Source organism: Patagioenas fasciata, chromosome 3 (assembly GCF_037038585.1).
Source record: "Patagioenas fasciata isolate bPatFas1 chromosome 3, bPatFas1.hap1, whole genome shotgun sequence".
Lineage (NCBI taxonomy): Eukaryota > Metazoa > Chordata > Aves > Columbiformes > Columbidae > Patagioenas > Patagioenas fasciata.
This window is the reverse complement of record NC_092522.1, coordinates 59,616,082-59,760,260: the sequence shown is the minus strand read 5'-3', so window position 1 is coordinate 59,760,260 and position 144,179 is coordinate 59,616,082. Positions and strand designations below refer to the sequence as shown.

Genomic DNA, 144,179 nt, shown 5'->3' with positions numbered 1-144,179 from the left:
AAAGCACTTAACTAGTCCACTGAAGATATAGGCAATGCTTCTGAAAAGTGTATCCCCAATGTTCTAGGCACTTTAGTTGGTTCTTATTCCATCCACCTTTTAAAACAATGTCCAACGTGAGTAATCAATTGGAAAAGGGAGAGGGCAGTGGAAAAGGGAGAGGGAAAAATTTGAACTTCAGTTCTTTCACAATTTGAATGCAGATCTATCTGTGGATCAAAACTGGTCATTTAAAACGAACAAACAAACAAACAAACAAACAAACAAACAAAAAACCTTATGAGAAGAATAACTGACATAACCACTCTTGTCTTTCTCAGGTGAATCACAATTGCTTCACTGACTGAAATATTTCATTCTTTGTCAAGGATATAATGGATAGGAATCTTCACCACTTTTTAGTTAAGTAACCAAAGTTCGTTGAGAACCACAAACCAGAAAAACGTCCTTTGAAATCTTTAGGAACTTGATTTGGCTGTATGAAAGACAACAAAGCATGAGAACCATGAGCAGCACCCATGCATTGCACCATCAGGAAAGGGGTTAATGTATGTGCAGAATGAGATCTGAAGTGGCTTCAGCAGAGTTTACTTATCACTCCACACAAAAGATTGTCTTTTAATGCTTTATAAAGATTATTTTTGCTCAGCTTTAGTTGTAGCTTTGCTCAGCTTTGTACAACACTTAAGCAATAGAGCTAAATTTTATAGGAAATGCACTTACATTCTTTGGAAATACGCTGCTGTTAGCTTTTACAAGATCCTTGACACACTTAACTCCCATTCTCTTGAAAATCCCAGTGGATATATATCTGCATATTTTCATACTTAGAGAACTGTGTGAACCTGCATCATAATGGAATTTTCCTAAGCTGAAAGAACTCTCTTTTAAAAGGGCAGACTACAAGTGCTCAGCTTGAATAATTTATTATTTTTATTAGTTATCTAGTCAGTATCCTCCTATTCTTTTCTGTCTTCTATCTTAAGACTTAAAAATTCTTAAGCATCTGTTAATGTAGAGAAAATCAGAATAGTACATTATTCACGATCCTTAAAAAGATTTCATTGTGGATTGCCAGGAAAGCTTTGATGCTATGTGTATATTATACAGAGGTAATTTTTAATTTCCTACAATAATTTTTCATCTGAACGAAAAGAAGACCTTTGCAAGTTCTGGTTGTTGTAAATGCTGATTCAGGAGCAAAGTACGCATCTTGTACCTTTGAATTAAGATAATTTTCATGGTTTAGCATCTAAGACGCTCTTCTGTGTGACACAGCAAAAAAATTTTCCAATATTTAAGAATAACAGAAGGAGACCACATAAAGACCAGCGAGTAGCCTCCATGCATGACTGTAGGGTATCCCACGCTGGACTCACGAGCATCTTCATTGTATTTATAGCTAACTGGCTTGTTGAGATCTTCAGAGCATTGCACATGATGAACACCTTATGAAATAGTTTTAATTGACATATTGATATTTAAATACACTCAGAAGTGATCATGACATAGTTTCTTAGGGATATTTTCTGACTGATGTGATGTAAAGCTGATCCTATCTATCTCAACTTCGGCTAAGAAACTGTAGCTTTAGCCTTACATGTTTTGTGTTTAGATGGCAACAAACTAGGCAGTCTTATGTTTCTGTGACAATTGTTAATGCCTGTAAATATGTTGTGTTACACAGTTTACTGTTAAATTCTGTGTGAGCTTTGTTAAATACTTCAGTCAATATCTTAGTTTTGATTTTCTTTTCCACATAAAACCTGATGCCTTGGCTTTTTATCAGATAAATTTCCACTAATCTCTGTGACTGTTTCAGTTATGGAGATATGTTACTATTCTCATAATTCTGGTGGCATTCATGTCACTTCTTGTGAGAATTAATTTCAGAAAGTAACTTGAAAGAGAATACTTTCCTCTAAAAAAATATTTTTCAAGAATTGTGAAATAAACTTACGAGAATTTCTTTGGTTGTCCAATGAGAGCAATTAAGTCAATAAGAGTCACATGAGAAAAATAAAAATATTTTCTAATTCTCAAGGATAATGGTCTGAAATTCTGGAGAGAATTAGCATGTAATTATATTTATAACCTTTTTAGTACAGTAGACTTCAAAAGTTTTTAAAGAGCTGGCCCAGAACCTCGGTAATTATAAATGCTGATTTTTCAATAAGTCTTAGAAGAAAAGCAAATTCGAAAGATTTGGAAGAAAAACAATGCTGTACCAATACTTAGAAAATGTAAACAGAAATTATCCACCTAGTGATAAGTCTGTCAGTTTTGTTCCCCAAAATATAATAGGGCAGTTGAACCTAGATTCAATAAATGAGAGAGGTCAGCAGTGTAATCAATGTCATTCAGAAAAACAAACACAAACAAACAAACAACAAACAAAAACAAACAAACAAAACCCCACAATGATAATTACAAGTTTTTATTATATAGGTAGAAGGCAATGTAATGTATTTCATCTTCTGGAAGACACTATTAAACTAAATTAGACTACAAAATAAACACTGCAAACATTGAATTCATTAAACTTGATGGACTTACTGTTATATTTTGAGATATGTCAATAGGTAAACAGCTCTGGAAGGGTGTGTTTCTAACAGTCTTCTGCAGAGACTGCATCTTGGTTTTAATGAAATTAAAGCTTTTATCTGTGAATTGGTAGAAAACATAAAACTATTGCTAATACATTGTGTGAGTAAACTTAATGGTGTAGTGAATCACTGACTGTTTCTGAAAGCTGCAAACAGTCCTAAGATAAGCATTTAATGGGGCCAAATGAGAATTCATCTATCTGACAACCGTGTAAATAACCCATGCTTGCATACGTGGCAATTCTAAGAAATTTTCTGGGGTTCATGGAGGATAATCAAATAAACATGAGCTTTCTGAACAGCGTTGTCACCAGCAGGGCTAACACACTATGTTAGAGTAATTGGGGACTATAAACTTACCCTTACTGTGAGTGCAGCCATGAGAAACAGCTCATCTGATACCAGGACAGCCCTAGAACAACAAATAATGAGAAAAGAAGTGAGAAAAGGGGATGGGTAGATTGGATTTCTCCTTAAAAAAAAAAAAAAAAAAAAAGGAGCGAGAGAAACTGGATCACAACTGGTACACTAAAACACATCACCCCTGGACCACTGAGGACCCCAACACCATGTTCATGAAACCTCTCATCCACCTGCTCTCCCTTCCCCACTACTGGGGAGCCCAGGACAAGGTGGGCTCCTTTGAGAGGCTCTGCCCATCCAGGCAGACGAGTGAGCCAGGACCAGAGGAACAGCTGACGCAGCTGGATGGCCTCTGGCATTGCTCTCCCCTTGCTAAATGCTCTCCTTCTTCTTTTGTGGATTTGTTTATTTCCAATACAAGAAAAAGGCATTTTCTGAAACTGTGGTTTCCTGAAATTTTTTCTGAAACTATTTTAATCCTACTTTTCATATGTGGCCCATAGTACATTAAAGATATAACTTTTTGATTAATTTCTAGGAAAAAAAAGGATAGAACTAGAAAGATCATAATATATCTGTATTTAACACTGATGTGGTTGCAATACAGACACTGTGTCCAGTTTCTGGTAGTCATAGTGCAAGGGGAAAATATTGCTACATTGGTGAAAACATATATAAGATCCACAAGGGATAATTAAAGGACTGGAAAACAAGTGTTTTCATCAAGGATTAGGAAGAGATGGAATTAGGAAATGTAATATTATCACAGAGTAAAATACCTAAGGCATTTGATAATAATGTCTTATAAACATTTTTGGCAATAAACATTTGTAACAGCAGAACAAGGTATAGCAAAGCTTGGTGACTGAGCGAAGAAGAAGCTAGAGAAATCCACGAGTGGGCAAAAAAGACAGAATAAAGGAAAATTTCTGAGCAGTTGTAGTCTGTTATTCATCGTTGAAAATGTTCAAATCAAGATCATTTCTCCATTAAAGATATTTGTTCTAGTTCAAAGAATATTAGTTGCACTATATACACCAGATTTCATCTCATGGAAGGTAACATTATACTGTGGCTTTCTCAACTAAGTCAACAAGACTTTCAAAGTATCTCAGCTACTATTGGTTAGGATCTATTTAGAAAGTGTACTGTGTTACAGAAGGAAGGTTGAAACCAAATGCGTTTCATCTTCTAATTTATAAACTACACATTTGTAGCCTAACTTTTGTCTTTGTATTTACAGCTGTATGATGTGCTTACACAGAGCTTTACAGTGAAAGCACTGCTGTTTGCCCCATTTAGACCCACTAAACTCTCCCCTGCAGGTAGCAGGTGACTGGTCAGTTTAATACATTGCATGATTCATTTGACACAATGGATTGATATAAGATGCATTGATAAACCCTCCACTTGCACAATAATCATCATTATTCTGAAGTCACACAGGACAATTCACTAATTTATGTCTCTATAAATATATAATAAATATGTATTTATTTTAAGTATACTTGGGGATTATTTTGATCATTGCAGGTCACATCAATTTAGAAAGTTATAACCTGTTTTTAAAGTTTTTTACACTCTAATCCTCAAAGGAATTGAAGACTCTTGCAGTCAGTAATACAACAGGGATGTAATGGAGTAATTATCACTAGTTAGTAAATGAATTGCTGTTCATCACTGTTGAAAATAGGGGTTGGCCATCTGAATCACTCAGGCAACAGCAAGTAAACACAAACGGGATATTAAATTCTGTTCTGCAGCAATCTCAATCCAATGAATTGAATCAGGTGCCAAACTGCACAGAGTTGGATTCCTTTGTGAATATGAGCGGGCTGAAGGGTCTTCACTTAATCACCAGTATGACACCACCCACTTCTTCCCATTCCATATTAGGAGGCTCCAAGCCTTCTCAGACTGAGACAGCCTTCACTTTCTTATTTGTGCATGATACCACAGAATCCTCCATAAAACTGTTATTTTCACTAAGTTTTGATTTTGTTTCAAAGACAAGCATGTGATGTCTCTTTGCAAAGGCGTTAATATTTCCTGATCAAACCCTCCTTAGCCCAAACACTGTTAAATATAAATGGAAGATTAAACTGAATAAAACGTTCAAGTGAGTTACTTAGTATTCATAACTCATGTTTTACCTTTAATCCTTAGGTAAGATCATCAGTGATTTATTTTGCTGAAATCATGGTAAAATGCACAATCATACTATCATGAAAATATAATTAATCACTCCAGAAAATACCATGTTTTATGAACTAGCATCCAGCCCTGCATTTCAATGGAAGATTGATGCAAAACACAATGCCAAATGGCAGGTAAGAGAAAAATAAATATTTGTTGCTAGTATTTTCTGTGAAGAATATTAGGCTAAGCAGAAAAAGATTGCAGGCGTCTGTGTCAGGAAAAATCTATAGTCTAGATAACTGGATAAACTGAGTTTGAATTTCCTTTGCTTTGAAAATTCCATGCCAGAAATACCAGGCAAAGTGAATGAAATTTTTCCACAAGAAGATTTTTTCAACAGAAAATTCATACTGAAGATAGTTGCAGCATTTTTATGCATTGGTGTTTATTACACTAAGTTTATTTCTAGGGTAAAAAATAGCTAAAAACTGAATAAGATTGATGTCAAGGTTCTTTTCTAAGAAAAAAAAAAGTGCTACAGAAAGGATATCTGATTTATCATTTACTTTTATTTTTATTTTTAACAAAAGTTTGCTAAATCATGAAATGTTAGGAATGAAACTTTTCTATTATGTTTTTAGTTATCAATCTATAAAATAAATAATTTTATATTGATCTCAAATTCTTTCCACTGTTCAGATCTAAACTAGAGTCAGAAATATTTTCCACTCTTTTTTTGTTTGTTTGTTTTGAATTCATCTAGATTGCAGTATTACTTTTAAGAAAGAAGCTATTATCAAAACAAACAAACAAACAAAAAAAAACACAGGGAATTTGCCTATTCTCTCTTCCAGAAGCTAACATTTCTATTTTATTGAGTATAAATACAAACTTCATTCCTCTGTGTTTATCCAGGTAGATTAATCAATTTAGAATCTAGTTTCTTTTAGTTATTCCTGTGTCTTTAAGTAGTATTTCCTGATTGTATTAATTTTAATATTTTTCACCATTAATCCAATAGTAAACTTTTCATAATAATAACAGATGTTTCAATACGCATTGCCTAATTCTTCAGTAGCAGTAGCTTGTTGTTAATCTACATGTCAAACCGTAGAAAAGTTTAGAAGTCTCTAAGGGTTGTGAACTTTATTTACTAAAACTTTAAGATGTTGTTCAGATCAACATTGCAAATAAATGTCTTTGTCTGATACGATGCAGAACCATAATTTTTACTTATCTGTAAGAAACCAGTGTTTATAATGGTAAAATTTCCTCTTGGAGTGATATACACTGCAATATTGCTATTTCTTCCATTTAGGAATTAAACCCACTTGTAAGCAACTTGTTGGTCTTCTCAGTCCTGCTTCTGAGGAACAAAAAAGTAAAGGTCACACTCTGAAGTCCTAACTCATGAGATTTGCATTTTGACTATATTTTATAGCGTTTCACGAAAAAAGTGCCTGAAGACTACTGAAGAGTCCTTGTCATTGATGTCCTCATTAACCCTCACATTAAAAGATATACTCATTAAATAGTAGGAAAATAAAGAAAAGGAACCCAAAAAAGTGCACAATCTATTGGATTACTATCATTATTAGAAATACTTTCAGAAAGATAACAATATGGCCAAAAGGGAAACAGCTTCACTGGTGATTTAAAACCCTGTGTGTTTACGCTGTTTCCATCACCTTACAGAGGGTATTGTGGGTCTATTTCACCCATAACCCTTCACCAGAGGACTCCCTGATAAAGCAACTATCCAGAGAACAGCAAAAAGAAACTGTTATTCATGTGAAATTGTGCATAGCTTCACTGCACCGAGAAGCTCAGAATGCTCAGGTAACCTGACAGCGTTTCTGTCCTTGATTCCACGAACTCCCATGCAAGCCTTCAGAGTCAGAATTTGCAGGAGGCTATTCAATCCAGTGATGATGTTATGGCATGATGAGGATAATGATTAACGGTGGCTCAAGACTGACAGCTCCCTTGCTGCAAACTTTTTGAGGCTTCAGATGTGTTGTGCATTCTTTATCATCATGAAAGTAAAGCCTTCAGAAGATTTACAAAAAAAGGAGTTGTAGTGATGACTGTGTATGATCAAAACCTCCCCTTCTTCATGCCAGTTTCTTCTTTCCCCTGATAATAGACCAGAGGCTGTATGTTGAACTGCAAAGAGTTTTTCCATTGAATATGTCACCAAAACCAGCATCTCTAAAGACATTTTCATTTCAGTGGAACAGTATTTTATGATAAAAATAAAAAATTGTGTTTTGCCTGTTGAGGAATTAGTCACTTGAGTCACTTAGCCCACTTGAGGAATTAGTCAATAGCCAACAGGCTTTAACAGAACAGAGCCTTAGACATATCATGACTGTACTTAGCTAAAACATTGTAACATTTGTGAAATTTGGCTGCAAGATTATGTTTGTAATGACTTCATAGGTAAAACAGTATCAAATACATCTCTCCTTTTGGACTACCAGCAGTATTCAAACCTGGCTGTCTTATAGTTCATTTTCAAAATATTCACAGGTAAAAACCTCAAATGAGATCTCCAAAACTCTCAGTTTGGAGATACTCTTCTTCACCTGAAAAGACTTGGTTGAAAACACTGGTTTTGTCATGTGTTTCTTCATCCTCACCTTCTTCCTCACTGTGAATACCCTGCTTTGGTTGGAAGTGGCTGACAAATATGCAGAAACTGGGCTTGTGGTCCAGAGAGGCAGGCTATTCTCCCATCACTTCTAGGAGAGCACCTGTGGACAATTCAGCCTTTGCAAGACATCCTATACCTTTCCTGTTTTGGATTATACTCCTGTACTTCACACTGCAAGTTGAATTCCTATGGAGACTAAAGGTGGTGAAAACTTCAGCAGATAATTTTTCAACACTCTGATTTTTTATAAGCACATTTACCCATGCTTCAAGATCTCCAGTCTTTGCTTTTCATTTTTACAACTGATATTTTGTATATGCATTTAACAAATAAAGCATAGAGTTAGCTTGTGTAAGGTATTTCTATCTGGCACTCCTTTGTCTTTGGTACTGCCACAACCGAGATCAGAAAAGACACCTGCCTCTTTCAGATGAGAAAGGGCTACTGGGATTTGATCTCTGACAGAGTCCTGCTTTTGGGAGTTGCATTCTAGTTGGTTGCCTAAAGTACCGGATGTATTGTCCCAAGATACGGTGCCGCATCTACCTTATCTCACTTGCCCAAAGGACACTGCAGTAAAAGGCTGGAGCTAGCAACATGAAGGGGATTTACAATCACATTTTTGTTATACTCGTTTTACTGCTGGCATCTTGGCCTCAGCAAGGCAGTTGCTGAGTTTATGATGTACAAGTTTTAAGACTTATTCAGAGATGTTCAGACACTTACTGGGATGTAGTGTTTGAAGTGCTGGGTTGGTTTTGGTTTTGTGTTTGTTTGGTGGGGGGGGGTAGTGTTTTGGTTTGGGTTTTGTTTTGTATTTTGGGGGAGGCTGGGGGTTTTTCTTCATTGTTGTGGGGTTTTTTGATGGCTTTTGGTTTTGGGGTTTTTTTTTTGTTGGTTTGTTTGTTTTTCCTTAGGACTTAATAAATAAACTCAACATTATATCTTATAAATGCATTTTACAGATAAAAATAATTAATACCATTGATTTTATTTTTGGGGGCGGGTGCGGATTTTTTTTTAATTTTAGCTAGTGCATGTTCATTGACTTCAGTGGGACTACAGAGAACAGAGTAAGACTGCCACCCAAATAGAGACTTTAGGATTTGACACTTCATAGTATCTATGATTCCACTATCATGCACAGATCATTTTGAGAATTGCATAAAAATTGAATGGTGGACTGAAAATGAAAGTTTAATACTCAATTAGAAACCTGAGCCTGTGACGAAACATAGAAAGCTAAGGGTGCAGAGGATGCAAGTATGAATTAAAGTCTTTGCCAATGCAAAAATAGCAGCCAAATCCAGATAAGCTGTACCTCGTTTTTCCGCATCACTAATTTTTTAAAGTGATATGAATGGGTAGTCAATCTTGGAACATATACACATTCAAAAAAAAACAGATATATTCTTAGATTCTTGAATATATCTGGCAACATGCATATACTAATTTGCAGTAATAATTTGGTAAAGGAAAAAATTTGTAGACGTATTTTAGATTGCTTTTATCAGAACAAGTCAGTGGTCAGAGAAGCTTGATCTTTCAGCAAGTAAAAATTTGTTCTGAAATTTCTGCTTTCAGAGAAAAAAATAATGCCTACTGGCTAAAAATCCTTGTTTCAGATAAAATTTTAATTCTTTTTCTGATCCCATGTAGTGTCATTATCACAATCTTTTCTGTTATATTGGTAAAATCTTAATAGAAAATCAGTCATTTTCCATGTTATTCTGAATAACTATAAAAGAATGTGCAATCAACCTTCAAACTAAATTGATCAGAAATCCATAATATAAATAATTAGATTTTGGTTAGTTATTTCAATAGTCTATTTCTGAAATTTCTTACAGATAATTAGTCACTATACTAATGTAGCCCAGCCATAATTAAGATTTGACTTTCTGGCACTAATCACCGGAACCATGGCTTGCGTCCTAGCATTTAGGGCAGCCTTTGGAAATAATGTGATAAAGCACTCAAGAGCGTTCAACCAATTAGCGTGCTTGGATGAGTGAGCTTTCCATGCCATCAGATTTTAAAAGCGGGTGCCTCACGCTGTGGAATATTGTCTCTGCTGAATTTCCAAAAGGCTGTTATATTAAACGGTGGAGGTGGAGAAGAAAACTGCAATCAGAATGTATTAACCTGAAAGGAGATTCTGCTGGTCAGTCAAAGAAAATGGATGTTATTTAAATAAATAAATAAATAGATAGATAGATAGATAAATAAACAAACAAAATGTCTGAGAGAAAAGTGTCTAGTTGTAATCGTAAAATTCTCTTTCCATTCTAAATGCCAGCTTTGCATAATATTAACAAATACGCAATGGGTTGACACTATGATTATGTTACAATTTGTTTTAATTTTTTAGAATGCTTTTCGCAATCAAAGCATTTTTTAAAAAACTCTGAATTTATACAATAACACAGCATTACATTTTTGCAGTGGATAGAATGAGGGTTACACTCTGTCTTGTTTTGATTGTGATTTAAGGGGTTCAGAAGTTTCTAAGTTTCATGTTCTTCTGAAAACATGTTATTAAAGATTCACATTTCATTGAAAAAACATCCCATAAGTTTTAGGAAAAACTTTCAACATGTTCACAAGATATAAACACAACTGAAATTCCTGTTGGTTAACACATGCCATTAAATAAATACATAAAACAACTGGGTTTGTGTGTCAGTAGAATTAAACCGCACTTTTAAAAAAATATGTCATTCAAAGTCATGCTCTTAAGCAGAACCTGCAAATGATGGCCTGTTTATTCTGAGGCAGATTTCATCTAATGTGACTAGGAAAGTGTCTGATTTATACAGTTGCTTATTTTCAAGTAGTGACTGTGTTGGCACAAAATTAATATGGTAAGATACTTTACTACTCTACCCAGCTCATAATCTAGTAATAGCACAGTACACACTACAAAAATCTAGAAAAAAATGTCATTTTAGATTTTTTCTAAAGTCCTTAAATTAATTTATGCTCTAATAAAGTGAAGTTGGATCTACAGTATATTATTAGAAACAACTGAGTGATTTTAATCTAGATGATGAAACAAATTTATTTATGTCTATGTTTTCTATTTTTTGCTTAAAAATAATAAAATATATACAACTGTGAACGGCTTGATTTTGTGTTTTGGGTTTTTTTAATCAAAAAAACCAAAACCACGAAAATGCCTTGTGAAATATCCCGTGCAATTAAACTTATGTGTGCAAAAATGTCAACTTCCTAACTTGTTCTAATATTTCCTAACTCTCCCTGATGAGACTCTTCAATAGTTACTTTAAGAATTTGGAGATGTTAGGGTCAAAAGGGGTAGAAAAGTGCAAAGGTTTTAAGCACATCAGTGGGTGTGACTGCTTTACATTTACACAGTCCTATGCTGCTAAACTGCAACCCTGAATCAATTTTTAGATCTGTATGGCCACATTTATCTTACTGCATTCATAAATGCCTCAGATTTCCCAGATCCAGGTACATTTCTTGGCTTCATCCTGTATTAAAGCAAGATCTGGTAGTCATTAAGTCCCACCCATACTCACACACCTTTGCTTTCATGCAAAGAAAATCTGAGTACACACTAGGGACAGGAGCCGCAGCAGAACATCTTGAAAATTATATCTAAACACAGCCTGTATGCCCACCTGTGGGGAGGCTACTTTTATGTCTTTGTTGAAAGAAACATAAATTGGGAAGAAAAGGAAAGGGGATACCTGAGCTCTCTCAGCACACGCCGCATGAAATGTGTCATGATCTCTCTACTACTACTGTGACTAAAAAGCCTCAATATGGTTGCTCTATTTTCAGACAACCTGCAAATTAGTGTTAGCTGCTTTGACCAGCTGTTTTTCTTTCAGTCTTTCTGCCCTGATACAACATCTGAAATTCAGAGACCACCTACAAGTTGCACAAGTGTCTGCCAGACTGCCCAAATCTTACGGGAATCACACTGTACGTAAGCCCAGAATGCTTTCTGCAGGCACAAACCTGATTGTTCTCCCTATTACTACAGTGCCCACAACTGAATACAGTTAACTTCACTTTTTTCTTTAAAAAAAAAAGGTAAAATAGATTTGGAAGAAATTGTTGTAAGGGGCTAGGATGTGAGATGCCTACATACAGCTCTTTCAATAGATCTTGCACTTTCAGAAGTAAGGTTAGTGATGGGGAAGGATACTTTCAGCTCCTAAAAACTTTACTAGCTGCTGTTAAGCACAATAGAGATTACATGTCAAGGAGCTCCCTGAGATGTAGGAGACGAAGGAAAATTTGCAGAGCATTTATTCCAACCTCATATGAAATCTCTCAAGAAGATAGCATACAGCAAGAGGTAGGAAGCCATGTGGAGAAATATTTTTTTAAAAAACAAACAGACAAGACAAACACCACCACACACACACACAAACTCAAAACACAATGCACCTTCTTCCAATAATTATAGAACAAATGAATTGAATTTGGAGATGCATAAAGCTCAAGTTTTCTTCAGTAATTCTCTCTTCCTGAAAGATGCTCCAACTGATCATACATTTCTTCATCAAAGGAATCCAAAACAGAATTCCTACCTGGAGGTTACTATCCCAGTCTTCTTGCCTTCATTATGATCCATGTGGCAAGTCTGCTTCCACATCTGATAAGAAAACTGAATAGTCTAAGGCATATATTTTCTTTCCTGAGCCTTTTCTGTGCTCACAGTCTGTCCTGCAGTCCAAAGAGTGTAGGTGATATGAAGATTCCTCAACTCCTAACATTGTTTTGATTAATTTCCATCCCTTATGTGCACTTATGCAAAAGAGAAACACATGGGTCTGCTTTCCTACTTTATTCATCCCAATCAATGTATCTCTTTGATCAACATCACAAATCACAGTACATTGCATATTCCACAACAAATAAGTGCAAGGTGTGCTGTAGATTGATATGCAAATGGCACATAAAAGATCCAGAGCACAGATCAAAGAGGAGAATGTTGGGATTTGGCTGGTCAGTAGTCTTGTGTTGTGCTGTATTACTTCTTTATGGTTAAAAAGTCTTCTGAAAACACTGTTTGTTCCTTATGAATTTCATCTGCTGGCTATTCAGAAAGCTATTGTGCAAATCCTTTTTTTTTTTCTTTTGGTCTCTTTTTTCTAATTTGATCACAAAGTAGCTGAAGAGTCATGAAAATATGTATCCACACAAAGAATATCCAAAACCATCACTGTGCTCTGGGTCACAGAACTTTATTTTTCAGCCGATTAAGTGCTTATATATGGCTTCCATTATCATAGTGCTTAGACATGGCTTCCATCATCATCCTCCTGGTGAGGCAGGAAAGTTCTGACATACTTTTCACATAAGGAAAACTTGAATATATGAAGCTTAAGAGCAACACTGAGCTTCTTTATTCCCTTTCCTCTCCGCAATATGTGCTATGCTATGCAAGGATCCCACATCAGCTCCTATTCGGTAAAAAAGTGGGTTCTTCTTCTTGTGCTTCTGTTTCTCACATTGAGACTGGAGGATGCATGGAGTGGGACAAGTACCTTATGCCAAGTCCCAGTGGTTATTTGCATTGTGGTCATCATGGAGTAAGGCAGGACTGGATGATGACTCTCATAATTAAATACTCTCCTTTTCTTGGGGTACTCAGCAGTGAATGAATAGCTAATTAGTAATTTGCCTTAGTGTTGTATGGTTAATGTGACTACTCTTGGATTTGTTGTTTCATTCAGCAGGGAGGAACTAAGCTAAAATAGTTCAAAAAGGCCCAAAGCATTCTTTTTTCCCTAATCCATTTCAAACACTTGAGCTTTCACACAGGGCCTGCTGGCACATCTGAATGCCTGTCTGGTTAGCTCTGAGAATATGCTTTCATGGGGGCATCCTTTCACTGGGATTCACAGAGACCTCATGTGCTGGCAGCAGGATGTGTCCTTATTGAGTTTTGTATATGCTAATGATTGAGTAGTAAATGCCTGTGAAGATGAAATACCAGCATGGTCATCACATTTACCGAGCATATTTCCATGTTTCACCAAGGCTTTGTAAGTGCTTGGTACAGAAACAGCCCTGTTTATCAGAGGTGCTTGTTCCCCAAGCTCCTGGGACTGTGCCCAGTTGCAATCACAGCAGTGTTATTGCAGTTCCTTCCTGTCCCTTTGATGTGGCATTTGCTTTTTAAATTCCTGCTGCTTTCACTCATTTTTCTCAGTCTACTTTTTGGCTTGGTTTCTGAAGGTACTGGGGCTCTTTCAGGGACAAGGTTTTAACAGGGAGTGCATGTTTCTCCCACCTCATTGTTTTGCTAGTTCATAATGTCAAAGCCTGATCAATTCACTAGCACCAATAACCCCTAGAAGTGCAGCAAGGAGTACATCAAATACAGTATCCAGTATATAATGCTCAGAAGAAGACAGCTTTAATAACCAAGAATCTGAACCCCATTTATTTCCCAGTTTCTCTTCTTACTGCCTCAAATTACTGCAGGAATTTAAGGAAGTCAGGGCCCCAAAGGAGGCAATTGGTGCCTTGCAGGATGAAGCTATTAAATGTTGAATGACTTGTAGCAAACAGGGTATGAACGTAACTGTTGGCAAAACTGAAGGGACTCTCATGTATTCAGTCTCACGGTCCAAGAAGAGCAAGATGTAGATGACAAACCTGACATCAACGCTGAACCTAAATGGCCTGCAAAACCTTTTGAGTTAGATTGTCCAAGGTTCTCTGTGTAGTCACAAAGACTTGTTTTTTTTACAATTTCTTATAAAGTTGGTAGACACCCTATAGCTCCACACAGGATTTTTAAGGGCATTGCCATGTCAGAGAGCTATTGGCATTTCTCTCTCTGTATATGGAAGGAGGATGAGGGTATAAAACCCAGACTGAAACAAGAAGGCATTGAATCTGCTATATTTTTCCTAAAGGTAGTGTGGCTAAAATTTAGTAAAAGATACACTGCAGGAATGCCTGGAGGGATTTAATTTGCCTTACACCACTCTTTAAAGCTCTCTTTGCTTGTTTTCACAGACACAACATACCAATTCACAAGCAAATTGAAATTTGCTGTAAATTAATGGTGGGATTGATGGAAAACTGTCAATGTCATGGTTTAATGGACTGAGCACAGCTATTGATCTTGATGTTAGGAGTGTTAGCTCTGCATTCTTGAGTAAGCAACTTACTTTAATGTTTCTAAAATGGAAACAGCACTGATTTCCTTACAACGCATCCTAGAAATAATTAAGGTCACAGTCCTACTCCAATTAAATCTGCTGGGAGGATGATCCATGTTCATTTTAGGAAATGTTGGACAAATTTTGCCATCAATTAGACCCTATGGACTTCTAGGGAATGAGAGAGTGGCACAAGGAGCAAAATTACTCTCTTGTCCTTTCCTGTTCATGCTGTGCCAATCATCACAGCATCTAAACACTTTCCCAAATTGAGACTAAACAAAGAAGACTAATGTCTGTCAAGTGAAATTTTGTCTCTGTTCCTCCCCCGCAGAGAAAAGTTATGTGAATGCTATGTAGGAGGAATGTTACGATATTCACGTAAACTAAAAAAGGTAAATACACATAAAAAGAAAAAATGCTTATTTACTACCTGTTGGGAAATAAAAGATTGAATAAATGAGCTTTGTAATTGAACTAGGAAGGCTTCTAGTTTGTTGACACACTGTCCTTTGAAACAGATTTGCAGTTTTCATTCAGTGTAAACTTTCGGTAATGAACCCTGGACTGAGATGAGGGAAGCCTGACAATGTGGACTTATCAGTGGAAAGCATCACTATTCTACATTGAAAAGAAAAGAAGAATTTGAAATATTTACTAAAATGTATGGTTGTCTTGCTTATATTTTTTCTAGTAAAGGACAAACAATAATCAGTAATAGTATGGGGAAACTCTGGAGCATCAGTTCATTTTGGGGGCCATCAACAACAATGCAGATACAAATGCCAGCAGTTGTATTTCTAGCCATCCATCCCAACCCCTTAGACTTACACATCCTCAGGTCTGAATCTTCTGCTGATGTTAATTTCTACACACCCAGTGATTTCAATCTCCCTATGAATGCATTAGTCGACATGGTGCTTCCATAGACAGGTTGTTTTGCAGACTTGCAGAAATTGTGTGGGGGCAAGGGCTAACATAACAGAATAGGGAGAAGACAATGCAGAGACCAGAAGGACATACTCCTGGCCAATGCACATTACCACATCAGACACACATAATCTCACTGCTGCAATAACAAACAAATCTCTACCAAGAATGATGGAACACTTAAATAGGATCTAGGCTAACATCTAATTACACTGAAATTTCATTGTCTTTGTTAGTCAGAAGCAGGGATGCTTCATGGTTCCTAAAGTGAAATAAGACAGTCCTTTCCCCTCTTACATACCCTGTGTCCTGGCTGGTTTCAGTAACCACACTAGCCACGGAACTCCTAAGTGCTGCATATCCTGATGGCACTAATTACAGCTCTTTCTCCATAAGACAAACGCTGATGTGCACAACTGTCTGCCCTGAGGGACTGCACTGGTAACCCCTTTACACAGAAATTTTAAGCTCACTGTCAGGAGCAAAGCTGTGTTCTCAGCTTCACATTCCTTACTTCTGGAGAGAAGGTGGAAAAGTACAAGGTCAAAATGTTGAAGGAAAAGAATGCATTTATTTGGAAATGTGATAAAGAAATTGCTCAAGTTGTTAAAGTTTAGGCCCTTTTGCAAATTTTCCTTTGAACTTTTTCCTCTCCTTTTTTCCTTCTCATCAGAAAAATTCTCTCCCTCCTGCAATTGCACTTGTTGTGTGTTGGTTATGTTGTTATTCTCTTAAATTGGATGTTCTCAACCCTTCCATTTTTATTTACTTTGGAACACAAACTCCATTTCCAATTCCAACACAATAATTCTACAGCAAAGCCCAGGGGAGCTTTGAGCGAGGAAGGAATGAAATACTGGACTCACTTTATAGTAAAATTAGCTGGAGCCACCATTAATATACCTTCCATACATATTTTATAAAGCAATCGCTTCCAGTAGCCTTTAGTTTCACTGTCAGGATTTTTCTTTATTACCATACATTTGGACGTACCTTTGGCTCACAGCAAATTGATAGATGTGGCCAGGGCTTAAGGGCTTGGGTAATTAAAAACTTCCCTGTCATTTTCTGTATGCACAAGCAGATTACTTGGTGCTGCAGAGACTCTAACAAATTATATTCTAGCTGCCAGCATCACCAGGAAAGTCAGACACATTTCCTTGTATTAAGTTCCAAAAGAGTATATGGTCTAACAGCCTCTAAAAGATGTTGTTGAAGAAGACAGTTGCTGACAAGGTCAACCTGGTCATAGCTGGGGAGATGGGGCTTATCAACAAACAGAAGAGGTCTGGAAGGCAGCTTGGATTCTAACGTGAGCAGATCTCAGGCACAAAAGCAGACCAATAAAGCGGCTCCCCTAGTTCCAAGGAATTGAACCACGTCTTCATCTCCCTAGTTGTGAAGCAGATCTGAATTTGATGAGTGGCTTCCAGACTGAGCTTGTATAACTGAAAGCATGGCTTTATCAAAGATCCGAATTTATAAAAGGCTATTGGAAGAATGGCCTGGCTGGTTGCTTGAGTCATATTTTTCATCAAAATGTTTTTTTAGAAAGCCCACAGCGCCAAAGGCATTGCATATCTGTGCATATATGTACAATACCATTTGTATTATTTTCTCCTGCGGCCAGTGATTATATATGCCTCTTAGAGGCTGCTTCTACATGTAAGACTGTGACAAACAGAGCAGAAATTATTTTTAAAATACACATACAATGCTTATAGTCCTCTTTTCTTACTCTTGGCAATATCACAAATCTGCTACTAAAAGATAAAGGATGTGAGTTTTGTTGGTTGGTTGGTTGTTTTGTTGGTGGTGGTTGTTTTGTTTTGTTTTGTTTGTTTTAAAAAAAGCGTGTACGACAAAGGTCCCTTTCTTGGATTATGTCCTCATCCACTGAGGGATTTATATTAAAAATAAATGTTTATATGTTTCTGCCTACAGGATCTAAAATGTCCTGTGAATCCTATCCATATCTAAATTTACATAGAGATATTGCTTAATCCATTCTATTACATTTGATGGAGTTTTTTTAATTTATAGCATTATAATCCAGATCAAACAGTGACCATGATTTTTAAAAAATCGTAAGTGAGTTAGAACTATCAACTTAAGATGTGTTTAGAAAGCTGACCTTTCAGAAACCCATGAGCAGACCATTTCTGTTCCCTGCCTTCTCTCTCAGAATGAGAGGCTTTGGGGTGTCTCAGGTTCTTGAGCCAAAATAATGCGTCATTTCTTATAAGTGGTTCTTTTTAACATTGACAACCTTGTCTACCTGCCTCTGACAACACACCAGCCATGAAAACTGCCGGGATCTTGTAAATAACAGTTGGTCAGTGTAAAAAAGGCCCTACGGTTTAAGGTGCTTTGATGTTATTTCATTTTACACCCTTTGATTTGATCCATAAAGTGGTGCTTAGGAATTCTTTGTAGTGTTCCTTAGCATAAGTGAATTTCCAGATGCTATCCTTTCACTATAGATCTGATTATATCTTGGGAATATGCCTTTTTGGTTAGAGGGTGCCATTTTTAAACATTCATTTTTCAAGCTAACTCTGCAGTTCAAGTTCTGGCCTGTTCCCTTTCAGATTGTGAGATGTATTCAAAAGCTTTTAAAAACAATTATATCATTATTCTCAAAAAGATGCAGTTTCTTCTTGTTGTGTCTAGAGTATTTTATGGGGCAATATCAGCTACATGCCATTTATGGAATTATTAGGCTTCAGACAGATTTAGCAAACAAGTGATTTATTTAAAAAGCTGGATTTTTACCTAGGCAAACAGTGGTCGGGTCTGCAGTGTGTTTATAGTGCCGCCTTTCTTAGTTTTCAAACAAACTAGAGATGACAAGATATGGGTTTCATGAAGGGGAAGAAGAAGAAATTTGGTGGGCAGATTTTGACTTTATACAGATACAAATTTCCTAGTGATTATAAATTATCTTTTATTATAGACGATATATTGACACCTAATCTACCATTCTGAATTGCACTAATTAAGTAGGGTTTTCCAGGATTTACAGTAAATGCCCTGGATTAGATTCTAGTCAACAGTTTTGAAATGGAGAGAGGGTTTTGGCTGATTTCATTTTAGAAACTTGCAACGATTCTTCCTGAACAAAGAGTGCAAGTGCATATTTCTCTGTACAGCATTATTGTAGTTGTGTTTATTGGATTAGATCCATCAGACTGTATGATATTAAACAACTGACACAATGGCAAGCAAGATATTTCTTTTTTTCTTCTCTTTTTTTCTTTCTTTTTTTTTTTTTTGGTAGTGCTGTAGGCATATGCATTAGAAAACAAAGATGGAGCCTCACTTAAGAGAAATGACAGGTTAATTCAAAACAAGAGGAACAGAAGAAGATAACAAATACAGGAAATGGGAGGAAGGCTAAAAGTGAAATAATGAGCTTAAGTGGTTTTCTTGGTAAAACTTCAGAATTGCTTTATCATATTTAAATAAATACGGACTAGTGTAAAAGTCTTTAAATAAATAAATTCTAATCCAGGACTCTACTTAGGGAAGTGAGTTTGACAGGTACATAATAACCATATATGAACAGTAACTACATGCAGCCTGTTAGCCTGAGCCTGAGCTTGCTCAGCTGATTAAATCATGGTGCCTAGTTGAGTGCTAAATTTACAGGTCTTCTTATCATTTGGATTGATGTCATAATTGTGGCATACTCATACATGCTTTCAGTTGTGCAAGTAAGCTGAATACCTTTCTCTTTTACCCTCCAAATGAACTATAATTTTAAAACACAAAATAGTCCTGAAAAAATGGTGGCAGAAGTCCCTGAAGATGGCTGCTGTTATACCTTTGCTTTAGGACTTTGGTTACATGTTAAATTGCACACAGCTGAAATAAAGGACCACAACCTTCTCTTGATAGTGTGGTTTCCAGTCTTCCAAAAGAAGTCATAATGTCAGAGATCAGTAAGATTGCAAGAGCAAAAACAGAAACAAAAAGCTAACCAATTCCAAATGGATCCATAAAAAAAGCCATTTTGCACAAACCAGCATATTTTCAAATTAGTGTTCTGTAAATCAATGGAGATACACACATTGCCTTATTTTTTACTTGCTGCAAATCTCTCAACTCATCAAAGATGCTGTTGGACTGCACTACAATGGACTAAATCCCTTGCAATGGTGATGCAGGAAGAGAAGACTGTGGTATCTGCCACTGCTTCTCAGCTTGTGGTTGCCTCACAAAACAGTTATGGAGAAAAAGGAAACAGAACACATCCTACATACCTAAACATGCTACATACCTAAACACCTTAAGGAAAGAAAGTCAGTTGTGAAAACGTAAGCTATATAAGAGTATGTAGATTTACCCTAATGTTGAGTTGAGTGTAGCAACACTGTATAGGCACTGGGATGTTTCAAAAAAATTTAGATGGTGTATACTAAGAAAGATTAAGAAGTATCATCCTCTGACAGGCTGCATTTATCCCTCACAGGCCAACATCACTCTATTGTTCTGTGAGAAGCATGTGGAGGTGACAGACATCCTGATCACTCAGCATGTGTCAAGACATTTGCTTGCAGACTAAAGACTAAATTGATCATGTGGGAAAGTCTGATAGGGAAACTGTCTCTTGATTTTCAGGAGAATATTTCAGAAGTCAGGAAATTGCCACTAAGTTTCCATTTTGCTGCAGAAAACTGAAGCAAAATGGCAATTTAAGTGGAGCTTTAACAAAAGCTTGCTTTGTATTGGCTTTACTGGCAGTTATTCTCAGGAAAAGAAAAAAAAAAAAAGAAAAAGTGAGTGAGGAGGAACAGCAATCAAACAAACAAACAAACAAACAAACAAAAAAAAAACAGGCCCGAAATTTTTTGGAGAACAACTGCTATGAAAGCCACAGTACTTGCACAGGGCATGACACTCCTGTGAGGGGGGTTATATTTGCTGAAAATATTCTGTTTCAAGTCAGCAGAAAACAAATTTCTGTTCTGCCTGTGAGCCTCTCACAAGACCAAATCCATGCACATTTACAAAGTCTATTGTTGGTCAGCTAACCTGAAAGTTGTATCTTTAAATAATGAAGTCATTGATCTGTAAGGAGAGATGGATTTTCTTTCATAACTTTTATTAGAAGGTTATTTTCAAATAGAAAGTGTTACTTCTATAGTATGCATATTTAAGGCTTTCTGAGCAGGGCAGTAACCAGTTCATTGTTCTTATATCATATACAAATGCTGACATGACATATTTTTTTAAATATTCAGACGAGTGATAAGATACAGTCAAAATAAATTAGTTAAGAAAACAACCGTAGAAGGGCCCAAAATTTCCTTGTGGGGAAAAGACAAAATAATCCCTTGCAATCTGTTTTGAGGCCATTTTTTCTGATTTTGCAAAAAGCTCAAAGCACTTTTGTCAGACTTCATTGATAAGTACTTTAAACCCATTAAATTTTCTGGAAGTATTTGCAGACGAGCTTATGAGACCAAGAATTAAGTTCATGTTTCCATTTATTACTTGAGGAAGGATACCACAAAAGGACATTATAGAATACTGGAGGCATCATTCACGAGAACAATTTAGTAACAGTTGCCTATTCTCTTGGTTACATCTGCTAGTGATCAGTTACCTGTTACCTTGTGTAGACTCTGTGACTGTGTGACACTTCTACTTCAAAAAGTTTCAGCTTATACATTGCAAAGGGGAAATAGCAAGTACCAACCAGAGAAGTGTTATCTACATGCAAATGCAAATATTGGTATAAAAATCAGACATCCTCTGAAGAGGAGTGTATTTGTGAATGCTGAGTAATCTACTGTGCTGAATCATATAATCAAATTATTTCCCCGCATGTGAAGGGCTCTATCTATGTGCAGAGGCAGATCACAGTGGTTTGGCACGGCAGAGGGAGTGCTCTGCTTCCATCTCTCGGTGAACCAGCGAAAGGGCAGCCAGATGAGAACTTTTCATCTGGATTCTTCATTGATTTGAAAGCCAGCTGAACAGATGCTTCAAGGGGGAGGACAGCGGTACTGTGACAGATGGGGGAGCATGGACAGAAGTTCATTCATGTCAGCTTTTCTCCCAGGGTGTTCCCACCACTGCTCTGGGACTCACCATAACCCTAGCTACATGTGCAGCATACATGTTGTGGCACCAATCCAACAAGAGAGGGAAAAGGTGTCCATTTGCTGTAAGGGGTCTTTTCAAATTACTGTCAGATTTGGATTCCTAGCCATTAAAATCCACATGACCTTGGGAAGATTCTTCAATACACAGTGACAAAGAGGGAAAGAAGGAGAGAGAAGTGCCTTTGCCAGGGAATAGGATGCTGACTGCTGAAGCCAGCAAGGCTGGCAGCAGAAGGAGGACCAGAGCTGAATCCCTGTTGGTGGGCTAAAGGGTGCAACCACAGGCAACAAGCACAGGGTATTCCCAGCGGTCTGGAACCAGGGCTACCACATGTCTGGAACTGTGGGGACGTACAAACCACTGGCACCAGCTCGTGACTGGCACCGGAACAAGGCAGGGAAGTTACCTCTCTGATGCTGGTAGGCTCTGGGCTGAGTTAACAAACTCCTGCCAGGCGTAGTGGGGAAGGATGAGAGGGTGACATGCTATCCATAGCACTGCAAGCTCCTCACCCTGCTCCTTTGACTGTATTATAAAATCTCCGAGGCTGAGAGTTGCACAACCTGCCTCACAGGGTGCTGAGGAAAGGGAGGGTCTTGGGCAGAGATGAGACCCTCGCTGCTCTGCCACCAGCTGCATAGCATAAACAGATGTATAGATGTATACAGAATTAAAGCCATATGAACTGAAAACCTGCAAGTTAAGCAACATTTTAAGATATATCATTAACTTTTATTTCCATAACAGAATTCCCTGTTATGGTATTTCATGGGGTTTTTTTCCTTGAAAAAAATTCTCATTGGTTCTCTCAGAACCTTTAGGTGAGAAACTCTAAGTGGACACTTATACGTGCTTCCAATCCCAATTCTGGTTGCTACTAACAACTCTGGCAGAAGAATTACATATATTTCAAATATAACAATAAAAATAAATAGGCTAATTTAATTATTACACGTAAAATTAATTTCTTTGCATTATAATGAACACACTGCCTGTACTTATAATAGAAAATAGACACTACGCAAAATCTTCTATGAAATAAAATACCCAATTTTATTCCAGCAGATCTATCTTGTACTATATTTAGGTACATTTCTCTACCTGAAATATTTGCCTATTTTAAGAAGTAGGCTCTAGTTTCAAATTCTTGGAGGTTTTAAGTCTAACCAGACAATTTTGGATTTCCACAATGTTAACTCTTATGGCCACTCTTGTGTTATGAGATGGAGGGCCTTTGAGTCTTTTTACCTACTACTATTTGCACTCTGACCTTTAGCTTTGGCTTAATTAAGATTTCCATGGAAACCTGAAGTAGGCAAATGAAGTAGAAACAGCATATATAAAGCACAAGTTCCTGTACTTTCATTTTGCTCTCAGCAAACTATACGAGATTATAAACTGTATAAAACACAAAAGAAAACACCAGCTCCCGCTTGAGAAAGTAGTCAAGTATGTGTTATTCTCATACAACTTCATAAGTATGGAATTACCTCTACATCTGTATTCAAGTCACAGTTACTGAGAGCAAGTATGTGTTTAAAGGTTTTCTTGACTCAGGATCAAATTTTAAATCTATTACTCATTTTGAACTGAGACAGAGCAAAGTTTTAGGGAAATGGCATTATGATTCTATGATTTTAAGAGTAATCAGGGATGTCATCATTAAAGAGAAAGATTAAAGAGTTTGTGGATCAGCAAGCCAAGCAAAAATTGGTATTTCATTGTTGAACCCTGATCTTGATAATTTATTGACAATTTATCAAGACTCATAACCCTGGCATTATCATTCACTAGAAGCAGACATGCTCAAATTACTACATACTTCTTGCCATCCAAATGTTTCTTCGAACAGATAAGCAGCTTTTATGACTACTCACCTTAAAAAATTACTTACCATCTACTGGCCCTTTCTATCCACTTCCACTTAAGGACCAAAAGTGTGTCACTGTTCAGATCACCTGATTACTGCAGTGAATCTCCATCTCCCACTTCTGTGCAATAAAATCTTTTAAAATCTATTCACTCTAGCTGCTAAGGAAGAATAAAATATATTTAGCTCTAGGAACAGTGCTAGGAATCTTCGCGTAGCTTCTGATGGAAGGATATATTTGGTGAAATGGTAAAATGGTAACACCAGTTTATTACTGAGTGAGGATCAAGAGACCATGAGGGTAGCTCAAGTGCATAGGAAGCTGCCTCAAGCACCAGAGCTGCAGTTCAGTCTGGTTTCATCACTTTAGTGCCAGTGACATTTTTCTTCTCATTTGAGTCAAGAGGCTTTTGGGTTTTGGTGGCTTTTGGCACATAATACCAGCCTTTGAAATACTGATTGCTCAGCCAAAGTTAACACAAACAGCTGCAAAACAAGATGTCATTATCTCTGGGTCTTGCTTTGAGTGAGCTGCAAGTACACTGCCATCTGCAAAGAGCGGTTCTTTAATAAGGGGACTTCTGAAGCCTTTCTTTCTGCATACAAACAAGCCCAATTATAAATGTCACTTGGGGAAATCTGAAACTGGACTCTCAGAGATAGATTCCACATTTGTTCAATTTGTTGCTGCTGCAAAAAATAAATCTCTGTAACACTGGGATGCTATAGCTCTAATCACGTTTTGCAAGCCAATTTCCATCCAAATAGTCAACTGAAGGTGTTCACTTCTTCAACTCACTTGCTTTGTGCCAAAGAGGAGGAATTAGGTTGGGGGTTTGGTTGCTTTTTGGTTGGGTTTTTTCCTTTTGTTTTGTTTGTTTGGAGTATTTGTTGTTGTTTTTGTTGTTTTATAATTTTCATGTATTTCTGCATAGCAGCATAGAAAGGTCTATTTAATTCTTTAGAGTCTTACCAGTAGTGCCAAACAGCATTAGACAGCCTGACAGTTATAAGGCCACAGCTGTAAAAGAACAGACGTAACTAAAAAAAGATTCAAAGCAGTATTTTGTATGAAGCGGGTCAAAAACATAGAGTCGTCCCTGTAACTAACCTATTGACTCATTGATGCTGTAAATGTATGCATCTTTAAATTGTTGCAATACTGATGCTTACAGAGAAATATATATATATGATCAGTGGCTCAAACACATTTTAAATATTTCATTTTGTATCACATTGAAGCAATGCTAGGAGCATGAAAGGATGTCATAACTTTCTGATCAGTTTGAAGTCTTTGGCTATTGGCTTTTGATTTTTTTAAATTGAAGATAGTATGCTATTGACTAGAGTGTAATCCTGAAGAGTTTGTGACCAGGACAAATTTTAAATGTCTTGTATTCTACAGGTAAAATATGAAGTTGACTGAAATTATGCAGTCAAGTAATAATTCTGTACACCGAATACTGGAAAATAAGGAACCTAACTTCATGTCCACTAAAGCCAATAGGACTCCAGACATTAAAGATCACAAAGTTGAAGTAAAATTATTTTATTAGATTTATATGGACTCTTTGTATCAGAAAGACTTCTCACGTACATAGTGTTCTAAATTTTCACAAGTCCTTTTATAATTTATTGTTCCATCCATATATCTTTTCTCAAAAGTCTGTGACAATGCATTGGAAAAACAATGACAACAGGTTTTAATTAAGAAAAACCAAACATGGTAATAAGGAAACTGTTTGGTTTAGGAAATGCAAGGAAGCACAGAACAAGATACATGAAGGGGAGAGGATAGAAAGTCCTGGAAGAAAAAGTCATTGAATGCAATTGCAGGGCTCTGAAACAGGCACAAGGATTAGGCAGTGATCAGAAGAGAGTGGCTGAATAGCCACTGAAAGGAAGTGGATTTATAAACAGGAGTTCAAGTAACAACAAAGAATGGCTTCAGTGCAGGAAACTACGGTAAATCAGAATGGCTGGGCTTGTTCAGAGCTGTGGGAAACATTAACAGAGTCATAAAAAAGCTGATTTAATTCATGTACACATTTTAAGCACAACATTTTCAAACTTAGAATTTTTTTTCCTGGTAGATGAATAAAATTATTTCCTTTCATTCCTACCCATTTCTCAGTCTCCCTTGGTTGGGGCAAAAGGAATTGCAGTTTTTGCGTTGTTGAAATTTGCTATTTGATATTGGAATACACTCTTAAATAAATGTGGTTATGTTACATATCATTCTAATGTATTTTCCCACTTTATGTTGTTGTTGTTGTTGTTGTTGTTGTTTTTCGTTTGTTTTTCTTTTTTTGTGTTTTTTTTTTTTGTGGTTTTTTTTTTTTTTTTTGCTGCTGATATTACTTGCTGTTTATTCTATATTTATCTTAGGCTATGGAACTGATGTTAGAAAAAAATAACAAATTTGAGTGATTTTCTTCTTTGAGTTCAAAATGGGTCATAAATCAGCAGAGACAACTCACAACATCAACAATGCATTTGGCCCAGGAACTCCTAATGAATGTACAGTGTAGTGGTAGCTCAAGAAGATTCACAAAGAAGAGGAGAGCCTTAAAGATGACTAGCACAGTAGCCAGCCATTGGAAGGTGACAACAACCAAGTGAGACCAATCATCAAAGCTGATCCTCTTACAGCTACATGAGAAGTTGCTGAAATACTCAATGTTGACCATTTGATGGTCATTCGGCACTTGAAGCAAATTGGAACTGTTAAAAAACTCGACAAGTGGGTACCTCATAAGCTGACTGAAAATAAAAAAAATCATTGCTTTGAAGTGTCATTTTCTCTTATTCTATGCAATAAAAATGAACCATATCTCAATCGGATTGTGACGTGTGATGAAACGTGGATTTTATACAACAACTGGTGATGAACAGCTCAGTGGCTGGATGGAGAAGAACTTCCAAAACACTTCCCAAAGCCAACCTTCACAAAAAAAAAGTCACAGCCACTGTTTGGTGGTCTGCTATCGGTCTGATCCACTACAGCTTTCTGAATCCTGGCAAAACCATTCCATCTGAGAAGTATGCTCAGCAAATTGATGAGATGCACCAAAAACTGCACCACCTGCAGCCAGCATTGGTCAACAGAAAGGGCCCAATTCTTCTTCATGACAATGCCCAACCCCACATCACACAACCAACACTTCAAAAGTTGAATGAATTGAGTTACGAAGTTCTGCCTCACCTGCCATATTCACCTGACCTCTTGTCAACTGCCTACCACTTCTTCAAGCATCTCAACAACTTTTTGCAGGGAAAACGCTTCCACAACCAGCAGGATGCAGAAAATGCTTTCCAAGAGTTCATCGAATCCCAAAGCATGGAGTTTTTAGCTACAGGAATAATTTTCTTCTCATTGGCAAAAATGTGTTTATTTTAATGGTTCCTATTTTGATTAATAAAGATGTGTTTGAACCTACTTATAATTATTTGAAATTCACAGTCCAAAACCGCAATTACTTTTGCACCATCGTAATAGGCTGAACATCTGCATATACTTTCTATGTACCTAATAAGTCTTTAAGAGAAGACACTTGCTTTGATCAATTCCATAGTTTTTGTTGGAGCAGAACTGTGTTCCTAATATTAAGCAAGTACTGAAGTTTTACTATCTTCTGTATGAAGTCAAGAAGCTCCAATATATGAGCCTAAAGTTAAAGAAGCCTTAAGACTATGTCCAAAACATGGAGGCTTTTCTGAATTGAGGTCTTAGTATAGAATTGGTGCTCTTTAAAGATACTCACGCAATATTTTAAACATTGCAATTAAAAAGCACTTCATAACACTTCGCAAATACACTTTATCCTTTTTAATACTCTTTTGAGCACTATTCCTAAAGAAAGGGAATGTAAGCTAAATTTCCATACAGACTTCCAAACTGCCATGCACTCAGATGTTTAACTTGGACTTACACTTACATCTTTATTTAGGTATGTAACTAAAACTGGTATGATTTTCTGAGGGCAAACTCTCCATGCACACAGCATTTTTATTAGGACTCTTTGGATAGCTGGAAATAACAATTTTTCAGGCCCTTCTTCAAGTCTTAAACAAAAGCTTAAACATTAAGTTAAAGATCAGTTGCTCTTGGTTTAATTATTTTAAATTAACTGAACAATTCAAGAGATTTCTGTTCATACACAAGGAGCAGAGGGGGATGTTTGCTGGGGAAAAGGTGAAAAGGTATGAGCAATTTATAAGACAAAGAGGACACAGACTGTAAAAATTTTGCTTGGACAGAATGTGACATAAAATCAGTGATATGGGTGTCTTTGGTCAGTAAATAAGCTGTGGTATCAAGCAGAGTTATGATTTGCGGTTCTTGGACTTCTCCATGAGGATGAAGATCGGAATAAAATAGAAGTGATGGTTTTGTGAGGGGTGACTTTCAGGGAGGTTAATACTGACTTTGGTCCTTATGATTCAGAATTCGAGGCTTCTATCCCATAAATCAAAAAGGAAGCCATACTGCTGCTGCATGTTGTTAAATTAGTTATGTTTTGAACATAGGTTCCTGGCAGCAGAGATGGTTTTGATGTGCCTATGCTCTTATGGCTCTCATGCAAGTTAGCCCTCCTGGATTGCTTCTAATTATTTTAATTTCAGCCCTACTAACATACATGCAGTTCTGGCTTCAGTTTCTGTAGCACCCTACTTTGGGATCTAGATGGGGTACCCAGGTGTCTAGACCAGTTTTGCAAAGAGAATTAATATACGGTTTGGCAAGGCACAGTACTGCCTTAATCCAGCCTTGTGCCTTTTTGTACCATCTTGCCAGATTTTTTTTGTGGAGTGGTAAATACAGCAACGTGTTCTCTCTTGAGATATTAACATTTCTGGATTTGTGGCATGATTTGACAGGATCCAGATGCCCAATACGTATTTTTCCAGTGCTGTTGCCTTGAGGCATATCAGGCTCCAAATGTTCAAGGTGCAGTAGAGAAGCTAACTAATGTTCTCTGTTGAATCAAAATTTGGAAACTGGAGTTTGGAAAGCTAGGACAAACTAACTGGCAAGACCTGGCAGAATTCAGTATTCAGAGCCAGATTTTCAGAACATCTTGATTCGCATGGTTGCAACCAACAGATCCACGCTGGTTCTTTATTTAGACGTGTTTCAGGCACCCAACAACAAAAAGTTAATCAGCCACTAAACCACTGCCTCTCGGCTGCACAGGGAGAATGAAAACTGGTAAAGTGCTTTATACACCTGCTTTTTACTTTTGTTCTATTTGGACACACTGATACAGGGACAAGATTAAGTGGGAGCCCAGCGCAGCTAACGCTTCACTTTTTACCACCGCGGCATGTTGCTCCTGTTCCACGCCACAGGCTCGGATGCTGAAGCTCTGCCGCCCGGAGCGTTAGGGACCGCTGCCACGGCCTCGGTCCCCGCCCCTGCCGCTCTCACAGCCCCGGGGGACCCCCCGCCCGCGCCGTCGTGAAGGGAGCCATGGCTGCCCGGGGAACCTCCCCGGGAACGGCGGCGGAGCCCGGCTGAGCATCCCCGGGGACGGCGGGCGAGCGAGCGAGCGCCGGTGCCGGGCTGGGGCGGGCCGTGACTCATCCGCCGGGTCCAAGAGGGGAAACTCCCGCTGCCGCCGGGCTCCGCCGCCGGTGGCACAGCGCATGTGCGGAGGCTCCCTGCCTCCGCGCTGCTCCTCGCACCCTCCCTCCCTTTCGCCTGCCCTCCCTCCCTCTCTCCCTCCCTGACTACTGCCTGCCCGCCGCCGTCTCCCTCTTCCTGCCGGCTGGGTGCTGAAGTTGGGCGGATGGCAGCAAACCCGCTCCGCTAGGGACGAGCCGCACCAACCCTTGCCGGGATCGCTCAGCGCCAAACTGCACGCAGCCGGGCGGGGGTGGGTAAGGCGCTCCGCTTTTATTTAAGCCTAAATCGTGTTAAACAGCATCAAAATGTCTGCTTTATACTGATGCACGGAGGGGAGAACATTAACCAAATGGGGGCAGGAAGAGGAAGAGGAGGGAGGGAGGAGAGAGGGAGGATGGATGGAGGGTGGTGGAGTGCAAGCGACAGAAAATGCATTTACCGGGGGGACCGACTGTGTGTCAGCGTGTGTGCATGTGTGTGTGCGTTTGTAACAACGGGCGGTTGCGGCACCGAGGCTGCAAGGTGGGGTGCGTGTGCATTTGTGCGTGTGTGTGTCTCCCTGCTCGCGATGCACAAAGGGGTGGGGAGAGGTGCTGCTGGGCTCTGCCCGCTCCCTCCCTCGCCGCACCCCCCTCGGTTTGTGTCTGGCGTGCCGCGGCTCCGCCGAGGCGATGTCGCGGGGCGTCTGCCGCGCCGGGCGATGTTGCCCAGCCCGGGGAGGGACCGGGCCGCCCCCGGGGAAGCCGAGGACATGGGCTGGCGATGTGACAGGAACCAGCTCGCGGATAAGGCAGCGCTCCTGCTTTTCCTCTTGACCTTCCGCTCCCTGTAACGCGGGTCTGCTTGGCGGGAGGGGAGCGGGGGAAAAGTGTTGTAATTATTATTATTGCTGCTGTTATAATTTTAATCTGAGAAGCCGGTGGAAGGTGAGGGTGAACAAACGAGTCGTTGCTCTAAGATCAAGAGTTGCTCTTCTATCTCTCCCTTTCCACGGTCCCCTTTCTCGGTAGCCCCCACCGGGCCGGGCTGGGCCCGGGGAGCCCCCGCCTCGTCGGCGGGGGAACGCGGCGGGGGCCGCCCCCACCTTGGGGCCGCGGTCCCCAGGCGGCACCCAGCCTCCCCCGCCCGCCGTACCCTGCGGCACCGCCATACCTCTGTCCCGGCCTCCTTCCCGCCCCTCCCCTGGAAATGTCGGCGGGATGCGGGCGGGGGCGGCGGGCGGACCAGGCGGCCGGGCGCGGCCGGCGGGATAGGGGCTGCTCCCGCTCCAGCCCCGGCCCCGGTGCCGAGCAGTGCGGGACAGCGCAGCGCCGTCACGGCCTCGAGCAGCGCCGGGCTTCCCTGCGCCCTGGGAAACACCAGCTGCCGCCGCTTCCCGGTGCTGCGGGGGATGCTATAAGGCTCCCCAGTGCCCGAAACCCGCGGCGTGCGGCTCCTGCGGTTCTTCACCTCTCCCTAGGATGAAACTGCCCTCAATTAAGAAAGCTGAGGTTGCCTATCTTGCTGAGCTGTCAACCCTGTGTTGCACAATTTACAGTCACCTCTTCTTGTTGATTTAGAATGAAGCCTTAACTGCACTGCCAGGCATAGAACTGGCAGGGCTAAAATTTAGGATTTTCAGTATTTGGTTTCTTCATTTCTGTATCTGGATTTTCACCAACGTGTGTCATAGGTTTGCAGGCAGATGCTTTTGCAAAATGGATGAAATCTCAAATATCCTGCCAGGTAAATGTAAGTAAGTGACATACCATTTGGCAACAGTATTACGGGTAACAGGTGATAAATAGCTTTCTGCAAATGTAATATGCATGTAGGGCAAATGTGGGGATTTCTATGAAGGACATTAATTCTTTTTCACAGCAGTAGATGCTAGTGTCACCGTCCTTACGTAAATTGGTAGGGAATTTTTCTGTGGCACAAACCATTTAGGCAAACATATTATTTAACCTTTAAAAGGAAACAGTGTTACACACTGTTATAAAATATAGACTTTTATTTAGGTTAATACTCAATATAAGCAAAGTCCTAAGAAAAGATACGTGCCCCACCCCAATAAGTTTGCGGCCTAGGGCACGAAGGCTATGATACACAAAAGCACTTACCTCCCTAAAATACATTAGGCATTTAAATGCCTTTCTCCATCAGGGCCTAAGATCCTTTTAGGTAGCCAAAATAAGAACATAATTTGATTAAAAGCATACGATCAAAAAAATTGCTATAGTGAGTTGGACACCTAGTCCAATATCCTGGCTCTGACTATAGTCATTAGCAGATGCTGAAGGGAGAAAAACGTAAGAAACAGGACTGGTATCCGGCGATATACTTTCAAGTTCCAGCAAACCGTAGTACAGGGATTTCTTAAATGGGGATTTGCTCCCAGACCACTGTATTTAATGAGCCCTGGAATTTCTCTACTCCTTTTTTAAAAATCCATTTATACTTCGGTCTCAACCACTGTGGCAATGAGGCCCACAATTTAATTATAATTTGTGGGAAGAAGTACTTCCTTTTCACTATGAACCTGCTGCCTGATAATTTCATTCAGTGCTCTGTAGCTTTCGTATGTGACAAGGAGTGCGCACTGTGCCTGTACAAGGTGCTAGGAGTCCTCTCACACCAGAGCAGGTACAGTGCTGGCAGATCAAGTCCCTTCATTTTATCTGTCACTGAGTCAAAAGGTCTGTCTAGGGATGTAAAGCCATATTCAGCCCTTGGTCTTTATGTTGAAATCTACAGATAAGAATAGTCATTCTTTTTCTTGTTATGCAACATGGACACTTGTGCACAAAGAATTGCCCTGAACCCATGAACTCATTTCAAGAAGGCTCCTGAAAAGCTGTCTGTTGAAAATTAACTCCCTGCACTATTGATTGGAATTGAAATCTGACTGACAGCTTGGTGAAAAATTCCCTATCCTAATCCAGTTTTCTGTCTACCCTGAAAACAAGATTAAATGTGTTATTCTCAAACTGCAATTCTTCGTTTTAAAAAGTCTGCTACATACTAAATACAAACTACATGTCAAAGGACACGTATCTGTGAACTCTGTACATTTGAATTAGCATCACTTCTAATTGTTCTGTGTAACATTCATAATAAGGATGTGCATATTGAACAACATGGATAGTTCTAAAAGTAAAGTTTAAACGTCCCACAAAATCTTAACTGATTTGGAAGGAGCTATGACAGAAATTCTTCTACCCGAGAGGACTACTGAGTTTGAATCAGGCTTGAGGAGCACTATTATTGATCAGACCAACATTGGAGAAAGCTTCCCTGATGTCACCAGCAGCCCCACTTAATTTCATCACAAGAATAATAAAGAAATAGGAGACCAGAGAACTACAAAAGCACAACATGAATCCAAAGACCCGGGAGTTCTCATAGTTTGAAATCAGTAGCAGACACAACTTGGAGCAACAGAATCCACAGCCGAATGTGTACAAGTGGAGAACAGTATAAGCCACATGAGTTGAGAAAAAAGTAAAAATACTGGCAACCTCAGATATTGTAATCCTCATCTCCCAAAAAACTAAAAGATGAAGAGACTTATGAATATGCTAGATGTGTATTAAGTGAAATAGTATTCGCCCATACAGAAATGTCCGTCACAGTTCCATTAGCTCCTTCCTGATCATGTCTCCATGATGGCAGGTAGGGATTTATTTTGCACTTGTACAAAGTTCTCAACTTCAACTTTTTAAATGAAAAATACTTCCTTACCATACTTGTTATGCTTGCTGTGTGACTACAGAAGAAGTTTTCTGAGAAAAATTAATGTGCTAATTAGCTTGAGTTAAAATGTATTAAAAACTAAATCCTTCAAGAAATTTAGCATTTCTGTTGACCTCTTCATTGTCCTAAGTTGTCTTGATAATGAATAATGCAATCGAACTTTCCATAGTGTTCATTAATTAAAAGCTTGTGCATAGGGTAGAAAAACAAATTAATAGATTAAGTTGTAATTAAGTTTATCTGTTCATAGTTACAGCTGATGGCTATAACTATACAGGCTGTAAGTAGGCTTGTGTGAGTAGATTTGCTGCTGAATCCTGTGGGGCTCCTGCACCCTCCAAAGAGGCTCAGCCATTCAGCTCGGCACTGAGTCTGGTAGAGGTCCATACATGTCTCACTCTGATCCCTTGGCAAATTAACCAATCCAGAGATATTTTTTCTGTAAAAATTCTGTGTTTCAACCTGAAGTCGGTTATCCGCATTCAAAAGGTTTCTCTGGGCACTGCTGCTGTCTCTAACGTGCAGAAAGGAAGCATCCATGCGGTGTGACTGTGACAGGAACCTAGGGGAAAACATTTCAAGCACATAAACAGATGAATTCAGGGTCTGCACTGCTCCTCCTGCCCAGTCACTATGTAACCTGGGAGTTGGTTAAACATTGGTCCTCCAAACCAGTGTAGGGGCTTGATTTCCCAGCATGCTTTATCTGCTTTGCACTGCTCCATTGATGCAAAATTGAAGTAAGCTCAATTCAAGTGATAGGTGTGCTTTGAATTATTTGTGTTGATATGGTATACTGACAAATATGGTCTTAAATAAAAAAAAAAAATATAATGCAATCAATTTAAGATTGATTCTATCATATCTTCATGTAAGTTTTGAGTGATAGCTTTGTCTTTATGTTCCTTGTTTATACAATATGAATGAAATCCTTCTGACCTTTCATACAATCCAAATTTTCCATACATTATTAACTTTGTAAGCAAACAGCAGTAAGTTCTTAGAAGTCAGTAAATTTCTAGACAGAATGCATGTGGGGAATTACAGGTAGAGAGGTGGAATAGAAATAAAAGCTTAATAAAATCTTAAAACCTAAAGCCAAGCATTATGTATTACTTAAAGACACTCAGACATCTGAAACACTACATCTGCACTGCATAATCTGTCTTCATGCAAAAGTACCATATTTCTAGCCTAGTTTCTTTAGTGATAAAGGGAGTAAACTAGTGAGCACTGCATTAACCTGGATATACAACCTCTGTTACCAAAGCAGCTTCATTTAAAGCAGCTTGGTTGCTCTCTCCAGTGATGCCAGCATTGTGCTTGCTGAAATACGAGAGATCACAAGCTGGACCACTCTATATTGCCCTCACTCTATACGTGCAGACTAGCAGAGAGTAAAACAGGGTGATGCTCTCTTTAAATGGAGACTGCCACTCTGTCACAGCTCCCTGCTGTAAAAGTCAATTGCTTATGCCACTTTATAATAATTTTAGTTATGTGCAAGTCCAAGCAAGACTTGTTCTTGCTCTGTTTTAGGAAGGCTGAATATGGTTCGGGCTGTTTTGCTGCATTACGTGTTGCTGTGTTGTGTTTTGCTGCTCTGTGTTATGCTGTAACAATGTCTTCATTTATCAGGAACTCATGTCAAAAACAGTAAAATAATCCTATGAGATAGGGCAATGAAACCATTGAAAACAGGGATCATGGATGGAGGCTGTCATGGTATCATTAGCACAGCACGTTTATGCCTGCTGTAGTTCAGACTGCTTTCAAGTGGGAGAGCTCGAGACCCTGGGCACGCTGAGAGGCAACACGTCCCAGGCACGTCACAGCAGTGGTGAGGAGCTGCAGGAGTCCTCACATCTCACGGCACCACTGGCTGACTGCTATCACCATATACACACTGATCCCCTAAAAACCTAAATTAGAGGGAAATGTACAATAAGTTTTTAATACCATGTTTACTGTCTGTCATTTATATAATGAGAGCAGCCTTCTGAAGTAAGGAATTTCTTATCTAATCCACCTTACTATGTCAGCACTGCAGGCAGCACACACTTTCCAATAGTCACATTGCGCCAGGCCTTTGGGTGGTGTAGATGCTGCTTTCTCAAAGATTTGCATCATAGGAAAATCAAGAACAGTGAGTAATAGCTTCCTGTACAAGGACTTCACAAGTAGCCCTGTTTTAATTAATGTAGGTGGGAAGTGTGGTCCCAATTACTCTGTGTCCAAAAGGTACTTCTATTTCCAAGTCTTATTATCTTCAGAAATTACAAAGCCCTAAAATATTAGCCAGATATTTCATAGCTTTCAAGATGAGTTTGGGAAGAGAGGAATAAGTTATTTTTTATCATTTGGATGTAACAGTTGAAAAATATATCCGCAAGTTATTTTGATGCTTAAGTCTAAACTAGTTTGTTGGAATGCAGTTGTCATATAATGGTTTGATAATCTAACCGATACAGCTTGATATACCTGATAATCTGGTAACCAGACTTTAATTTGTAGCATTTTTTTCACTGTTATGTGTATTAATTGTGTTCAAAGATTATTATAAATACTTACTGAGGCTCACAATGTAAAAAAACAAACCGCTGATAGTAATAATCAGAGTCTGAGCTGTATGGTAAGCATCATGCTGACTAGAATAGACAAGGATGTTTTAAAATTCTGTGTCTGATTATTTTATATGTAAGATCAAGTCATAGAGCTACCACAAAAAATCAAGTAAGTGCTCATGTAGCAAGTATCTTGAACAAGATAAAAGGAATACCTCTACCCAGTGAATGTAACAAATTCATAAATTATGAAGTTATGAAAGTGGTAGCTTTGAGCTGATAGTTCACATAGGACTGGGCGTTGGTCAGTCATTCAGCATCCAGTGATTCACTGTAGAGAAATCTGACTGTTTATTGGATTTGTCCTGAGCAATCTCTGCAGAAGAACCATCCCATATCAAGGGTCTTATCTCAAAGCCTATGTCTGCACCACAGATTGTAACGTAGAGTTATCTGGCAAAAGCTGGACACTTGAAAAATCTAGTTAAAGTGGGAGAGTTAAATAGTTAAAGCAACACTGAGCCCTGTGCAAGAAAATTACCTTATTTTGCCTTTACTATCCGTACATCATCTTGCATCCTGCAGTATAGACTGCTCAGAAACTGAGAAATTCACTCCTTTTTAAGCTAAATGGCTCCTGAGGGCATTTACCGTGGAATATATTCCATACTCCTTCAACCGTTATCTTAGCTCTTCTTAAGCCAGCTTTGATTGATCAATAACCCTCTTCATCTGAAGGCATCACAACTGTTCTTTCAATAGCAGTCAGTGAAAAATACAGAAGTGACATGGCTTTCACATGGCTGTCTAAGATTTCAGCTTCATGTAGCCAAGGTAGCACAGCTTTTTTGGGTGCAGGATTGCACTGAACCCTTTGTTAGGTTGCCGTGACTCTCAGTTCTTGTTGGAGTCCCAGATTATATCTCCATAAAATAACAAAAGCCTGAGCTTGTGCATCAGAACCTGATTGTCTATACAGTAAATCATTAGAATGATTCCAGACCTGGCTGTAAAGTTACCACAGTCCAGGGACCATTCCCAATAAAATGCTTGTCTGAGGCTGTCCTGTTATCCAGAGCAAGTCAGTCTAATTATATGAATACAACTAAATCGGCCATTTGGCCTCAGAGCCAGAGAACAAGCCCGGGAATTGCTTAGCTTTCCAGTAGAGACACATGACATCTCTTCAGGATATAGCCTTCAGCCTCTGACTTTGGCCTGTGTCCTTTCTTCTTAGGCATATCATATTAGATTCCACCAAAATAAATCCATATTTGCTGTGATTTACTTACCAGTGCATCCAGATCACCTTAAGTTAGCGACTTTTTCTGTTAACCTATATTGTTCCCTCGATATTTACCTGCAACAAACAGTATCATTAGTGGTTTTTATGGTTCCTTCTGTTTTGTTCAGAATAGAGGGGAAGGTTGTCAAGTGGTATAAAAGAACATATTCCTGAAGGATCCAATTAAAAACACACCTGCTTAATAATTATTCCCAATTTTTAATTTCAGACCAAGATTTATGAATTTTTAATACATCTAATATTTATCATGTTGATTTTTTATCATGTTTATTCTGCAATGACAATGTTGTGTGTACTGTCAGAAGTGAACATATTTGTATTTATAATATAGCCATCAAATTCAAATCTTATATAAGTATTAATATAACTGAATCTCATATAAATCTCAAACATATGTAGTTTTAAAATTTGTATTTAGCATAACTCATTGAATGACTTAAACTATATTGAGATCATTCAAGTCCTTCATGTGTTTATTAATATCAATATTCTATCAAACCCATGGGATGAGGTGGGTATCGTTTATGCTCAATATTAATTTCTTTCATATGTAAGAGGTGAGAGAATTGTTCAAGCATATTTAGCAAGAAAGTGTAGAGTTTAGGGAAGGGGAGTGGCTCATATCTGTGCATAATATGATAGGAAAACTATATACCTTGTGTGACTTCTGAGCATTTTTCTTGGTCAAGCATATAATGCTGTGACAGATACTGTGATCTGATTTCATGCAATATGTAAAAGCAGGTGACATTTCAGGAACTTTTAAGAAAACAGAGAATCCAAAAAGCTCAGAATGGTAAAAGGGGAGGGGACTGTCCTTCATACTATTATTATTATCTTGAGAATCTAGACAATTTAATAAGCACTGAAAACAAACACAGAACAGATTATGAAGAGGCTATTACTGTGCTTCCAGATTTCTGTGTTTTAGACTTAGTCTTTTAAGAAAAAATGTTCCATCATGCCACCTTTGCTACAAGCTCGGTTTTCAAACTACATCACCTTTGCATGCTGGGACATAGTGAACACCACTGCTACCACTGCTATTTCACAGAAAAGAGATACACATTTAGTAAGTGATTACAGGGTCACACAGTAAAATAGTGGCAGATTCAGAAATTAAATATAAAGGGCAAAATTCATAATTTGTCTCGATATCACGGGTCAAAATTTAACATTAAGGATCTTGTCTCCCACTCCACTTGACAGCTTCCCTTCTACCAAAGTAATGCTCCTATATAAAACACCAGAGAGACCTTACAATCCAGAAAATCTCCAGGAGAAAAATGGGCATTTGCAGTTGAATCAGAAGTCAGTCTTTCTAATCAGATATTCTTAGACATTCTGAAAATGACCAGAGCAAAACCCATAAAATATAATGATACTATTCCTTTGAATATGTAACCTGAATATCAATATGAAAAGTATTAGTTATGACCATGTTAGAAAAACAATCCTCAATAAGCAAAAGACTTCAAAACCATTAAGACTTTGGATGGTTGATCAATGTGGCCTTCCATTTCAAAAATCGGAAAGAGAAAATGGAAGCATATAGCAGACAGCATGACACATTCTGCATATATCTCCTGATACTCAGCTTATCAGTTCTTTAAAACAATCTGGGATTTTTGTGATCCATTAAACCATTGCCTGTAGATCTCTAACTCAAATACAGTAAAGCCAGTCAAATAATACCTGCCTTAGCATGACCAAATTAAGTATAAAAAATTCTATGTATATTTCTTTTGTCTTGATTGTTAGTTTTTACAATAAAAGATCCTGTAAGATCACAGTTATAATGCACACAAAATGGTTTTGCAGTTAATAACAAAGTGGACTAACTAGTCAACTCATGTCTAATTCTAGTAATGAATGCAGCCTACCTTTTCTAACCCCAGACTACTCTGAATTGTAACCACACTGCATTATTGCGTTTGATCAGAGTTTGGTCTAGGGGAGATGATTTAATCAGTCTATATCAGCATATACTTTATATATGTGTATATGTATTCCTTTATAAGTTAGCCGAGGATACTTTGAATTAATTGCCTGTGCTTACCACAGTGACAGAACACATCCACAGGCTGTGGCATAAATTACTACCAATCGACTTCTCCAGTAACTTTAGCCTAAAGTGTGCTGATGGATCAAGTAAATGCAAGGTAGTTTATTTCTTTGTGAAAAGTAAGTTACTGTGTGTCCCTTTAAAGATGGGAGGAAGGTCTCTTTGAACTTAAATAAATATCATCTACAATAATATAAATGTAAGTAGACTAAATTTGTCTGAGAGAGTAATTGCAGACCCGGCTGTAGCTGGGTTTCAGTTGGTTTAAGGTTCATAGCGATTTTAAGACTCCAAAGAATTGAATTGCTATTAAAGTATAAGGCATTTTTCCATTATCTTGAAGGGACTTCTATGGCAGAAACTATTATGACATGCAATGCTAGCCATCAGTCATATTTTAGATATGTGATTGCAAGGTTCTATTTAAGCTCTGTTAAGTAGAAACCATTCTGCTGGACATACGCAACATGGGGACTGACAGCCAGAGATACCGTGATTTTGACTGTACCCTATGCTGTGAGGTATTAGCTGGAATCACCTAAAGACATTATTTTATGTTTTAAAAACAAGTTGGGTACCATTCATAGAGCTGACTTTTTTTTTTTCCTTTCTATGTTAAACCGCAAACTATGTTGTTGGGAGACTGTTTTGAATTGTGTTACAGCCATATCCTCTAAGGTAGCAAGTGTATCCAGCAGAATGCCAAGCAAATGAGCTGCTGTTGAACTGGGTTGGCAACGTGTGTTCAGCAGCTCTCTGGATTAGGCTAGTTTTCATTAGCATGGGCAATTCCAGTTGGTGGCTTAGTAGTAGTTTTAGGAACACTGGAAAATAAGAACATAGACTGGAGGGAACGCTGTCTAATTGTGTCCCAGTCTCTGGCTCTTTCCAGCAAGTGGTTCTTACCTTTCCTTCCTTTTCTGAATCAAGTTAATAATAAAAGTGGAAAATTTTGAGGTTTTTTTTTGCATATCTTCTTACTCAAAGGCTGTTCCACAGCTTTAGTTGAAAACCTTTTTCTCATTTCCAGCCACATTTGTTCTGCAATCATCTGTATTAAATTGGTCTCTCTCCCTTCCATTTCTCCAACTGACACACCTAACTCCCACCACTTTAAATGTTTCTCCCAATAATGCTTTCTAGATCAGACTGCAAAAGATGGAAGGAACCCTCAGAATGCAAAATTTTTGTATCTTGTGGTGAAAGAGGGCTCAAATGCCATGTGAGTAGCACTTCATCCAATTACAGAACCCCTCCTCTAGCCTTTTCCCTTCACAACTTCATCTGTGAAGGTCCCTGGAGTAGGTATGCAGTAGGCTGCATGACTACTCCATGAGCATCCTCTCACTCCCATTTATGTAAAGGGGATCGCTTGCTAAGGAATATTTAAGGTGCAGCTGACACCTAAAGAAATCTTAGAAGTGTGCTGCTTGAGTTTCAGTGCTGTGATGCAGTGTGATCCTTGCTGTGAATAGTGGCAGCAAGACATGAGATCATGTGTGTAAGAAAAGACTCACCTACATAAGCTTGGTGGGGACCTAAAAGTGCCTTTTTGTTTTTTTCTCTGTCACCACAATACATTTCCATGCTGATCTGGGTACGAGTATGCTTCAGTATCAGTAGAATTTCTCTATTCAGACAAAACGTCTTTTTCAGGAAACTCTTCCGTAAGTTACTTATAAGTGCTTCTCAATCTTGGCATCTTGTAGCACTAGATAAATAAACAAGTTATTAATATAGACACATAGATATTAGTCTAGAAGAGCAGGATTCCAGCAACGGAAACTGTGATGCGGCTTTGGTTCACCTACATGAGATTGCACAGGACAAACAAGAATGTCATCACTTTGATTTGCTGCTGCATGAGTCACCTTCAAAAGAAGAGTCAAATCAGAAGAGAAAATTAGGTGTTTGTCAAGGAATGAAGACTCTGTGCCACTAGGATGAACTGGCTGATTATTATTTTCAAAGTTCAGTTCTGTTAAGAACTAGGTATTGTCGACCCACTTGCAGACTTGAATGGAAGCAGATAGTGTTGCTTTATGAGGGTTTTGCATTCACATCTAAAAAGTTGTCTTTACACCTAAGAAGAGGTTTGAACTGACAATAAGCATGCCATATCCTTTATTCTGCTTGCTGTCATCCCACCTGTTACTATGCACTGAGAAAAATACTCAGTCCTATCTCAGGACAGGGACCCCACTAGGAAACAAAATTTGGCTGTGTCGAAACTTAAGATGGCTGAACAATGACCAAATGTCTGATGTGATCACCAGTCACCCTGCAAAAATATTCAATTATAACATAACCCCAGTTTATTTTTTTTTATAGTTAAAAAAAATTGTATTGTTCAAACAAACATAAAGCCACTCAGAAAACATCTACATTTAGCTTCCAGACTCTTTCAGATTTTGAATGTTTTGTTACTGTTTCTGAGTGTTGTATAATGGAAATATAAAGGTCAATGCTATTAGCATGTTGAAAACATTTCCATCCACATGTCCTTCCTACAGTGTTGCATGGGTGACATAACCCAAGGGAATGGCAGGAAGATGTACCTGAGGAGGTTTAGATTGGACATCAGGAAAAGGTTCTTCACCCAGGGGGTGGTGCAGCACTTGAACAGGGTCCCCAGGAAGGTGTCACGGGCCCAAGCCTGACAGTGTTCAAGAAGAGACTGAACAACACCCTCACACACATGGTGTGAACTGTGGGGGTGTCATATGCAGGGACAGGAGGTGGACTCGATGGTCCTTGTGGGTCCCTTCCAAGTCAGGACATTCTATGATTCTACCAGCAGGCAACATGTCACAAGTATTATATATGTGTGTCAGAAAACAGTCCCTTGATCAGAAAGAGCAGCTACCCCAAGGTTGTAACTATGCGTACACCATTTGTTAAAGGCCAGTCTGTAGCTCCTCTGCAGACAAACATGTAGGGACAATACTGAGTTGGTCTGGGTGCCCAAGTGATAAGTACTTTTCTTTTGAGTGTCCAGCGGATGGTTACTGCATCAGGCACTCCACATCCCACCCAGGCCTGAGTGACTGAGCCTTCTTGGCCCTGCTTCTATCGTGATGCTACACACAAGGACAAGAAATCTCATTACCTTGTTCAGAAGACAGCAATGTCGATGGACCATGGGAACTTGCTATGCCTACAGCTGGTGGGGACCTGTGGTTTTTGTCCCCTTGTAAGCAAAGCTTCTCAAAGGCAGACAAAGTTTCCACAGCACACATGTATTCTTGCTAGGACTCTTAAACTTATCTGAAACTCCCCAAAATAAAATTTCAGGTGTTGATTTAGCCAGAATATTGTCAGCAAGAGTATCTAACCTTTCTCAGTCTTTTTCCAGAAGTCATTGGTCGTAGAACAATTACAGCAATGAGGCTGTAAGTTAGGGTGGAGCTAGAGAAAGAAAATTCAAAAAGTTTTCAGATATTTCAATTGTCTTTGAGAAGTATCTATAACTTTTTTCCAGAATACTAATGAGAATGGGAAGGTTAGAAGTAGATCTGCAGTGGTACAGAGGGTCAATGACCTGGGATGGCTTCTGACAGTAAGAGCAGACGTATACCTTCTTAAGGCTCTTGATGCTGAAAGATGGAATAAAAAATATTCTCCACAGAAGTATCATAGTACTTGCTCACAAGTCTGTCTCAGTGAGGAAACATGTTAGTCCGAATCAATAATTGCAAGGTAAAACTCCTTCCTACATTTCCACACAATGAAACAACGAACATGAACACAGGCTTCCACCCTAGAAGATTATGCAAAATCTTACTTTATGACCAAACATGCAGGCAGTTCCATTTAATTCTGACTAGTTCTTTCCACAAAACTACAAAAAAGATTTCCTGCAGGAGGAAGTGCTTGAGTCAGCTCCACAGAGAACAGAAGTTTATCCTATTCACCAAGTGAGATGAATCTTCTATCTGAGATGCTAAATATTGTTTCATTGCCTTCCATACAGCCCTTCCATAAGATCTAAAGAAATTTTTATGCCACATTTAAATTCATTGTGAGTCTTTTGCCCCTGGCTCTCCAGCTGTTTCCCTTCTTACATCATGATGCAAGGACTGCTGAACTTGGAAGCAGGAACACTGAGTTATTGACAGGGATGGTCTAAGGAAATTTTAGAGAGTGTGTACACCCACCCAGATCTTCCAGGAAAAGAAACAAATCTGCAAGAGCAGCACAGAAATGTTAAAAGGACATTTAAAGTGTGAAAGGACAAGAAACAGGCATGACAGACATCGAGATCGTAATGGTAGATAGCAGTGAAGGGTACTGAAGTAAGAATGTGAGACTGGATGCTAATTAGTGAAGAAAAAATGAAATTAATGAAGAAAAGGTCAATTAAAAGGCTACAGTCATACAATCTTGGAAGTATGGAATAGGAGAGTAGGACACTGAAAAATAAAGGTCAGATGGCAGAGGGAAGCTTTTTGCTATGGAAATGGGAAGGAGAAAAGGATTTTGGAGCTCAGAAAAATGAACAACAGCATTTTGCAGCAGATGAGATGGTAAATGAAGAAGAGAGGTGAAAAAGGTGACTGAAGTTTAAAAGGCTGGGAACAAAGTGATTTGAAAGATTATGATACAGAACAGAGAGGAAAATTTGGAGAGGAGATAAAGACATTTTCTCTCCAATTAATTTAAATTGCCGGTGCAACATTAAGGAAAAGAAAGCCATTCACTGAGAAGACTGAGAAACTGAGAAGAGCAAGACCTCACGAACAGTAAACTGACTACATGGGTATAGCTAGTGTAGACTTAAGGCAGTAGGGGAACATATTGTGAGAAAAAGAAGTTCAGCATTGTAGAGCTAGAAAAAGAAGGAGGAGGTGCTGAGGAATTTTATAATAAGGACAGAGGGCAAGGGAAGAAATGTCTTATAATCACTTTTTAAAATAAAAGCTGATTTCTAATAGCTTTTGATTGTTAGAAGATGTTTATGTCATCTGAGGAGTTCAGCTTTTATAAGGAGATGTTTGTTCAGCATGAATATTGGGAAAGACATTACTCAAGTCCTGCTTCTAAAAAAAAGTTAAAAATTAAAATAATTTCTTATGTGCAATAAATAATGACACATGGACAACACTAGAACAACAACAATTAAACAACAGGTTCAGTTTTCCTTTTCTATCTGCAACGAGAATTTCCTCCTGAGGCACTGAAAATTATGCTCCACTCAACTAAATTTCGTTGATCTGGAGATAACAGAACATCAGAACTAACAACACTTCTATTCCCTCTCCTTTCTGATGCTACCCCGCACTCAAAATAAGTAAGACATCTCTGGCTAAGTAAGAGCAGAAGACCCCTCACACCCTTAGGAACCCAAATTTCTCCAGTCATATACCTGAGTGCCTATTACTCATGCTTGGAACTGCTTCCAGCTAAGTCACAACCAGCTCTCATCAGGACATGTTTTCTGCTGGAGATCCCAGAGGAGCTCAGTTCAGGAGACGTGCTAAGAATGGGCTTCTCATTTCCTAAAAGAGCTGATCTTGTCACAAAACACGAGACAAATGAATTGTCACTCCAGAACATAGCCAGAGAAGGAGGCTGGCCAGGAGTAAGTTTTGTGATTGTTTCATCGCTTCCACCCTCACCAAAACTGTTGCTATTTTCTGATTTTTTCTTTCAGAAAATAAAGCAGGAGGGACAGCTCTGGTCAAGATGTGAGACACCTGAGTTCATCTCATGTGAATCTGAGGGAGTTCAGACTTTCCCTTCCCCACCACAAGAAACCTGCACTAATCACCAGTTTTGTGTCCTGAAGATATTCAAAGGGATAAACAATCTTCACTATTACCATTGACGCTACGCTGCTTTGCAAAAAAACCCCACCCTAAACCCCATCAAACAATTAAAAGAGTAATTAGCCAGAGAGGCAGAAAGTGCCCACCATTACAATGTTCATCCAGGAGCAGGAACATGATTTCTGCCCTGTTCTAAGCACTTAAGAGTGTGGGAGCCACATTAATTAACCTTTGCTATATTGAATAAAAGCAAGAAAGCACATTCATAATTTCCTTTTTCAAAGCATATCCTAGTCCTTAATGTGTTTTTAAAAGGGATGACTCAGGATCCTACATCTAGGAGAGGGCTATGGCTGCAAATCTTAGTCATTCTGCAGTTCAGATTGGGTTTCTCTGTCCTGGGAAGGGACAGGGTAAAGCACTTCATCACCAGTCCTCCTCTCCTGGTTGTGCAGCAGCTTAAGCCAGACTAAGCCAGAACTGCTGCTCCTCTCTCCTTGCCACATGTAAGTGACCATAGTGAATCAGTTCAGAGAGGTAATCCATCTGACGACCAAACATTTGTTTCTACACAGTAAGTTTTCTGCCACAACACCTCCTTGATTTGGCTTACACGTGGTAGAAGCAATTCCCCAGAAAGCAGGAGTCGAAGGACCAATGGTTTGGACTTTAGCTGACCAAAGCTGCCAAGGAGCCTCATACTTGGAGTGCTGCCTTTGGGAACTCATTCTGAGGTGTCTCGTCCTGTCCAGGTATTGCAGATGCCAAGGTACTTTATACAAGGCTTTTCCCTTGTAGGAAGAAAAACAAACAAACAAACAAACAAAATCCCTATCCTTTAAAAGCAAATGGCTCAGTGCTTCTTTGCAGCCAGAGTTGTCTGGTGTGGTACGTGCAAGCCAGCTGAGCAGAGCCAGCTCTGGGGAATCCAAAGCTCCCCACAATGCACTAAAAGCAGAAGAGTATCAGGCTGGCTTTCTCATTTCCTCATCTTGGTAACAGTACATGCGTGAACTGTGATTTTTTTATTCTGGCATTCTAGTTTGGCTATTGGGCTCCAGTGTTAACTTTCAGGATTACCACAGAATCACAGAATGGTTGGGGTTGGAAGGGACCTCTGGAGATCATCTAGTCCAACGCACCTGCTAAAGTAGGTACACCTAGAGTATGTTATGTTTATGTTTAATATTTTTGTTATCTTACTAACATAAGATCATATGCAGTATCACAGTATGTTTGGGATTGGAAGGGACCTCAAAAGATCATCTAGTCCAATCCCCCTGCTGGAGCAGGAATGCCTAGGTGAGGTCGCACAGGAACATGTCCAGGCGGGCTTTGAATGTCTCCAGAGAAGGAGACTCCACAACCTCCCTGGGCAGCCTGTTCCAGTGCTCTGTCAGCCTCACTGAGAATAAGTTTTTTTTCAAATTTAAGTGGAACCTCTTGTGTTCCAGCTTGATCCCATTACCCCTTGTCCTATCATTGTTTGCCATCGAGAAGAGCCTGGCTCCATCCTCATGGCACTCACCTTTTATATATTTATAAACATTAATAAGGTCACCCCTCAGTCTCCTCTTCTCCAAACTAAAGAGACCCAGCTCCCTCAGCCTTTCTTCATAAGGGAGGTGCTCCACTCCCTTCATCATCTTTGTTGCCCTACGCTGGACCCTCTCCAGCAGTTCCCTGTCCTTCTTGAACTGAGGGGCCCAGAACTGGACACAATATTCTAGATGGGGTCTCACCAGGGTGGAGTAGAAGGGAAGGAGGTCCTCTCTTGATCTACTAACCACCCCCCTTGTAATACACCCGAGGATGCCATTGGCCTTCCTGGCCACAAGGGCAGAGTGCTGGCTCATGGTCATCCTGTTGTCCACCAGGACCCCCTACACTGCTCTCTAATATGTAATTTCCCAACCTATACTGGAACCTGGGGTTGTTCCTGCCCAGATGCAGGACTCTACACTTTCCCTTGTTAAATTTCATCAGGTTATTCCCCGCCCAACTCTCCAGCCTGTCCAGGTCCCGCTGGATGGCAGCACAGCCTTCTGGCGTGTCAGCCACTCCTCCCAGCTTAGTGTCATCAGCAAACTTACTGATAGTACACTCAATTCCCTCATCCAAATCGTTAATGAATATATTGAATAATATTGGCCCCAGTACTGACCCCTGAGGCACTCCACTAGATACTGGCCTCCAACTAGACTCCACACCATTGACTACCACTCTCTGACTTCTCTCCTTAAGCGAGTTTGCAACCCACCTCACTACTCTATTGTCTAAACCACACCTCCTCAACTTAGCTGTGAGGATGCTGTGGGAGACTGGGAAGAGACTTTACTGTGGGAGGCTTTACTGAAGTCAAGGTAGACCACATCCACTGCTCTGCCATCATCCATCCACCTTGTTACATTCTCATAAAAGGCTAGGAGGTTGGTCAAGCATGACTTACCCTTGGTAAAGCCATGCTGACTGCCCCTGATAACCCTCTTATCCTTGATATGCCTTGAGATGGCATCAAGGATAAGCTGTTCCATTACTTTCCCAGGGACAGAGGTGAGGCTGACCGGTCTATAATTACCCGGGTCCTTCTTCTTGCCCTTTTTGAAGACTGGAGTGACATTTGCTTTCCTCCAATCCTCAGGCACCTCTCCCATTTCCCAAGACTTGGTAAAGATGATGGAGAGCGGTCAGTAGGACTAACATATCACAATTAACTGTATCAAAAGCTAAAAAAGGTGCTTCAACTTATGAACTGTTGTTCAAACAATAGAAAAATGTAATTGGGGGCACATTAAAACCAACAAAATCATGATGCCTATCTCAGATGAAGACTAAACCTACAGTACATGCAACAAATAGCCTTACAAGTTCTCTTCAAAGATCTGTAATTTTTATTAAGTGGATGTTCAGCTTGACTGGACATCCTAAAAGGCATATATCGTTGCATAGAAATTTTACAACTATGTGGCTGTCCTAAAGTCATAATTAGCAAATTCATGTCTCCACTACCCCATAGTTTCCCTCTCTTTTCTTTTTTTTCTATCTGTACTATAATCCAGTTTCCTGGAACTTCATTTGGGTGAAGATATTCACCAAACCTGGATGGAGAGTGCATTGAAAGCAGATCTTTCTAATCATTTCTTTTGATTCAGCATTTGGTCTAGGTGGAGATGAGGTCTTCTGGGACTTGTGTCAGACAATTTTGAAACTGTTGCTTTATGAAAAGAGACCATTTGGTTTTAATCTTTCAAATGTCATGGGGACATAAGACTGTAAGGAAATTACTTCCTCAGGTCAAGACCTATGCTGATGAAGGCAGAATAGGAAACTCCACTTAATGTTTCTGAATGATCTGTCAGTCCCTGCTCCAGAGACCTGGGGGAGAGAAAAGAGGCTGTATGTTCCCCTAGTCCATGAACTTACTAGAATGGCAATAATCATATATGGGAGATGAAAGCTGTTGTTTAAAAGTGATTGTAGGACTGAAATAAATAGTGTACAACACCTGTGGTAATTCTGGACAGGGGTCTCTTAATGCAGACAGGTCCACTGTTGTGGCCCCATGCAGTGGCTTAGACAAATGCAAATAGGTGAAGTTTTTCTCTGGTTACCTAAATTTCTTATGTATCTCTCATTATCATCCCATCCAAATGCCTCAGAATCTTAAAAACATATGCCTCGAGTCCAATATCCACTTTTTGACTATCTATTCAAAAAGGAAAGACTCTTCTGCTCATCTAATAGCCAATTACTTGTTCTTCCACCTGGATTTAGAAAGCAAGGTTTCTAAATTATGATGGCTCACCATGGGCAGAAAAGTGACTTACATCTGCATCTCTTGCATCCCCTAGCTTTGTATCCGGTAACAGTTACATCCTCTTTGATTCAGCCTATGCACAAGTGAGAAGTCTGGAGACACTAGATTCAAAACTGGAAAGATTTTTAAATCGTAGATATGTATCATGGAATGGAAGAAATTACTTTGTACATGAATAACTTGAAATACATCAGTTCACAACCTGTAGTCTCCAACTCCCATTGAAAGAAGTAACTTACAAAAAGACAATAACAAACAATTTAGTCAGGCTTCTTAAATTTTAGAATAGCCATCAGCTGCTGGGTCATCTTTGCTCTCCAGTTGTTGTCTATCTCTGATCAGTTGGGATAGTGCCTGACTTGGGCAAAAGTGGAACTTCCTTTAGTAACTGTTTATTGAAGTAATTGTGAACAGGTGTTATAGAAAGTTTAAACCTTATGTTCTTTAGTGGAATCTAAACACTTACTCTTTAAATGCCTCTGGCTCATCTACTGACACTCTGCCAGATGTGAATTATAGCAGGATTGCCTGCTGCCTTCTATGTAGAATTAGACACACTGAAAAAGTGTCCTCATCTCCATCACCAGATTTTCTAATTAGTTAATGTAAACATTACCTCTGCACTGCTGTTTTTTTCCTGAAAGGAATGTCTTGCTTATACACTGTCAGATCTTAGGACATGAGAGAGCAGTGAAGATGAACACTGAAAGACAAATCAAATAAAGAACCAATGTGATCTGTTAGGGGAATACAATTAGTTACTGTAAGGGAACACTGTTAAAACAAAAGTGCAATAAGAGAGACGTTTTTATGCTAAATTAAAATTTAATTATCAGGATTGCACCTGGAGCACATAACTATTTTTTTTTCAGTTAAAAAGCATGCAAGCACCTTTCTGTGAGACTAACAGGCTGACCAACTTTTTTAAGCCTCCCATAAAAGTGACACAAATGCACAGAAACAGTAATAAATGAATAAATGGGGAAGTAACATTTCTATCCATTGCTGCAATAACTTAGATGGAAAAGGACACACCATTAAAAGAGAAAGGGTGATAAAAGCATAACACTAGATGGCTAGGTTTGCCTTGTACTTTGTCATAAAAGCTAGAGATCATCAGGCTGAGTGTTCTGAAAGCTTCTCCATTCAGCAGGACTGAAAAAAAACAATTCCTACACTTCGTTATGAGTCAAGCCAGTAAGATGTTTTTAATGGGCTTTCAGGCTTGATTTTGGAAATATCATAGTGTCACTTATGGTAAAACTAGAACAAATAATAAAATCTGTCTTCAATATAGCCATATCAGGCCCATTACACCATAACAATACCCTTAGAAGCAAAACGGCTTTCCTGTCCTGTCTGTCTATTAAGTTATCTTCCAAAGTGATAGCATTCTTACCAGGAATAATTGCCAAGTATGTCTGAAGAGTGATTAACTGTTTATATATTACCTCAGTTTCTCCATCTGTTGCAGTTTCTGATTTTCTTTGGTTTATGTTTTGAGTATCACATTAAAAAGTCATTTATTACACCCATTTGATAAAAATAGCCTCTGTATCCGAGGGAGGCTCATGTTTAGTTTGCATCTAGGTCAGTATAATGGTAGTGGGGAGATTATGGATTAGTTACTCCAGATTTAGAGAAATTCAGCCTTTCAAGAAGCTATGGTGTGTGAGGTTAGTTGTTGAATTTGGAGTTGGGTGTTGGGTATTTAAAAAAACAAAAACAAAAACAAAAAACATTGCCCCTCTACCTTTCCCAAAGCAAACATACCAAAGTGACTCATATAAACTGCAACTTTCAGCTGTCACTCTAGAAAACGTTCGAGCAAGCAACAGCGTACACCACTTCGAATGACATGAAAAACTTTTGAATTTCTTTCGTATAATTTTGGTGACAGAATCTGACTTGGTGCTGCAGACCAAAATGTTATTCTCTTGACTGCAGCTTAGCCTCCATAAACTCACTCGAGCTAATGGACTTTCAGAGCTAAGCTACTAGAAAGGCATAGCTAGAGCAGGAAACCAGACTGAGATTATTCCTGAAATCCGAGGTCAGTCTGTTAAAACTACATGGCTTCTGAACTTCACTGACTCAAATTGCAGCTTCCTGATATGACAGCGGAGCATAAACCATCTTTCTTTTTGCCAAGTGGCTACTGCCACTAGAACCCTACAGTAGGCATCTCTGCAGGTGAAGCACAAGCACAAGGCAGCTGACAGAACTGCTTTTGTAAAGGAAAAGAAGGTGAGCACCTACAGACTCCTGCATCATGGCATATGTCATCTTCTTGAGCAAGCAATAGAGAGTAAACTGTCCTCTGCATTTGCCCAAGAGTAATCCTGACTCATTTAGGAAATAGAGTGTATCCACGCTATTGCTTGTCTTTTGATAGAAATAGTCACTTGGCTTCTGCTTGTTCTATAGCAATTTGACATCTCCGTTCTCTGTATGGAGTTCCTAGACTATGAAATAAATAAGACCAAAATCTGAGTCCTATACCATTCCCTCATTCATAGAAGTAAAAAAATCCAAGGGCTATCCTTTCTGTGATAAGAACTTAGTCCCTCATTCTTCTCATCATAAAAACAAAACAGAAAAAAAACAAGGGGAAAAAAGTAGCCTTTAACTGTATGCAATATGAAATGTATATAGTTCTAACCGGGGATGCCTTGGGGATGCAAGAAAACATTGTGCTCTAAATCCTCACTTGGTGGTTTCCTGTATAGCTGCAAAAATTCCCACCAGACACTGATGCACTTACTTTTATGTTTATATGACCAAAACCTTAGGAAACCAAAACTCATCTTCCTTTCAGGGTTATTTGGGAACCTGATTCATATCTCAGGCACTTAGAGGTCGATGGAAATTCTGTGCAAGTGCATAAAGCTGCATTCTTACCAAACAAACTGTGGCTTATGATAGGTAATAAAGAGTTAAACCAGAAATACATCTGGGCAGCTTTATTGGGTCACTGGTTAAAACAATTACTCTTTGATGTACACTCCAGCTACTCTTTAAAGTATGCTTCTTCTCTAACAACTCATGTAAAGCTTCCTGTTCACTCTTCACTTTCTCATTTAAAATACCAGTTTACATCTGTTTTCCAATATAAAAGTAAAGGCTTGGTAAATGGTGACTAATAATTCCTAGATGTATTTATGATTCAACACACCTAGAAAGCAGCTATGCAAATAATAGATACCTGTCTTGTGAAAGAAATACCAGGGAAATTTCTTGATCTGTGAAGCAGAGCTTTGCAGGCAGTATCAATCAGTTTTGCATCCATGACCTGTTCAGTTGTCCAGACAGGAAACCTTCCAGACACTTCATGTGCTGAGGTGCAATCAGGACTAAATATCTTATTATAATATTCAGTAAACTTGATTGTGGTCACTTAATCTCTGTAGGGATAGGCAGGAGTAATTATATGACAATTTATTGTTCTCACATATAATATTTCATTTGCACAGGTTTACCTTAAATCTCATATATTGTAATGACTATAATATTGAATATTATAATCTTATACTATTGTAACGTTCTGCATACTCTTTGACTATTTGACACTAATTGACTGAGTGAAGCTCTAACTTTCCTTCCCCATTATGCCCAGAGGATCCCATTCGTTCAGTTCAATCATCTGCTTGTCTACTGGTGTAATCAAAAGGGGATGAGCTAACTTGATTGTCATATACTTAGAACAATCAAGTTGCTTCTAGCTACTATGCATCTGCTTTAGAGAATACAACACAGTGCCCTTGTATGTACTGTGCGCCATTCAAGTATAATTGTTTTATTATTTGCGTATATATGTTATATTTTATGCACATATGTTATGTGTTTTATTATTGTTTTGGCAACCTAAAAAGCTTTTGTTACTATTTATTTTAAGCTAAATACATAACTTGCTATGAGGGAATACTGTTTTCTATTGTGAAATAACCAAGTATACCCTACTGAATCAGTAGCAATCAATTAATTAGAGCCAAATTTAAGCTATTTGTTCACATCATAAAAACCAACTGAACATGGTCTGGATACAAGAAGAACTCTCAATATATTCTCTAAATATTGGTTTGGGGGTTTTTTTTGTTTGGTTGGGTTTGTTGTTGTTGTTGTTGTTGCTGTTTTCCCAGCCAACTATATACAAATTTTTTAACTTGAGCTCTGATTTCTCCTCTGAATTGTTTTCCAATTTTTAGTCATACCACGGCATTTTTCCCTATACATGTGAAAGCACTCATTTTTTTTCAGTGTAAATGTTTGAAAACAAAATAAATTGGATTCCAGCGGAGAATACAACATTTAAATGTAGAAAATTAGTGGTTTATAAGCAAGTGGAAAATTGATATTACCATAAAAGGATTGTATTCTGTTTTTAACTTGTCTCTAGGAGTGAGTTGACACAGAGTCCTGAAGAGTTGCAGTCTAGAGGCAGAGAGAGAAGGATTTGTCCTGTCCCATGAGCATCTCTAACATTTTCAAAAATGTTCTTGCCATGAATAGTGAAAAAAAGTCTCTCAAACATAATAAAACTTCCTAAGTAGAATATGTGAAATGTTGGTTGGATTAATTAAAACACTGGGGTTTTGGAATTCCTTTATTTAAACTCTCAATATAAACTGATTAATTTCAAACCAAAGGTTTCTTTAAATGAAAAACTGCTCTCCGTTAATACAAAACAAGACAAAAGAAGACCAAACCACTTCAGTGAGATACTTTGGCAACTTCCAAACTTTCTTTAAGAGAAAACTTTTTTGAGAGGACATTTGTCAAAAACTATTCCTTCAGCAGTCAGTTTTTGTTTTGACAAATACAGACTTTTCTAATGAATGTTTAATTTAAAAATTCTTCACTAGGCCTGTTCTAGATTGACATGGGAATTGGCTAGCAGTTAGACACTGTGCAAAAGAAATATATTTGCACAGGGCAAGGACGAAAAGCAAGCTGGGAAGTGAGGGTATAAAATTACGGTGATATTATATAAGGCAGCTTCTTTTCCAGAAAAACCTCATAGCGAGCAGAAATCATTACTGATTTTGTTTGCTGTGACAGCAAGGGGAAGTAACATAACCAAATTGGGATTGCTTCATGATCTGGCTGTGGAAAGCATCTGCACTTATTAGTATATCCTCTGCAGGACATAGCAGTAGTATATCAACATGCACAGTGCCAGTAGTTATAAAACTGAAATTTAATGGGAAATAGGAGACATTAGTATCTCATTTTGATTAAAAAAGAAAATCTAGATTTCCATTTACTCCTTGGTATAGCCTTTGTGATGGTGATGCCCACCAAACAGCTTATGTTCTGCTAATTGCAGGGGTGCAGAAAACTATGTACATGCACACAGCTGCAGAGCTTCATGTTCTTGTTGAAATACCTTAACAGAGTAATTACTTTGCCAATTACAAATCAGCCTTGCTTATAAAGCATCTCCACATATTTTGGCTAAATTTTCAAGAAAAAATAACTGAGGATGTTCTTTGCTCCTGCTGCACCTCCTTCGTCATTGCTGCTACTACCACAACTGCCTCACAAGCAGAGGAGGTGGGAAGGTGAACTGAGACAGCAGTGGTACTTGCAGCAGGAGCTGTACCCATGAAAGTGGAAAAAGTGCAATGATAAGAGCAGTGTCAAAGGAGTCTGGTGCATGTAAATGAGTGAGAATTTCTGTACTCCTAGGGAGAGGAAATGAGATGCTGGAGAGATTTCAAAACCTTTTTATTCCTCCAAATCTTTTTCTTTTTTTTTTTTTTTTAATTTCTGCTAGAGCGCTACAGGACAATAGGGATTACAGTCTCCCTGTGCAATTCCAGCTTCCTAGCCACAGCCATTTAGGAGGCAGATATAATTAATCTTCTCCTCATGCACTTGGGAATGCCTTGGGATACTCTCCAAGTCTCATCTTCATCAGACACTTTTGTTCCCCAGGCTAGGAATTATTCACTGCTACAAATCACTCACTTTAAACATCCTAATCAATATGTTACGAGAGAGTTTGAATAAATGATATTTGGAAGCAGTGGTGAATAATTCTTCATTTAGAAGAAAACCAGCTTTCCTCGAGAGGCAATGCACCCTGTATAATTCTGGAGCAGAACTGACAAAATGGCCAGACACTCCCTAGATACCTAATTCACTAAAGCAGCCAGTCTTCAGTGCAAATTTTAGGTAATGAAAAAAAAAAATAGAAGATACTCAGGTGTAGTGGCAGAAATTCTTCTCTCAACAATAAAAGTAGTATCCTTTGCATAGGCCTCACTGACATTAAAGCCTTAGATGCACCAAGAAGACAACAGATGACTCTCCCAGCATCAACAGCTACATGGTTTGATTACCCTCCTTTCCTGAGGACTTAAGGACAGAAAGAGGACATGAATGTCACTATTACAGGAATCCCTTGTAACACCCATAAATTGATGAAAATTCGTCTTACTTCATCTTGTGCGTACATGTGTTAGCAGGAGTGGGAATGAGAATGAAGAAAACAGGGAGTGTAGTGGCTATAAATTACTTGACCCAGCTCCAGCTTGATTTATTTCAGCCTACCAAGAGGCTGACTGAAATGGAGACTGTGGTCATGAACTGCTGAATGAGGAGTAGATATATACAGAGAAGGAGTCTTCAGAAGTGCCAGAGTAATTGGAATTCCTGATTTGTGCAAGAAAACCCAGGCTCACTGACACCTCCGCAAAGGAAGAACACCTGCAATGGAGTAGTCACATTTACCACTAAACAGGGACATGAGAATTTGGCCTTTTGTCAGTAAAGTGGCAATTCATGAATACAAATAATAGTTTCAATATAGGCAATCAAAATAATAAGCGATGTGAATAGGAAAGGACCCACTCCAGCGGAATTCTTTTGAATTGATTTGATTTGCAAAAGACCACAAAGCTGATAGAAGTGACAGTGGAGTTTTTCAGCCCCTCTTCTGGCTCTTAACCAGAAATTAACTTGGGCAAAAATGAGAATATCAATCCAATGGAAATCTGTCTTATTTAAATATTTGTGTTCATTTCAAATAACTGAAATAACTGCAAAACTTCTGAACTTTGATTTAGAAATAACAAAGCATCATTTGAACAACTCCGGTCAAAGTATTTCAGCCATTAATTGCAGAATAGCACTTTCCCATTGCATCAAGATGTTCTCTACCCACCATTTTCCATGATGCACTTCTAGTAATGGGACTTCAGTGATACATTATGGGATTTAGGGAGTGAGGGAAAAACAGTGCATCATAGGAGATAAATCTAGTGAATGCTCCCAGCATTTGGGAACTTATTGACTCATGGCACCAGTGGCAGAAACCATCTGATGTTGAACTGAACAAATCTGTAAAGGGAGTGGATTCCCCCAATGAGAAACACAGGGCATTCCTACTAAATCTTTCCACCACTACCACACCCATTGAAACCTGTAATGTTGCAAAAATGCCGTTTTCCAGCAGTCAAAGAGAAACTCTGATTAGTCTTTGGCAGAACCAGATTAAATGTTGTTCAGCAATTTGCAGCAAGAAACAACTATTTGTTTCTTCAGAAACCTTTGGATTTAGAAGTACATAACTTGAAGATATTGCTGAAAAGGTTTGTCTACTATCTGCTATCATCATCAGCATTTAACTTGAGTCTGTTTTTCTGGGAAAAAAAGTGCAATAATAGTTGTGGATATCACTGGGCAATAGAATAGAGCAAATTATTTGAAAGTTTTGTTTATGGATAAATACATCACAAGTAGGATAGCTGTTGACTTCATGAGAGCCTGAACAGGAGTGGCCAGCTACATCACCTGCACAAATTTTGATAAGCCATTTTTTGGTTCAGGTGCATTAGTTTTTCTGTCAGAGCACACGGTATCAATGGAGTACACATTTTCTAGGTTCTCATCACTTTTGTTACCTACATTCAGATTATCTGTAATGATTACTCAAGTTGAAAAAACTTCCAGGGAACATGCATTTACCCACTTCCTGCTTGTGTGTCCTTAAAAGCACTACCTTTACATGGGAGGGAAGGCTGGCAGATGTATTTACATCCAAACAGAAAAAACAAATCTCCCTTGTGTTGCCAAGTTCCTTCCGCAGTAAGAATTGCTTGAGTTATGTCAGCCTATGTTGGGGGACCTGATTCCTGTGGTTCCCTCTGCAGAATGGCATCCCTATGAGGGCTGGGGCCAGGGATGGAGCCGTGCATTTCTCTTGGGGGAGGGAGGTCACACAAGGGCCTCACAAGGGACACCAACCACAGCTGGGCAGCACTTCTGAGCTGCCAAAGTAGTAATGGAAACTGTTACCCCAGCTTTAGGGAAAGATCATCCTCCACTGAGAGCTGAAAGTCTGGAAATGGGGAAAGCTAATAGAGAAGTTTCAGATGTTCCTTCGATTTGGCAGGAGTTGATGCTATCTGAAAAAGAAGAAGGGCAGAAGCATTCATGTTTCTGAAAGTAGATGATACTGAAGAATCTGTGTTTTTTCATTGTTTTCCTAAATTGAGTAGAGATGGCTAACCACCAGGCTATGTCCAAAATATGAGCAATGCACAAAAATCAGCCCCAGAAGCAACATGGTTTTTAACAAGGTATTACATGAAAGTAAAAATGGAGTTACTGACCAGTGTAGCATTCAAAGGTAATTTTGGGAAGGTGAATTTAGATAGAAAACCAGACTAGGACTGCAATTTGAGCTCTTGGCCTACTGAAAGATCCAAGATTAACTCTATGTAATAAGTTTATTGATGGGCAAAGGAAGTGCCCCTGAGTGAAGTTTTGAATGATAAACAGGGCTTTGATACTGTGGAAAATAAGGACAAACATAAAATTAGACCTGAACTAGAACGGCATTCAGAACTCAAAGTCCACCATAGTCAGCATCCTGCAAACAACACAAGTATGGCTGCCTAATGTGGAAAACAAAAAATAAAAGAACTGCATTGGAATATGCTGTTAGAAAGATTCTGCAAACTTTAGGAAAACTAATCAACAGAAGAATGCTTCCTAATTGTCTGAGACAGCCCTGGAATAAAAGATAACTGGATTATTAACTGCAAATATATTGAATGCTCAGTTATCCAATGTTGAATGCTGATGCACAAGTTAGCAGAGTGCTGGAAGTGCTGACAGTATCTCAGAAAGAAAAACAACAAATAGTAACAGGTAACCAGGAATAGGGTTTTCAAGGTGACTTTTTCCCCATGAGAGGACAGCTAAATAACAAAACATAACACCTGCAGTGCTGCTGGAGAAAAGTAGTAATGTTAGGGTGAATATCTGTTATTTTATTATATATATTTTTTCTTCTTCTTTTTAAGCTGTCCTTCCTTCAGAAGCAGGTTCAGATGGCCTCCAGCAGAATCGTAGTCTGGATACCTCCGTCCCCATGTGCTCTGTGGGTGCTGCGGGTGCCTACCGCATCAGCTGCAGTTGTTCCATATCTGCCAGCTCCTCTGTGCAGCACAGGGCAGTTCTTCTTCATCAGTTGTCTTCAAGCATAACTGAGTAACTCTGCTGGGCTTTTTTTATTCTTCTTCTGTATGATACGGAATGTAGAAACTTCAGGAGATGTTTATTAGAACTAGCAAGGACTGACAGATTGGCATGAGGCATGCTGACTTGTGTCAAGTGTGCTGGGAAGAAATGCTGAGGTTTGCTTTTTCAGTTCTGCAGTCACTGAATGTGCCAGAACTTTGCAAGAGGCATGACTCAAATACAAAACATAACATGAAAGCATCATTTAGTTTGAGAGCTCTTGAAACCAAGCAGTGGTCTCCTTTATTGAGAAATATTGTATTTAATGTCTTCTGTGAAGCCTCTGTTTTTCTTTATCATTGCATTTGGTTCCATACCATTCAGGTATCAACAAGGAAGTACATATAGTAGGTCTCTGAGGATGCACAGCTGTGTCAAATATTAATTTTTTTTCTCAAAGAATAAGAATTTATTTAACTGTAGCAAGTGTAACTTTTTTTTTTCTTCATGGGAAAGCTAGAATGTCAGAGGAATCTCTGATTAACATCATGCAACCTTAGAAACCACCCGTATGAAGCAATGTTATGTCAAATATTAATACTTAAAACACACATAGGTTTACAGTAAATAAAATTATTTCCAGGCAGTTTTCTGTAATTTATGCATTTTTTAAAAGATTTTGACCCCAGAATCTTCTCAACCTAAGAAGTCTTAGGAGTAAAAATGTTTCAGAGATGTTCACCTTCTTCAGGGTAAGAGTTCCATCTTCACTTTGCTTCAAATTAGAGAAATTTATAAGAGTTGGTTCAGTGGATGAAGCATATTACAACCACTGGATGTTTTTGAAAATTCCATCATAGAGAACATGTTGTGTTTTTCATAAGAGGGAAGATATGTCTTGGTCCATAAAAAGCTCTGCTCTACTAGCACTATGCTGTAATCTCCAGTTTACTTACTCAAAAAGGTTTCATTATTCTTTTATTGTGAAGGGGTTTGGAAGAAAAGATACTATGAATAACTAGTATAGACATTTTAAAGCAACTGATTCAATATTTATTGCTAATAACATGTGAGTATTATAAGATGACATACTCTTCCCTTTGCCTCAATAGAATCAACTGAGGCAAATAAAAAGAGGACATAAAATGTTTGATCTGAAATGGGAGACAGATAATGGCTTTCAGCTGGAATATTTTCAATTTTTGTGTCTTATGGGGCTAAAAGAAAAAAGTCTAATAAACATTCTTTCTAATTGTCACAATTTTAAAAAAGAGACTAAAGTAGTTTCTAATATTAAACCTCCTCCTTAGCCTGAGGTGAAGCTTGGTTGCTTCAATCATATTTTCTAGTTTTATTGCATAACATGTTTCCCTTCCCCAAAGCACGTGATGAAGCTGTACAATTGGCAGGACTGGATCTAGTCTAAATACTCCCAATACACAAAATAAAACCATGGTGGGGTCTGGCTCTACTTTACTCACTATAGCTGGGCTAGAAAGTGAGCACTATTCTTCTCTCTGCCTTCCACATCCTTCCCCAATAATGCCCTTTATCTTTTGCCTCAACAACTGAAGATAGCACCTGGGTCACAGCCGTGGCTGGATGAATGAGGATGTATTATTTAGTGGTGGGCTATTCCAGGCCGTACTGCTCAAAGCTCTTCACATTGATTTTGTTTCTGACTTTTTGTTTCAGTTTCCTAAGCCGATGATCCTTGTGAGACCTTGCTGTATCTCCCTGTCAGTCCCTTTCCACTAACTTCATGTGTGTCATGCAATTTCAACCAAACAATAGGTCAGACTTCCAAAGACAATCGCGAAAACAAAGAATTAACCCAAGTTTACCAAAAAAGCCAAGTGAAATGAAAACAAAACAAAACAAAATACAAAACAGCAGCCAGGTGAAGGAGAGAAGTCCTACTAGAGCTCTTGTGGAGAGATTTGCTCTCCCAGCTTAACTGTTACTGGCCAACATGGACTTCGTATAAACCCCTGCTGCTGGAAGAGTTGTTGTGACAGCTCACTGAGAAGGTCCTCTGAGACAATCAGTGTATGAGGTCTCAGTAAAATTTGGCCTTGTACTCAAGCTTGTTCCCTAGCTTCCCTTGTTCCCCATCCTCTTACAGATCTCACAGCAAGGTCCTACTTTCAAAAAGAGTTTGCAACATAAGTCAGTGCCAAAGTCAGAATATAGTTGTGGGAGGTGACAAATTGTGGGGAAGGTGCAGATGTGGAGAGCTGGCTGGGCCAGCTATGACATTGCCCATAGTTTTTTTAAATCTACTTAATGGTGTCCTTTAACACGCAGTCAACAGGCTGCCCAGATCTCTTGCACAGTTCTTTTAAATTAAAACACTACCTTGTCCTCTTATGATTAGAGACTTTTTTTTCTAAAATTCAGCAAGAAAATTTCCTAAGTTTATCTCACTGGCTAAAGGAAACCCTTTATGCAAAGCTCTCTAATTTTTTTAACGTTATGAAATACTGGATAAAAGGATGCTGATGAACTTCCCTCAGGAAGCCTATTGTCTGTGTGGTAGTAAACAAGAACATCAGACAGGCTGCACTGCCAGTGAGCAGAGCTTTTATAGGAAGAGAGGTGATAGACCAGACATTCACATCAAGTTTCACTGAGTAATCTGTGAAGACAGTGTTCCATGAGGTCTCATCTGCTCATCTTCAGGGATCTATTTATCTAAATTAAATTGGTTCAGTCTATCCCATTGCATACTCAAGTGGAAGAGCTACTTTAATGCTTTGCTATAGAGTAACATAGCTGGTGATTGTAAATCTGTGCTGATGCTCAGATAAAAGTAGAGAGCTGGTAAATGTACAGATCTGACTAGATGTGACACTTCGTACCAAAGTTTTCATGTTTCCAGAGATTTCAAAGGTTTCAAGTTTTCATGTCATGTTTTCAGTCCCTTGTATCTTAGCAGTAGATTATTTAATATTGATAGAATAAGTAGACTTGGATCATGAAAAATTATGAAATTTATATTATGGGAGAGTAGTTTCAAGTTCCATCCTTTAAACTTTATAAAAATGGGGTGTTAAAAATAGACCTTTTATGTAAGACTTTTTTGTAATTCAATTAAAGTGGTCTTCAAAAGGATTTTCAGTGTTTGGGTGTATTTTGCTGTTTTCTGGACAGCAAAATGATTTGCAATTCTTTTTCTCTTCTTAAGCTTTGAAAAAAATGCAACAACACCGCATCCCTCCCTAAGCACGTACTACTTCAAATATACGTTCATACAAAGAAAATGGGGAACAAATTAACATCTGGAATATTACTTACTATCGGTGCCTGTCTTCCAAAGTAAAATATCCTTTCCCAGGAGGAAAAATGGTGGGTTGTTTCTACACAAATTTGAATTTAGCATTTGTAGAAATGATAAAAAATTCTTAATTCACATGCCTGATAGGGTTAAAAAGAAAAAAAAGAAAGAAAAAAAAAAGGAAGAAAGCCTACTATAATGTGGTTTCAATATTTAAGTCTTCCATAGTGCAATAGCTGTTGAATTCTGCAGGAAGACATTATTTATTCTTTTCTATTGGTGAATATGAAGGAATACATGCACAGCTCACTATAGAAATTTGTTCACTAGGATAGTTGGAAATCTGTTTTTAAAACTGACACATTAAAAAATGACCATGGGAGGCAAAAGGAGAGATAACAAATCATAATTGATTTTGTTTTCTTTTGTCTGAACCTCAGTGCATCCTTTCCAACACACAATGTGCTAACTAGCTTTAGGGACTCCTCACACCAGTTTCAAAACATCTCAAGCCCTCTGCCTCAGTGTGAAATCTCTGTTTGGAAATCTCTGTGAATTTAAGAGATACTGCTTTGACTGTTAGGCATTTTCTGTATAATTTAGACATTCATGGCTTTCTTTTGCTGCGCACTTGCATTATACCTCTATGTTTAGAGGAGAGAGACTGTGCTGTAAGTGTCCACTACCTGATGTTATAAAGTACCAACAGCCACATAAATTTGCGGTAGTTGGAAAGTGACCTGTGAGTAGCTCTGGAGAAACCTGCTCCTCCAGACAAGTTGAACAAGCAAGACGCTAAGGAGCATGCGGGCAGCTGAGGTAGATGCTCAGGTGATGAGGTACACAAAGGATGCTTCAGCTTTCTACATGGCAATCCTTCCAGCAGGTGAAGGGATAAAATAAGGACAAGGGAAAGGAAAGAAAGCCTGCTTTCTCTCACTGAAAAGACAGTAAGTTCTAGAAAGGTCTTGTAATGGCAAGGGGATTTAACCTGGAAGTGTGATTTTTCTTTTTCTCCACAAATCTCTTTATTTCCTGTGCTGCCTAGCGGCTTTGACAGATGAGTCGTAGTGAGTCCTGCTGCAGCAGCATTAGACACACATCTGCCTGCTGTATTGCTCTGCAGGTTATCAGTTTCAAAGCAGAGCTGACAGACATCTCCTCTCTCCTCCTCAGATGAGCAAGCATTAGCACTAGCAAGAGGAGCAGAAATATCAGGAGCTTGCTACTAGTTTAACAGAAGTAGCATAGCTTGTGATAGGGAAGTGGATATTCATTACCAAAGGGAATGGTCTGACCATTATCTGGCAAGAGTATATATTCCTTTAGGTCTATGGTCATGATGTTCATAGGTATTGTAATGTGAGCAGAGCATTGTACCTGGACAATCCCTGCCCCTGCCTTTCTTATTGAAAGCAGCTCGGTTTTAGATCAAGCCTATCCACGTTTAGTGCTTGCATTAAGCTTCTCCCACTATTACCATCCAAAAAGACCCGAAGGCCACCATCTGTTCCTCTCCTTCTCAGCTTTATCATGTTAATCAAATAGACTCTCCCTGCTGCTCTAATATCTTGATTTTGTTTATTGTGCTACTTGTTTGTTTGGCTGTTTTTTTGTTTTACTTTTGAGGGTGGCTGAGGAACGGAGGGCAGGAGCACACAGAAATCCTGTCAGAAGATAACTGACAAGTCAGTCAGTGAGACTAAAATCAGCATGATGACCAATTATCCAGTTATTTCAAAAACCCTGTATTAAGGAAGTCTTTGTGAGTCTAGTTCTGTCCAAATTTGCAACTTCTGTTTCCAGAAGGAATTTGAAAAAATAAAGTGCCTTGGAAGCAGAGGATGCAAGTCTTCATTTTACAGTAAAGAATGTAGATTCTTTCACTTCAAAGATTAGAACAATGCCCAAAGCAGTTTCAGAAAAGCTCTTCTCACACTAAAACAATTTTCCTAGTGCCTTCCTTTGTTTTACAGCCTGTAGTAGCACATGCACCTTAAAGGAAAGTTGTGTGCATTTATTTGATTAAATGCTGCCATTTCTGCAAATGGAAAACTGCCAGAATGGTCTTTTGTGCAGAAAAAAAGTTATTCACCGGCATGAAGCTTATTTGATACTTGAATTGAATTTGCAAATCTTTCTATCCTACAAATTCTTGTGCTGGTCCTAGGATTTTTTCTTAAATTTCTGCTGAAATTTTTACAGAATTTGTACAGTTCACATAATCCACAAATGACATCTGGCTTTCTGCACAGAGAAATACCTTTGAGCACAGGGAAGCTTATTTAGAAATCACAGTGCTAATGCATGCAGTAAAGTTCTCTGTAATCTCAAGAGTTGTCTTTGTGTTTTATTCATGGGGAATGTCATGGACTGTAACAAACACTTCCTTAGTTTTCCAGCAACTTGTCAAGATCTGTATTTCCCTTCCTGTGAGGAAAGTATCTTTTCAGCTTTCTAAAGTGTAGGGGATTCATGTGTCTAAGTCAGCTGCAGCCACACTGTCCACAACACACAGGTAGATAGATGTAGTGTAAAATGGAATTCTCAGATGTTTCTCAAATACATGCAAATAAAACCAATACGCTGAAAAAGACAGATGATTTCATGATGAGTTTTACATTTTGATTTTTATAAAATGTTTCTGAAGACTGTAGAGTGCTCTTAATCATAATTTTAGTACAGCTCCTTAAAAGCCACATGTGGGCATCTCAAACTTTTCAGTAATGCATTACTATCAGGCTTAATGTTTTGTTACTGAGCAGTAATGTCTGAGTCAGAGCTACAAATGCATATCTACTTCATGATGCAGATATTTAAGCAAGGCTTCCTCAGGATACTAAGTTCACCATAAAATAGTGAAAAAGAAATCTCAGACATCCTTTATGAGCACAAAAGCTGTCTGACAAAGTCATAAAAAGAATATTACTGTATGCAAGACAAGAATTTTATAATGGTCAGCTGAACCGCATGCTTTCAATTGAAATGAATATTCATGTAGCAGTGTTCTGTCCTAATAAAACACTTCGTGTCTGAACACTTTCTACCAAGTGTGCACACAATTTCTTTTTCTTCCTATTCCACCAATGGACAGAATGTCCACTTTATGACCCTCTTAGGGTTTGCTCTTAGGGGCTTTAGAAAGAATCAAACATCTCCAGAGTGGAAGACCTGACAGGAGAAAGACATCTGTGTGGTAGAGGTATACATGTCTTGAAATTCTTTGCTGAGATGCAGAAACTAATAGAAGAGCAAGATGTTTTGCTGTAGATTCTCAAGGCTACAGTTTCTCAAAAGAAAAATTGAGTAGGTGCAATAACCTGTTCTCTAAGCCAAAAAGTATTTGAAACCTACAATTTCAAAAGTTACTACCAAAAGGTTGTCTGCCACTTACACAAGAAGAATGACAGAATGGAGGCCATGGGGTGTCTTGGGCACTTCAAGATACTTCAAGAAATAAAGTCCCTCATGGTAATCACTGTGGGATCATCAGAGTTAGAAGCAATGGTTCATACAGCTTGCTGTAGGCAGCCAGGCTTTTAAAATTGCAAGCTATAATATGTGTATGCGCTGTATTGGCTGAACTCAACATGTAGAACATAGAATCTGTGCATTTGCCTGTATGGCACATCAACATGGGGCATGGATGCAATATGAAGGTCTAGTTATAAATATGTGGGTCAACTTCCATTTTGATTCAGACCTTCTTACTCTTCACAAGTTTTTAGAACTTAGGTGTGCTGCAAAATATAGTTTTTGAAGAACCTGAAAAGCAAATATTTTAAAATTTTGAGTTATAATTCAAATTCTGTCATGACTACTGTTAACCAGAATAGTTTTTAGAAATTCTTAAAATTGCCAACATTTCAAACTTTCCATACTGCTGCAATTAATTGAAATTTTCCATGTAGTTTATATTTAAATCAATTAAGGTGCAATTAAGGTTCCATTGTGCCAATAACTTCTAATTGTTCTGTAATAGACTACAGATACATTGAAATAAGTAAATGGAGCCAAAGGTAACTCAATTACACTTCTTCTGGTAGAGTTATTCTTCTCTATTTACTTCACATGTATTTATTTGTGAAATACTGAATGGCTTTCAGGATTCCGTGGTAAAAGAGAGAATGTATCTGTGTCAAGTTTTCTCTTGGGCAGTGACTAGTATGAATGCCGTTGCTCTATGAAGACTGTAGAAGTGGTCAGCAGCACTTAAAAGGGTGTCCATGGCTCTGCTGCCTTGATTTCACTACTCACTCGGCATTGCAAGGTGTGTATGGAAACCTTTATAGCTCACATACATCTAATACAATCTCTTGGTCTGTCTCCATTTAGCTTGTGGTACCCTTAAGACACTCTTCTAGATGAATGGAGACAGCACAAATAAAAGATCAATGTTGTGTTAGGACTGTCTTTGAATTGCAAGAGCAATACTTGCATCTGTGAGATTACTTAAGTGGCAGGTGAATCCAAGCTGTGTTTCATTATTCTGGTACACTAGTAAATCTGTTCTTTAAAAAATTATGGCTTTAAAACAGATAGTGTACCACAGATCATTAGAAGTAACATATTATGACATTCACTGAGGGTTTTTGCTTAGTGTGTGGAGTTAAGATGATGTTGTATATATTAAAAATTCAATAAGGTACCTAACTCCTCTAAAAGAAAAAAAAAAAAAAGTAGTGTTTCAGGGATATCTCTGTCATTTCTCCCACTGATTGTTTTAGGAAACTAAAACCCATCAACCAGTCAATCCTGTAAAGATCACTCTAATTGTCCCCAACAACCAGTTAAAAAAATCAAGGAAGTGTTAATATAACTCTGTTGTCATAAACGTTGAGATTTTCCAAATATGTGGACAATCTGAAATGATAGTTTGAAGTCTTGAATCCACCATATACAAAGCCTTCCTCAGTGTACATTTATTTCTTACGATGAATTCTGGTTGTCTTAAATGAGCCATGTTAACCTTAATGTTTAGACCTTGAAAGCTTTCAACATCCCTACATTTAAAAACAATTCTTATCAGGAATCCATGTACCAAGTGAACACCAGTTGAGACTGTTTATCCACACCCTTATATAATATCTCTCTTTCAAAACAGCCACTAGGGAGTGGCTCTGGAAGGTAAAATAAAAATTTCACAATCACTAATGGAGTTTCAAGATATTTCTATGACCACCTAGTGCATGAGCTTCTCCAGGGAATGCCCTCTCAGTCCTGAGAGGGAACAGAAATGCTTACAGGAAGGTCATGTGCAGGGGAAAGCTCCCAAATGAGCAGAGGGCGCTGGATGGGACAGTGCCAAAGTTCAGATAATTTCTGGGGCATTAATGATAAACTTTGGATGCCAGAAAAAAAGAAAAAAAGTTGCTCTTCCTTCATCAGAGTATAGACATCAATAGAGCCACTTGAAATAACTGAAATGATACAGCCTGTGTTGTTTTGTGCCATGTCCAACACCTTGGGAATTTCCGGGGAAAACATTCGAAAACCTTAGCACAAGTCCTGCAGGAGGTGGAGAGTCAGGGAGGTGCAACTGTTCAGAAACTACCTTCTTTTCATCTTCTGGAGGCACTCTGTGGAATTTGAACAGACTGGAGTCAGTATTCAATAGGGCTGCCCAGGTATAAGTGTAATAAACCAAATGATTCTTCCATCAGTTATTCGCTTTTGAGTTCTCTTCCCAAGGCAGTGCTCTGTGCACAAGGGAATCTCTGCAATAATTACCCCTGAGTACCCAGTGGTATAAGTGGTAATTACACTGTCTAAACATAGAAATAGATCCTTCTGCCATCGGTTCCACAACTGACAGGAAGCCTTCTTCCAAATTTCTAAGGGTTTCTTAGTTCTCATATTCCTCTAGCAATGCAAGACTGAAGATACAAACAGGGTTGTACAGAATTCCTTGCTTTGCAGCTTGTATGAGCTACCTGTCTCGTAACTTGTATAATAAACTGTTGCTGTACCCTTGGGTTCCTTTCCTCAGCTGCACAGTAGGGACAGCAGATGTTCTGCAAAATGAAATCCTTCATGATTATGGGGTTGCTCAGAGGGCCATAATATCTAACCATCCCCAAGAGAATGAGTCAATCAAGCAAAACAGAATACTATTCCTATTCCCTATCAGCACAAATGGAAAGCATAGCACTGTTAGTAAACCATGCCACCAAATGGAGATGAAGAAACAGATGCAAAACTGACAGAAGCAGCTTATACCTGTGTTGTTACAGCCTGAGAGATCATCTAGAGTAACAAGGAGAAATATTATTTCTGTTGGACAAAGGCCCACCTTCACCATCCAGTATTTTTGCCAAGTTAGAGCATTTTAAGAAGAATGAAAATGTTGAAAAAGCTAAAAGGCAAACTGAAATCTTGGAGACAGTATGTGCATTATTTACAACTATCTTAGAAGGTTTGCTCAATATCAGTTCACAATATTCTACTCCTTCACAGTTATGTACTAACTTTCACACTTAATTACTGAAAAAGTAATTTATCTCATCAGTCTGACTTGCTGAATTAAAGATGCTAAATTTCTTTTTCATGCCTTGGACCAGGGCACCAAATATAAACCCTCTGTCTACAGTCAGTCTCTAAATATAGGCAGGAATTAAGACATTTCTGCTTCTGCATCCTAAATAATCTAATGAAATCTATTACAGTTTTGCGTAGATGATATCTGGTATTTGTAAATACAACATGAAACATGAAATCCAACGAAAATAAGCATGAAACTAAAGTTTCCACCCATCCTATTTCATATTCAGTAAACTTCTTATTGTTTTGCATCACAGGGTGGATTTTTCGTATTTCTTATAGACTTCAGCTTAGAAGGTCTCTAAGAGAATGCAACACTTGCAAAAGAAAAGGGCTGATAACTTTGACTTCAGCCATTGGTTAAGCCAAAGGAGTGAACATCATTCATGTATTCACTGCGAACAGTCTCATTGCTTCGATTTTCAGCCTTGTGCTTTTATTGATCAGCATGCCAGTCACACCAAGCTAAATAACAGTTTGCATTTTCAGATACAGCAAGGTTCAGAGTAAACACCAACATCAGCTGTGGAAAGGATGGAATCTGAGATTAATTAAATACAACTGTCCCACTGTGCCAGTAAGATCTTTGCCTATTGTAACTGGAAGCTAAGGGTAGTCCCACTACACAATATCCATGTTATCAACTGATCTCAAAATACAACCCCTTGCAGCACTCTCCTACCATCATAATTAATGCTTTAAGCTCAAGTAACCAAACATACCGTATTAGGACTAGAATGCAAACTATCACTGGATGTAAATACACAGGCGTTTGGTGGTGGGGCGTTGGGGTGGACTTTGGTTGGTTGTTGTTTTTTTTTTTTTCTTCTTTCAAACACAGTGTAAGTATATAAATGTAACAGTACCTGCAATTGAGGACTACCCTCTTCCTCCTCCAAATAATACACAGTCAGGAAAGAGATGGGTCATATCCCTCGCCATACTCCAGAGTGGAGTCAGAGCATAGCAAGCAAGCAGTCTCACTCTAAAGACTGGCTGGCCTGTGAGCTCTGAGCAGCCTTAGAGAAAACCATGCCACCTGAAATGCTCTACAATGACCCATTTCCTTACAACTCCTGTGGATACCATGTACTGCCAGATTTGCAAACCTCCGAAACAGCTGGCCATGGCACTCCATACCAAAAGGTGAATAGCTGGGAAATTTTCAGTGGTAGATGTTGCTGGGCAGGGCTGAGGACATGGACCATTTCTGTTAAACCACACTCCTGACTCTGCCCCTCAGACAAGTGACGTGCTGTGTGCTGGGAACTACAGTCGCAGATTTTCCCTTTCTGCAGCTCAGCAACTCCCACCCATTTCAGCATCAGCTCCTGCAAGTGTAAGCAGGGATGGTAGGGAGTAGTCCCCAGTGCTTGACGTTCGTGCTGCACTGTCCTGTTTCCTCCCTTGCTCCGGCCCAAGTGCTCACATCTGCACAAGGTGAATGAGACTGGGACTTGAACCAAGTTAAAATTAATTTTATTTTATTTTCTTTCCCCTCTGGATTAGTTTTAAATCATGCCTGCTATTTTATCCAGTTCACCAAGTACCTGCACAAAATTCTGCTTCCAGCACAGAGAAGGGGACAGCTCAGGTGAGGGAATGAGTGACTGTGAGCTGCACAGGAGAAAAGGGAAACATTTATTTCAGTGACATGTCAGCTTGTGCTATGTTAAAGTTATTGTAAAACTACAGCAAAGTCACTGTCATCATCATGTCTGAATAGGTAACCTTCATCCTGTCCCCTTGTACTTATAGTGCAGCAGATTCTAACTATAGTACATTTTTAATATATGTATAATTTTAGGAACACAGGTGGAAAGCATGGGATGTTTCCATTCCAAATACCTAAGTATGGGTAAGTTCACTGGTTTCTGAAATAATAAATTTTTTATTTTGTACGAATGTTTCTAGAATCTCTATCTTAGTTACAAGAAACAAACATTCCCAGTGAAAATATCTGGTTTTAATTTCTTTAACCATAGTCATTGCACTTGCTGAAGCAAGTACCATTCACAGCATGACACAGCTATCATGCACAGTCAGCAGAGGTTCAGCACAATAATTTGGAGAAAGTGATTCCATACTGTCACTCGCCATCTGAGCTACCTATTATGATGCAAAATTTTCCCTTTCCTTCTTATCTGTTGTAAAAATATGGGCATTTTTTTCTATCATGTCAAAGTATCCTTTGTTAACAACAGATATTTACATTTTAGTTTTTAAAAAGTTTGGTTTTTATTGTGACGTTTTGATCTTCAAGAGTACAGCAACTATAAACCATAATAAATAATATCAATAGCATAAGCAGGTGCCCTCACCACAGGTAGCTAAATGGTTCTTCATTGTTTAATTTGACCAAACACTTCAGAAGTGACCTGATTCTATTCAGTGACAGCATACATAGAAGTTAGCTATGCAAGAAGCTGAAATTGAGTTTTGCAGCATGAATTTGGGTTCTGATGCTTGGTATCTTTGGTGCATGTTGTTGTGTGCAAATTGTCTATACAAACGCTGCTACAGAAGAAGAATTTCAGGAGTTTTAGCAACTCTGTAAATGCAAACTCCCAGCTGCTGCTTGAATGCATGTGGATGGAGTAGCGCATCTCTCGGTTGTCTGCACATGATGTATTCAGGTGGTAAATCAACCAGAGCTGCCTTTCTTCAGCACTCCTGGTTGCAGCAGGATACCCTGGGTATGTGGAGCACAGCGCATGCTGCTCACACCAGGCCATCTTCTACCGACTTCTGTTTTAAACTGGGCTTCTCACCAGAGTAATGTTTGTACTTTTTCAAAGGCAAAAGTACTAAATTTATTCTAATTTACATATGCTTGTAATAGCCATCACTTTGGGAAACTTACAGTTGTACTAAGAAGATGTGAAACATTAGAAGGATCCTGACAACTAAACCCTCCTAAATAACATAAATTAGCAGTAAATGTTTTAACTTCTTTTGAAAACTAAGTAATGCATGGAATGTTACTTCCAGCTGCATATTGCAAGTCACTGGAAAGAAAAATATTTTGGCCTAATGAAACATAAGAAAGAGAAAATTTTATGTGACCAGAAAATACTCAAAGTTTTTGGAAAAATATTTTGGAAATACATATTTAATATTCCTTTTTTTACAAGAAAATAACTCTACAGTAGCAAACTTCCCAGTTATGGTATTTAAAATAATCCTGGCTTTTAACTGACAGGTACTGGTGCCCATGATATAACATCCATTATATCAGTTTCATTGATCCAGCATTGACCAGAGAAGTCAAGAAGCAAAAAAGATGTTTCCAGCTCATGTTTAAAGTGAATAACCATCCCACTGTATTTTTAGTACAATTGGAAGAGCTGTGATAGTTATATGGTAAGGAACAACTCAGACTCTACGAAGTGCTACACAAGCTGTGTAGCTTGCTGTTCAGAAGGGTAATAAACAGACCTTTTAGTCTGGCCAATGCAATAAGAATAGATGTGATTCAAAGGCACAGTAGCATAAGCGTGTCACTAAAATGTGGTCTTCTGGAAACTGCTTTTGACACAATAGAACTATTACTTGGCCAGCACAGTTGATGGCCACGTACTTTTGTTGCCACAAGCTCTGATAATCATCAGAATCAGAGATTATTGTAGAAATGTCAATGTACTTTATGACAGCCTATAGTAATTCTGTACATCTCTTATGTCTGTGTTCTTATAGCCACTTGGGCACTGAAGTAGCTGAGATGAGAAAGAGGCAGCAGTCACAAAATGAAGGAACATCAGCTGTGTCTCAAGCACCTGGAAACCAAAGGCCCAACAACACATGTTGCTTTTGTTGGTGCTGTTGCTGCAGCTGTTCATGGTATGTCCTGTAGTATATTTGGTTTCATATCTACCACAGGTAAATGATGAGAATGGAAAGTGCCAAGCATGGGGAACATGCAAACTTCTGGGAGAGCATTGCTGCCAAGAGGCACAATTTAACATTTCACTTAAAAATTTGATTAAACAATTCCCTGATTTGGTTGGACATCTTGTGAGGGGGAAGAGGAGAGAATAGTAAATTCAAGCTGTATTTACCCTACTTAAACTATAACTAAAAGAGGAAATTTCAGTTGTAAAACTAGTATGTGTGAATGAGAGACTTGGTACTGAACATTTTCTGTTTTTAATTCAAAACACTTTTTTTATGTTTGTACTTTTGATACTGTAGTTCTCTGCATTCAGGAGGGAAAAAGAAGGTCATAAATGTGAATATATGGTGACCTCTTTTACTACTTAGTTGTTGAATAATGTATATTCTGTAAATATGAGAACAGAAGCCTTAAATTCCACTTTATCTTTTAACTGGTGTGTCATAATTTTAGCGGAAAAGAGGCTTGAAAATTGTGGTTGATTGGCTCTTCCTAATCAAAGACTTCACTTGGAAAGTCAAAGAATTAAAGCCACTTGCAGAAACAGCTTTAAATTCTCAGTGTCTTGAGATGCATCAGGTCTCTATTTCTTAATTTCATGAATACAGTGTTGAAACAAAAAGTACTGTTTGGAGCCTGTGCACCCTGTTACATACAAGCTCAGTCTTTTTGCAGTGACCATGCATCTGTATATCTGTGTTATTTTCATATGAATTGGGCATCTGGCCCCACTCTAAAATTTGAGACGATTTGTTGCAAATATATTTAAGAATACATACCAGAATGTATGCACCAGGCATCAAATGAGACAGCTTTTTCCAAGATGCTACATCCTGGAGGCATTACCAGGGTGGACCTGCTTTGGCTGTTACTTCTAGTTTCACCTATAGGCAGAGGATATTTGGAGCAAGGATGAGCGAGAGATTATGCTTTTTCCAAGATACTTTGCAATGTGTTCAATCCATACTTTCACCAAGAGATGAAAGTGTATTAAATGAGAAGAAAAGGGAGGATGTTTTGCCACTGCTATTGCTGCATTGTGACAAGGGCACAATATAAGACTACCTATACTGTTACAGACCAAAGGTTCATTTAGCTCAGTATCCTGTTTGAGGAAGTGACCTGTAGCAGATACCACAAGGAAAGGAAAAAACAAGTGGACATGCACCTCCTCAACCTATCCACAGCAAAACTCCTCACAACTTTTGGCAGTCTGCAACTTAGGGACTTCCTGGCCCAGAGGTTATTTCTGAGTGTTTTATAGCCACTGATGGAACTTTCTTTCATTAATTTGTCAAACCATTTTCTGCAGTAATTTCCTGAACTCATGTAAACTTTAGGCATCCAGAGTTTCCCATTGCAATAAATTCTACAACAGACTTGTGCACTCTGTGAACTATTACTCCCTTTTATTTGTTTTAACCTACAAGATGTTGATTTCATTTGATGCTTCCTTGTTCTTATGACTGTGAAGAACAGTGAATTATTGTTCCCAGGATGATCAAGTTTTTCTAGAGCTCTTTCATATCCCACTTCTGTTGCATTTTCTTCCATAGTCTTCCCTGTTTTAATCTCTGTCATATAGAATCTTAGCCAGACCATAGTTTATCCTTAATTCTCTTCTATCTATCCACCTATCTTGTGTCTTTCTATGTGCCTTTCCCATTTTACTGTATGCTGTCTGAGATGTTGAGTAGATCTGCTACAATAGTCAAGAAAAGTGCACCATGTTTTGTGTTTGCTCTTTTTTTATTATTAATTCCTAGCACTCTGCTTGCTTTTTAACAATCCCTGAGATGATGTTTTCATATAATTATCCAGCATGACTACAACATCTCTTTACTGGATGGAAATAAAGCCCATCATTGTGCAGGTACAGCTAGGGTTGGCTTTTGCCTTGCATATTGGAACATGAATGGCCATAAAAATATCAGTCTAATTTCTAAAACTCAAAGACTATTTTATTTCTCAAGCATGCTGTAACTCAAGAATTCTGATTTGACAACTATACTCTATTTTGGAGCTTTCATGGGCTTTATGACCCTTGGAGTGCCTCTACTCCTTAGAATGCAATACCATTATGTATTTCAGAAGTTTATGCATATTAAATCTAAATTAGAGCAACTATTGCTTTGAAATGTAGGATGTCTCTTCAGCTGCTTGAATAATTGTTTTTGTTGTTAATACCCTGTATATCAGGTGTTGAAGGGTTTTTTTGGTAAAGTAGATTAAACTGAGCATGGAGAAATCCTGTCAATTTTAGCTAGTTTTCAGGATTAAGTCAAAGAATGTGCCAAAGGTGATAGTGACATCACTTGTGTTTTCTAAAATCAAAAAGGTAGAACAGGTGATATAATGACTTTTCCAGCTCTGTCTCCCATAGTGAAGACTCCATTAGAAGAGAGATGAGACAAAACTTTGAAAAAGGCGATATGATAGTTTCAGAATCTGAGTGAAAATGAAGTAATTGGTTCTCGTGCCAAATTTGTTTGGTAAATTTTTGAACTGTCCAGGTAGAACACAGATTACCATTCTTACCACTACAAAAATAATTTTAAAATATAAAATTAAAAAGCTTTATTAGTCACATTATCTAGGGGATTCTAGGTAGGTAATTCTTTAGGGTAGTTCTCTGTAATAGGAAAGCCTAACTGATAATCATAACAGGTTCTCTGGACCTAACGAAATTGCGTGTTTTCTCTAATTCCACAGATCTTTGTATTTGAGTAATACAAGTTTCTCAAGAGATTCCTATGTTCATCAATGGTGATGACAATGCTTTAACTGTCAATATCAAGATTAGGAGACTTTTCTTCTGTTTTTCCACCACCAGGTTGTGTGACTGAGGACAGTTCTTACATCATTGACCTCTTAGTGCCTCAACTTTTTCACCATTGTAGAAAGGGAGGTAGCTTTTAGTAAGAAGCTTTCACTTGTATCTGTTTGAAGAGTTAGTTCAATAGTTCATATAGCCAAACAAATCATTAGAATTCTAAAAATATCTGTTGTGAATCATGTGATGTTTGTTTACTTCTATTTCACCCTGTGTTAGAATCAGAATAGGCATTAAGTCTTCTGTTTGCATAACAGCATAGGCAAATAGTCACACTTCTGTTTGGGGAGTTAGTACTTTGTCTAATAGAGACTTGTTAACAGCAAAGAGATCCAAAAATTATTCAGTACCTCTTATATATTTTTTTCTCTAATAATTCCCTCTTAAAAGTAACTAATATTTGGAGCACTTCTCCATTGCTGTGGGTTCACTCCAACAGGCAGTTCAGCCCCACCCAGGCACTCGCTCACTCCTGCCCAGTGGGATGAGGAAAGTGAAGTGGAAGGGTGAAAGTGAGAAAAATCGTGGGTTGAGATAAAGACAGCTTAATAGATAATGCAAAGATTTGTGCACAAGCAAAACAAAATAAGGAATTCATTCACTGCTTCCCATGGTCAGGCGGGTGTTCAGCCATTTCCAAGAAAGCCGGGCTCCATCACACATAACAGTTACTTGGGAAGACAAATGCTACAACTCTGAACCTCCCTCTTCCTCCTTCTCCCCTAGCTTTTATTGTTGGGCACCATGTTATATGGTGTGGAATATCCCTTTCGTCAGATGGGGTCAGTTGTCCCAGCTGTGTCCCCTCCCATCTTTTTGCCCACCCCCAGCCTACTCACTGTCAGGGCAGTATAAGAAATGGAGAAAGCCTTGCTGCTGTGCAAGCACTCTTCAGCAACAACTAAAACATTAATGTGTTACCAACACAAATCCAAAACACAGCACCATATGGACTGCAAGAAAATTAACTCTATCCCAGACAGACCTGGTACATCTATTGGCACTGATAATTGTCAAGACAGTAAATTGCTCATTTTACAAGGACAAAGCAGAACTGAGTACCAAAGTTTGCTCAATTGGAAAAGGTGGAGATAAACAGACTCCTTAAATTGGCCATTTTATTGTTATAGGTATGGTCAGGATGTTGACCAACTAGCTTAAGCCCTGAATGGGTGCCTGAGGATCAGTAACAAAGGAAGTTGTCCTCGTTAGTGGAGAAAATAAAGGACTTCTGAAGTCCCCAACAGGAAAATCTTGTCCACCTACCACAGAAGCAGAAGATATATCCCTCTGGAGATCTTCTGTAGGACCTTACTCTCTACACTGACCAGATATAGACCTTAGGCATTTACTTCAGGAAGACTGCCTCACTAAACCATCTAACAGATAAGAAACAGTCAGGTACTGAAGGTGCTGGACTGAATCTCACCCTGTGTCTTCAGCCTCCACAAAACATCTTTCACACAGAGGACAGAAGAAAAGGCTTCCTTCCTAGGTGTAATTTCAATGACTCGGGTAACCTGAGAGTTGCAAAATTTGCAGTAAGACTCCTAACATGACAGTCTATAATCTCCTCAATGACACTTTTTCCAGAGAGCTGCGCACTTAGTATTTAGTGCTATGGCTTTACAGTTTTGAGCTCAGCCTGGTGAGGTAAAGATAGAAACCTGTCATTTCACCTCTCCAACCTTATTTAGTAATCTGTTACTCCAGCTTCTTGAGCCAGTCATTCTCTTGAAAACACTTGTAAATCACTTTTTTAAAAATACCTCTCAAGACACTAGCACAAGGAGGTTGGCTATTCTGCCGATTTTATTTGCTTCCTCTTTTGTCTCCCAGCCAGAGCAGGAGTAATATCTTTTTATCATCTCTTCTTTTCATAAGGTGCTCAGCGAATTTTAAAGCTGTCGGACACTGATGCCTGATAATTCCTCTCCTTTTACCACACAGAAGGCTCAGAAGGCATCTAACATCTGCCCTGCAAGAGATCTTAGCTGTACAGGAGTCTGGGGGACGTGAAAAGACTTCCTGTGGATAAGTGAAGATGATCACACAATTTCACTTGGTTCTATAGCTCAGTTCAAATGTGCAAGCTGGAAGGCCTTTACCTTAAAGGGAACCATTAAAACAACTGCTGAAGACTCTTTTGGAAGAGAGAAAAGGAGTCACATGTCCAGCATCTCCAAGCTGGGCCCTGTACAAAAGCTATGCCTGTCATTTGATTGCTTGTGACCCTTCCATGACTAATTTCCCACACCTGAGAGCCCGAGAGATGCCAAGGAAGATAGGGTATTTGCCAGCTTGGCAGTAAACAAGAGTTGGTCTTGGCAAGAAATCTCTCTTCTCCAGTTCTTATAACTTGTCTATGACTGCTGTGACTTGGGTCAGAAACTTCTTCCTGATGACCTTGTTACACAAATATTTTTCTTTATTAAAGGGAAAATTATCCTTGCATGGGTTGAGTAGTTGACTTGGACCTACAAAAAGATATTTCTGTCACTTGTGCCATGAATATGAGAAGACAGATGCACTTCTAAGGACAATTTTAAATTATATTAATATTTTTTCTCTATAGGGTTCAATGTTTTCCTCCTCCTAAGAAACAGATGGTGTGCATGGTACTCTAAATGAAAAAAAAAAAGCAAAACAAGCCAAAACAAAACAAAAAAAAATTAAAATAAACCACAACTTTTTTTTTTGCACTTCCCACCTGTCTAGTACGTTGAGATGAATAATGTTTTTCTAGCATATTCAGTGTTAGTTTGCCATTGAAAAACTGTTGCTAAGCTTTGCATGACTCTACACAAGATAATCCCTGGAGGTCATAGTCATGGCTGCTTTATCTTATTTAACTATGGTAGAAAGTTTGGAGGAGAGGGAAGCAAAGAAAGGTTGGAAACGAAAACCAATTTAATGAATAAATTATAGCCACATGTTCTGAAACATGTGGAAACCAGAATCCATATTCTGCTTCCCATGCTGTCTGCAGCACAACTTTTATACTAGGAGTGGAGTAGAGGCGGACTGGTACAAAAAGAGTCACCCAGGAACCAGGATTTTGTTAAAGCTTTCATCAAGAAAATAAAATCTTTGTCTTTGAAACAAAAGCCCCCATTTTGAAAAATATTTTTTGCTTTCATTTTTTTTTTTTATACAAGCCTGGTTTTGTAATTCTTCTTTTCCTCCCTGAACGCATAGGACAACACATCTGAAACAGATGAACTCAACTCTCTGCGTTTTAGTTTTTCAAAACATCATACCTGAGAAAAGAAATTATGGAAAAGTGCATCAGGAATGATTTTACTCCAGTGCAGAATACAGAAGTGCAGGCTATTGTACTCTATTTTACTGAAATAGAAGATGACATATTAAAAAATATTTAGTGGGAAAAGATGTTCCATTCTGAGCCTTTTTACACTTTAAAACATCAGAGGACTTCCCTGCATTTTTAACATTTGCTGTTGCAGAGGTCAAAGATGAAAACATTCCCTCTCTTTCCTGGAGAATAATTTATTCTGAGGGACAGCAGGTGTAGCTGACATGGCAACTTGTGCTTTATGCATCTGTGAGACAGTATCATCTGCTTTGCCCTGTGTCATCATAGTACAATGGGCAGCACTGGTGCTTTCTTAGGAAAGGACCACCAGTTCTTCTGACAGGTAGAATTTATAGCTGGATAAAATCCAATATATGTCCTGTCATACGTGCTACCAAATGTGATATTCTATCAAATCAGTCTTGAATCACCTTGTCTTTAAGGCCACATAATCTCAGTGCTGAGGCCATGAGAGAAAGCTGCCCAGCTGACATTCCTGTTGTCACTGGTATGCACCATGGGGTGAGTGTGGGATAAGGATTTTAAATACTTAGTCCTCAGAAATGGGACTCTCAGGATTCCCTGAGCTACTTAAAATAAGTAATTTAAATTCTCATCATTTGGAAAAACAAGCAGAAGACTCTTTAAAAATAAATAGCTTGTCAAGTATTTTTTTCATACTTTCGTAAGTTATGTTAACAGTACTTATTAATACCCAAGTAAAGCATTTCTTTTCCCTTTAAACCAAAAGAAGGGGATGAGCTCTGAAGTTAAAAAAAAAAAATCAGAAAGGAGCAGCATATCTTCCTAATAGGTATGATCTTTCATAGGCTCACTCTGCTTTATAGTTCAGACAGAATGAGTGGTTTTGCTGAAGCTTTATGGATGTTTAGGTCCTCGGGGCAGGCTGGGGACAGGTGGCTCTGTGCATGCTTGTTTATAAAACTCCCCCAGGGTATCACAGCCTGACTCACCAACCTCTGGGCTTATGCCCTTGTGTGACACTGAGCCAGATTGTCCATGTTAACCTGATAATTCCTGGAAGTCTGCTCTCTCCTTGAGGCAGAACAGAAATATACCTCAGGTGTGATTCCATACAGGGTTTATCCCAGAGCTCCAGAAGTGTTGACTAAAGGCAGCTTTGACCACTTCCTGCACCTCTCTGTGAAGCAGATGTGAAACATTACTGTTCAAAAGAGGGGAGAACATTTCTTCTGCATAAATGATGCCACAAGATGGAAAGGTATGATAGATGAGATCTCAAGTATACTAACCGCAGCAAACCTCCTCTGTATTTTTCCCTGCATATACTTCTAAAGAGTAAGATGTGAATGCAACAAATCAAAATGTTACCAGCAAACCGAAAGGACTACAGAAATAAGACTTACAAAAAGCAGAATTTAATGTAAAATCAGCAAAGGAAGTTTAAATTAACCTATTAAATCTCGTGAGAGCCTGACTTGGTCACTGTGAAACCAAAATATTAGTGATCAAGCAACACTTATCTCCCCTCATCAAAAAGCAGCCCAGAAATATCTATTTCCAAGCACATCCACAACTTTTATCTTCCTCCTTTCTTCTCAGCCCCCTGCCTCCAAAGCCATGTGGAAGCACGACGTCTTGCACAGCCTTGGAGCAGGGGTGGAAACTGTGAGCCACCAGCTCCCACATCAGCAACAGGTCATTTGCCATGCGGAAGTGGCTTTGGTGCAGGTTGTTGCTTTATGGCACATGCAAAGTAAATGAAAATCATGCACTTCTCTAGCAGAAAGGTGTAAGATGCACACTGCATTTATTTTGGCAAGTGTCTACAAAGGGGTAGTCGCTAAGGTGCTGCTGGCCTACCATGAAATCATGGTGGAAGCACAAAGATATGCAAGACACTACACAGACGTTCAGAGTATGTAAATAATTTTAAATTTATTTTCAACAAAGAACTTTGGTTTGAAGAAAACCTTTAACACTATGAATTGAGTCTGACTCCGTGTAAACTGATAAATCTTTCTGTTTTCAAAGGTATGAGGTAAATCTGTTCCTTCCCACAATAAAATAGAAGTCTAAAGTGCAAGAGTGGAGCAATAGCTTCTTATGTAGCTGGTCTTTTAACTTTGATCACAAGCCAGTGGTAGAGTCTTTATTAACATCACAACCAGCGCTGGGCTCTCTTGGCTAGGCTTTCCTAGTATCAGGATTTTATCCTTAATATTTTAAACTTTGAAAGTTCACTTCATTTTGAGGAACAGATGGAGGCTTATGTATTTACTGACATTTTTACCCATCTGTGACAACACAAGTGGGTTAGAGAATGGGTAGAACATAACCATAATATATTAGCAAATTTTTAATAAATGTTACTGAAGCTTCACAAACGAAATGCATAGATTCTAATTTGTATAATATTACTAAGAAACCTTCATTACTGTAACTGCAGAAAACAGTCCTATTTCTGTGCAGAAAATTGGAATGCATACAAAAACAAACAAAAAAAAACCCAAACCAAAACCAACAACAACAACAAAAAAGGATCCTCCTAAATTGAAGAATAAATACATGCTCAGAGGGGATTTGGGATTACACAAGGCTCATTTCTAATTCAGCTGCGCATAAGATGCTGACAGTAGCTCCTTAGAAGGAGATAGCAGACTAAATCTAGTTAACTTTAGAAAATGATCATGATTCTGCCCTGGTGCAACACAGAGTGTATTTAGGGACAGCTGCTCTTGAGGAGACTAGATGGAGAGAAAGCAATGGCAGAATCACTTCCACTGTGGTAAAGAAGCTTGATGTCTCTTCAGAGGCTGTTTAAGAGATGGATTGCTTCAGAGCATCAGCATCTTGGCTCTCCCTTGCCACTCGTGCCTGTTTCCCACCTGCCTGTGCCAAAATGCTATTCAGCTTGATGTCTGCAGAATAGTGGCTGAAGGAAGATTCATAATGTCATGACAGATTTTCTGTCACCAGCACACAGCTTGACTGTTGCTGTGGAAAAAAAGGAGGTACAAAAAAGCCACAAACCAACCAAACAAACCAACAAAAACAACAACAACAAACAAAACAAAACAACAACTACAAGAGTGCAGAGGATGCCTGAATCCAGTTTACACTGTGAATTTTGGCTGTTAGGAGTTTGCAGTCTTTTAGATCTCCCCTATAGTGCTTGGGCTGCTTTTTTGTTTCTTTATTGCAAATTTGACAATTATGTATTTACACAAAGATGCATTAACTCAGAAGTCTGAGGAAAACCACAGAAATGAAGAAGTGTGTGAAAGGTTAAAATGGGTCTGAGATCAAAATATAAGCTTAAGAAAGGTGTGTTGATAATGGTGTCATTTTAAAGGTGCCAAAGTGGCCTTGCAGATCCTCTGAACTTTATTCATTGTGGATTATAACAAAAACTTAAATATTTAACAAGCACGAACCAAACCAACAACAAAATCTTATCCAAATCAAACACGCTAACTGTGTCTATACTAGTAAATGAACCAGAGTCAGGGTCTAACATGGGCTCAAGCAATCAGCCATAAAGTTAAATTGTTCACAAATATTAACTCCCTGGCAGAGTTTTGGTCAGTATCAAAGTGCACAACCTCAGATGATGACCTGTCACAGGTGCAGAAACCCTGTTTAGGGCGTGGGCTTTATGCACTGGGGATGTGTGGTGCCAGTCAGCCCTAGGGCCAGAGAACTCTCCCAGTCTGTTTTATCTGCAAGAATAAATGCAGCCTGTAATTGCCAGCTAAAAAAAAAAAAAACAAACAAACAAACAAAAAAAGACAAAAAAAAGGCTACTTAAATCTCTTAGCAGCAAAATTTCCATCTTACAAAGGTTTATTTTGTAACCATATATCATTCCAAATCAGTTTAAAATGTCAATTAAAACAGGAATAAATGTCTAGCACTTTTAAGAGAAAAAATGAAAGAATGTATCATGGAAATGAGTCTGTGCCCCTAGTAGATAACACTCATAAGATGGAGATCCTTTCACTAGAAAAGTGGGTCAGGCATTCATTATGTGAGGCAGAATCTCATCTAGTCACCCTTAATAATTCCATAGCACATATATTTGTCTAGATAGCAACTCCGGCTCTTCTGAAGCAGCTGATGAGGGCCCGATACCAGCAGATGCTGAGCATCCATTATGCAGCAATAGGTATCTTCTGCTTCTGTTGACATCCATGTTGAAAGAACTTCCCAGCTCAGGACCTTGTCTAACAGAAAATCTGGAAACCAGCAGTTAACACCCATCTAAACAGAAACCTACCTGTGACAGAGACAGACTGGCATGGCAGTTCTCAATCCTGTTTGTCAGCTGGACAGATGTTAAGTGTAAGAAGGTGCATCTTATCTGATTGCAATGTGAATAAACGTAAACTAGTTTAGTCAGTGCTAATTTTATAAAATACGGTGTTCATAAGTACCATGGTAGGAATCATACTTTACCAACACATAGAGCCCTCTTTAACTGAAAAACTTTACAACACTTTACGAAAATGTGAATTTAGTATGAATGTTACCAGGTAGCTCTTCACATCTGGAAAGTGCAACTAAATCCATGGAAGCATAGCAGTAACCCTAATCAGGCTCAATTCTTTACTGTTGCTGCTATTTTCATCTTTGCAAAACAATAAAAATAAAGAAGCATTATAGAAAATGAGGCTGGGCCCCTTTATCAGAATTAATCGAGACCATTAGGTTTGCTAGCTAGTGGAATAGAGGGCTTCTATTCATCCAGTTACTCTTTCAAAGAATACAATTTCTATTTCTTTGAACACTAGACAACTGTCACTTTTAATTGTCTCAAATATGTGAAAGAATTTCTTGCAAAATAGCTGTACCCAGAAGTAAAGACACTGTGGATTGGCAATTAGATGTACCCATTGAACAAGGCAGAATATGAATGGTAAAATTATTCTGAAGGAAGGAATGAAGCTGACAACCAGAGTAGTGATCTGTTCTGTGACCTGACAAGAGAAATACACCCTTGAATTGAATCTTGCCTAAAGCAGAAACTAGCTGTACAGTAATGAAACAAAGCTAAAGTAACTCCATTAGGAATCATTGACAAGTGAATTTTGGCAAGCCATGGATTTTTACCTATACAGAAATTACATTAGACATCTTAGAACTAAAACCTCCAAAATATATCCTAGAAGAGAGTAAAAGTTTCCAAAATTGTAATAGCATATAGTGTGGCTCTCATTGTGTAAAAGTAATACAATTTCTTTAAAGCAGAATCCAGCAGAAAGCATATTTTCTTAGATTTTCAGAAGAATAAAATACATCTGAGAAAGAAGGGTTTAGGAAAGTGAGATTACTTTAAATCACTAGTTATTTCCTCTCTTGCCCGATTACAACTTTTACTTACTGCTAGTCTAATTTTGAGAGAGATACTGTCTTGTATCTTAGAAGCTTGAGTACAGTGCACACTGTTAGTTTCCATCTGCCTTTGGATGCCTGCTGAGCTGCAATATCTGTAGCTAGGTAACTTAAATCAGCCACACAAGAACAGAGGAGAAAAGCAAGTCCAGTAAGGCTGACCACTAAAAGGACTAGACTCTTTTCATGTATCTTTTAGCCTGCATTTACCTTGAGACCATTTCTCTCCTTCACCCTGAAATCATCCTGAAGTGTGAATGTCATTACATCTTTTTAAGCAGCCTCCAAAAATATTTTTCAATCACAGTCCTTGTTTAAATATGATTCTAGTAAATGAGTCAACTGTGGCACTGGTGGCCACGCCTGGAGCACTGAGTCTAGTTCTGGGCTCTTCATTGCAAGAGACGTGAACATATTGAAGAGAGACCAGAAAAGAACCTCAAAGATGATGAAGGGCCTGGAGTGCCTCTGCTATGAGGAAAGGCTGAGAGAGCTCAGACTGATCCACCTGAAGAAGAGAAGGCTCAGAGGGATCTTATCAGTGCATATAAATACCTGAAGGGAGGGTACAAAGAAAACAGAGACAGGCTCCTCTTAGAGGTACCCATTGACAGGACTAGATGCAATGGGCACAAAGTGAAACACAGGAGGTTCCCTCTGAACGTTATGAAACACTTTCTTACTGTGAGAGTAACCAAGCACTGACACTAGTTGCCTGGAAAGGCTGTGAGGTCTCCATCCTTGGAGATATTCAAAACTCATCTGGATGTGCTCCTAGGCAGTCTGCTCTAGGTGGCTCTGCTTGAGTGGGGAGGGTAGACAAGATGACCTCCAGAGTTCTGTCTCCTCCAATCTCAGCCATTCTGTGATTCTGTAGGAGAATATAACTCATGGCTTTAAAAGAAGACTATTAGTCTGACGGTCACTCATGAACAGAAAAGGTTACCAGATTTTAGATCTATTCTATTTTAAATTGTTACATATACAGGAAAGGAAATAGAGTGGAACACTGCAGATTTGCTAAAGCCTTTTTAGGTACTTACTTGACTGAGCACATCCCCCTATGACTTACTTTAGCTTAGCATTCATATTTCAGTAAGGATGATCTACCTTCACAGTGGCATGTGGGATGCAATTTAATAACTTTATATAATGATCTTATATAAACTCCAAAATCTTGGCCAAGGCTTCCCATTAACAAAGAAATTATTATACTCTTAAGCACTAGATCACTTGGGGTCAATTCTGCTTTTACTTGAGCTGAGGAATAGCACAACATAAGTAAGATTATCAGGACAGAGCTAAATGTCTTAACTGACTAGACTTTAATAACTTGAGATGCTCCAGATATCTTAAACCTTAATTTCCACCAATCTCCTGTTTCTTTTATGGTTAATAGTTTAATCTGTAATGATGTAGACCACTTAGGCTGAAGCCAGCACAGTATTAAAAAAGCACTGCTATTGAAAAGGAGTAAGATATTCAGCCTGCTATCCCCCAACTTTAAAATTTGCAAAAAAATTACAAACTCAGATAAACTGAGAAGTTTCTTATTTCTCACAGGGAAGTTCACAATTCTGAACAAGGATGGGCTGGCTTTGCTATTTGCCTTTGAACAAAAGCATTCATGGACCTTAGTTCCAGATTTTCACAAGGGAGAAAAGTAGGATCCTCTTCATCCATAGTGTTTTTAAGTGTATTTCCTTTTAAACTCTGAAATATCTCACAGGACTAAAAGCTTCACACAGAAAAGTATGCACAGCACTGCAAGAACAGCACTATGGAACTATGGAACAAAGGAGAACTGGCAGCAATTTCTTCAGTCACCCCTGGATTGCTGGTACAGTTTAAGTGTCAGAAATAGAGAAGGGAACAGGCCAGGATGCTTGTGTGTAGGCACAGATGGGTTTGACCACATCTTTTTATTCTTATGTCTACACACTCCACAGCCATACTGTCAATGTCAGTCTTCTATAAATCTCAAAGCCAGTTTAGAGAAGTGAGGATACTTCAAAATAACCCAAAACAGAAATGTAAGTTTTGCTGTGCTTTAGGATTTTGTCACTGTAAGGCATTGCTCTTCGAGCTTTTCTCCGCAGTTCTTGGTATAGACATAATTCTGAGTGAAAGGTGGGGCTACTGTTTGCTGGACTCTTAAGAGATGAGGTTCTAATAAACTCCAGGTATCATGAAGCTAAGAGTTATGACTGCTGGTTATTCTAATGAACTGTTTTCTCATTAGAAAATCTCTTTTCTTGTAATCAGAAAGCTTACTGGCAAAAGTATCTACTATGACAGAATATAATTTTTCTAAAGAGGTTTTTAAAGTTAAGCATAATATTTCCTTTAAATCCATTATTGATTACATTAACTAGAACTACTTACAAAACCCTAGTTAGAATAATAGTTACTAACAATGAATGAAAGCAAGACAATGGATTATTTCATTTTAAAATGTAATTATAATGATTTTTACAACCATCAAAACAAATTATGGAATTTCATTAATCTTAAACTTTTCCGCGAACACTACTTTGTTGAAAATCCAATTCAAAAGTGAATTATCTTTAACTGTCAAATTTGTGTGGAACACAAACTCAGTTCCAGTCAGCTGCAGTCTTGCTAAAACCCCAGTGGAAGGTCCTGATGAGACAGCTTCTGCATCCATCCTGGGTAGCAAAAATCAGACCAGAAAATTTCCACCTTGAGCTCCCCCCTGGGCTAGAGGATTTATGCTATGCAGCAAGGTGCATGTGGGAGCCAAAAACCTGCCTGCATTTACTGTTACTGGATCCTGAGCAGACACTAAGCTTTTCAGTTGAAAGCACATTCACGGCACACACAAGTGCCCAGCCGTCTGTTACAGACTGTTGCTCAGTTGTATGGTCCTCAAACAAAGAGATGGAAAAAAGAGAAAAAATCTGAAGTACACCACACTACAACACAGCAAACTGAAGCAAGGGGAAAAAATACCACCCAGGAAAATTAGAAAGGAAGGAATTCAATGTTTTCCAGCCATTAGAAGAGAGGAAACATCTGTCTTTATCATTTGTTTCATTTTTATTTTGCCTTTTGTGACCCATGGCAAGAAAAAAAGAAAAAGTTGTCACTGTGGCTTTTATGGTTACAGGTCAAAATGATGGGACCACAGTGTAAGCTGAACAAAGAGCTGAGAGCTTTGTAGCTATGCATCCTTTCCCCCATCTGAAGTTTGAAATACTGGAAGGGTTTTAGCTGTAATACAAACTCTCCGGGATGCTGCCCTTGCATATACTTGCATTATTTTTAAAAAACATATAAATAAACAAATGAAAAACAAGAAAATAAGATATTTGCTTGTTTGTTTCTTTTTCTTACATGAGGTAAGGCTTGCAGAATCAGATGTCAAGTTTATAAATTCTCCTTGCAAACACATTTTTTTCACTCTAAACCAGCCAAGTCCAAGTTAGCGTCTATGTTTGTGTTTGTTTGTTTGTTTTAAATACAATTTGAATAATAATGTCTCTTGCACCATGTCTTCACCTAAGGCAAATGTAACTCTGGCACTCAGGAAGCTTAGCACCACAGGTACCTGGACTTTTTGAAAGGAGTTTATAGTTTCAGTGGACACTGCCAAATAGCTGATTATAGCCTTATGGTACTCCTTGGCTTTTCCCCAACAGTTTCCTTTCCTGTGTCAGTCTGCTCAACACAATCTCCACCATTTAGTTTTAAGCACAAGACAATTAATTTCCTCAGAGAAAGATGTAGCTATTTTTCACTAGACTTCTAAATTGGATTCAGTATAAAACTTTACATCCTACATTTCTTTACTGAATTCAGTGAAGATCTGTAAATATTATTTCATTTAAATAACTAGGATGAACACTAATCTTAAAAAAAAAAAAAATCCTTCACATTTTTTTGATTTGTTTCTTCTTTGGAACAGAACTTATCATGTTCTGCTGACTCAGCTAAGACCAGATTCTGATGAATTTAAGTAAATGCCTTCACAGGCTCCTGGCCGCTGTTGTCCTCCAAAGTTTCTCACAGACAACCAATGCAGACTTATGGAAACACCAAGTCTGTCATTTTTACACATCTTTCTGTGGATAAACTGCATGTCACTTGTGGTGGCCTTGCAGACCTTGGGGTTCCACGCAAACCTCCACTCCAGAATTCACTTAGTGCCACTAATTTGGCTGAAGTTTGCTCTGCACTTTAACGCTTTGCATATACTGGTATTATTACAACAGTCTAAGTGCTTTAGTCTGTCTGTCTGTTCTTACAAGGAGATAAATTCTCAAAGGTCAGAGATAAGAGACCACAATGCATGGCTTTGATGGCCGATCCATCCTCTTTCTTTCTAATACAGCCAGGGGCATGAAGGACATAATTCATGTTTACCTAAGCCTATGAGAATATCCAGTGCAAGGCATTACTCCTTCATAAAAATCATTACTCTAGTTTATCTGAGAATAATTATTCTGGATATTATTCATTTATTGTAACAAAAAGTGAACTCTTTTCCTTACTTTGATAGAAGCATTTTTTATCATTTACTGAAAAAAAAAAAAAAAAAAAGACTATTTTTCATGTAAAATTTCTATCTCTTGGATGCCTATTTTTGTGACATTAAAAGAGATATAGAATATAGCATTACTGACTAGACTCTAAGTGATTTTGAGATTAACATGGCTGTATTGCTCTTTATGAATGGATCATTATAATATTGCAGTCATTTTTCATCACTGTACATTATCACACAATGTAGTGAAATCATCATGCTCCTCTATTCATAAAGAAATACAGCCTGACTAGTTTTCACTGCTATCAGGCTTAAGTCTTCCAGCTGTCAGAAAAACAAGATGTCAGAAAATAATTTTATCTTCATTTTCACAAAAGAAATTAAAGACTGCCAGTATTGTTGCTTGTTGCATTGCCATACAGCATAGGGGGACCACATCCACCTCTGGCTTTTATCAGAGCCCACCTCAGCTTGTAGAAGTGAACTTGTGAACAGAGCTGTGCAAACAATTGTTTTTTCAATGACTGACTGCTGAACCACAGCAGTCTGAAGCATACTGAAGACACTGATCAGACTGAATCACAATCAAAAATGAAAAATATATTGGTATGCACTTTTTCTGCATCCAAATTAAAACCAGGAAAGGTGTATTTCATAGAAGCATAGAATGTCCTGAGTTGGAAGGGACCCACAAGGATCATCGAGTCCAGCTCCTGTCTCTGCGTATGACAACCCCACAGTTCACACCATGTGTCTGAGTGCGTTGTCCAGTCTCTTCTTGAACACTGTCAGGCCGTGACACCTCCCTGGGGAGCCTGTTCAAGTGCTCTACCACCATCTGGGTGAAGAACCTTTTCCTAATGTCCAACCTGAACCTCCTCTGGCACATCTTCCTGCCATTCCCTCAGGTTCTGTCATTAGTCATCAAAAAGAAGAGATTGGCCCCTACCCTTCCTTCTCCCCTTGTGAGGAAGCTGTAGCCGTGATGAGGTCTCCCTTTAGTCTCCTCCGGACTGAACAAACCAAGTGACTTTAGGAGCTTCTCATACAGCTTCCCCTCCAAACCCTTCACTGACTTCGTAGCCTCTTCTGGACACTCTCCAGTAGCTTAATATCTTTTTTTATCCTGTGGCACCCAGAACTGCACACAGTTCTCCAGGTGAGACTACACCAGTGCAGAGTGGGACAATCACCTCCCTTGCCTGGCTGGCAGTGCTGTGCTTGATGCACCCCAGGACACAGGTGGCCCTCTTGGCCGCCAGGGACACTGTTGGCTCATGTTCAACTTGCTGTCAACCAGAACCCCCAGATCGCTCTCCACAGAGCTGCTTTCCAGTATCTCTTCCTCCAGTCTGTATGTACAGCCAGGGTTGCTGTGTCACAGGTGCAAAATCCATCCCTTGTTCAACTTCATGTGGTTGGTGATTTCCCAGTTCTCCATACAGTTCTGTTCACACAGCATGCTTTACACCACTTATAACTCAAGGAATCAAAGAGCTTGGAGACAGGCAGAGGCACACCACTTTGTGTTGAAGAGTGAAGGTATTATATTTCCCCAGCTGGTGAATGATCTAGGGTTGGTACCCATCTTTGTCTCAGAGTTTCCAAAACCTCTTTTCTCTCACTTCAGGAAAATGAACTGATTATATGGTCTTGTTTTCAAGCTCTTCCCTCAGTGATATATACAATATTGTACTTTATATGAATGTGCTTGTTTGTGCTGGGTTAATTTTCTTCATAGTAGCTAGCATGGGGCTATGTTTTGGATTTGTGCTGAAAAGAGTGTTGATAACACAGGGATTTTTTTAGTTATTGCTTAACAGTGCTTGCACAGGGTCAAGGCCTTTTCTGCTTCTCACACCACCCCACCAGTGAGTGGACTGGGGGTTCACAAGGAGCTGGAGGGGACAGAGCCAGGACAGCTGATTGCAACTGACCACAGGGATATTCCACGCCATATGACATCACACTCAGAATATAAAGCTGGGGGAAGAAGAAGGAAGGGGGGAATGTTCGAAGTGATGGCATTTTGTCTTCCTGAGTAACCATTATGCATGATGGAGCCCAGCTTTCCTGGATATGGCTGAACACCTGCCTGCTCATGGGAAGGAGTGAACGAATCCCTTGTTTTGTTTTTCTTGCATGTGCAAAGCAAAAAAGTTAAACTGATTTTGTATCAACCCAGGACTTTTCTCACTTTTACTCTTTGGATTCTCTCCCCCATCCCACTTGGTAGGGGAATGAGTGAGCAGCTTCATGGTGCTTAGTTGACAGCTGGAGTTAAACCATGACAATTATACACTTAAGGATTCATCACAGAATGGCTTGCTATTAAGTGCAGAGTCTCTTGTTTCTGTCTTGTGTAATGAGTATTCTGTTATTTTTACCAAAGTGGAATAGCTTCAGCAGAACAGCTTGAAAGACATCTACCCTACCGCAGTCCCAGAGGAAGGTTGTTTCAAATCCTGAATGAGTGCACTAACCTGCTTGTTTAAAGGAGAGCTTTTTCTCCTCCAGACAACCCTGAAAATATATTTCCTAAATGAACATGTTTAGTAAATTCAATTTGTCAACATTTTAGGTGAATGGTCATTTTATATAATTTACCAGTGAAATTTTAAAATCACGGTAATATCTTTTGCTGCCTTTTTTTTTTTTTTTCAAAGAGGGAGTTGTGGGGTTTTAAAGAAAGCTTCCACTTAATCTACATCTACTAAATCGCCATTATTTAAGTTTTGGCAGTCCTACCTGTAGCTCATTGGACTCAAGCATCAAAACAATCCTTCTTGGCTTTTGGACCTATGACCTAAAAATATTTTGTCTCTCAATCGGATGACAGTAAAAACTCCTAGGAGTAGAATAGGGTGAAGAGTAGTGCCAGTGAGATATATACTCTTTCAAAGAGTAAATCCGTGAAAGAAACATGTCAGAATATCAGTTATCCAGAGACTCTTAACTGAATATTGATTTTAATCTGAAAACCAAATTCTGCGACTGACTTCATGCAGCCTTTGGGCTGGAATAAGGAAAGTTTTTGTGTTACAGTGGTGGCTAGAAGGCTCGTGACCCTTCTGTGTCCCTTACACAGGTTCAGCATAAAATGTAACTGCACTGGAGAGCCTAGCATCTATTGACTTCAGCCAAAAAGTAGGAACTGAGGACAGATCTCCTGAATAGCAACCCAACACCCTACCAGCTAGTTCACAGTATCCCAGCTTGATTTCTACTCCTTATCTTCATGGCAGCACAAAAAACACCACTAGGGCAAGAGGTTTTAATTGTCATGTTGTCTTCAATGCCAGACATAATCAACAAATACTGTGATGATATACTGCATATGATGCACATAACTGAGAAAATACCTGATTGAATAGTAACTTGCGTTATCCATGCATAGGCAGAATATTCATCTTGGCACCTGTCACAATGGCATAGTTTTCTTGCCATAATGGTAACAGTAATTCACTGATTCACCAGATTTAGGCTACTGGTACATCAAAATCTGACCCTGAGAAGCAATTAAAGACTATTCGGGTACTGGATTTACAGAGAATGAAAGATCAGGTCCAAACTCTAAATTATTTTCAGTTTCTCAATGGCAGTAGAAGCTAAGAGCAGCAGTAGGAATGCTAAGCAACTTTTTAAAAAGGCTAAAACCACCAGCTGGAAACACCTGGAAGAAGAGTCAGTGAGACTTTTGCTCTTAAATTAGTCCAACTCTCTTGATGATTTTATCCAATTAGTTTGTTTTTTTTTACCTTACAATGCACCAGTGGCCTGCAATACTGATGAAGCAAAGTAATTACTCAACAGAACTACTATTTAATCGCTGAACATTAATATTAACAGCTGAACAATAGTAGCTAAAAAAATAAACATTGATCTTCTGAATCCCAGTAGTTCCTCCAAAAACACTTGAGCTAGGAATCTGAAGCAGTTTAACCTTATATGTGGTAATTTGTTCAATTTGTATACTTCTTTAAGTAGTCCCTGGTCATTAACATTTTTAGTTATAAAGTTTGTGAAGTTGCAAAATAGAAACGCACTCACTCAAAATAGAAATCACTCGTAATACTACTGTTGCAGTAGTTAAAGAAACTGCTGTTTTTGTAGAAGTCAGGAACCCAAGATACATTTGAAAGGTAAATTGAGGTCAGGCTACTTGGGCTTACTGAAGTACTTTTTACCATACTCTCCAGAGAAAAAAAAAAATCAGCATAAAAATGGGCTTGTGCTTTCCACTTAAGTTCTGCCTTTAGACACCCCAAGCTCTCTCTTTTTAAGTCATTAGTAGTTTTGTTGTCCTTTTATCTCTGTATTTTTAAGATATCTGTTAGATATACTCTAATAAATAATAATGGCACCATATATGTTAATTTATCTCAGATGTCTCTCTAGAACACCTCCCTTTTATTTAACTATGTTTTAAAAAGGCATATCAGCAATTTCCTCCTCTTACACCCTTAATTAAGGTAATTTTGTTACTCTTTATCCTGTTACTTTTACTCTGTTTAGTTTTAAACTATACGGCATAATTCTTTTGACATAATCAGCTAGCTTCCATGATGTAATAATGTATCAAGGACACCAGCTCCAGGTATGCAGGGTGCCCTTGCTGCTAAGGACTGCTTGAATTCCGCAGAGAAACGTGAACAGATAGAGTATTTTCAACTGAAGATAGCAACATAGCAAATAGCACTGCAGTGTTGTCATTTTGAGGTAAAAGGTAGCAATCTGTTATTGTGATCAGAGTTATTTAGAGGCTGCTTTCAAACTAGCTTTGCAGTCATAAATGTGTAAATATTTAAATTTTTTTCTAAGAAAACATGAACCAGTCCCTTGAGTGAAAACAGAACACATTTGAATTGAATGTACTTCTGTATAAAAATGATGGTTTCTTTCACAGGAAAAAACATATCAAAAGTAATGTATCCGATGGAACTCCAGCCTTGACAGATACAGATAAATAAAAGTTAAAATGTAGTGCTAGTGTTTGTCACTGGAAACATAACAGAGAATTTAGGCCAACGTGTATTACAAATTTAGTACAGCTTTAAATACAATACCCAAACTTGAGAAATTGCTCCAACCAAGTGTTACAATTCTTTCTTTAGAGTCTTCCCTGTTTTGTGTTGGTGACTAATTTCAGCCACTGAACTCCAGCCAATAATGGTGAGAGGAAGGAATTAGGGGAAAGTATGTACTTTACATAGTCTGTCTGGTACAGATACCAGAAAACTGCACACTACATTCTGGGCCCATCATGTGAACTTTTTACTGAGATACAATCATGTAGAAAATCAAAATGCATAGGGCCTATCTGTTACTCCTTTGATAAAAAAGTGCAATGAAGTCCTCATGGTTTTCTTGTCTGTTTTCCTACTTATCTTTCTAACTCCCCACTCATTACCTGTATTCCACCTTCATCTGCCTGTGTTGGTTTTCCTAAGTTTAGCAGAGATTTTGCATGAGCAAAACAACAGTATTTGATCCCAGACATGAAATTAAATTAGCAGTGTTGATTAACCACTCTCAGATGAGTCACCTGCTACTTCCCGTAAGACACTAGAATAAGCCTATTGGCTGATAAATAAATTATCTCAGTACAGCTCAGCTGTTGCCCAAGTGATGGAGGAAAGAAAATGAACAGGTTTGTTCTCTTTTGGATGGACTCAGGTGAACACCCTGATATATTCCCAACCTGCACAAGCTATTTCCTCCTTCCATGGTGCCACTCTTGCACAGAACCAAAGAACACTCCTCTGCACCCAGCAGAGAAGACAAATCCTACTCTACCTATGGACTGCAAAGGAGGAAGGGAGGGAGGAAGAGAGAGACAACCTTTGTGCCTTCTCTGCTTCTCCCTCACCCCAACTTTGTGCTCTGCCCAGATGCAAGGTGACCCTAAGCAGTTACATGTGTAGACTTAAAGATTACAAGACAGAAAGTCGATGGTCCCTTTTTTTTCTCCTCCTGTAAATGGAGCTCCCATTGACATTTCTGGGTGCTCCCTCTATAGACCGATAAGCAGCAGGTCAGAGGAGATGGAAAGGCTTTTTACCTGCCAACCCCAGAGTTCAGGATGTGTTGTTTCTCCAGCAGCAGCTGATGACAGCCTAACACCTTAGCAGCACTGGAGCTGCATTCCTACGCTGTAACAGGGGAAGCAGGACCAAGGGCCTGAACTAAGGTCTTGGCAGGTAAGTGAAGGAGAAACCAGTATCAAACAGCTTTGTTTGAAAGTGTACGTCTTTGTAATGTTTAAGTCTTAATATGTGCTCTGCTTTAGGTGGGAGCTTAAACTTCCACTTTCCAAAAGAGGGTTTGAGATCACCTGTTAACTTTGCCAAACACTTGCAAAAGAGTTGATGAAACTCATAAGTGCAGAGGGTCTGGAAAGAAAGGTTATTGGTGCTAAAAATGTCTCAAAGCTGGGATTTCTTCTTAGAGCTGAGCAGAAGTGAATACTCAATTGGTGAACTGGTGAATACTCAATATTCAAAATATGAGCTCTGTTGAGATTGGGAGGAGGGGTTTTTGCTTGGTTGCTTATTTTCTCTCAACTGGACATGCAGGGAACACCTGATGGAGGGAAATCTCCATATTCTTACTACGTTCCACTTCGTAAGCTTAATTATTGCAACTAGGTTTCCTATATGAGTACTTCTGTCATTCAAAATGTGCTTTATTTCAGTAGTTATCAGGAATTTTGTTGTCAGTGTCAATACCATGTTCCAGAACATTCACAGAGAGAACACACAGAGGAAATTGCTACCACTAAAGCAAATCCAATTAAAAACATATTTATAGAAAAAAATATGCGATGCTAGTTAGCAGCTCAAAAGAGAAAAAACAAACAAACCAACCAACAAACCAACCACACATCCTTACATAAAGTAAGTCTTTTTTTTCCTTGTTTCTGGTAATATGAGGGTAATGGATATCTTTCTGTTGACAGGAAAGTAAGCTTTACTTTTTGGAGTGAAAAGCAAATTTGAGTCAGAGAAGGAAATCATAAGGAGCTGCAACATGCTAAGTTCTGTACTACCACCTTATACTGGAAAGAAAAAAGGGAACATGCGTAAAGAATGAACAACCATCCAGAACCGATGGGGCACCAAAGCCTCATCAATGTCCATTTCAGATATTCTTATCCCTCCTGCCCTTATTGTCACTAATATTCTCGATTTACTAAGTAAGTCCAAAAGTGACCTCTAAGTTTATGTCCATCTTTCAGCAGATTAACTAGGAGCTTGTAAAAAAGTTACACATGCTAGTAGCAAATGTTAATTAACATTCATCAGAATTAAGGGAAAAAGTCATCAAACATTTATCTCCAAAGTCTGGGTGTAGCTTTTGGGATCAAGGGTAAAAAATGACATGATCTATTTTAAAAGTTTGCATTACTATAGCCATTGTTTTAAATCAACTTTCTCTAGACAAAATAAAGTGTTGTACTACATTGCAGCCTCACTGTTAGGAATGAAGATAGAGGAGACAATGCAGGAAGGCCAACACATACGACCAAAATGGAGAGTATCCAAGTCATAGAAGAATGGTAAGTTGGTCAAACTGTTGTCCAGTAAATATTTACAATTTCCTTGTAACTAATGTCAAGATTTCCTTGGCTTTTATTCTTTGGGAATGTCTTTTTAATTACTTTACCTCCAAAAATTTCTATGCAAAATGAAGCAAAATCTGTCCTGACAATGAAAAGCCAACAGAGACTTCCATAAGTTAGGTTTACTTATGGTTTCTTATTTGTGCAATGGTGAGGAGGAATGGGAGATGTGTGCATGGTTCCATAGATCTATGGTCTCTATAAGAAGCCTCTTCTCCCTGAGGGATCATTTTTTTCTCTTTACATAGACAAGAAGAAAAACTAACAGGCAAAAGTGTACTTCACAGTCAGATCTTTAATGTAGTTACCTTTCATAAACCAGCTTGGACTATGGTTTTACCTGAATTAACTAAGGAAACACATACCTTGGAAGAAGGCTAACACACACTGAAAGCCTGAGCTTCTGTTTCTGTCTAGGGTCCATATTTATTGTGTTGGGGAAAATGCTAAACTATCTGTGGCCTTGAGTTATCTAATCCCATAAAAAGTAAATTGAAACTTAACTCTACAGTATATGAACGCAAACAACTCATTGTCTTCATTGCTGCTTGTGGTCATTTATGAGAGGACAATGCTGGAAATTTCCACAAAATACTATAGTGAAGAGAGCTTCCCAAAAGGCAGTAAGGGTGCACAGGCTGCCTGTCAGCTCCATCTCCCTCAGCAGGGTCCTTTCACTCTCCCCATAAAGAGTTTTCTCTTTCAAATCTGTGTGTTTATGCTTTTTGGTTCAGATTACAATGATTTTGCTGGATCGTTTAAATCTCAAACACTTCCTCATTTATTAGACCTTTTGGACTGCCAAAAAGCTACCACAGATAGCTTCCCATCATCCAGTCTGCCTTGCACACAGAGTTGATAAATGGACTTGAAGAGGAATCATGTGGATAAATGTCACTTATTGTGCCACATGATTACACAGAAGCTATTAACAATGGGTAGTAAAGTTCTTGTGTTGGATACTATCAGGAAGGGGAGAGTGAGCACTCACAATTAAGTTGGAAACTGTATTTAATTGTTGTTAAGTAGCTTGGAGTATTACCTCCTCAAGCTATTCATTCATACATTAATGGATTAGTGACGCAAGTTAGTTTTCTGATAATTTATCCAGTGTGTCCACTGTTAAAAGCCACGAATAATTTCCTTCAGAAAATGGGAATAACGACATTTTCCCATTGCTTCTCTGTCCAGTTTTGCCAGCAACATCCATCACATCTTGTGCCAATAGATCATCATTCAGGTCAATAGCACTAAACAGAGGGAATCTTAGCAACCCTTAGGTACAAGCACAGAGAAATACGCTAATTTAAAAGCTCTCTGAATTGCTATTTTGTTGAGTCTCATTAGTATGCTCTTGGCTGCCAAGAGCCTTTTGTTTTTCTTGTCCTTCCTGAACCAAATCATGTGGCCAAATTGATTGGCCAGTGATTGGCCAAACACCATAAGAAGCAGGCAGGGACATGAGGTGTCATCTAAACCCCTCATGAAAGGAAGTCCATTGTCAGATCCCTGAAATCACATCTCTGTTAACTGCAGAGGCAGGAATTCAGTGCTGCTGTGGGATTTTGTCTTTGAGTCTGATGACTAAAAACAGTGGTAGAAAACCTGTAGAAAGCCAAATGCATGTCTCGTAACATTAAGCACGTTTAATGAGCTATTGAGATAATGAATGCACAAATGAACAATATTCCCCTGTCATGGCTGAAGCCTTGTTGCTTCCAGTTTTAACTCTAAAGTGCAGTTGAAAGGAGAATTTTTGAATAAATATATGAAAACACTGGTATAAAAATAGAAGCATATTTGTAATGATACTTTGCTTTTGCAGCCAAAACCCTACTGCAGATGAAATTTTGTCTTGGGCTCAGAATTTTGACAAGATGATGAAAACACCAGCTGGGAGGAACCTTTTCAGAGAGTTTCTTCGAACAGAGTATAGTGAGGAGAACCTGCTTTTCTGGCTCGCATGTGAAGATCTAAAGAAGGAACAGAACAAGAAAGTTATCGAAGAAAAAGCAAGACTTATATATGAAGATTACATTTCTATACTATCACCAAAAGAGGTAAACCTGTAAATGTCTCATTTGCATTTTCCGTTATTCCAGAGCAGAAATGTTATACCCTGGATTGCCAGATGGGGGTCTGAAAGTCTGCCTGATCTGTCGGATGAAAGTCTTAGTATGGATGTTAAATCAGGAAAGGAAGGGACAGAAAAAGTAGACACCTACCAAGCCACTTGGCATCACTGGCCACAACACCTCAAAGCTCTCTATAAAAAAGGAATAAAAGAGGAACTCCAGAAACAGAAGGGTCCGAAATATGTGTGTTTCTTTAGTAACACCACATGCCTGCCAGAGAGGAAGTAAGTAAAGCAAGTGTACTTCTGGAGAAAAGGCACCAAAATTACAGAATTTAAATCAGAATCATTATAGAATTATTTGCTGCAAGATCTGGCTGGGAGAAGAATCTAAACTAGAACAGAGATCACATGTTTTCTCTAATGAAAGGTACAATGTGAATTAATAGAACCTTTTTTTTTCACTCTGTAAATGCAGGTAACTTTTACTATATCCAGTGGCGAAAAAAAACCCATCCTATTTTAACCCAGCTGTTATATTTCATAATGAAGAAACAGTTAGCTAGCTGCATAAAATGGTTTTGCTGAGATACATGCCTGTGTCTACGCATGTGAATGTGTGTCAGGGGGAGAATTGCCTAAATCATTAGCATGTCATTTCTGTGCTATAGAAATGCAATGGTCTAAGATTGAAATCTATGCAAATACATTCTGAAGACACATGGCTGCAACACTGCTTCTCAAAACTACCATAACACTACACCCCTGCACGCTCTTTTATCTAAAAGCTGGTGGCCACTGGCCGAGCAGCCTCCCAGGTCTGTTCATTCCTGCTGGGCAGTCTGGCCTGCTCACACCGCTGCATTAGACAACAAATTCAATCAGAAACAGTGCCTGAGTTGAAAAACAGCCCAGAAGAGGAATGCCACTTTCAGATGGATGGATTCCTTAACTCTGCTAGCGTGGGGCTGCCCAGCCAGCCCTGTAAGCCCACAGGAGGGGGAAGCACGGGGGTGGGGAGCAGGGGAGGCTGTTCATGGCGGGCAAAGCAGGACAGCTGCCCATCCATAGGGAAGGTGGACGGGGGGATGCACACTGTACCCCAGGTGCTGGGTGCAGGCCTGACCATCAGCACAGAGATGGAAAGTGAGTATCAAGCAGGCATTATGGGTGTTCTTCACAGAGAGGGTACCTGAACCGTAAGTACAGTTTGCTAGCATGAGCAGGCAGCAGTTTACTGACAGCTGGGCTGCGTCATAGTTGTGCCTTGTGACCAATAACCAAGTAACAGTGAATCTTGGAGGAGAAAGAGCTTGCCTGTTGTGGCAGTAACACACTCCAATGTGCCAATGAAATTAAAATGCCAGATTCTATAATTGATCCTGAAGATGTAATAAAAATGTATATTTACTCCTCACTACCACATCACAGCATACCATGCCATGCTATACCACTGTAATTCAAAGACTTTGTTTCACCACATGTACAAACGCACAAACTCACACATCCACACGTGTTCTTGAGGCACAGAAATGACTTTATGACCTGTGAGATTGTGAAGAGGTATGTTTATTTACAGCTCTGGACACACAGGGGAATAATTCCACCTAAGACATGTGCAAATTTCCAGTAGCTGTGAGCTTGGTTAAATGCAGTAAAGTGTTACATATTCATGAAAGTTCTTGGAATGCCTATACATATTCATAACCTGTCGCTGAGAAGGTGGTTCTTATTACAATGAGTTCCAGGAAATAATTTCCATAGTCTCCACCTCCGGCTCCTCCTGGTTGCACCTGTGCAGTGATCATGAACCTGGGTCTTCTCTGTACACAGTCACCTTTGGCCTGAAGTGATGAGTTGGTTTGGACTCAGACTGCTGAGCTGGTTAGAACTGGCGTATTTCCTGTCCTGTGCCCAAGTTTCTGTTATCTAGTTCACCCAAGGATGCACCAAGGATGCACCCAAGGTTTTTTATCTTTGCAAGACCTGTGAAGTCATCAGTGAACTCCTGTTTCCCCATACAATAAGTTACACAAAGCTAAGCAAGGCTAGGCAATTGTGATGTGGGTTAAGGGTTAGCTCTTTAAGTGTTAGGTCTTTAGCTCTTTAAGTGTTAGTTCTTTAAGTGTTAATTAGTTAATTGTTAATTAGTTAATTCCCTGTATCATTCTGAGTTGTCACATCTGGTAGCATGCTCCACATAGCAAGCTGTCTTGGTGCGTGGAGTTTTCCAGGATTGAACTCAATCCTTCAGACAATACAATTATCTATTTATATGGTTGCAGAGTTGTCAAGTCAGGCTGCAACCTGGTGTAAATCACAGTAGCTCAACTGATCTATACTTGGTATTTCTCTGTTCAGTGTTTTGACCTTTTTCTTCTTAACTGAGTAAACTCTTGCTGGCCCCAGTGGGCTTCCCTGCTATTGCCTTTTTTATTAATCCAGAAGGCATTAATTTTACTGTTTTCAGAGCATGTTGTGGATAAGCTGTACATTCACTCAAACTTCTAAAAGATATTCTAAAATCATCTGTGAATTCATCCCAAGCATAATATGCCCTTTTCTTCCTAGGCACAGGATTTTATTAAAAATGGAAAGTAAATGAGGAGCTAAAGTGGAAACTTGCTAACAACTTCAGTACGGACATACGATATCCTGAAAATTGCCAGCTGTTAAAGGGTCTTGAAGAAAAAATCTGAAATAGTTAGTATTAATGGGGAGAATAACACAATAAAAGTGATAGAAAAGTGGGTAATTTGCAAGTAACAAGTGTAGTGTCTGAAAAAAAAATTGAGAAAATATAAAACCTCCTAAAGATTTAACCACAAATGGCCAGAAAAACAAACAAACAAACAAATCAGCTCTCTGAATGAGAGTAATTCAACATTCATTTTACAGAATCACAGAATGTTAGGGATTGGAAGGGACCTCAAAAGATCATCTAGGCCAATCGCCCTGCCGGAGCAGGAACACCTAGATGAGGTTACACAGGAATGTGTCCAGGCGGGTTTTGAATGTCTCCAGAGTAGGAGACTCCACAACCTCCCTGGGCAGCCTGTTCCAGTGTTCTGTTACCCTCACTGAGAAGAAGTTTCTTCTCAAATTTAAGTGGAACCTCTTGTGTTCCCGTTTGAACCCATTACCCCTTATCCTACCATTGGTTGTTATCAAGAGGAGCCTGGCTTCCTCCTCATGACACTCACCCTTTATATATTTATAAACACCCCTCAGTCTTCTCCAAACTAAAGAGCCCCAGCTCGCTCAGCCTTTCCTCATAAGGGAGATGCTCCACTCCCTTAATCATCTTTGTTGCCCTGCGCTGGACTCTCTCCAGCAGTTCCCTGTCCTTGAACTGAGGAGCCCAGAACTGGACACAATATTCCAGATGTGGTCTCACCAGGACCACATTTGATGAAATAATTTTAAATTATTAAGGTAAGACAACATATTTGGGGAAACCCAGGTTACTGAAGAACTTTATTTAGTTGCATTTATTTTAATTCTGTTATACAGCTGTGCTTCATCTGACAGATCTTAAGATGGATGCAAATACCAAGTCAAAACTGAAATAGTTCACGGTCTCAGTCTGTAATAGTCTGGTGGCTCTGAAAGAAGCACAGAGCATTTATTGAATAAACTGATAAACTCAGCATGTTCTGTGGAGCCCCGTGAAATAAAGATACATATAACAGACTTTAGATATTACTGTTTAATATTAGTATGTTCTCATCTTCTTCAGGTTAGTCTTGATTCCCGAGTGAGAGAAGTGATCAACAGAAACTTGTTGGATCCCAGCCCTCACATGTACGAAGATGCCCAACTCCAGATATACACCCTAATGCACAGAGACTCTTTTCCAAGGTTTTTGAACTCTCAGATTTATAAGTCTTTTGTTGAAAGTATTACAGGCTCTACTTCTGAAACTTAGTTTTAGTTTTCAAATAAAATAGCTTGATTTTTTGGGGGGCTGGTGGGATGGAAGAAAAGTAGTTTAATAACATCTGGAGCTGGGTTCCTGGAGAACTACAGTTTAGCACTACTCAGGCTACTGTGAAGAAAACAAATACATATTATGGTCTCTGTCTACATTTTTATCGAGGTCCTCCTTGCTCGAGATGGCATGGGAGGGGAACAATGGATTTGCCAAAATACATTTGTTTCACACTCCTTTCACCCTACTGCAGTCAAGATTGATGTATTTGTAGTTTTATGAACAGTCTCCTTGTGTATCCTCACAGTGCATGTGCAAGGTAAAACTGCTTCACTTACCACTTAGTTGTTGCAATATTTAATCCAATAACATAAATTATATCTGTATTTAAGAACTTTTTTTGTGCAATACAGTCTTATGGTACATAGAAACAATTGCAGCAAACCAGAAAGAGGCTTGCATTTTTTAACATCACTAACTGAAAAAAGCCAATTTTTAAGGTGTAGCATTACTCGACATGCTCTACTGAGTACAATACACTGACTTTTTGAAGCCAATATTTCTGTACAGAAAAAAGAGCTATTTATCACTGTTTATTTAAAGTAAATCAAGTGGAGGATTCCTCTGGTTGTTCACTGCCAAAACTGTGGCATTTTCATTACAGAGTTTGCAATGTCAAAAAAAAAAAAAAAAAAGAAAAAAAAGCACAAACCACTTAAAGGGATCCATATCTGGGTGACACAATCTTTGCGCTGATATTGTTTAATTGTTAAAAGAACAAAGATTTTCAATGTACATTTCAGATGTCAGATACTGTAATTGATTTATTAAAGACTGGCTATCCAGTTCTAACACTGTTGTATAATGTTATGTACTTCAGAAAAAAACAAAACAAACAAAAAAAACCACTAAAACAAAAACAAAACACAAAAAGCTTGATAATTTAGTTTTTTGAATAAAGAAATTTAATAAAAGATTGCCTACATGTAGCATTTTAGAGTGTTTTAGAACATTTTGATGAACTGCATCTGTCCTGTAAGATTTTTTTTCGAAAGCTATATCCAGTAAAAACATGTTTTTTAAACAAAGTAATGTTTTATGAGATGGCGGGTTAAAGAAGTCTTAGCTTCTAGCCTCATTGATTTTGAGTAACTCCTTGAAAACAAGGAGTTTGGAGAGTAATATTAAACCAAACTTCAAGGGCTCCTAAACCTGTAGTCCTTACCCAAGGAAAATGCCTACAGAAATGCAATGGGTGTCTTGCCTGGGTAAAGAATCCTGTACTGAGCCCTTAATCAGAGCTAAGGCAGCATGGTACTCCCGTCACTTGGCTGCCATGGTGTTTTTAATAACTGTTTGCTTCGCCTTTTTATCAAAAATTGTCCAATTTTAGGATGCATTTTGATGTGTAAAGAGATAGTGACTCAGAACTTAAAAAGACCCATCTTCATAGCTACCATAGACAAGCAAAATTAGCATTAGCATCCCTCACAAACTGCTAAAAATTTACCAAGAAATGGCTTTGAATACTTGTTAAATATATATATATATATATATATATATATATATATATATATTTAATACTGACCACTCTGGTCTTATACTGAGTTGAGAGGCAAGGTTCTCACACCAGGACAAAACATGGCATAAGCCTGTTGCTTTTGATGGGACTGGAAGGTCTGGCAGTCATGTCCTGGAGCAGAATCCAGCCCCAATACACTTGGCTCCAACCACCCAGTTACGCCAGTGCTGGCTCCTGCTGGAGCTGCTGCTGCTGAGGCAGGTCTGCTGCTATACAGCAACTGGTAGGACACAGGTCTTGGTTCATTTTCTGGGGCTTGTTTTTTTCCTTTGTTTTACTACCTCTCATTTTTTTAATTTATTGAACATGCTTCAAAGAGCAAATCTGGGGAATTTTTTAATCATTCTTTTTACTTGAAACCTGTGTGCTTTTTTTGGATATATATACGAACAATTTAATGAACTGTTTCTTAAACTCATTTGGTTTTGTAATTTATATAGAATTCAGGAGATGATTAAAAGGGCTATTCTCTATTCCCTATGCAAATATTTTAACTGTTGTAGTGTTTGACAAAATGGGATCTAAAAAAAAATCTGCAAAGTGGAAAAGAAATCTGTTTACAGTGGCGTTGCTGACTATCCTACCATATTCAGCACTTTTAAATATTGTTATTTATGAAAATGTAGTTTAAAATGCAAGACAAAATATTTATAAATGTTTCTTTTAATAAATACCTGTTTTGTCTGAAAGTGTTATTGTGTTATGATAACTTCATTCATGTTGGTTAGCTACTTACCATTATGAATAAAATATTCAATTGTTATACTGATAGAAAAATAACTATGATGTTTACAAATCCTGAGGGGGGAAGATTCAGTGAGAAAGGACCGCCTCCTTCTACTGTGAAATACTGTTAGAAAAATGCATTTTTCTGGCTTTTTTTCTTAATTGGAATTTAACTATGGTCCTACATAGGTCTAGTATCATTCGATTACAGTTATATTTACTGTGGTACTAGGCATATACAGCATCATATATGTATATATTTACATAGCGTAATTTCAAGTTTGTTGGTGTTTGAGGCACAATACATTTAGTCCACACATCTAAACAATGTGTAAGAGACAAAACTGCATGCCTAAGTCTTTACAAATGTAGACTTGAATATTCTTTATGTTACTATTTGATGGTGACCTGCTAGTCATAAGCTATCTTTATAAGATATTTCACACAGGTACAAGTTCTTGTCAACATAGACAAGTCACCCTTTCAAGGACACTTTTAAAGCTAAATGTGCAGGCCCTAAAATATTATCTTGATTTCTAGCATAAGATTCCAAAATCTGTATTTGGAAACTGTTACGTCATTTTGAAAAATATTACACAAATCTTCAGTGTAATACTGCAATGAAATCACGTTCAAAATCTCTTGTCTTAAATCCTCTATTTGGAGGGATTTAAAAATTGAACATAATGTGGAGTTTCTTTCTTGGAGCAAATGCTCATGTTAAAATGATTAATATACATTTCATCTATCAATTTGGGTTTCCCAAATTTTTTTAATTAAAAATGAGTATGGTCCAAATGGACAACAAATCACACCATAACATGATCTCATTGCCTATCATACTATTCTTTGAACACAAATTGTAAACCAGTCAAGCTATTAAACTGATTTATTGTGCATGCAGTGTACAATACATTTTGAAAAACTGCCTAAATACACTTATTCAATAGCCTGGAATAAAATAAGTATGTATTTAACTTGTATTTCAGTTTTTTCATGAGAATGTATATGGCAAGTGCACTACAGAAAGTGAGTTATGTTTTTGTCACTTTTGCCTAGTGTCTAATCTTTTCTGTCAAACAGAGCCTAAATCTGAATAGCCGCAAATAAGCACAGCACTTGGGTACGCTCCTAAGACCTCTAGGTTTCAAAGAAATCCAATATATATTGTATTACGCATGTGCTCAACTGTTTACAGTCAACTGAAAGCTGAAAGTAATTTGGGACACCCAGGACAAAACAAATCAACAGTATTTCAGTTAGACTGAAGGCATGTACGGTATGAAGGAGACTGAAGGTACGATGGAGAAAAGCCAGGTCGGTGGCAGGGGTGGCTGTGCTGCAGGTTACCCAGCTGCATCCAGGCAGCTGTGGCAGCGTGGCGGTAGCGCAGCCATGTCCACAGCCACCCGACTGCTTTCTGGAGCACCTATGGAGTCCACGGGATCCATTCACAGGACAACACAGAGTGGAGACAAACCAGACTTAAGCTAGAAATAGCTCTGTTTTAAACTGAAAGTATGCTGAAGTGTCTGCTAGGTTGTGGTCTAAACCAAGCAAATAGGGAAGACCTACATTCTGCCTTAAACAGTCAGGTTTAAAGCTGTCACCTGATGCCAGACTTGCTCCCCCAAGCGGCAAATTCAATCGCAAGGAGCATCCGCCTGTGGAACCAGTATCTGAAACAGGTGGGAGGCTCTTTCAGTGGGAGCAGCTTGCTGGACTGACCACGCTTGAGCCCGCTCAGGAATGGGCAGCTTCTGCATACAGTAAGTGCTTGTAAAAGACATTTAGCATAAGTATTCTGCAGAGCCAATTCAAAAGCAATCAAAGCTGATGCAAGAAAGTCTTTTAACTTCAGCGAGACTCCACACCACAAGGAGTAAAGTTCACATCTCTGCAATGTCTGTGAGGCTGCTCCTGGCAGTATTAACAACCCAGCCAACAAAAGCCCAGTCCTTATCAAATCCAACAAAGCAAAAAATCAGGGTTCCAAACATCTGCAATGTTTGCTCCAAGTTGATTTGAACCATGTCTAACTACCAACTTCAAACTAAGTTTTTTCTCAGCCCTTGATGCTTTATTTGGGGAGACCCAAGAGCAGCACTGTAGTACATCCTGGGACATAGCTTCGGTGGCAAAGGTCCAGTCCTATTCACCTATAGCCTGAGTACATTTGCAGTGACAAAACATCAGCCCCATTCACATAGGTCCTGAATACTTCTGTCGGCAGTAGAAGTGGCATTTGTGGGATGAAAGAAACAAGCAATAATGGTGCCAAAATCAGCTAGGGAAAACAAACAAGCAAACAAAACCAAAACCAAACAAACCAAACCAGACATAACTTCAATTTTATACCAAAAGCCAGATTTTGCCCCTTCCTTTACCCGTAAACTCACTCTGTGGAAATTAATCCTTCTGATTTAAAACAGGGCTACAATTCAGGTGATTCAAAGGCTGCCCATCATTCACTGACTCACACTACATATTTTTCTTCTCAAAAGCTTTACATTAAATCCTCCTTACTCTAAATTTCCTGAGTTCTGCATACTTCTCTCACAAGCAGAGTTTACACAGCGCAAGACTCTCATAACTCCTTTCATTGTTACGGAACACCAAAGATACTTGGTCTATTAAATGCATACATTTGATCATTTTTCTTTACCCTTCTGAAGGAAGGCTTCAGGGACCTTCACAGGCAGATGGCAGCGAATGCAAGGGAAGCTTTCGGTGGGTGAGATTTCATAAGCCAATGGCCTGGGCCATTTGTCAGTGCCAGACTAGCTGCACAGACTACACATTATCCATAACACTCTTCAAGTGTAATTTCACTTGTAAGTTATTTCTACATTGTATTTTGCCAATAAACCTTATTCAAAGTGGTGCATTTATAATCATAGGAAAACATTTTTATCCAATCGTTCATTTTAATGTTTAACATTGTGAATAACAAATTCTCACATTGAGTGTATTGCCTTTGGATTTCCACAATGGAACAAAACTTCCGAGTTTTCATTTGTGATTAGCAAAACTACTTAGACGTGCAAGCATTACTCTTGTTTTTGATACTACATGCATGAAAATGATGATTTATTAATGTATCATAATGGAAGTTACAGTTATTCCATCAGTGTAATTTAGTTGCAAAGTATGATTACCTAGTTCTGTTTAGACATGAACAAGAACAGAAAAACAGCAGACCTGACTTTGACTCCTCCATTTACTGTAATATAAGATACTGCCTAATAAGGTTTTATGGATAGTTGCACATTTTTATAATAAAGTATCTTCTTCAAACCGTTTTGAGTTTAGCCAAGAATCTCATTAATGTCGTTATCTAAAACAAGGTTACTATGCCACCCTGTCTGCCTGCCAGAGAGGATTTGTCGAGATCATCCCACAACATACACCACATTGCATTTCCTAAATGACTGCATCTTCACTGCATCCCAGTTTAGAACTTGGACATAAGACACTGTACTCAAATCTGTATTTTGTAAATAGGTAGTCTTTCACTCACACCACTAGCCTCTGATGTAAAGGCTCTTTCAATTGCCTTTTTTTCTTCTTCTGACAATGCATTTCTTTTCCTCCAAATAGTTAATTTTACACCTGTGTCTCCGTGAAGGTAACCTTCCACAAGTATTTGCAGCTTCCCCCTTCTCCTCACGGTATTTTTATTCTGAAATCTTCTGGAGCGGGAGGAAAAGACCCGCAAGAGTAACCTGGATATCCAAATCCCCGACTGACACCTCCCACTTCCCCTCCCGCATCAGCAGCCCCGGAGGTTGGCCGCAGTGCGGGAGGACACGGAGCAGCCGCGCCTTAAACTTGTGCTATGGAGGATTTGGCGAGATTTTGAGGTTTTGGGCCTTTTTTTTTGTTTTTTGAGAATACAAAACACACCCAACCACCACCTTCTGTGCAGCGTTAGCAGCCCCTCTGCGACCCACCAGGGGGCGCACGGCTCCAAGCACAGTGTGCGACCCGCCCCCACTTCCTGCGACACCGTGGGGGAGCCCAGCTACCTCCGAGCCCCGCCCCTTTGCCCTGCCCTGCCAGCGCTGGCCAATCAGAGCGCGCCGACCTAAGGGCACAGCCCCGCGAAACGAAGTTAGCCGAACCCCTTCGCCCCTTTCAGCCAGCAGAGCCCCGATAATTCCCGACTGCTTCTGAAATCAGAGCCGAGCCTCTTCGGCAGCTTCCGGAAACGCCGAGGGAGGCGGCCGAGCACGTTCGGGTGTCTCCGGGCCCGGCAGGGCGGGCGAAGGAAGCGCGGCTGAGCTGCGGGCCTAGCCGGGCATGCGGCTGCTCTCGCGAGCTCTCCGCGCGGCGCAAGGCTGTCGGGCCGCCGCGCTGCCCCCTCGGAGCCCCCGAGCAGCACCGGTCGGGAGCAGCGCGGCGGGGACATGCACGCAGCAGCCGCGCCGTGGGCTGAGCGCCCGGCCCTGCCTGAACGAGCTGTTCGCCGCCCCCTCCTTACGCCGCCTCCTGGAGTCGCGGGCGCGGGGCGAGGTGGGGCCGGAGCTGGCGGCGCGGATCCAACGGCTGCGCGACAAGGAGCAGGAGCTGCGCGACACGCGGGAGCTGGCGGGGCAAGGTGCGGGCCGCCAGGGGACGGCGGGGGCGGGGAGGAGGGCGGTAACGCGTAGGCCAGCGCGATTTGGGGAACGTCCCCCAGAGGGCGGGCGGAGGCGGCCGCGCGTGCGGAAGGCGCGGCACGTGCCGGCGCGGGGCGGTGAAAGGCGGGAGGGTTAAAAACCAACCCCAAACCCGTCAGCTGGTGAAGCGTGAGGCGGTTTCCTCATGGTTTCTGTCACCGGAAACAGAAACCTCCAGGGCAGGGGGGAGCGTCAGCCGGGGAGGAGCGGGAAAGGGCCGTTCGCCGGTCTGGAAGCCGCTGGCAGTTGAAGGAAGAGCAGCGTAATGGCATCTATTTAATATAAATTAAAAATAATTAATCAGGGATAGGAAACTCGGGGCTTTTGTGGATTTTTTTCTTGCTGTCAAGACAGACCAGCACCCCAGCCTTCGTGCCTCCGTTCCAGCAGTCGTAGACCTTGGTACCTGTTCGTGATGCGCCCTCATTGTGATTTGACTCTGTGTGGTGTTAGTAGCCGCACACTTTTAGTGTTTCCAAGCGGGAAATACTTTTTATTCTGAATCAAACTTTGTTTTCATAGCAGTTGGAAAACAAAATGCAGAAAAGCAGTACTTTAAAATCAGTTAACATTCACTAGATCATTAAATAAATGTTCCCTAGATCGTTTTTTGTTATTGTTTCTCTAAATACTGCTTAAATAAGTGTTAACTGTAGTCAGTTATTTCAGCTGATGGAGATGGCAAGCACTCTGAAAACAGCTGGTCTTTAGTTTGGGGTTTTTTCTCTTCTATTCATTCTCTCCCACCTTGGATTGAAAAAGGAGATCTGGTACACTTAGGACAAATTAATCAATGATCAAATCGAAGTGGATGATGCTGAATGGAGGAGTTTTTTCCCCCTTCTTTTCAGAACCTGCTGAAGAAGCCAGTGTCATCAAAACCAAGCTTAGAACTTCAGCAAAGTGAAGTAATTACAAGTGCTTAGTCAGTAACTTTGAAAACCTCTATAGTTCATATTTTAAAATATTCAGATATATTATTTTAACTGATTTTAAGGCTTATATTACCTTTATACCATAGCATATTCAACTATTAAATAGGTTCTGAATTGTTTAATGATTGAATTATTAATAGCAGGTTTGATTGTATTCTGTTTATAATTTGTTAATTCTTATCCTTCTTTCTGTTGGCCTTAATGATCAGCTCTTGATCAGTCAGTAGTTATTGTAAAGAAATGTAGATGGTTGGAGATGATCAAGTTTACCTGTTTATAGTTAGTCAGCTAGTCAACCGTGCATGCTTTTAGCCAGCTGTAGGTGAAGCATGCTTGGTGTTGAAACCACTTTATGCATGATTGTCTTTTTTATTTTCTTTTTACAGAAGTGATTAGGGAAGGGGTTTAAATTACCTATGTTAAACCTGAATTTGAAGTCCAAAAGTTTAATTTAAAATTGTTGTGGTGACACAGTTACAGTGCTGAAAACATGTGGCTGTTATTGTAAAAGTGCACCTCCCGTCTCAGGTGAACGGATTTTAAAACTTGCTTTACATCGCAAGCAGTCTGGCATCTTTCTTTTCCTCCTGTTGCTGCTGCTATGTGTCTCTGTGCCCAGCCCAGTTCCCCCTTTTTCACTGTGTGTACCATTTTCCCTTTTGGGTATACTGTTGTTTGTTTGGTTGGTAGGTTTTTTAACATGTAAGTGGAACTTCTTGTATTTCAGATATTCCCATATCTCATATGTGAATAATATAATAAAACACTCTTGATGTTCGTCTTTGAACGCTCTGTTCATCTTTGTTACAGTTCATATTATTAATAAAATTTTCTGGTGGGTTTAGTGTGTTGGGGGGGGGGTTGTGTGGTGGGTCATGGTTGGGGTTTTTTGTGTGGTTTTTTGTTTGTTTGTTTGTAGAGTAAGTTCTTCATGTGGTTATTTTTCAGAAGGTTTTCTGAGAGTGGCACTGATATAAACCTGAGGATTAACCATACTCAAATATTCCAGATGAGAGCGAAGATTTCCGGAAACTTGCAGAGAAGGAAATCACCTCCTGTGAAGAAGAGATACTTGAACTGAAACACCAGGTTAGATCCCCTTTGAAACCTTTTTTTTCCTTCCTGTTCCTAAATTAACAAATCTACATTGTCTTCTCATAAAAATAAGATCTATATGATAAACTCTTCTCCTCTGCCCTTCACTGCCAATTATACTCCTCAACTAGTGTCTGTTATCTAAGGAAAATGAAAAATGCAGGTGGTTTAGAGACAGCCTGTAAGTAACTGCCTGCTTGTGTCTGAAATTCTTTGAATCAATAAATTTTAATCAGTATTATCGTATCAATGCTATAGTTTGTCTTGTGTGGGCATCCCTTTATGGATATCCAGCTTTTTATCTATAGGAAACATTTAACTTATATAGTATCACACACACTAGGTTGTGGGGGTTTTTTTAAGTAGTCTAATACTCTGTAACTACTTTAGACTGCTACCTTGTATAGGTTCTACATAGTATCCATCTTATTTAATATCAAAATAATGATCTTCAGGTAAACAAACTCTTACATACTCCTAATGTTACTGGTGAAGTAGATTCTGGCGTTGTCAAATACTTTATTCCTTCAACAACAATACAACAGTCACTTTATAAATATGTTTGTAAATACTTATGATTTTGCCAAAAGAACTTTTTCTCTGTGGAAAGAAACATCACTTAACACTGGTAAAGGAAGATGATTGAAAAGCATCTGCAAATCATCAGGAGTTTTGATCCACCCTGCAAAATTGTGATACGTTTTTTTTGGTAGTTGTGTATCTTTCTTCTACAGATCAATATAAGGCTAGCTCTTCCTTTTTAAATAAATAACTGAATAATACTGCTGAGTTGTTGTTGAAGTACTGTCTTCCTGAACATCCATACCTTCCTAGCTCTACAGTTGAGACCACATTAAAACATAATCAGATGGGAAGGGAGACACTCAGCTGTCTTGCAAGAACCGGTATGTATCCTGTGGTGTGCAAGTGTCTCAGTGCTCCTGATGGGTGAAAATTTCCCTGAAGTGCCGTAGGTCTTGACAGAGACTGATGTAGCTCCTGTGACTGTGGACAGACACAGGGAGCCTTCTGTCAGTGCAGCATCCCCCCACCTCTTCCTCAGTGCTGCCTTTTCACTGCAAGAGGCACAAGGAGCCTGTCCTCTGGGCAACCAAGGAGTTAGTGCAGAAGAATGCAGTTTGGATCGATTACAGACAGGTCTGGCATTTTATTAGTGTCTTGGTTACAGATAGCAGTGTCAGAGGGAAGTCTTAGCTGGGTGTTTTTGTATTTGCAGATAGTGTTGCTTTTGCTTCCTTCGGAAGAAACAGATGAGAGTGATCTTGTCATGGAAGTAACCGCTGGAGTTGGAGGGCAGGAAGCCATGCTGTTCACCTCGGAGATATTTGATATGTATCAACGATATGCTGCCTATAAAAAGTGGAAATTTGAAATATTAGAATACTTTCCCAGTGAAATAGGTCAGTAATGACAATAATTAATCTTTGTAACTTTTTAATTTAAGTTGAAACACTCATTCATATGACACTTGAATTTCCTGACTACAGGAAGCTAATTTGCACTAACTTAATTTTAGAAGCGGAAGATTGTTTGAATGTCTGAGTACAATTTTCTTCAGCTTCTGTATTTGAGAATGAAATTACATTTCAGAAGTACTATTAAAATACTAAAGTGATAAAAATAAATTTGTCTTTCAGTAGTTTCAAAAAGTAGAAATATAAGTGCTTAGTGAAAGAAAAGTCAGAAAGCTATACAGATATGTTGGTTTAGCTTTTTTTTTTTTTTTTTGAATACAGATTACACATACATTTTATTTGGATATGCTGTTCTACGTAGTTGCTTAATGTTTCTAGTGTTTATGCATCAGTTTGGTGGTAGGTTGAAAGTCTGTTTATTATGGAACCCTTGGTAGAGAGGGATCAGTATAATTAAGACTGTTCTTGAGGTTTAATCTAAAATGTCTTGAATTTACCTGAAATAATGTCACCTGAGGATTTGTGTAAGAAAATGGGATGTTTGCATATAGCTCATTTATAACAACTAATGGATGAGCATAGAGAAGGAATTTTAAGACTTTGGGAGGAGAGATAAGAGATCTAATTATTTATTAAGGACTTCAACTAAAATTTCACAGATTATCAGTGTAACAGCTTGATGCCAGTAAATGGAGATGTTGTTTCATTTTTTCCCTCTTCCTTTCTGCCTGTATGAGCAGTCCTACCTTTTTTTTTTTCCTTGTCTGTTTCGATGACCTTTCACTTAAACTGACAAAGGCTTTGTTTTTTACAACTAGGATAGTTTATTTACCTAGAATAATGTGTTAAGTCAATTCTCCTGAGCCTTAGAGCTAGCATAAAGTAAGCAGCAACAGGGGCTAAATACAAGGAGGTGGATAAACTGGATCTTCTGGTGATGAGGAGCTGTGATGTTGTTGCCCTGCATCTCATGGAAGAGTGTCTTTGCAAAGATGGGGAGTGGTAGGTTTACACAACAAACTGAGGCTGTGGCACATGTTAGTTAATTCTGGCTTAATCCAATTACTGTGTAAGGTTGTTTCAAAAAGATCAGGCTGCTATCTTTTTGTTGCTGATGATTTTTTGCATTGGCAATTGTGATTAAGATTATTAGTTTTGAGGTAATCCGGCACAAAAGCAGAGAAATGCTCATGGTGGGGTGAGGGCAGAACCATGTGGTGGCAGTGAGGAAACCAGAACCTCTTTCCAGGAGCAAGAGGTTCAGTTCGCTTAAGCCACCTGTGAAACTGCAATCCAAAACATGGAGACATGCCCAGCTGCTGGCAGGGATTTTGGTTTTTGACCAACAGATCGCTAGCCATGGTTCTTCGTAGGCTAGATTTGCTAAGTCTGTCTATGACAACAGGTCTGCAGGCTTACTGTTATCCATGCTGTTATGAGTAAAAATAGCATATTTTGCTGACCTATGTTTTGCTGTGGAGGTAATTTGTATATTATGGTGGTTATAGATCAGTAGATTGGCACTTGTGCAGTTTACTGCTCCTAGCTCAGATTGCTTGTGAAATGTTGCCTGTATTGATACTTTTTTCAGTATTTTTTTCTTAGTGAAAATTTGAAGTGGAAATGGGAGAAGTTAGGATGTTAGGATATGAAATCTGTCAGAAAAACTCTGATCTCTTTTCAGTCAACAATAAAATTGCAGAGAGATTTTAGCAAGCTTTAAGAAATGTGATGCTTCTTCTAATGCTTCTGCTTACTTATGCCATATTTTGCACTCAATGATATTTTCAGGTATCTTGAACATTTTCAATTTCAGTCACATAGAAATTCACAAAAAAAAAAATCCACAACTGTCCTAATTGAGCTTCTCATGTCATTGAGCTGCATTACCCTCACTAGAGTAATGAGGGTCTTTCTGTGCTTTAAGACCCTTTTGCATAAATACAGTTTTTGATTCACTGTTACATATTGAGGAATTGAAAGATGGTTCAAAAATTGGACTCCATGGAGGAAAACAGCTGGACATCACAAACTGGGAACTTGAAAATCTAGGTATATTGTTATCACTTAAACTCTCCTGAATTTGTCACAGATGTGGCGGCAGCTCAAGTAGACAGACCGTACCCATGGTATATGTATTAATGTCAGCAGAAGTGAAGGAGAAAAGACAGAACATTAGCTTTTGCAATGAACTGCTTATCACATAATTAATACTTGTCAGTAGTGCCGCAGCCTTGTGGACATTCACATTATTTTTACTCCTGACATAGCCTGGCTTCTTCTTCATGTGCAGAAGTTGCTTATCATTTTTTATTACTTGCTTTTAATGTAAAGGAGTAAGTTTTATTAGTCAACTACATTGATTATTTTAGGCTACATAACATTCTTTAAGAGTAAAGAGGAGCTCTTTTGTTCATTTGAGTAGTGTTTGCATAGCTGTAGAAAGATTTCACAGTACCTGTTTGAATGAAACTTACTGTTAAAAACTGAAGATTTTGAGAGATACTCCTATTTGTTAAATTATGCACTTTATGGTCAGATACATTTTAAACATGAGGAATTTATCTTACAGAACTGAAAGTAGGTAATGGCTATAAGTTATATCAGTGAAGCACTAGGTATGTTGAACAGTGGATTTGAATCAAAGTGGTACAGATTTGTACAAGTAGGATAAAAATTTTAAAGGCGGAAGGCCAAAAGTGAGATGAAAGAGAAAATAAGTAGTTTAGGCTATTTGACACAAACATGACTGTAAAAGGAAATATGTTTTAGTAAAGTTATAGGGGAGTGTTAAATTTCTGTAGAATGAAAACATTTTGTAAACCTTCTCCATGGAGGTGAAAAACCAGGCCTACATTCTGGATGATGATTTTTTTCCTGGTCTGCAGGGCATTTTCTGATTCTACGTTGTCTTCATTTTCCTCTTTTAAAAAGCTGATATCTTGTCCCTATGGTTGATTTCCTTTGTCTAGAGATACTTATCAAAAATACTGTTTTAGGCTATGTGCCAGTTCTTTTCCTCAGCTGTGGTTTCATGTTGCAAGACTTCAACAGCAATACTATTTCAAGGCTCTAATCATTCCCTTGGCACATCATCCACTGTGATGGGTCTGGGAGCTGAGCTGGATTAAAAACCAAACTGGGGGGAAATTGACATGTGTTTATAGTGCCATCATTTCTCTAATCCTTCAAACAGTTGTACTGGCATGACTGAAGGGTTTGCACATGAGCAAACAAGGAAGAGCAAGATGAAATAAACTACTATTGCAACAAACTCTTTCTGTCACAAAACCATGTTTGTGTTGGGCTTTACCTCCAAGTTCCAAGCTATTCAATACCGGTTTTGAGTACATTGCTGTCAAGTGTTTTGCTGGATGTCTTGGTAAGACGGGCAGGTGTTGGAGTTCTGCTTGCTCCAAGGGAGCAAAAGATGAAAATGAAAGAGCAAAGATGAGACATGGGTAGGATGTGGAGAGAACTAATAGAAGTGAGAGTGTGAATCCTTTAGGTAGAGATGTTTTTTGTTTTTTCCCATTGAGTGATAAGGCTCTGAACTAACAATGGAAAAGTGATATAGTTTCTGAAGGTAGCTTTCAAAATTTGATCTTTGTGTAAACTTACTACTGGTTTTAGAGTTCTACCATGGTTTGTGAGTGTATGTGTACATGTATGTACATGGTTTGTAGACAACCTATTTATATATATAAAAAAGTTAGATTTGACTCTTAAAAAAGAATTTCACAATTCCTGACATAGTGTGTATATATGTCTGGCTTTGTTTTTTTAGGAGTATTCTTGCATTGGTGGTGTAATTCTGACAAAGTCTTTAAATGGTGAATTCATAATTCTAAGAAACAAATGGCAATGATGCTTAAATACACTGTTTGAAACAGAACAGCACAATACCAGCAGTTTTTCTTCTGTGTTTAAGGTGGCCTAAGACGTGCAGTTGCCAGTATAGCAGGTCTTGAGGCTTACAAGTACATGAAATTTGAAGGAGGAGTGCATCGTGTTCAGCGGGTGCCAAAGACAGAAAAACAAGGACGCATTCACACCAGCACAATGACTGTTGCAATATTACCCCAACCCACAGAGGTAATATTTGTCTTAGTGTAACAGAATTAAATATGAGCAATGTTTTTTACATGCCACATTGTGGATATCCAAGTGTTTTCTGTCTCTCTTGGTATTCTCTCTTAAGGACTTTTTTTAAATCTTAGTTTTAAACTTGGTCATATTTGTTTGTTTATGTTTTATTTTTGTCTAGGAGGGTGAAATGAAGAATTTCTGGATTTCCTCATAATCCTAATATCAAGAAAGTCACTGGCAGTTTACTTCACTATAATTTGAACATTCACTGTGTCTTGCATGTTTTGCAGAAATCTTTACCATTGTTAAAGTGAAAAAAGATTGAATTAGTTTACAGAGCTCGTAGAGATTTCTTTTAGCACCTTCTCTTCCCCATTTTTGTAGTGTCCTCACTTTCTCCTTCCAAAGTGTACAGGTGGTAATTCATTCTTGCAGTATTTGCTTGGTTAAAAACAACTGTCTAAGAGTTAAAGCTTTGTTTTGATCTTTGTTGCTTGTTGGCCTAGCAAAATGTCAAATATGTTATTCCTTCCTATTATCTCTTGAAGTTGTCTCACTCCTTCCTCCCAGAGACCATCACCCCATCCCAGAGCCAGCCATGAGAATATGTTCCATTTTATCTAAAAAACATCTGGTCAAGTTCAAATGTTGGTTAACTGTGCTGAAAGAGGGTGCAGATCTTTCAGAAGAGGGGGAAGATTAGTGCTAAGGAATGGTTATGCTTTAAACTACTATTTGTCTGCTTTCCTGGCTTCTACCATGTTGCATTCCAATCTGGCTACAAGGAGTTGTTAACATGTTTGTAAGTGGATGTGAGCTACCATTCATAAACATTACAAATTTTCATCTTGCCTGAATGTGCTGTATAAAATAAATCAACTATATCTGTCTAGAAAGAAACAACATAAATGTGTTGGTTTTGTTTTGTTTTGTTTCCACCTGTCTCCCATGACAGATGAGGCTGCAAATTAATCCAAAAGATCTGCGGATAGAAACAAAGCGAGCTAGTGGAGCTGGAGGCCAGCATGTCAATACCACAGACAGTGCTGTACGGATAGTTCATATTCCAACAGGTGCTTCATTTTTTCCTTAGCACAAGGTCTACATTGCAAAGCTGCTATCAGAATTTCTTTTGAAGATAAAGCCACCATTTCAAACATGGACAACAGTAGAGCAGAGTTTTCTTGTAGTTTTCGTGTGTGTTTATAGCATTGTAAATGCACCATCTTGTGCTCACTCCAATTTCAGTAGGTAAGCTGTCCATTGTGCCATTAAGCACTATACTCTAAAACCATCCTCATCAGTTTCTATGGAAAAATTTTATATTTAAGCTTTCAAGCTTTCAAATAATGGAAAATAAACTGAAAAACAGAGTGGGTTAAAATCTGATTATTTACCTTTTCTTGACCAGTCTCTGAAAGAGAGATTACTCCCTTTCCATATTAAAATGTTGGTCTTAATTGCAGAGTCTACTCAGGATGCCAGCTTCCATTTATCTGTTGGCTCCTTTCCCATAGATCCCACAGGTAATTAGGAGGCACATCCCCAGGGCTCAGATTAGGAAACGTAGGAGGGATAAGATACGCCCTCAAACACTACCTGATTTTAGCTATCGTATTGGTTTTTACTGCCATTCCTAAGCTTTTTACTTCCTTTTGATCAATCCACAACAGCTGCCTTGACTTTCATTGCTTCTTAACTTTTGCTCTTCTTTACCACAAACATTAGTCAGGCTTTACAGCCTCAGGGTAATCCCGAGGGCTCTTTTATCTCCACGTATCCAGATTTTTGCCACACGTTTCTTCATGTTTATTGAAGACATTAATCCATTCTGCACTTGTTACATCACTTCAGTAAAGCAGAATGTAAACAGTGGAGAGGATAGAATTCTGTTCAAGATATCATGACAAAAAGGTGTTCTAGATTCAAAAAGTTTCGAATTGCCTGCATGTTTGGAAAAAAAAGCCACAAACTAAAACCAGCAGATGGTCATGGCTTATGGCTTAAAGCACCTGTACAACACAGCCTGCATGTCTCTTCCAAAATGTATCATTAGATGTTAATAAGCCTGGACTTTTACATTTCTAGTCCAAAACGTGTTTTGAAGAAAGAAACAGCTTATTGTAATATAATAATCTTGTTGAAAGTGCAAAACCCTTTTGCTGTGTGTTACTGTAGTGTTAAATGTCATTTTTGGCAGGGATTGTGTCTGAATGTCAGCAAGAAAGATCTCAAATTAGAAACAAAGAGAAGGCTATGCAAATGCTGTCTGCTAAACTGTACAATGCCAAACTGGAAGAAGAAACCAAAAAGAGAAACAGTGTTCGAAAGATTCAAGTAAGTGTCACTCAGTAAAGATACAATTCTGGATGAGCATTTTTTCTTGGGGTGACTCTTGTGTTGAATTGCAAGTAGTAAATGGAAATATAGAAGAACAGGAACCCAGAAAGGACTTACACAAAGCAAAAAAACCACAACATTCTATTTGAGCAATAAAGGTGGTACATTAGCCAGACTTAAAATTTCGGTACTATCTAAATTCTAGAGATCTAGTGAAAGCAACTGCATTGAAGTATGAAGAACCAGAACAGTGTTAGAAAAAGATGCAGTAAAATTGTTCTTTTATGTTTGATAACAAATACTGCAATTACTGAACTAGTCTGAGCACTATATAACAACTTTTGCATAATCACGGGAGAGAAAGCTTTTGCTTTAGAGGCTTAATCAATATTTCATCCTTTTTGTTAAAAGGTGAAGACGGTGTTGATAATCTCATTCTTCTTGTTTGATAGATTGGGACTAAAGGAAGATCAGAGAAGATTAGAACATACAACTTCCCACAGGACCGGATTACTGACCACAGGATAAGCAGATCAGTGCATCATGTTGAGTGTTTCATGCTAGGACAGGAAATGCTAGATGAAATGATACAAACTCTGAGAGAATACGCCGATTATGAGTCTTTAATAGAAATTATTTCAGAAAATGAAAAAAATAATCTATCCTGAACATTGCTCTTTGTCAGACCATTACAACAGATTTAGACAGTTGTCTGCAAAGGATCTTCTTGGAGCACCACCCAGAAAATGCAACTGCATTTCAGATAATGAAAGACACTACAGTTTGTTTCCTCATGACTGATAAAGAGTTTTCTCACTTGTTGAGTAGAAGACTTTATTACCTTTATATGAGACATCATTGCTGCAGCAGTCTACTTAAAAAGTGAATTTGACTGGGCAAGAAATAACTGCAGGTTTTAACTTTTTCCTCTGAGAAGTTACCAATACACCAATTTTGAAAGGTATGCATTAAAAAAATGGGCTATTTCTAGTTCCAGTTTCCATTTAAAAAGTAGTTTAAATGTCAGTACATTGTCAAGTAGGTTACTTGACAGAATAAAAAAAAAAATCCTATTTTGTTTGAGTGATTGGAAAAATGTGATAAATAAATTACCCCACTACTAATCTGCGTATTTGTTAATTGCACATGGCAGAGGAGGAGTCAAGGCGTATGTCCTTCATGTTTTCATGGCCTTCTGGCCCTTATTAATAAACACAAAAAATGTTGAGGAATATCCCTTTTTCAAAAAAAAAAAAAACTATGGAGCCAGGTGACAAGTTAATGTGAGTTGTTTTTCAAAAGAATGTTTGTATTCTTGAGTCAAAAGTGAAACTAATCATTATGATATTGTTTGCCTGATATTTCAGTCTCCATTTGCCTTCAGTTCAGTTTCTCCTTTATATTTTGAATAGGCTCTCCAGTACATTGACTTTCTAAAGGTTATGTAGTATCTTATTGCTTTTGTCTATTTATTTACCAGCATCTTAAAACAATTGATCTGTGAAAGCAAAATAAAACTCTTGCCTTTCTAGTGTCTGATATGTGCACTCTTATATCCGTGAGTAATGCCAAATACATATAGCAATACAAAACCTGCAGCTTCCATGCCACATTATCCCATCATGCATTATACCTATTTAAGTGTGTTCACACACAGAATGTATTTTAAATACCAGTAAATAAGAAATTGGAACCTAAGAAAAGCTGTTACCATGAAATAGGAGTGCTTACTTTCAGACTCCTAATGAAAATCAGTGTAAGAAATTAGAATAGGAACAAAGCAAGTTTGCTACAGATAGCTTATAGAAATGCATTATTTAAATATTATATTAAAATGAACTGGTTATTATCAGTTTATTATTGTCTTTTATTATGTTTGAGACTGCGGTTTGAACCAATGCATGTCAAAACCACACAGAATCATTTAACACCTTTATCAGCTTTGTTTTCTTTGAAAAACTGTAACTATTATTAAGTTCCAAATCTTTTAATGAAAGATGTGTACCTTAACTTCAGGCATAGGAGTGCCTGTATGCATAAGGTGAGGCACCCATACTCCTTTTTGGTAAGTGCAAGACCTAGGCCTAGCTTTACTACCAAATTTATAACTCACATGTAAGAAAGTAAAAATAAACGTGGATGCATTTTGTGTGTAAAATAATCAGATATTGATCAGAGCAGAAACTAAGACTGAAGTCTGTATTTCTACCAGATCAGTACTGTAAGCAGAAGACCACAGAGCACTGGTGACAGTTGTGTTGACTGAAAGCCAGTGTCTCTTCTACCAAATGATGGATGGAGTGTGTGATTCCTTCTCTCTTAACTTCAGTTTCATACAACAAACAAAGGCCTTCAGCCAAGTCTAAGCCCTGGTCAACTGTGTGAAACTTACAAAAGCATTCAGGTCTTTGTCACCTTAGACCTTCCCTGATGTTCCAGCTGGCGGTGTGCCTGGCCAGATCTTGCTGTGGATTGCAGCTCTCTGTTCTTGTCTGTCTCTGAACAGACACTAGATGCGTTGTTGCCGTGCAAGGGGCCAGCCTCTGATCAGCATGAGAAAAGCCAGATCATGGCATTGGAGCAGGAGGCTGACAGAGGTATCCCAAAACTGGCATCTGGTGGTGTCATGCAAGATGGACTCCATTGTCTTTGAGCGGTGCCTCCTTGGTCTCTTATGACAAGCTTTACTGCTTAAAGACCCGAAGTCCCTTTCTTGCTCCATGTTCATTTAGTGCCAGGTCTGTTGTCTCACCACAGCTGCAGCCTCCCTGAGTTGCAGGAAGGTTCATGTTCTCAGGGTGGTGGGATGCCTGTGCTGATGCCCAGCCTGCTCAGTTCCCAGTAGCACTCCCTCTGCCCACTACTGATAACGTTGATTAGACTTCAAAAGAAATATATTTCTTCCACGGGAGGAACCCAGGTGTAAGATCCACTGCCACTGCCAGGCCTAACAAACCCATAGCCGGGTGCCCGGAGCTTTGCACGCTCGAAGGTCGCAGAGGTGATGGGAGGGTCCCAGGCGCATCCATTTACAGAAGCAAACGCAGACGCGTGTAGGCGCCACGCCGCGCTCAGGCGGGTGTCAGCCCCGTTCCGCAGAAGCCGCTGATGGGGCCGCGCGGATGCAGGACGGAGGAAAGGGCGCCCGGGCGGGAGATGTCGCGGGGCGGGAGATGCCGCCGGGCGGAAGGCGCAGGCGGCCCCGCCGCCGCCCCGAGCCCGGTCTCCTACGCTCCTCCCCCTGCCCCGCCCCCGCTCCGCTCGGAGCGCGCGCGCGCCACCTCCCCACCACTCGCCTCTCTCCTCGCCGGCCGAGGAGGGAAAATGTGAACGCGGCCGGCTCCACCCGCGGCGCCTCGGATTGGTCCCCGCCTTCTGCCTGCCGCCCATTGGCCCCACTGCCCCTGCCGTCGGCGTTCGATTGGTCGGAGCGGTTTTGGATACCAAATTCAAAGTTTTTAAAAGTACCCGGGGAGGAGACGGCGCACTCACTGGCCGCGGCCGAGCAGTCCTGCAGGTGAGCGCGGGCGGGCAGCGGGGGTCCTATGTGCAGGGCCGGTTTAGGGCAACGAGGCTCTGCGGTGAGGGCTCCGTGGCAGTTCAGGTTTGTGGCAGAGGTGCTCCGCGGTGAGGGCTCCGTGGCAGGGCAGGGTTGTGGCAGAGGTGCTCCACGGTGAGGGCTCTGAGGCTGGTACGGCGGAGGCTGCTTGGCGTACATGGTGGCAGAACCGGAGGACTGGGGGCACTGGCGGTGTTGGCTGCGCTACGAGGAGCGGCAGGCGGATCGGGAATGGGGATCCCCGGCGGCCTCACCGCTCCACCGCCCTCCCCATACTTGCCTCGCAGCTCTCCCGCCGGCGGGACGGGATGGAGTGGAATGGGATGGGACGGGGCGGCAACGTATGGGCGGCCGTGGAGCGTCCCGCCACCGAGGATGGTGTGTTGCCCACCCCGCTCCCGTGTGAGTCCGAGCCGGGGTGGGGAGCGCAGCTCCCGCCGGCGGGCGGTGGTGAGCGGGGAGGCGCCGCGCCGCGCTGTCTCCCGCCGGACGGGCCACGCCGCCTGAGCTGGGCATCCTCCCGGCTTGCTCCTGCTCGCCCCGCCGCCACTATTTTAGAGCGAACCGTCCAGCTCGGGAGAAAGCGGAGACCCCCCAGAGGCGCAGCATGCGGTTGCCGGGGCCGCGGGGCACGGAAGGGTCGGGACCCGGTCTACCTGCCGCCCACCCGGGCCATCTTGAACTCTGGGCGGGAGCAGCATGACAGCGCCGCGGGGGCCCGCGGCTGAGCCCACTGTGCTGGGGCGTCGGGGCCCGCCATGGGGCGCAGAAACACGGGAGCGAGAGGGCATCTCCTAATTCTGCAGGATTTCAGGCCAAAAGCTCCTCTACTCATGGCGCGCAAACGTGGGTGGAAGGGGAGGAGGGGGCTTAAGGAGGGCTTGCATCACTCCCCGAACTCACACTGTACAAAGCCGTAAGCATACTTGCTCCTTTTTTCCCACCAAATGTAGGTAATAAGAAAGAACTCTTTCTCTGAAACGTTCATTAAACATATTTCTCTAACAGTTTTTCCCAAAACTGCTGGAAGTGCTTTAATCCCTTAAAATACTTGCTCAAACGGAGGAGCATATTTTTCATACGTATTTCAAAGTATGTTGAAAATTATATATTTCCCCTTAGACTTAACACGACAGAGATGGCTCCCTTCTCCACTTCAACCCTCGCCCATCCCCCCGCAATTGTTAATATAGATAGCACCACACTTTGGGGGGAGGGGAAAGAAGCAGGGCAAGTAAAGCTCTGTTTCCCTGTAATATCTATAGACTTCCCATCCTCTTAAAATCAAGCCTGTAAATAATCTTTATTTCACTTTGACCATTGTTTGGTGGTTGCTGCTTTATGTTGTAATTTACACATGCATGTGAGCACTCAGCCTTTTCCTGTGCCACCAGGCCTCCTCCCCTTTTAAAAATGCCAGATATGTGGCTGCATCTGCAGCATTGCCTCTGGCTTGCCTCTGCCCCAGCATGGAGCTGCTGTCACTCCTGGACCCTCTGCCACTGGTGTCCTCCCAGGGACCACAAGTGTCTTGAGTGCATCGCTGCATTGAGGGGAAAAAAATGGGGGCACTGGTGTGTCTAAAACTAATCTATACTGGTGAAATGGTGATAAAGTAAATTATTCTGTCAGTTTTCTCAACGCAACTATAAGCAGCATAAAGCTCTAATACTGAAAAGATTTCAAGTTGATTTATCATATGACTGATCAAATCCTTAGTTCCACTAGTTGTGTTTCAGGCACTAGAGGGTGAGTTAGATAAAACTTAAAATTCATAATGCAGAAGGAAGGCCTGATTGGTTCTTCATAAGAAAAAGAATTTGTGATGCAGTTTATGCTGTGTTGTGATATTATACTTTCCTTTTTGTTCTTTCTAGGATACAAACAAAATAATGAAATCAAACCTTAACCGCTCTTTCAAAATGAAGTGTGATTTTGCTTCCATGTCTCCTCATGCTGGGTTTGCACCATTGAAGTCTGCTGTGGAGAAAACAAGACTGAAAGAATCCTGCTCCCTGAATTATGAGGAAGGCTTTTGTAAAAGCTGTGCTGAAGAGCACCAGAAAATACTCCTTCGTGACTCATACCATGTGCCCACCAGAAATCTAGATCTTGAAGATGAAGGAAGACCTGTACATAACAAAGAAAACAAACAAGTAACCCAGAAACTTGATGAAGGTATCTATGAAATGGAGGGACTAGAAAACAGTAAACTTAATGAGGACAGTGGTTATTCCTCTATGTTAAGTAGTCACTACACTGATGCAATAGAACATGAGGATAGTATACCTCTGGCCGGGAATCTCTGTGGCACACCTAAGCACTGTCTCATGAAGAACCAAACCGAAGCACAGTTTTCAAAAAAGACTTTGTTGCCAGTAATCCATTATGAAGAAATGATTTGCTCAACTTTGAAAAAAAATGGTAAAAGAAACCTCAAGTCTTGGGCTGTGGTAGACAGGATTGTTTTTAGGGGAAAACTTGAACTTTGTAACCTAATTGGAAAGAAAATGGGATTAGATAAACTAGACATTCTTGCTGAACTCTTCCAAAAGAACCTGAAGCATATATTAGCAAACATTTTAAGGCATCTTGGCGAGATGGATTTAATAAAGTAAGTACATTGATGTTATTGTATTTAATTGGGAAAGTAAATAGCCTAATAAGATGGCTTAAGAATGTTTTCAGATAAGGGGCTTGTGACATTTACTCAGTAGTTGGTATTCTGTATCTATATATTAAAACAGGAACTGTCAGTACAAGCCATGATATATATGGAGAACAGATCTTTTCACTAGAAGGCAAATTAAGTCTACAACTGTGAACAGGTCCTATCTTATATGTGAAAGAAGAAAATACATCATTATTCCCACTATTAAATGAGAAGTTCTTCCCTTTCCTAGGATGTAACTGATATTTTTTGTTGTTGTTGCAGTTTTGCCAAAGTCAGCACAACATGGCAGAAGATTTTACAAGAAGATAAACAGATTTTCCAAATATATAGTAAAGCTGTGAAAAACCTTGCTGTAAGTTTCTGCACTTCTCAGATGTTTTAAGCCTAAACTAGCAGTGTCTATCTGCTATTTCAGGACTTCTCCCAGTCTTAAGAGATGGCAGAAGAATTTCTCAGATTGTCACTGAAGTGTCTGAGTTTGTCCTATTAGGATGCCCTGCCTCAAGTGTGGCTAGTCACTGCGCTGTCTTTGGAGCCCAAGGAAGGCTGACTGAGAAGGTTACCCAAGGAGAGATGCAGGTGTTCTTAAGAGCTTCCAGATGTCCTGTGTTACCGAGGAAGGCAGGAAGGAGAGGGTCATTTCCAGCCCTGCCTGTTGGGCAAGCCCTAGAGGCCCTCAGCAGAGGTTTGCTTATCTCAGCATCCCATTGGTCCAGTGGGAGAGAGACTGAGAGAAACCACTCGGCTGACTGTGCCATGCAGGTTGTCTGCTTGTACTTGCTAGCAACAGTCTCTGAAGCCTCTGAAAAACTTTTTGCACTGTGAACTATTCCTAATACCTATTTGTCCTACGAAATAAAAAAAAAAAAAAAGAAATACAAGATCCAGCCATGCTGGCATTGCAGTTTATCAAGGCAGTACTCTTTTAAAACACTAGGGATGTTTATATTCTGTGAGAGATGGAGAGACAATGAAACAAGGCTTAAGATAAGCCATAGAGAAGGTAGTCAACTAGTCTGAATTTTATGTAGTATTTTCCAGTACTAGCCTGTTGGGCTTAACAGCTGGACACCACCGAACGTTCATCCCATAAAGTCTGATTTCCTCCCTGCCATTGTATGCTTTTTTTAACAGGAACTGCAAACTGAGAAAATTGCTGGGAGGAGTTTACTTCTTGGAAAGAAAACTTCAAGCATCCCTGCTCACCATAAAGAATTAGAATTATTGCTTTGTTTTTTAAAACATTTTGGTGATTAGGCTACCTGCTGCACCTAAATAGCTATGATGTGTTAACATGGAAGTTGCTTTACCTAATAGGAAATGGTTGGTCTTGATGGTCTGAACTAAGAGTCTGTTCACATTTATAACAGTAGTGACTGAGAAAACCAGGGTAAAATTAGTAGCATACTACTTGGTATGATGATTTACTATTGGAAAAATTCTAGCTGGGAGGAAGGATGAAAAATAAGTTGTTTACTTCTATTAAACAAAAAGCCACTCTCAAATAAGTCTCTTCTCAAATTATGTTCTTTTTTTCTTTTCAATAGAATGGTACTAAGGTGCCAGAGCATGCTGCAACAAGGGAGTATGTTCTCTACCGAACAGCCTTAGCTTCCATTCAGAAAGCAACCCCACCAAATAACTTGAATAAAAAAGGCACCAGATCCAAAGCATCCAAGAATCACAGCAAGCTCATGATGTTTTCTGAGGTAACTGGTGACTTCTGTTCATCTTTAATTTCTCACTTATTGTTTACCACATGGTCAGCTTCTAAGTGTATTTCTGAAAGTAGTATCTCCAGTTTGAAATGCTTATAACTCTTATTAGTATGGCTTATTGAGCCTATTTTAAAACAATGTCAGAAACTCAGTGGAGGGTATTGATACACAGGGATGTTATACTTTTTTTTTTTTTTTCCCCCACTCTGGGTATCTAGGTACCCTCAAAAAGGCTTAGTGATTTAAGACCAAACACTAAGTAGCTCCTATTTTAAAAAAATTAAACAAATTAGTATTTCTCCTGTTCATTCTATTATTTTTTCCCTAACTATTTATCTGATGTTAAAATGGCATTTTAACTACGTGTGTGTAGTGTGTCTCACGTTTGGAGTGTCAGCAACTGCCAACAGCCTGCATTTCCCTTCCCATTGTTATTTTTCTTAAGCTTTTTTTTTTTTTTTTTCTCATGTAAAGGTGCAAGTCTACATTCCAAATTCTTACAGTACTCTTCAAAATGTTTATTGAAAGTCATTGTTAATAAGCAACAGATTTTCCTGACAAGAAAAATTTTTATACTCAAGGTCATAAGTCTTATTCTGCAAGTTGGTGCAATAAGAGAAGAAGATATAATTGCACTGGAAAGCATGCTCAAGCTGCTCTAACACTACTGTATAACACTTTGTAGCCTTAGGAATCTGAAAGTTCAACTATACACTTAAGTAGCAGTGTAGAATTTTTTCCTTGATAAACAAATATATTATATCTATACATATGCGCTTAGATTATAAAAACATTTTGCTTTTAACAATTGAGTGATATGAGGTGTTATACAGATCTATAATTTTCTAATGCTGAATGGATTTGAATGGTCAATCTGTTTTTGTGCAAAAAATTAATTAATTGGAAAGAAGTAGAAATTGCTTCAGTTTGTTATCGCAAGCCAAGTACCCCACAGCTGAGATTTCTGGACACATTGTTCACCTTCCAAAAATGTTAATGATTTAAATGGAATCCAGGTTTGTTTGTTTTTTTTTTTTTTTTTTTTAATGAAAGTTAACTAAATCACCATCTTTGGATGAGGTTTGAAGGATTCAGAAGGGTTGTTTTTCTTACTATTTTGCATTTAGTTTGTCTGTTCTTTAAATTTAAAATTTAAAGAATTTTAAATAGGCTACCTCCATTGCAGTCTAAAGTAGGTACTGTTGTAGACTGATTATTCCTGTTCAATCTCCAGCAGAATTTGATACAACCAGAGTTAGGCTAAATTTGTAATTTATCTCTCTAGAATAGGAGAAGTTAGAGTATGTTTTGTGGCACTTAGATATCATCAGGGAATGTTTCAGGTGTGTATTTATCCTCCACTCATAATGTTCTTTATATGCTTTACTCAACAGATTGCCAAGACCTTGAAAAACAATGAAAGCCTTAAAGTCTGCCACCGCTGTGGCTCACCTGCGAAGTATGACTCCTACCTACAAAGAGCAACGTGCAATCATGAAAGTTGTGGCTTTGACTTCTGCACCAAGTGCATGTGCAGCTACCACAGCTCCAGTGACTGTATGAGTGGCAAACCAGTGAAATCCAGCTCTAGGCTGGGGCCGCTTCCTGGGACTAAGAAGAGCAAACAGAATCTACGGCGACTATGATCTGTCCATCCCAATACAGACTCAGATGTCCCATAAAAGTTTTTTTAGAATGTGAAGTTATCCACAAAAAAAATGCTTTCTTCTATTCTATGTTAAAAAGATTAATTTTATTACTCCTTGTACTATTTGGTCTATTCGATGATTCCTAGGAATCATCACAAATATCCATTTTAAAAAGTCTTCCTAATCTATAAATTTATAAGAAAGTTCTGGGTATGGATTCTAATAACACTTTAGATATTGTGCTAACCATTTGGCTGTTGCATTCCAGTCTTCAAAATACCTCACAATGATATTGAACAAGACAAAGTTCTGGCAAGTAACCTTCCACATATAACCCTAGCAATTATTGAATGCAAGGGAGAAGTGTAATCTGTTTTATTTAAATGTTTATTCTTGTTCAAAAGTGTTTTAAAAACAATTATAGTGATATTGTCAAGTGAGGTAAGTCCCTTTTAACATAAAATTATGAGGGGGTCTAGATTTTATGGTTTTTGTTGCCTGTTTTTTTTGTTGTTTCAAGGCTTTGCCATAATTTCAAAATGTGAACATTTATAATACCATTCTCTCTGATTTACCTTACATGAATCTTAAATATTTGCTCTTCCTTCATTTCTTCGTTCAGAAACTTCAGGTTTTCCTTGAACTGAGGTGATACTCTTGAACTTAAAAAAAAAAAAGTACTGTATCTTGGCTATACTGCTAAAAATACTTTGCCATTTTTTAAAGTCATAAGATAATTTTTTAATATTTGTATATATTTGTAAATACTACTTTAAATATTATTTGTGTTTGTCTTATAAATGTGAAAATAAATTACTGTTCTCAAAAAGTTGGTTGGTGAATCTGGACTTCCTTTTTATAATTTTAAAATATTCTCTTCTGTGCTTCTTTCTCATGTTTTCTAGTATTTTCTTCTTAAAAATGGTGATTTAACAAGGAGCAAATATCCTGATTTTGTGTAAAATACTAAATCCATCCTCACGCTGTGTTCCTACTCCTTACTTAAAGCTTCTTTGCAGTAATTGCGGATAGTTTCTGAACCAAAACATTCAGTGGAAAATATTTTTATTGGTTGAATGCATACTGCTGTTGCAGAACTGGCTTACTGTTACTCAAGTCCTTGCGGTTCCACAGCCAAGAAAGGCAAGCTTTCAAGAAAAGGACAGATCATTTTTTGGAAATGTCTGGCGTTTGGGTGTTGTTTTTCTTTTGTTTTGTTTTCCCAGTTAGTAAGTAGTTAACAGACTGGGGAGGCAGTGTTGTGGGTCCTGCTTCGTGAGCTGGGACAGCAGTTATAGACTGCATGGCAATGTTTCCTGCACTTGTTAAATCTGCATTTGTGAACAGCTGAGTAGGACTTCTAATGTTATGCTTTTATGTGGTGAACTTAATCTTTGAACCTAAACCTGAGACTTGAGAGGCTGGCTGAGTTGTATCAAGAGCTTTTGTTCCGTATATCTTTTGGCTGTTTAAGCCCACTTGCTGTTATACCTAAGAGCTAAGAATGAAAGGTCAAAGTCTTCCATCCTATTAAAACTTATGGTGGTGATTTGACCATACTGCCATTACCAGCCAGTCCTGTACTGCAGGCCAGAAGATGGTGTTTGTGTAGGAAGTAACAGCCCCAAACCTCTGCATATCAGTGTCTCCAATATTGTTTGTGAGATGTGGAAAAGGTGGTAGTCAGGGGCTTGATCTATATGCAGCCACAAAGAGTCAGTTAGCAAGTTGTAGGCTGAGCACAGATGGCTAAGAAATATTATAAGCCAAAGTTTGTTATAAAATTTTCATCTCTGTTTACTGAAATTCCTGTGTCTTGAAGAGCACGGATATCTTAATATTATATGGACAAAACTGCCCTTTTTGTACATTGATTTTGAGAAATGTGGCACAGGCATCCACACTCAAGACTTGTGTTGCAATATATGATACATCTTGAATTAAAACTTGTGTCTGTTTTGGAGCTGAAGGTGGAGAAGTTTTTGAGTTTACTAGGAGGAACTATCTGCTCTAGTGGACCTAACAACTTGTACATGGAGTGAATAACAGCTGTTTGTTTGGTTTTTTTCTTTCCCTGTAGTAGTCGAAATGCTCACATAGAATTTTGAGGAAATTTCTTTGTTACCTGCAGCAAAGGGGAAAGAATTTAATTACTTTACTTCAGTGGTCACAACTAGAGATGAACGACATGAAGAAATGGACATTTCTAATTCACTTCTGACTGATAGGAGGCAACTACCTTCTATTTGGAACCTTGTTGGAAACATCAGGTTACCTGAATTATAATAAAGCTTTGGGCAAACTGTAATGGGTCTGCTGCAAACCATTGTGGATGTTTCTTTGCTCTTGCACAACTATTGTTGTTTCATCCTGATCCTCAGATTCTTGCCTGTCAGCTTTAAAATGTCTCAGAAGAGACATTCAAGATTGCAGCCTTCAACAGGTGGATAGCAGTTCCTTGAGGACCTTGACCTCTTAACAATGCTTGCAATTTTCTCATGCAAAACTTCCGAGGAGAAGCATGGGGAGCTGTGGTGGCCACACAGCTATTTCTTTATGGTAATTTTTCTCAACTGTTGAAACTGCCTGACAACGCCAAGCACTGAATTTGTATAAAAACTACGCATCTTCCTGAAAGCTGCGTGATTGTTCATCTCCTTGCAAAGGGCTTCAGCTTATGGCAGAAAAAAAGCCAAGTGGACAGTCAGTCCCCACCCAAGCCTGCTGGCATCTCCTGCTGAGTGAGAAGAGAGGTCCTCGGAGAGTGAGGGGATTGCATGTTAGCACTAGCTGGTGCCCCAGCCAGCGCTGAGGGGTGTGATTTATACACCACACATGGGGACAAAGTAGTAGATGCAGATTGTTGTTAATGTCTGTGCTGAGCCTATCTTGAACCTGCATTTGATATGTAATCAATGTGAGAGGACTGAGCACAAAGAGCAAGGCATAGCAGTTACCTTATGGAGATGAGTTGTCCCCAGCTACTACAGCTGTGTTGTCAAAATCACTTTCAGACTCTAGGACTGGCAGCCTCAGTGACATTGCAGGAAAGCATTAAGCTTCTTACCCATATTACACAGGTCTTTCAGATCTGCAGAGGGTGATAACAACCTGCAGACTGACAGAGTCCCCTGGCTGGTGCTGCAAAGTGTGTGTTTCTCCCTGTTACTTGCTTATTTCAAAGCATGGCTCTACATGTTGAGGAAGGGTGGGACATTGCTCTGTAAATTGCTGCAGCTGGTAGCCATTCCCCCTTGGCCTGAACAGATCTGGAGCCAGAATTTTCCACAGTTTCATCCCTACTCTAGCTGGGAGACAGGCAGAAGCAGGGATTTGAGGCTTTATGAAATTGATATTTAATATCAATATTGAATATCCACATTTTGCAGCTCTTATCTCTTGCTCCTATGATGCTGTCCTGAAAAACACAAGGAGCTGCTCAGTTCTTACCTGAGACGTTTGAAGAAGTGCATACATCTTTCTGAAAAACAATAAAAGCAATCTCAGCTTTCACACTACAGCAAACAGAGAAGCTGAAGAGGGGTGTAGATAATGATGATTAGTCTGATGATATAATAGCTTGTAAAAACAGGGACAAGACTGTATGTACTTGTGAGTGTAATTTACACTTGAGCAGCAGCCTTTGGGCTATGAGGACTGTGAGACATGGAAGAACCAAGACAAAAAAATCCCACCTCACTTCAACTTTGCCACTGTTGGCACCTTCGCACAGGACACAGCCTAGGTGTTCACCTCAGAGGCTGATTTCTAACATGTGGCAAAACTGCAGCACATGTCAGATATGCTGTCATTAGCTGAAGGCCCCACTGCAAAGAAGCTACATTAGCTATATTTTAGTGTGTTGAAAGCTTTTTTTGCAAAAAATATTTAGAACCCAAAATTGGGGCAGCACTCTCAAAAAAACTCAGAATATTTAATAGTAAAAATATAAAGTTTACCCTAACTCACAGAAAAGGAATCTAGGTCGAGATTGTGATAAGACTTCCCTCCCCAGCTTCCAAAATGTTTACTCCTAAAGCCAAGGGCTGACAACTCCTTTTATGAAATTGTGCTGGAGTATAGATATTTTTAAAAATAAAATATGTTCTCTAAAGAAAATGCCACAAGATGGTGCTCTTGGAACACTGCATGAAGCTGGATTCATTGACTGCCACCTTACTGCTTTCGCAGCCTATTTCCTCCCCTTCTGCTGACTGCAGCTATCCATCTAGTTACTACTATCACAGATACGTTGCATTAAATCTGCAATGAAAAGAACAAAATGCAAACCTTCAGTTCAATTACTGATTTTAACGTTTGTTTCAAAAACATTTGTGTAGCATGTGTCTGCGTTTGCTAAACCAAGGAAAAACCAAACCAAAACAACAACAAAACCCAACCAACCAAACAAAACAAAAAAAACCAAAACCATAACAACAGGTGCCTTCCATAAAAGCTTTGTCTTGCTTGTAGATACATTTGCCTTCTTCAAGTAGTGATAAGGTGCCCTAAAAACATAATATTTATTTTGCCTGCCTTGTGCCTTTGTAGTGACAAGTGGAGAGCAAAGCCAGCTCTCCAAAGCAGCAGTAGGTATGAGCCATCCCGTCAAGCCCTCAGCACAGGTGTGGAGCAAGCAGTGAACAGAGCTCAGTCTGGAATCAGATATCGTGTTCCCAGTAGACTGAGGTTTGGTGAACACCTCAGCTGTGCGACTGCTGTGGCATGACCTGGACATGTCTTCTGGCAGAAGCTAATGGGGATGACTTGTAAGATATCTAAAAGGCATAGTGTGAATATGTAAGGCAATTTCTCATTTAGTGCCTCTGTTGTGGCTAGGGGGAGCTGTTGTCTTGAGCTGAAATGCCACTATCTGAATAAAAGGATGGACAGGGCAACTTCTGTGGTATATACTTGATTTTGGAATATACTTGCCATAGTAGCAAAGATTCACCCTCTAATACATTTATACTTTGGAGTGGAGGATGAGAAGTTACAGAGATAGAAAACTGCTGTAATGTGAGTCTTAGCCTGAGGATGAAAAGGTTGCCGTGTCAGATCCACTCAATTTTAATGTTGCCCTGTTGGACAGGTTTCTCCTCTGAAGGAGTCCAGGGGAACACAAGAGGAGAAGGAAAAATATAAGTACTGATATTCCTAGCATAAAATAAAAGCAGTTTGCTGGCACATACAGAAATAGTTGTGAAGTTCAAATAAAGGAACAGATGTTCTTGTAAAGGCCATTGAGATGGTTCAGCAGCTGAGGCTATGGCCTTTAAAGTTTGGTACTGCTCTGCTCTTTGTGTTCAGAACGGCCCTGACAGTACTTCAATCCAGCACTCAAACAAACCCAGAACTGGGGAGGTATTTTAAGAAATCCAGATGCAAAAAGTGCAATCCCCTGTGTTTGCTAATTGCTCTGTGGGTTTCATTTTGGTGCTGGGGGGATACAATGAGCCCTCCACAGCTAGCTCCAGTGTCAGGCCAGTCCACGGCCCCAGGCCCTGAGGATGTCTTCTAGCCAAGGAGGAGCCTGGGTAGGGAGAAGTAAGAACCCTGTCCTTCCTCTGCCCTGTTTCCCATCTCCTAAGTGGTGGGCCAGCTTTTGGGAGGTATGAGAAGTGCTGCTGCCCTTGGCTGGTGCAGCTCTGCCTGGCAAGGGGGCTAGGAGGAGCCTGATGCTGCCCTAGTGGCTGCTTTGGGGCATGATGGGAGACAGGAAGGTTTGGGGAGGTCAACTGGAGTGGGTGTAGGGCCTGTGGTGATGAAAAGTCCTTGTGTAGGATATGGCCTTGCAGCAGCTAACACAGCACGTTGCATGTGTGTGTGTTTGCTGAAAAGCAAAGGCCTCTGGACGTTTGATGCTACCTTGTAGCCAAACTAGGGTAGTGCTGGTGAATACCAGTGTTGCTTTAAATGGACTAGTTATTCTGGCTTCTTCAGCCCATGCAGGACCCATACCGAGAGCATTATGAAGGTTGGAGTTGGCTCTAACCAAAAGTATTTCTGTAGGCATAAAAAGTTCAGGCGATCTTCAGCTACTGAGCAGAGGGACTGGGCTCAGAAGATGCTCCTGCATGTTTCAGGAGGAGGTATAGCTCTTCCAGGGCTAATGCATGGCAGCTACAGCTTCGCATGAGAGACTAACTATGGTGACGTTCCACTGGTTGCCAGCCCCTGAAACTCATGTGTCCTGCCCATGTCTCCTGTAGGGCCACTGGAGAGTGGGCTGCACTTTTGCTCAGCAGAGATGAAGGTTCTTTCCTGGACTTCACTGGTAGCTGGCTCAGGCATGAATCATAATGCAAACACAATGATACCAGACATCTGAGACTTACCTCTTATGTTTAGTGTCATTTTATGAGGGTCTACCTCGGTTCAGTAAATTAAGTTATACAACAGATTTTCCTTAGTCATATGTAGGTCTAATTTTTGAGATTGTCCCTGGATACCAAATTAGTAGAGAAGACATCAATTGCAATTTGCTTACAAACATACTTTAAACACCAGCTGCTTGTAAAAAAGCAGATAATGTTTTTAAATTAAAAACCTCTGTGTTGCCGTAAAGTTGCTCACAACAGGCAGCACAATAACACATTTACTCTCTGCAATGCATTTACTTATGTACCCCTAGATAAAAAAAATCTGAGTATGAAATCCACAAAGTTTGTGAATTACTCACATGCCCCTGTCATCCTTTATGGCACGTCACAGTTGTGCAATAAGTCATAGAGCTAAACTGTAGTAGGAAAAGCCCACTGAAGCAGGGTAAAAAGCCATGTAAGGTGTCATATGTTAAAGATAAGCAAATCATTTGAATACCACAGGACTTCCAGTTTCACTGTATATGTTTTTGAAAGAGTTCTGGAAAAGCATGAAGTTCAACTTTGTTCTAGTCTCCTTACCTCTATTAAACAGCAGTTATATCCTCTTTATTTTTATGTGATATATGAATGTAAAATATATAAATCAAGATGTCTTAATGTCCTACATCACTACCACAATCCCAGCATTTTGCTATGAATTAACCATGAAGTAAGGAGCACACTTTTTAATATTTATATTTATACGCTCAACATATTAATACTTAATTCCTAGTCAGTAGTCGTAATATTCTGCAGTGTTCTCAACACTCTTGTACCCTGAAGAGTCACTTGTTTAACAAGGTGAAGACAACTCTTTTGCTGTGTTTTGCATATAACAACAGAAGAAAGGTTCTCTTCCTCTGGAGTTTAAATCAAGAGCAAGATTTCCATTGTAAATACAGAACAGCTTTATCCTCACCATAGTAAAGTTTCCAGAAAATTTCTGAAGCAGAGAGTGATGCAGTATGTTGGTTTGTGTTTACATGCAAGTCTTGAATATGATTAAAATGTTTTCAGATTTATCTATGCATGTTGACATTGAAGCAAATTGAATGCCTGTAATTATTATTTTCCACATCAATTTCTTAAATTCTGATGACCAACGTCATCAGTATTGGTTGTACATGTTTTAAGAAGTTAGAGCATATATGCTTCTTCGTCTGGAAATAATCAAAGAAAAACAAACTGTTACAATGTACAAAATAATAATCATATTATTGAAAAACACTGACTTCTGGGGCAGATAATGCTAACTTGCACTAAGAACAACTTAATTTCCAGGAGATGTAGCTTTTTGACCTGAAGGTTCACTTTTTTGACAATGTATGCTGTGAGAAAAATAGTTTTCAGGAACTCCATGATCTTTTCTTGAAGGTAATAGCTGGATCTTCATGAAAAATTTTATTTTCGAGCATTCACTCTCAGCAAAACAAATCCATGACCAACACAACATTTTTCAGGAACAGTTTTTAGAATGATCTTGACTTGTTGGAACATAAACCAGGCATAGAATAGGACATGACAATACCTAAATCATGTGTCATTTTCGTATCTGTAAGTTGCAAAGAACACCACAAGTGAGATGAATGTTATTCTGTTTTAAATGTAAAGCAAAAGAGATATTAAATCCTTGGTCCATGGCCATGCAGTGGTTCAGTTACCAATACAGCCTGTACTTTCTGACTCCAAATTCTGGTACTATGTTGTCTCCTACCCATACTGCTTTCCATAGTAATTAAAGTAGTAAATCAAGAAACACTTCGTATTTTAGGGTACTTGTTGTTCAAACAAGCAATTGAATTTTTAGGGATGTGAGAGTTTTTCTACTTAAGAAAGATTACTGATATAATTTGGTAACATTTGAAACTGGGTAACTCATACTGATGAAAAAATATATATATATGAATCCAAAGAGGCAGTCTGAAATTATAAAACCAGGCTCAGCTTGTGCCTCAAACACTTTTAAGACCAAGTGAAGACGAGAAGTAACAAATGTCCTTATTTTTCTTTCAGAGAAAAGAATTGACCCTTTGAAGCAACTTATTATAGGTAAGCTATGTATACTTGTGTATCTCTTCTAAGTGTACATCACATATTCGTTGCTTATGCAGCTGATGAAAACAGAAGTTTATGCTCCTGTATAAAACCAGGATAAACTTTTAGCATTGCTAATTAAACTGAAGTGGTTGTCACTCAAAGTGAAAAAAATGAAATCAAAAGAAGCAACATCTGTGACTCGACCTGTGGTTAGGCTTCCAAAGGAGAAAAAATGTTAATTATGGACAGGATGGTAGATGGTAACTATAGGTTTTCTTTTTCTATCTGTCTGGAATAAATTAAGTATATAATTTGATATGAATTTGCAAGGATTATACATTAAAAAAACCAAAACAAATCAATCAAACAAACAACAACAACAAAAACCCAGCTATTTTACTATTTCTTTATGTCCCTTTGATTTTATATTAGTAGATTTTTTTTTGAGAAATCATTAAATAAAATTGTAAAATTCAAATATATTTCTGAATATTTTCATTATCATATGCACTGGAATTCTTTATTATAAACCAGCTAAATTTTTATTCAGGGAATAAGGTTAAAGAATTTTTCTATTTCATGGTTGTCTGTATACCTAATTACCGTGTTTATCCACAGATAATTTAGTCAAATTTAAAACAAAGTATGTTAGACATAATATTTTTTTGTTTTAATTTTTTATTGTCTGTAAACCATTGTGATATGAGCTAGTTGAAAGCAGGGAGTGTTTTGGTTTGTTTTTTTTAACTGTGAGTTTAATTTTAATTTGCAGAGTTTAAAACTCATATTTTTACTCCCTTTTCCATAATTTACAGTGTATTTTATTAAAATATCTTTTTAATAGATAACTTTATTAAAATATTCTTTTCAAATATTTGTCTCACTAACTTTAAAAATATATAAAAATCTTAACTCAGAGCCCTTCAGAGAAAGAGAGAGGAGAAACATTAGGACAGCTCTGTCTTTCATTTTTATTAGAATTAACAGAAATTTCTGTGGGAACTATGCTGAAAGCACATCTGTTGTATAAACTTGTGACCAGAAAACTGAAAGAATGAAAGATAAAACATGTTTGTTTCTACTAAAGAACGTACAAACTAGAAACAACATGATTTGGCTTTCAGGTTTCAGTCTGAGCTCCTACTGTTACATGGGAAATATGTAGTTATTATTTAATATGCAGCTTACAGTAGTTGGGGAAATATTTAATGAAGCATGATAAAAGGCAGCTGCTTAAAAAAATCATGTATAAAACTGGTGTGTAAGTGAAAGCAGAGGTTCCTTTTTAGGCCACCACAAATATCAGTTTGCTGGTAGCAAGTGGTATACCTGGCGGTAAAAGTTTGAAGGATTAGAAATTAAAAGAAGTCAGCATCTGTTTCTGCTACAACTTTTAAGACTTGTTCCAAGCCAACCAGAGAGTCCATCATTTTAAAAATTAACATGGCAGGAAACTAAATCCAAAAGGCTTCTCCTTAAGCTTGCCCTTAAGGGCATGAAAGAAGCTCAACACATGACTGTGATACACAGCCTGTGGACAAGAAATTGATCCATAAATCTTTGTATATTAAGCCAGTATTTGTGTTACTGAGAAATGGATTTCATCTGCTGGTGAACTCAGAACACTCAATAGCACTATATATCCTCTGTATGGTTAAGAGATGCCGCTGTATTGCCATAGCAGCTGCTGCAAAATTGCTATGAAGAAATACACTTCTGTCATTATATTTTCAATGTCCTTCTAGTCTGTATGTGTTTTGCGGGTAATGAATGTTAATTCTGAGGATGATGAAAAAACAGAACCATAATTTTTGTATTAAAGCTCAGCATCAGTTCATTTTGAATTTAGAGTAGCAGCAGGATGTGGCTTTTTTATTTATACTAAAATTGAAACAACATGAAAGGAACATGGAATATGTCATTTGGTAGATCTGAAAGATCACAGAAGTTAATTCAGAGAGTGGAGAACATGCTTTTAATGAGACTTCCTTGTCTTCTTTATGTGCTCCGTGTAATTTTTAATTTGTTGATTTAAAACATTGTGTAATTTTAATAGTTTTCTGCTTAACAATTATGGATTTCCATCACCCTATTTCTGCAATACTAATGACAGGTTTAAATACTTCCAATAACATTTCACTATCTTTCAAGCTAAGACTTTCCAAGTCAGCAGCTTGACCTCTCACAAAGTCCTCTTACCCACTGGTCACAGGGGAACAGCTACAAAGGAAAAAGACTATTTTGCAACAGCACTAAAAAGTTTTGGGAAACCTTTCTGCACCCCAGAAAGTGTAGAAAAGATGATGAAATAGAACAAAAGTTGCAATCAAGAAGTCTAGTATTTGCTACCGTGTGTCTGTCAGTGCAATTTCCACATCACACAAACTTCTGATGTTAAACATCATATGTCTTGGAAGAGGCTCAAGTCAAGGTCTGAATCCTCCTTAATTAGCAAGTGACTGTCCAAGAGATTGGTTTTGCTTATAAAACTAGTTGTCAGGCAGCTCTTCTGCCTTCAGTGTGAGCATGTGATGATGGCACGTTTGTAGAGACTTTCTCTTTTTATTTTTTTCCAGACCTGAGATTTCTCTGCCCATGCCCTGAACCAGGAGGAAGCACCACAGGTCCCGTCCAAAACCATGCATGTAACTAACTGAGTTAGTATAGTCGAGTGCATGCTGGTGACTTCATAATTGCCTCTTGGTGTCACTGTTTACACTAGTGAGACTACTGGTGAACATGTATATCATGTGTACGCCCTTTCTACTCTTATCCCATCATTCACGCTTAGAGGCACCGGATACACAAGTATCCTGCTCTCACCTGACAGCACCCTACCACAGTTCACAGCAGGAACACCAAACATCCCTTATTGTTAGTCTTAACAAAGACCAAGGGTGATAAAAGACCTGAATCCCCTCTTGGACTGGATCACGTTCAGAGCAAACAAGAGCAGAGGTTGAAAATTAAATGCTAAGTACCTTTGTATTCCCCCATTTCTGGCCACCCTGAGGCAGATGGGAGCAGGCTGGCAGGGATGGTGCTGCTTTCCACTGCTGTGATGGGCAGTGTGTTGGTGACAGATCCGCAGGCAGCATCACTTCCCCAGTTCAGCCACTTTCTCCCAGTCAGCAAAAGAAGTGCAACCACTCAGCTTCACACTTCTGAAACCACGGTGTCCACCTCATCTTCCGAAGCAGTGGGAGACTATTCTTTTGAAAGGCTTGTTATTTCAAAATACTGAGTGTACATACAGTCTTACCCCCTTTTTTTTTTTCACAAATTCTGGTTAGCACTTTACCATCAGAGCAGACAGAGCCAACTTCTTACCTGCTGTCTGAAGGGGTTTAAAACAAGCAGTTGAAAGCACACATATGTATAGTTCTTGATCTTTGGCCAGGGCAGAGTTTCCTGGTGGAAACTCTCACTGTTGCAACTTTACAGAAACCATTACACTAACTCTAGTGATACTGGAGCTTTTTATTTCCTGGTGCAAGGTTTGCTGTAAAAAGAGTTAGAGTTCATGTCATTGATGCCATCCAGCATCCTTGATACTAAACTTGATTTCAAATTTGCTGTCACATTAATTTAGCAGTCCGACTTTTGGCTATCTTTATATGTATGCTCTTTACCATAAGTGCATATAAAATCAGATCTAATCTCAGCAACTCTGACAGTTTCCGTGATGCAAACAATATCAGTACCCACACATGTATCTAAACTAAGGGTCCTCTGTCAAAGAGGAGGAAGGCAAATAAAAGGTCTTGAAATAAAGTAAGTACCAAAGACTTTTACCTCTCATTAGATATTTGTCATGTGTAAAATTTCAACTCCTAATTTGCACTGAATTCCTGCACAGGGCTCCTATGCTGCTGATTATCACTAGTTTCAAAAGTCATTTGAGGAAGAGTCATGAGATTCAATGTGAGAAAATTTAATTGAATTTATGTGTTTATTGATATATCCATGAGTGCTTTTAAAAATATATCTTTCTTGAATTACTACCTTGCTTTATAGCCAATACTGTTTAGTTTCCAATATTACTGCAGCAAAGTTATTTTCAACAGTCTTTCAGTTTCTAGCGCTTTCTGTCTTAATAAGAATGTAAAGCCATTGCCTAGTATATAGTCTTGTAGGCATAATGAGCTGGATTCAAAGTTAATGAATCTTCCTCTTAATTTTAACCCCTGAATATAGTCATGACCTTCTCCTCCTACAGTGTTGAATTACAATGAGGCTGGGGGTCGATTAATCTATTGATGCAGTTGTCCATGATGGCATTGCTATATTATTAATTACAGACACAGACTACAAGTGCATACTCATTCTTTTACTTAGAAATGAGACGTTTTTCAAGCTTTATATAACAAAGGCATGCTCTTAGCTTAGGCTTTCTAATGAGAGCATGTGCTTAATTTGTCATGAAATAATAGTCACAATAACAGCAATATATATTATACTACAACACATTCATAACATAGGCTGTATTTTTAGGAATGAAGTGTATGAGCATGCTATGAATGTTTATCAAAGTATTGGGCATCTGCTGAGCATAGTAGCAGTCCTGAGAATCAGTCTTAGTCCTGTTTTTCATGTGAACAATGCACCTTAGCCCAAAGTCCCTCCAGTGGTGTTTAGAATAAATTCTTGTGCTTTGAAAAATGAGTGGGCTAAGAGCACACACACAGTTATAAACCATGTTTAAACTGCTAAAATAGAAGTGTTCAGAAAAGTTCATAGTAATTGAGGCTGATTATTACAGAACAGCCCACATCTATGCTGATAAATTGCCTGAGCCTCTAAAAGAGGTTGGCTATGTACACATGACCCCTTGGTGATAACCTCCATCATGTGATAACTTTTGAGCAGTACTGAGGAATTGTTTGGGAAAAAGTTAGTTGGTACAGGCTAAAGGCACAACTCTAACACTACAAGCCAAACTGTTCTAGTGCCCAGAACCCTTCCCAGGTAACTTGTAATTTGCTTGTATAGAGGCAGCCACAGTGGACCAGCTAAGCTGCTGCAAGATCATCAGTTCAGCTTTCAGAGTCGAGAGTAATCTTTATTGAAACTACAACATTTTAAAAGTGGTTAGGGTTTGGCCCACACTCCTAGTTACAATTACGGAACGATACACATCCTCAGATAACTTTGCTGAGTGGAAGTGACTCTGTTCTGCTTTGTCCCAGGCACGCAGAAAGAAAGGGGTTTGTCCTATCTTGGAAGGAGGAAATAGAGATGTAAACAGAGTTGCGTACCATGGTGGAAAAGCAGAGAGAAAAGACTTCCCGTCCTGAGCAATGTCAAGGAAGAAGAAAAAAATCCTCTTTTCTGAAATTCCTGCTGTGGCTTGGAAAGGAAAGGAGAAGGCTGAGAGCTTGTAAGTATGGCTCTACTTGCTGAACGCCACACTTTACCTATGCCTCAGTATAACCTGCAATATTCAGCAACTAAATATTTTGACTGATAATACATAGTCTCTGTGTGTGAAAACAGAAGATTCCACATCAGCTGAAACTTCCCAGGAATTTACCTCTCAGATGAAGCCTGTAATTTATGTTTGGTAGGACAGATTTTGCAGCTGTTGTAAATCAAAACATCTACATGATTCACAACATATGAGGATCCAGTCCACATTATGTATAGATAATTTCTATAACATGAGAAGGATTTTAGAATCTGTTTTTCTTGTGATTTATACCAGCATTATTTTGGAATAACTGCAGTGAGCATAAAAGTATTTCATCATTGAGCGAGAGGTGAATTAGCTCCAACCAGTGCATTGCAAAAATAAAAATGCCAGGTCATGTTGTGTTTCTTGCTATTGTTGTCAAGTTTAAAACTCAGCAGGCGTACGTTTAGGTCCATTATAGTCATGTGAAATCGAGTCTATCATAGTGTTAATCATACAATAGATTTGTGACTAAATCACAATAAATTATGTTGATTCTGCATTTTTAATGGTCTTCCAGAGAAAAACACTGATTATTTGATTATTTGATTTAATTGATTATGCTAAATATTGAGAATATTATTGAAAGGAGCAGACCTTTTTCAAGCAGAAAATCAGGTGAACATATGTTACACTCTAAAAAATATGCTGAGATGTTATCACTTTGAAGAATTCAGCAAGCAATTGTCATCAGATCTGCTGAAGATTTTTGGAGATAGCCTCTTAATAACAATGTATTTAGAACTGATGTTCCCCTGTTTTTTGCAACTATTGTACTAACAGCTAGCATGCCTGCCTCTACAAGGAGAAAAAATTTTCTAGAGCAGCACAGTCCAGATGGTGACCCGTAAAATCAATTTAGGCTACAGGATGCTCCTGCCTGGCTCTTCAGCTTCTCCTCAATTCTTCAAACAATGCAGGTAGTCCTAGCAATCCACACAGCAGTGCCCCAGCACACCAAGGCAAGAGAGTAAAGCCTCTGTCACTGTGTCACTGTGGGAGAGCAGGTAGGAAGGGGGGCAGATGTTGTTCTGTTCCTCCAATGTGCACCACTATGTACACTGGTTTCTGAAGCAAGCCACCTCAGAGGGACATCCCTCAGCTGGCTTGTGGCCCTGGTGCTGATGAATTTCAGGCTATTCTCTGAAAATTAGTTCCCTTTCATGTGTATAACTGAAAGCCTGGAAGTAGACACTCTGAATGCTGCTTTTTGAGGTGTTTGTGAAGTGCTGGCATGAGAAATCTGACTCAATAAAAAGAAGAGGGAAAGGCTAAAATAGAAGTAATAGCCATTTATTAGCTGTTTGTAGAAAGTGTTGGTCATCGCACGTGCTAAGTGGTCATAATGATGTGGTGTGATGGTGTGGTGACTCAGAGCTGACTCTTCTCAGAAGGCTGCAGCTGGCTGCTGTGCTTCCAGCCGTCCTCTTCCCTGCTGCTCTGGGGAGCTGTGCAGCTGGAGAAGCAATCGGATTTGCCCATTCTGCCCAAAATAGAAGCCTGGAGGCTGGGGGAGAAAAGCAAGTTGTCAGGACTGCCTTCTTATTTCACTCCTCTTATCTGCTCATGGCAGTAATTCCTTCCAGTGATGAAGCAACAAAGGCACTGGGGAGGTTTCTACAGGAGGTCACCTTCAGTACCAGGGTGTCACCTGGAGCACGTGTAAGAATTGGTTGCCCTTCCCTTACCCACAACCCAGTATCTGCTTGCTTGACCAAGTTGCTCACCCCTCTAATGCAGGCAAACCACAGAGGTCTCTGTAGCCTCAGGGGTTCACGGCCAGCAGTAAGATCTGGTGCCCTACAATTTTGTTGGAGGCTGTTATTCACCATAAGGTGGAATCTGATTTAAAATATGACAGGCAGCTCTTTCAAAACACCTGGAGGTGGAGAGGAAGGCGAGGGAGTGCAGGATGAGTTCCTTTCTTCAACAGGTAGAGACAGGCAGTGAGGAGGTGCATGATATCGAATCATATCTACACTTTTTTATAGTGAAAAATAGACTGAGAGGAGGCTCTAGTCCTGACATGCCTTCCGCCAGCAGGTGCCTGCGGTTCCTCAGAGACCATGAAGCCAGCTCACGTGGCTTGCTGCCATTAAGGCCCTCACATGAAGGTCTTGTTGCTAGGTATGTCTGTGTTATGTTTTTTTCTGTGTTATGTTTTTTAAAATTTATTTATTTATGGTTTAGAAACTGAGGCCCATGAATGGCAGCTGCACTTTCATAGGCCTGGTCTAAACAGGGCTGCATGGCTTACCTGTACGGCGCCCCATAACAGCAGTGGCTTTAGAGCAGCGCTCTTCC

General features: G+C 39.1%; 3 protein-coding genes and 1 long non-coding RNA gene across 10 annotated transcripts; 3 read left to right on the top strand and 1 right to left on the bottom strand.

The window, feature by feature from the left end:
- The first annotated feature begins 29,297 nt into the window (after window positions 1-29,297).
- On the top strand, window positions 29,298-107,166 carry RGS17 (regulator of G protein signaling 17). Of its 4 annotated transcripts, none has more exons than XM_065834479.2 (5): window positions 29,298-29,718; window positions 71,704-71,847; window positions 95,412-95,489; window positions 97,378-97,612; window positions 101,366-107,166. In XM_065834479.2, the coding sequence occupies exons 2-5, from the start codon at window positions 71,729-71,731 to the stop codon at window positions 101,552-101,554; spliced, it is 621 nt and encodes a 206-aa protein (XP_065690551.1). In that variant the 5' UTR covers window positions 29,298-29,718; window positions 71,704-71,728; the 3' UTR covers window positions 101,555-107,166. The 4 variants fall into 4 exon arrangements, with proteins under 4 accessions (XP_065690551.1, XP_065690550.1, XP_065690549.1 ...); XM_065834478.2 differs by having other exon boundaries at window positions 29,300-29,714; window positions 95,400-95,489; XM_065834477.2 differs by having other exon boundaries at window positions 29,300-29,718; window positions 95,400-95,489.
- Window positions 107,167-107,972: 806 nt separating this feature from the next.
- MTRF1L (mitochondrial translation release factor 1 like) lies at window positions 107,973-119,960 on the top strand. 3 transcript variants are annotated; one of them, XM_065833805.2, is made up of 7 exons: window positions 107,973-108,465; window positions 110,471-110,550; window positions 111,794-111,977; window positions 115,924-116,087; window positions 117,037-117,154; window positions 118,282-118,418; window positions 118,874-119,960. In XM_065833805.2, the coding sequence occupies exons 1-7, from the start codon at window positions 108,168-108,170 to the stop codon at window positions 119,087-119,089; spliced, it is 1,197 nt and encodes a 398-aa protein (XP_065689877.2). In that variant the 5' UTR covers window positions 107,973-108,167; the 3' UTR covers window positions 119,090-119,960. The 3 variants fall into 3 exon arrangements, with proteins under 3 accessions (XP_065689877.2, XP_065689878.1, XP_065689879.1); XM_065833806.2 differs by having other exon boundaries at window positions 108,331-108,465; window positions 110,410-110,550; XM_065833807.2 differs by lacking the exon at window positions 107,973-108,465 and adding an exon at window positions 108,773-108,788 and having other exon boundaries at window positions 110,410-110,550.
- LOC139827573 (uncharacterized) lies at window positions 111,705-121,615 on the bottom strand. The gene is made up of 2 exons (XR_011738361.1): window positions 120,631-121,615; window positions 111,705-111,927 (listed from the first exon to the last, which is right to left on the bottom strand). It is a non-coding gene; the product is annotated as an uncharacterized lncRNA (long non-coding RNA).
- Window positions 121,616-121,858: 243 nt separating this feature from the next.
- Window positions 121,859-128,802, top strand: FBXO5 (F-box protein 5). 2 transcript variants are annotated; one of them, XM_065833809.2, is made up of 5 exons: window positions 121,859-121,938; window positions 123,858-124,594; window positions 124,916-125,006; window positions 126,202-126,363; window positions 127,767-128,802. In XM_065833809.2, the coding sequence occupies exons 2-5, from the start codon at window positions 123,873-123,875 to the stop codon at window positions 128,016-128,018; spliced, it is 1,227 nt and encodes a 408-aa protein (XP_065689881.2). In that variant the 5' UTR covers window positions 121,859-121,938; window positions 123,858-123,872; the 3' UTR covers window positions 128,019-128,802. The 2 variants fall into 2 exon arrangements, with proteins under 2 accessions (XP_065689881.2, XP_065689882.2); XM_065833810.2 differs by lacking the exon at window positions 121,859-121,938 and adding an exon at window positions 121,943-122,025.
- The last annotated feature ends 15,377 nt before the right edge of the window (window positions 128,803-144,179 follow it).

What these genes read in the sequence shown, in the direction of transcription:
- RGS17 (XM_065834478.2), top strand. Translation starts at nt 71,729, where the DNA reads ATGAGAAAGAGGCAGCAGTCACAAAATGAAGGAACATCAGCTGTGTCT. An exon ending in TGTTGCTGCAGCTGTTCATG is followed by an intron (nt 71,848 to 95,399) that starts GTATGTCCTGTA and finishes ACTACATTGCAG; the next exon opens with CCTCACTGTTAGGAATGAAG. An exon ending in ATCCAAGTCATAGAAGAATG is followed by an intron (nt 95,490 to 97,377) that starts GTAAGTTGGTCA and finishes TTGCTTTTGCAG; the next exon opens with CCAAAACCCTACTGCAGATG.
- FBXO5 (XM_065833809.2), top strand. Translation starts at nt 123,873, where the DNA reads ATGAAATCAAACCTTAACCGCTCTTTCAAAATGAAGTGTGATTTTGCT. An exon ending in AAGCTGTGAAAAACCTTGCT is followed by an intron (nt 125,007 to 126,201) that starts GTAAGTTTCTGC and finishes TCTTTTCAATAG; the next exon opens with AATGGTACTAAGGTGCCAGA. An exon ending in AGCTCATGATGTTTTCTGAG is followed by an intron (nt 126,364 to 127,766) that starts GTAACTGGTGAC and finishes TTTACTCAACAG; the next exon opens with ATTGCCAAGACCTTGAAAAA.
- MTRF1L (XM_065833805.2), top strand. Translation starts at nt 108,168, where the DNA reads ATGCGGCTGCTCTCGCGAGCTCTCCGCGCGGCGCAAGGCTGTCGGGCC. An exon ending in TATTACCCCAACCCACAGAG is followed by an intron (nt 116,088 to 117,036) that starts GTAATATTTGTC and finishes CTCCCATGACAG; the next exon opens with ATGAGGCTGCAAATTAATCC. An exon ending in GATAGTTCATATTCCAACAG is followed by an intron (nt 117,155 to 118,281) that starts GTGCTTCATTTT and finishes CATTTTTGGCAG; the next exon opens with GGATTGTGTCTGAATGTCAG.